This window comes from Oncorhynchus keta, chromosome 10 (assembly GCF_023373465.1).
Source record: "Oncorhynchus keta strain PuntledgeMale-10-30-2019 chromosome 10, Oket_V2, whole genome shotgun sequence".
Lineage (NCBI taxonomy): Eukaryota > Metazoa > Chordata > Actinopteri > Salmoniformes > Salmonidae > Oncorhynchus > Oncorhynchus keta.
Genome location: NC_068430.1, coordinates 38096935 through 38229095, shown reverse-complemented (window position 1 = coordinate 38229095; position 132161 = coordinate 38096935). Strand labels below are relative to the sequence as shown.

The 132161-nt window shown below is 42.2% G+C and overlaps 2 protein-coding genes, 1 long non-coding RNA gene and 1 pseudogene across 5 annotated transcripts; 3 read left to right on the top strand and 1 right to left on the bottom strand.

Moving 5' to 3' along the window:
- The first annotated feature begins 50523 nt into the window (after nt 1–50523).
- Nucleotides 50524–60800, top strand: LOC118388651 (nuclear receptor subfamily 1 group D member 1-like). Of its 2 annotated transcripts, none has more exons than XM_035777927.2 (6): nt 50524–51161; nt 56278–56583; nt 56677–56910; nt 58186–58733; nt 58819–59215; nt 59316–60800. In XM_035777927.2, the coding sequence occupies exons 1-6, from the start codon at nt 51146–51148 to the stop codon at nt 59510–59512; spliced, it is 1698 nt and encodes a 565-aa protein (XP_035633820.1). In that variant the 5' UTR covers nt 50524–51145; the 3' UTR covers nt 59513–60800. The 2 variants fall into 2 exon arrangements, with proteins under 2 accessions (XP_035633820.1, XP_035633819.1); XM_035777926.2 differs by lacking the exon at nt 50524–51161 and adding an exon at nt 55685–55766.
- Nucleotides 60801–65999: 5199 nt separating this feature from the next.
- On the top strand, nt 66000–75519 carry LOC118388178 (protein lifeguard 2-like; annotated as a pseudogene).
- A 627-nt stretch (nt 75520–76146) lies between these two features.
- Nucleotides 76147–131612, bottom strand: LOC118388649 (RNA-binding motif, single-stranded-interacting protein 2-like). 2 transcript variants are annotated; one of them, XM_035777924.2, is made up of 14 exons: nt 131412–131612; nt 110032–110183; nt 101005–101063; nt 100440–100531; nt 94616–94773; nt 85001–85080; nt 84194–84303; nt 83908–83951; nt 83541–83634; nt 83260–83310; nt 82856–82966; nt 81387–81464; nt 80878–80965; nt 76147–80407 (listed from the first exon to the last, which is right to left on the bottom strand). In XM_035777924.2, the coding sequence occupies exons 1-13, from the start codon at nt 131481–131483 to the stop codon at nt 80885–80887; spliced, it is 1182 nt and encodes a 393-aa protein (XP_035633817.1). In that variant the 5' UTR covers nt 131484–131612; the 3' UTR covers nt 76147–80407; nt 80878–80884. The 2 variants fall into 2 exon arrangements, with proteins under 2 accessions (XP_035633817.1, XP_035633816.1); XM_035777923.2 differs by having other exon boundaries at nt 110032–110186; nt 131412–131607.
- Nucleotides 105841–108270, top strand: LOC118388650 (uncharacterized). Its single transcript, XR_004826590.2, has 3 exons — nt 105841–105906; nt 106355–106619; nt 106823–108270. It is a non-coding gene; the product is annotated as an uncharacterized LOC118388650 (long non-coding RNA).
- Nucleotides 131613–132161: the final 549 nt, after the last annotated feature.

Here is a 132161-nt window from a genome sequence, read left to right as displayed (position 1 = left end):
GGGCTTCTGTACAGCACTTTGTGACATCAGCTGATGTAAGAAGGGCTTTATAAATACATTTGATTGATTGATAAGTCTGGCCTGTGAATCTACAAATTGAAGTGTGGCATTTCTCATAAAAGTCCTACAAATCTTTTTGCTAAGGAATAACCAACAACTTTTTAAGTAATAACTATTCTTAAAATGCATCAGTTGGGCAAACTCTTAACTAACACATTATGTGATAATAAACAATAATGGGCAATTCCACGATAATAGGTGTTCTAACTGTGCTTTCGTCTAACGTGTTTAGTCTCAGAGGAGCTGATACCCTGGGCTAATTACTGAGCAGGGATGAGTCACAGAACCACTTACCCCCTAACCTCCCCTCAGCCTCACTCCTACCTTAGCCCCTTACCCTGCTATCCCCTTTCAGCCTCAATCACACACACACACGCAAACACACAGGCACACACGTATTAGCACACGCACACACACTAAAGACTACACTTGTCACACATCGGGCAACTCCAGAAACACACACACACACACACATACTTAACACACCTTGACATGTAAAGTACAATGGGTTCATTCATTGCTCTGTTTCAGAAGACGCCTGTTCTGTTCCTCCTCTAGGATTTTCCTAGGCAAATCAGCAGTGTGGTTTTCTGGTAAGGAAGCATTTGATGGAGGTACAATTAATCAGTCATTACATAAAGCCCTACCCAACAGTATCCAAGCCTGCGTGCCTGTCTAAATGCCCATCTGCCTGCCTGCCTGCCTGTCTGACTGTCTGTCTTTCTGTCTGTCTCTCTGACTGCCTATCTGTTTGTCTTTCTGCTGTCTGCTTCCCTGCCTGTACACGCAGGAGATTAATTAACTTTCGTCTGTCTCGTAATGTCTGAGGGAAACAGTCTACCAGACTAGCAGTCTTACACACAGTCAACCAGTCTGAAACAGGTTGAACAGACTGAAACTAACTCGAGCCGACTGTAAGACGGCTGGTAACAGACAAGCAAATCAAATGAAGACTGTATCTGATGGACCTTCAGGAGAGATGTAAGAAAGGGTCTCACCATGCAATAGATAGAGTCTGTGTGTGCACATACACTGAGTGTACAAAAAAAACATTAAGGACACCTGCCTAATATTGTGAGCATATTACTGTCTGTGGGGCAGTAGCATCAGGGAGGTTAAAGGTTAGTAGCGTTTGTGTTTCAGTGTCAGTGTCAGTGAAGTGTGTGAAGACGAGGGGGGGTAGATTTATGGTTTGAGTGTGTGTGTGAGTGTGTGGGTGTGTGCAGTCAACAGAATGAGGTATCTAAGGCAGATAAGAGTGCCTACTCTCTATTTCCTATCCCCTTTCCCCATTGGCTTGCACCCACACTCTGGTTAGTGGTTACAGTTTCTGTTGGTCAGGATAGTGTCTGTCTATGTGTATGGTTGTGTTGTACTGTATTTTGTCACATCAAGAGCAGCTGTTGCCAAAGTAACAGCCAAATAGAGTTCAAAATAAAAAATAAAACAATTATGAACCTAAGTGCATTATGCACATCTGCTACAGCAGGGGTTCCCAATTGTTTTGGCCCTGGATCCCATTTTGATGTTTAATAAAATGTGTGACCCCCACCATGTAAAAAAAAAAGGTGATTAATCAACGGCCATTTGGGGCTATGAGTCTATTACAAATCAGTCTGATAGTACTTTTGACCGTATTTCAAACTGAAAGAAATTTGGTTTTGAAGTGACTGAAATACATAAGAAAGGTGTTGGGAAGTACAGAAGATCACCAGGCAATCATTTTGTATGATCTTCTGTGTAGAAAAGAACATCACCATTGATTATATATTTCCCCCGGTGTGATTTAGTACCTGGTCTTGTCCACTTTGTTCTAATGAGTCCTACGCGGCTTGTGGACATTGTAGAGGGAAACATTCTTATCTTTCAGTGATGGGGTCATAATATTTTGTCGTTTCAACGGTTCAGAAGATAGAGCCACATTTGTAGGAAGAAACATAAACCGCTCTGTTCATTAAAACCTAATCTAGTAGCTACTGGAGGTTACTGACATAACCCCGGTTGTGTGAACCAAGCGCGATTTGATTTATTTTATTTCAGAGTTTCTCTAGCTACCCCATTTTCAAATGGGGTGGCAACCCATAGTTTGGGAAACACTGTGCTAAATGCTGTGAGAGAAAGAGAGGAATGGCAGGTAGTTAGTCCAGCGGTTAAGAGTGTTGGGCCCGCAAATTAAAGGTTGCTGGCTTAAATCCGCAAGCTGACTAGGTAAAGAATCTGTCGATATACCCTTGAGTAAGGCAAATAATTGCTTCTGTAAGTCGCTCTGGATAAGAGTGTCTGCTCAGTGACTCAAATGTAAAACAAAGCTGGGATCGTGGTGAGGATGGAATGAGAGAAGAATAGTGGGAGGGCCCTGATAATGTAAAAGGAAGGTGAAAGGCATTACAGCTGTTGTTTGCTCCAGGAAAAGGAAAACAGCAGAGAAACAAGAAGAAGCTGAAAGTGAACTGGAAACGAGGCAGTCGAAAGAGTGACATTCTGGAGAACTTAAAATGGGGCCCCATTTGGACGCAAGCAGCGGAGAAACCGCAGAATGGTGTGAGCCCTAGGCTGGAAAGACAGAGTGAGGTAGGGAGGGGGAGGGGAGAGAGAAGAAAATAACGGGTGGGGGAGGAGAGGGAGGGGAGGGGTGTAGACGGCAGGTTTTAATCAGCAGCAGGCCGTTGGTAATGAGATCACTATCCCGCTTGCTCTCAGATTGATGTCATGTGAAGCTCTGAGAGGCACGCCGAGAACGACAGGCACACACACACACACACACACACACACACACACACACACACACACACACACACACACACACACACACACACACACACACACACACACACACACACACACACACACACACACACACACACACACACACACACACACACACACACACATAAATACATACACACACGAATACCAACACTCAGAAAGACCAACACGTCTACAGATAGGCAAACGCTCTTACACCAGTATACATGGTCTGGTGCACACGCCACACACACATACTTTTACTAACCACTAGGTATGTTAAGTGTTGGAAACAAGAACTAACACAAACAAATACAAACAATCACACCTCCACACCTAAACACACTTGAACTCCCTCACACAGACACACACAGCCACATACATACACATATACAAACAACACCCTGGACCAGTGGCAGAGAGAGAGAGAGAGAGAGAGAGACCATATGTTTCCCATGCCAATAAAGCTCTTTGAATTGAGGTGAATTGAATTGAGAGACAGAGAAAGAGAGAGAGAGAGAGAGAGGAGCAGGGGAACAGTTGTCAATTTTGGGTAATAAAGTTAAACACATCCTGTGATGGAGCTCATTCATTCTACAGCAGCCGCACACTGTGTAACTTACACTTCTACACCGAAGAAAAATATAAACGCGCAACATGTAAATGGTTGGTCCCATTTTTCATGAGCTGAAATGAAATATCCCAGAAATCCCAGATCCCAGAATCCATACACACAAAAAGCTTATTTCTCTCCAACTTTGTGCACAAATTCGTATACATCCCTGTTAGTGAGCATTTCTCCTTTGCCAAGATAATCCATCCAACTGACAGGGTTGGCATATCAAGAAGCTGATTAAACAGCACGATCATTACACAGGTGCACCTTGTGCTGGGGACAATAAAAGGCCACTCTAAAATGTGCAGTTTTGGCACACAATACAATGCCACAGATGTCTCCAGTTTTGAAGGAGCATGAAATTGGCATGCTGACTGCAAGAATGTCGACCAGAGCTGTTGCCAGAGAATTTAATGTTAATGTATTTACCATAAGCTGCCTCCAACGTCGTTATAGAGAATTTGGCAGTACGTCTAAGCGGCCTCACAACCGAAGTCCACGTTTTCTAATGATGTGATAATAAAAGCAGTTAATAAATCTTCTTAGGAATAGCCCCATTTAAAAAAAAAATCTCCAAAATGACATACCCAAATCTAACTGCCTGTAGCTCAGGCTCTGAAGCAAGGATATGCATATTTTTGGTACCATTTGAAAGGAAACACTTTGAAGTGTGAATGTGAATTGAATGTAGGAGAATATAACACAATAGATGTGGTAGAAGAAAATACAAAGAACAAAACAACCAGCCATCACTCTGTTTGTAATTCCGATGGTGTCCACAAGATGGCAGCAGTATATGTGCAAAGTTTCAGACAGATAACTTGAAGTATGAGTGAACTACATGACATTTAGTGTGAAGTCACACAGGTGAAGTCACCCAAGTTCAACATTTGCAAAACAAACAGTTTTCGTAACTTCATAACTCTGAATATTCTTATAATTTATGTCCAAAAGGAAAAGGCATGTTGTCGTAAAAGGATGGCAGCTACATTTTGCGACAGCTACAGGGGTTCCTGATACTCCCGTAAAGCTCAGCTCATTGACTATCTAGCTAGCTTTGGTTGACCCTGATTTGTGCTTATTTGACAAAGTTAGAATCGATCAAGTGAAGACCGCCCTCGTCATCAGGGTGCCATGAAGGTGCCACTCTATGACCAAATAGGACCAATACTGTCCTATACTACACCCCTAATGATATAGTGAAGTCTGATTACGTTCTAGGATCTCTGAGGCATAAATACAATGTGATTTGAATGGTTGTAACAACGTTTAGGGTTAGATTTTCATAGATTCCTTTCTTTGCAAATTGAACGAGTGGAAATACAAAATCGATCGTGCATGTTATATGGAACTTTTTAGGATATAAAAAAGGATGTTATCTAACACAATGATACTTAATGTTATCTCTGGGACCGTTTGGATGATAAATCAGAGCAAGATTTCAGAATGTAAGTACACACCTTCAGAGGTGAAATTCTCAAACCTATCGCAGTGAAAAAAAGTGTTTTGTTAGGAGCTCTCCTCAAACAATAGCATGGCATATTTCGCAGTAATAGCTACTGCAAACTGGACAGTGCAGTTATATTAACAAAAATTGAAGCTTTCAGCCGATATGAGACACTTATATGTACCGATATTTGTTATTTCTCTCAAATCTGCAATCATGACACAAGGCGCTGTCTCATTGACGGGACACCTATCCCTGAGAAGTCGTCCTCTACAACTATCTAGAATGAGTCAATCTACAGTTGAAGTTGGAAGTTTACATATACATTAGCCAAATGCATTTAAACTCAGTTTTTCACAATTCCTGACATTTAATCCTAGTAAAAATTCCCAGTCTTAGGTGAGTTAGGATCACCACTTTATTTTAAGAATGTGGGTCAGAAGTTTACATACACTCAATTAGTATTTGGTAGCTTTGCCTTTAAAATGTTTAACTTGGGTCAAACGTTTTGGGTAGCCTTCCACAAGCTTCCCACAATAAGTTGGGTGAATTTTGGCCCCTTCCTCCTGACAGAGCTGGTGTAACTGAGTCAGGTTTGTAGGCCTCCTTGCTCGCACACGCATTTTCAGTTCTGCCACAAATTTTCTATAGGATTGAGGTCAGGGCTTTGTGATGGCCAGTCCAATACCTTGATTTTGTTGTCCTTAAAACCTCTTAAGCCATTTTTCCACAACTTTGGAAGTATGCTTGGGGTCAATCTCAATTTGGAAGACCCATTTGCGACCAAGCTTTAAACTTCCTGACTGAAGTCTTGAAATGTTACTTCAATATATTCCTGCATCATGATGCCATCTATTTTGTGAAGTGCACCAGTCCCTCCTGCAGCAAAGCACCCCAACTTCATGATGCTGCCACCCCCGTGCTTCACGGTTGGGATGGTGTTCTTCGGCTTGCAAGCCTCCCCCTTTTTCCTCCAAACATAACGATGGTCATTATGGCCAAACAATTCTATTTTTGTTTCATCAGACCAGAGGACATTTCTCCGAAAAGTATAATCTCTGTCCCCATGTGCAGTTGCAAACTGTGGTCTGGCTTTTTTATGGCAGTTTTGGAGCAGTGGCTTCTTCCTTGCTGAGCGGCCTTTCGGATTATGTTGATATAAGACTCATTTGACTGTGGATATAGATACTTTTGTACCTGTTTCCTCCAGCATCTTCACAAGGTCCTTTGCTGTTGTTCTGGGATTGATTTGCACTTTTCGCACCAAAGGACGTTTATCTCTAGGAGACAGAACGTGTCTCCTTCCTGAGCAGTATGACGGCTGCCTGGTCCCATGGTGTTTATACTTGAGTACTATTGGATGTATAGATGAACATGGTACCTTCAGGCATTTAGAAATTGCTCCCAAAGATGAACCAGACTTGTGGAGGTCTACAATTTTCTTGGCTGATTTATTTTGATTTTCCCATGATGTCAAGCAAAGAGGCACTGAGTTTGAAGGTAGGCCTTGAAATATATCCACAGGTACACCTCCAATTCACTAAAATTATGTCAATTAGCCTATCAGAAGCTTCTAAAGCCATGACAGCGTTTTCTGGAATTTTCCAAGCTGTTTAAAGGCACAAACCTCTGACCCACAGGAATTGTGATACAGTGAATTAGTTAAGTTAAATAATCTGTCTATAAACAATTGTCATGCACAAAGTAATGTCCTAACCGACTTGCCAAAACTATAGTTTGTTAACAAGAAATTTGTGGAGTGGTTGAAAAACGAGTTAATGACTCCAACCTACGCTTATGTAAACTTCCGACTTCAATTGTATGTCTAGCTAACAAATCTACCAACTTTAGCTTTAAAGTAGCCTAGCTAGAGTACTTCCTAACATTAGCTAGCTAGGTTGATATAATCATGCTGCCAGCCGCTAAATTAACAATTTAGACTCACTGAATGAATGTGTTTTGGCACAGGATAAAGAGGATGAAACGATCTGCTGCTGCTACCCAAGACCAATGAATACTGAAGTTCCTAAAAAAAATGTTAGCCAACCAGTTTGTTCGTCCAGTAATGTTAGTTGGCGTATTGTTTTATTTCTACTGCTGGTGATTACTCACAAATGTTTGTTGCACAAATGTCACAGTCTTAAAAGTTTAAAAAAACGACAGTTCCACCACAGATCAGTCGACACAGACAATATTAACACATTTGTCCAACCATAACAGATGGATGGCTAATGCAGAAAGAGAGATTTGATGGATTCTAGCACAACCATAACTTTTCACAAGTACAGAGACAGGCAGCCATGGCATCAGTCTTGGACTCCCGCTCAGCCCAGTCCAAGCTCTTCTCTGTCCTGGCACCCCAGGGATGGAACCAGAATCCCCCTGAAGCTAGGATGGCAAAGTCCCTGTCCATCTTCTGAGAACATCTGAAACTCTACCTCTTCAATCCATATCTTAAATAATCCCACAGCTATTTTCAGATGTTCGATTGGGTTCAATTCCAGGCTCTGGCTGGGCCACTGAAGGACATTCAGAGACTTGTCCTGAAGCCTGTCCTGCGTAGTCTTGGCTATGTGCTTGTGCTAGGGTCATTGTCCTTTTGGAAGGTGAACCTTCGCCCCAGTCTGAGGTCCTGAGTGCCCTTGAGCAGGTTTTCATCAAGGATCTCTCTGTACTTTGCTTCATTCATCTTTCCCTTGATCCTGACTAGACTGTCAGTCCCTGCCTCTGAAGAACATCCCACAACATGATGCTGCCACCACCATGCTTCTCTGTAGCGATGGTCTTGGTCAGGTGATGAGTGGTTTCCTCCAGACGTGACGCTTGGAATTCAGGCCAAAGAGTTCAATCTTGGTTTCATCAGACCAGATCATCTTGTTTATCAGGGTCTGAGAGTACTTTAGGTGTCTGGAGCTCTATCAGAGTGACCATCGGGTTCTTAGTCACCTCCCTGACCAAGGCCCATCTCCCCTGATTGCTCAGTTTGGCCAGGCGGCCAGCTCTAGGAAGAATGTGGATGGGTTCAAACTTCTTCCATTTAAGAATGATGGAGGCCATTGTGTTCTTGGGGACCTTCAATGATACAGAAATGTTTTGGTACCTTTCCCCAGATGTGTGCCTCGACCCACTCCTGACTCGGAGCTCTACGGACAATTCCTTCGGCCTCATGGCTTGGTTTTTGCTCTGACATGCACTGTCAACTGTGGGACCTTATATAGACAGGTGTGTGCCTTTCCAAATAATGTCCAATCAATTGAATTTACCACAGGTGGACTCCAATCAAGTTGTATAAACATCTCAAGGATAATCAAAGGAAACAGGATGCACCTGAACTCATTTTCAAGTCTCATAGCAAGTCTGAATACTTATGTAAATAAGCTATTCCTGTTTTTTGTTTGTAATACATTTGCAAACATTCCTAAAAAAAACACTATTTTCGCTCTGTCATTATGGGATAATGTGTGTAGATTGATGATACATTTAAAAAAAATCAATTTTATAATATGGCTGTAAAGTAAAAAAATTCGGAAAAAGTCTAGGGGTGTGAATACTTTCCGAATGAATTGTACAATGACTGTGGTATGTGGTGTTCCCACCAGCCTGCCCACTTGGGGCGAAAATGTAGGGAAAATGACGTAATTCAGAAAACAGTCACTTTTTGGATCGAGATGCATCCAATGCAAAAAAATGTCTCTAGCTTAAACTGACAGATTTTTATGATCCCCTAGTCTCTCTGGCACTATTGGGTGATGGGTGGTGCTGAGCTACATGAAGTTATAAAACTCACAGGCAGGGAAATCCGAAACAGCCACACCTAAATATGGGCAGCATATTTACAGAAAGTCTGCTGGGAGCCCTGCTCGACCAGCTATGTTCCGCCACCCCCGTCACCCCCTGTCACTCCCCCTCAGTGGCACGTTAGGAGAGGCCAGAGGACAGACAACTGTGTCTAGGCACCCTAAATCAGGGCTAGTTTGCTGTGTCCAGTAGGGTGTCATGGTAGGCTCTCCAACAGAGCCCAATAGTGTCCCAAGGATGGAGCCAGAGAAGGAGGGTGGGCATGGCGGCTGCTCTCTTACCAGGGCAGGATGGTGGTCCACTCCTGGGTCTGGAGGATTCTCTGTCACAGGCTTCACACCCAGAAGATGAGTCTCACGTGTGGAGTGCTGTCGTTGGCACAGTTGGTGCGCCTGAGGCCTTTTGGTAGGCGGTGATGAAGGCTGCAGCATCCACTCGAGCACAGCAGACTGGATTGGTGGGGGCAGGGCTCCTACCTGGACCGGTGCATGAGCTGATGGCTGATGGCTGATGCACGGCTTGACGATGTTGTGCCTGGAGAAATGGTGCTCATGCTGGAGGCTGGAACTCAGTTCTCGCAGACTAAGGACCAGGCTGGGGGACAGCTGGCTGGGCCAACAGAGTGGACTGTTGGTGCAGAGTAGAGGTTTGCATGGGGTGATGAGGTGATGCTGCGTGGCTTCTGAAGGCTGACACCACTTGTCCAGTAGGCTTTGTCCCAGTCCCCATCACAGACATCCCCTGTAGTGTTGCTGGGGCCGAGGAGGTGGTGCATCCCTGCTCAGGCTCCCCAAGTCACCTGTCCTGCCACCCGGTTCCCCCAACGGGATGAGGCTTTAAGTCCACGCTGTCGCTGCCTAAACAGGCAGAAGGGATTTATAAAATCAGGCAGAGCAATAGGTCAAACTCCAAGCTGCCTTTACTCCACATGCTGATGAAGAAAAGGGGGTGTAATCTGAGGGCGGAGGTCTGGATGGTTAGTCTCCTGTGAATTCTCTGTAAGCTGCCATAGTGGTGCCAGCAAGTCCCAAATCCGACGAGTTAAAGGACCATGAAAGAGAATGGCTCTCAAGTTGGGCTGATTCACTGACATCTTTACCGGTCAAAGGAATAAGGCAACCTCACAGAGAGTTACACACACAACAGAACTTTATTTACAGATGTCATATGAGATGGATGTGGTTCTGTACAGAGAAAGATAAAGGAATTGATATACGAATAAACATAGCATGAGAATGAATGAGTAATAATAATATTGACTGTATAAGGAGATAGTGACATAAGGAAAGGACTGTATAACACATAGCATCAACTACTATTAACAACTAGCAATAGTAACAACCAACAGTAAATGCACAAGTTTCAATAACATCACTCACGTCTGTCCATGCACTCCATCACTCTTGTCCACTTGGAGAGAGACTGAAGAGGCTCTGACCTGAACAGGCAGAACTGTCAGGTGTCCTGCCCCCTAATAACCTATAGGTGGCCTGGTAGCAGAGGTCACTGGGAGTTTGGGGAGACAGTTTATGATCCCCTAGTCTCTAGCAGGACAACTGCAGTGCGTTTGCAGGACAATTGCAGTGCGCGCTCGCATGGGGGCAGAGCAGTGGAGGCTCCTCAGAGGAGGAAGGGGAGAACCAACCTCCAACATTGAAAAACGCATCCTTTTTAGATAAAACTATACTAAATATATTCACGTCACCAAATAGTTAATTAAAACACACTGTTTTGCAATGAAGGTCGACAGCATCCTCAACAGCACTGTAGGGTAGCACCATGTTGTAGCCGGAGGACAGCTAACTGCTGTCGTCCGGCTACACAGTGATAGACTTACACAGTGATTATGACAACCTCCGGAGGACGCCCTCCAACCTATCAGAGCTCTTGCAGCATGAACTGACATGTTGTCCACCCAATCAAAGGATCAAAAAATGAATATTGTACTGAAAGCATAATCTACAGCGAGCTAGCACATAACATGTGGTGAGTAGTTGACTCAAAGAGAGAGAATGACAATAATTGAACAGTTTTCAACAAATTAATTTCTTCAACACTGAATGAGAAGCAAGAGAGAGAAAGTTTCACTTACTTAGCTAGCAAATGCAGCTGGCTAGTTTAGTTACTCAAACACCTGACTCAAACAGAGGGATGCTATGTTAGCTAGCTGGCTACAACTATCCAACACAACACTAAATCTCTTCCAAGGTAAGCTTTTGGTTTAATTAATTTATTGCCACTGGGGACTGCCTGTGTAACTGCTCATTGACTATACACTGTAACACTACTGCATTATTGTAGCAGGTTTACTAATGCATTAGTTCTATTAGCTATGTTGACTAGGACGTTACTTTAGTTAATAAGGGGAAAACAATATGGTGTGTGTGTAGCGGTTATGACATGGTTTGGAAAGTTTTTTTCCCCCTGGTCATATACAACTGATGTGTTGTTCATTGAGGTCCACAAACGAAAGGAAAAGCTGAGAGGGAATACAATGAGGCTGCTTTGAAATTGATCTGTGTTTATACATGATCAAGGGTGTATTTATTCTGCTGATTCTGTTGAAAAATGTTTCTTAAACGGAAGCAAACGTAACGGGAATAAAAATACCAGAATTTGTCCAATAGAATCTCTCGTTTGTAACTGTTGAACTAATGATTACACCCTAGATGAGCTGGATGCAGGCAGGAGTGTGCAAGACGGTATTGAATGTGTCACTGTCTGTCCATGTGACACTGTCTGTCATCTCAAATTTTTATCTCGACCTGTGTGCACCTACATTGTAAAATTCATAGGCTAGGTTAGAGCAACCTCATGATGGGTAGAGGGAAAATTAGAGTATCACGTAGTAGTCTAAACCTATCGCTGTTACATTGAACTGGGTGAAGGGAATATGAATGACAGTCGTCGCTGTTACATTGAACTGGGGGAAGGGAATATGAATGACAGTCGTCGCTGTTACATTGAACTGGGGGAAGGGAATATGAATGACAGTCGTCGCTGTTACATTGAACTGGGGGAAGGGAATATGAATGACAGTCGTCGCTGTTACATTGAACTGGGGGAAGGGAATATGAATGACAGTCGTCGCTGTTACATTGAACTGGGGGAAGGGAATACGAATGACAGTCGTCGCTGTTACATTGAACTGGGGGAAGGGAATATGAATGACAGTCGTCGCTGTTACATTGAACTGGGGGAAGGGAATATGAATGACAGTCGTCGCTGTTACATTGAACTGGGGGAAGGGAATATGAATGACAGTCGTCGCTGTTACATTGAACTGGGGGAAGGGAATATGAATGACAGTCGTCGCTGTTACATTGAACTGGGGGAAGGGAATATGAATGACAGTCGTCGCTGTTACATTGAACTGTGGGAAGGGAATATGAATGAAAGTCGTTGCTGTTACCTTGAACTGGGTGAAGGGAATATGAATGACAGTCGTCGCTGTTACATTGAACTGGGGAAGGGAATATGAATGACAGTCGTCGCTGTTACATTGAACTGGGTGAAGGGAATATGAATGACAGTCGTCGCTGTTACATTGAACTGGGGGAAGGGAATATGAATGACAGTCGTCGCTGTTACATTGAACTGGGGGAAGGGAATATGAATGACAGTCGTCGCTGTTACATTGAACTGGGGGAAGGGAATATGAATGACAGTCGTCGCTGTTACATTGAACTGGGGGAAGGGAATATGAATGACAGTCGTCGCTGTTACATTGAACTGGGGGAAGGGAATATGAATGACAGTCGTCGCTGTTACATTGAACTGGGGGAAGGGAATATGAATGACAGTCGTCGCTGTTACATTGAACTGGGGGAAGGGAATATGAATGACAGTCGTCGCTGTTACATTGAACTGGGGGAAGGGAATGTGAATGACAGTCGTCGCTGTTACATTGAACTGGGGGAAGGGAATATGAATGACAGTCGTCGCTGTTACATTGAACTGGGGGAAGGGAATGTGAATGACAGTCATCGCTGTTACATTGAACTGGGAGAAGGGAATATGAATGACAGTCATACAAAAGTCTGACCTTCTGCAGGTGCTCATGAAAAGAAAATCCTCCTCCCTCATCATAAATTGCACTGACCACCACAGGGGGAGGAGGGCAGGGTGGTGAAGGAGGAATTTTCCAATATTCATAAATAAGAAAATAGCTGTTTGAAGGGCAATTCATTTGAATAACAAGAGAGAAAATAGACTAGATGTTTAATAAATATGTCACAATTTAAAAACGACACCAATCTGAAAGGGCACTTTTCTCATAGGAGGGCAAATGGGAAATGCGGTCAATTACCCTTAGACCTCTATCTGTGCACATGCCTGACACACACACACACACACACACACACACACACACACACACACACACACACACACACACACACACACACACACACACACACACACACACACACACACACACACACAGACACAGACACAGACACAGACACCCACACCCACACACTAGCCCACTATTCTCTTATAGAATACGCCAGGTGCCAATTCTGCAGGTACCAGACTACGTTTGGACCTGGCGAAATGTGGTTGAGTGCAACGTTGAGTGCAACGTTTAGCTTCTAGTACTAGGTTGGCAGCTTGCTAGGGTGTTGTGGCTGGGGACGATTGATGTTTAAGCCGTAGACTCTTGCTCCAAAGGACGTTTAAGCCGCTAACTCCGGCTCCGAAGGTCGTGTGTTCAACCAGTGCTAGACACCCTGACTGTACTGTCCTCCTGTTGGTGTGTGTAACAGAAATGAGACAGACAGCCAAACTCCATTCAAAAACCATGTCAAGAGTCAGGATTTTCCAAACCTCCAGTATTTAATGATTGATATACCGGTGTAAAAAGGAAATTCTTTTTGAAGGCAGAAACAACACGGTTGGTCAACTGATCCAAATGCTTCCTATGTCCTGTTTTACAGGCACAGCACCACGAAGAAGTACCATAGAAGAAATGCGGTGTAACAAGGTTTAACACAATACAACGGCCTTGGGTGGCTCGGCTAAGCCCGAGATGAGCCTCTCTTTTAGGAAGAGAAGGACTGGGTGCTCTGAAGGGGAGAGGAGAAACCCAGCTGTTTGTCTTGTCCTTGTCTGTCTTTTCAACAAGGCTTGCTTTGAATGCATGGGAGTAACTAACCTGTTGCTCCCGCCATGGTTCAGGCACAGAGTGAGGAAGGAGAGATGCCCGTTATCCACATCTGTTTTGAGGCTGCTCACACTTGGCTTGTGTGCATTGTCCAGGTATGGTACCCCCACTAGGACCCAGCCTAAGTTGAGTCTCTGAGCTAAGGGGGCATTGTGTGGTCCATTGATTTGTTCTCTCACCTTGTGTAATCTGATAATGTCTCTCCCTAGTAACAGACAGATTTTGGCACTTGGATCCAGCTACAGGATGTGGGTTGCCAATGGTGTAGGTATGTTTGATCAGTTGTTGAGGATGTCATTGCGCTCATTGCACTCCTTGAGTGGAGGAAGGGCTTACTCTTCCATTCACTGCTTTGATCTGGAAGCCATCAGCTTTTCTCCCTGCTGTTTCCACGACTCCCACGCATGTCCTCAGTGAGTAGGGGGATGGGCTGTCCTGGTTGCTGAACCGATCGAAAAAGTCTGACCTTGCCAGTGATTGGATGCTCTGGTCATTGAGTATTGTGTACATCTTGATCGTGTTTTCACGCTACTCCTGGGGGTATACTCTCACCAGACATATTTCGGAGCATGACCATGTTGTCGGACCGGTGTCACATAACTCAGGGAGCTGACTGTAGGTGCAGTGGTTGTGTTTTCTTCCTCCTCCCCATAGTTGTCAGATGCAGGGGGGAAGGCCATTGAGGTCCATAGCTGTGTTTTGGCAGTCACTTTCACACTCATTACATTTCACTGCTATCTTACAATCCCTTGCAAGGTGAAAAGATGATGCATAACACATGAAAAACATTGTTGATGGTCTTAGCTCTGAAGCCTCTGCATTTTCTAAGCGGATGAGGTAGATTGTGGATGGAGCAGTTTTTACCTGGGCCATCTTATGTCTTTGCGGTGGTTTCTGCATTGGGGTCAGCAGCCATGTTAACATCTGTTTTGTGTATAAAAAAAAATACAGGGGGTTTTGTGCTTACGTTTCTCATGGCACATTTCTCACTTCTCCCAGGGCCACTGCTACTGCTGGGGATAGCAGATGAAGAAGGAGAATTGGGGTGTCACGCCCTGGTCTTAGTATTTTGTGTTTTCTTTATTATTTTGGTCAGGCCAGGGTGTGACATGGGTTTATTATGTGGTGTGTTTAGTTCTTTTTTGTTGTTGTAGGTATTGGGATTGTGGTATAGTGGGGTTATCTAGAAAAGTCTATGGTTGCCTGAAGTGGTTCTCAATCAGAGGCAGGTGTTTATTGTTGTCTCTGATTGGGAACCATATTTAGGCAGCCATATTCTTTGAGTGTTTCGTGGGTGATTGTTCCTGTCTCTGTGTTACTTTGCACCAGTATAGGCTGTTTCGGTTTTCGCGTTACGTTTATTGTTTTTGTACTGTTCGTGTTCTTATTCATTAAACATGTATCAAAATTACCATGCTGCATTTTGGTCCGATCCTTGCTACACCTCCTCTTCAAAGGAGGAGATAGAAGAAAACCGTAACATGGGGAAAGCACTTATGTTCGTCTTTGTACTTTGAGCCTCGAGAGATACATTTTTCTTGGAAGCCCTGTGGCAGCTCAACTTTGGTAAAACATACTATGGGGTGTCGCACTCTCGCGACCTACAGTCACACCTGTCAAGGCCAATGAAATCCACACCTCGCTGGTAGCCCCACCTTCCACAGGTGATAAATGAGAAACAATGAGTTATTCTTCAAATTGCTTGGCCTGACTATAGCAATGAGTAAGTTGGCTAATGTGCCCGAAACGTCAAAGGCTAGCAAGCCGGTTTGGGTTCGCAACTAATTAAAAGATACTCATGTTGGTTGTCTTGTATGTCTCGGCTCAGGACATGCTCAGGCTGCCCTCGCTTGAATCGTTTTGTGTGCGAGACTAGGGGACGGCTCGCAATGTTTCCCTAAACAGACGTGATGCAGGTTCTCTTAACAATCGTATCGAATTCTTTACGGGGCTTGGTGTTTAAGATAGTGACTTCCTCTCCCGGGTGCCCGTACATCAGCTGAGTCTGTGTTGCGGGACACAGAGAGGGTTTGAGTTGTTGGTCGGGTCGAATGTCCTGTCCAGTCCTGTCACTGGTTATGGGAGGCTACTCCAAGAGAGAGATCGACCAGGCTTTGTGGGTATCCCCCCATCTCCTGTGTCTGCCTTTTAAGCACCACTTCCCTCTCTTCCTAGAAGGATCCGGGTCCTACTAGGGCTGTTTCGGTGACCGTAATACCGCCAAACCGGCAGTCACAGTTGAGTATCGGTAATCTCCTTATATGCACTCTGGACATGCTTTGGTAGTACCAAACTTACTAACTACCATCAAGTCCTAATGGCTGGTACTCAGGGCGCTATTGTCCCTCTCACCACTCTGACATCAATGCAAATGCAATCGTATCATCAAAACAGTAGAACTTTTGTACTTTTATAACTCACCTCCCTGTGAAGATCAATTTGAAGAAAGAAGTTCAACAGCAGGTTGAAACTGTCACGCCCTGGCCATAGAAAGGCTTTTATTCTCTATTTTGGTTAGGCCAGGGTGTGACTAGGGTGGGCATTCTAGTTTATTTTTTCTATGTTTTCTGTTTCTGTTTTTGCCGGGAATGGTTCTCAATCAGGGACAGCTGTCTATCGTTGTCTCTGATTGGGAATCATACTTAGGCAGCCTGTTTTTCCACCTTAGTTGTGGGTACTTGACTTTGTTAGTGGCCTGTATAGCCCTAGTAAGCTTCACGGTTGTTTTTGTTGTTTCTTGTTTTTGTTGGTGACATTCTAAATAAAAAGAAATGTACAGACACCACGCTGCACCTTGGTCCGGTCATTTCCCTGACGACGTTCGTGACAGAAAAAGTGTAAAACGTGGTTTAGTGGATGTGGTTTCAAAGCCTAACACAACGCTTTCTAAGGTGATGATTAATTCAAAACATCCATACACATATTAGACAGTATGCGTAGGCTTACGAAAAAAATACCTGAATTCTAATTATCATTGTGCAGTTCTACAATACATAGCCTACTGGCATATTATGCATGAAAGAAAATCATAAAACCAAACTGATTTAAGATGTCCTTGGGTACATAATTGGTATGTATGGACTGTTATCACGTTATAGGGAAGACCTAGATGCAGACAGTGTTGAAGTAACAAAAGTGTATTACTAGAACAGGGGGCAGGCAAAACAACAGGTCATGGGCAGGCAGAGGTCAGTAATCCAGATCAGAGTCCAAACGGTATAGAATGGCAGGCAGTCTTAGGATAAAGGCAGGCAAAGGTCAATAATCCAGTGTAGTGTGCCAAGGTACAGAACGGCAGACAGGCTCAGGGTCAGGGCACTAGAAATAGACAGGAGCAAGGGGAAAACCGCTGATAGGCTTGACGAACAAAATAAACTGGCAACAGACAAACAGAGAACACAGGTATAGATACACAGGGGATAATGGGGAAAAAGGGCGACACCTGGAGGGGGGTGGAGACAAGAACAAAGACAGGTGAAACAGATCAGGGTGTGACAACTGTATTATTATGCATACTGGATGGACTGGTAACTTTATGCTACCCTCCAAAATGTATATCCATAAGTCTGGGAGAGAAAGTATAGCCCTAGGCAATGCTGTTGGTTCATTGATTGTGCATGGTGGCTTACAGTTCACCTACAATTGGTGAATGTGTATTTGATTTCGAATAACCTAGCAATAGGGAATGTTTAGATTTTCATATTTAATTGGGTGCCACATTACCTTTAGATATACAGAATATCTCACCACTATGCATTTCTATCAACTCCTCTCTCTCCTTTATTCCTTTCTCGAGCAGACAGACAGGTTGTCAACAGTTTAGTGAATTGTTTCATTGCGATAACATGTTACTATCGATGTTCCCAAAAAGATTTCACTTGGTTTCCCAAATGAACTTCTCTGGGATTATGTTAGGTCAGCGCCTAGCCACAGAAAACCATACAGCAATTTTCCAAAGAAGGAGAGGTGTCACAAAAGCTAGAAATAGCGTTAAAATGAATCACTAACCTTTGATGGTCTTCACCGGATGGCACTCCCAGGACTCCATGTTAGACAATAAATGTGTGTTTTGTTCGATAAAGTTCATCTTTATGAAATATAAATTTCTCCTCATCGCAACCGCTGTGTCAGATTTAAAAAAAACTTTACAGTAAAAGCACACCATGCAATTATGTTAGGTCAGCGCCTAGCCACAGAAAACCATACAACCATTTTCCAACCAAGGAGAAGTGTCACAAAAGACAGAAATAGCATTATAAATATTCACTTACCTTTGATGATCTTCATCGGAATGCACTCCCAGGTCGACAATAAATGTTTGTTTTGTTCGATAAAGTCCATCACTTATGTCCAAATACCTCCTTTTTGTTTGCGCGTTTAATTCACAAATTCAAATTCACAAGGCGCGGGCACTTAGTCCAGATGAAAAGTCAAAACAGTTCCATTCCAGTTCGTAGAAACATGTCAAAAGATGTAAATAATCAATCTTTAGGATGTTTTTATCATAAATCTTCATTAATGTTTCAACCGGACAATTCCTTTGTCTTTAGAAATGAAAGGGAACGGAGCTCACTTTCATGGCCGCGCACGTGACTAAACTAATGGCATTCTGCCAGACCCCTGATTCAAACAGCTCTTATTTGATCCCCCTTCATAGTAGAAGCCTGAAACAACGTTCTAAAGACTGTTGACATCTAGTGGAAACCGTAGGAAGTGCAATCTGACCCCATAGACAATGTATATTGGATAGGCAATCACTTGAAACACTACAAACCTCAGATTTCCCACTTCCTGATTCCTGGCTGCCATAAGAGTTCTGTTATAATCACAGACATCATTCATACAAGTTTAGAAACTTCAGAGTGTTTTCTATCCAAATCTACTAATTATATGCATATTCTAGCTTCTGGGCTAGAATATGAGTAGCAGGCAGTTTACTCTGGGCACCTTATTCATCCAAGCTACTCAATACTGCCCACCAGTCCCAAATAAGTTAAGCACTGGATAGCTGCAGTAGTAGTGAGTGGGTAAAATCACTGGGGAAGTCAAGCCCCTCCCCCAAAATAGCCATATTACAACCTATGTATTGTGATAACTGCATTGTTTGCTCTATTCATATGCTTTGCGACCGTGATCTATGGGCCTGAAGGCCGACACAATAAGAACACACAGTGGCAGAATAAATTCAACCACACCTTTGTTTTATCACAAAACCGGATAGCAACCTCTATCCAGTGAAGTCCACAAAGCATATTGCACGTACAGTAGCAGATCTACATGACCTACAGGATGGTCAAGCAAGTTAATGTTTCCAACCTTTTTGGACCACTAAACAACTACTGATTTATTACCGAAGAGAGTTACTGCAAGTCGCAAAAAAAGCTATTTCAACTTCAACATTTCAACATCATCAAATCACCTCTGCTAATACATTGACAACTAAAAGATACCAAAAACAATTTAGTCCAATCAACGTAAGCTAAATATGATGTGGCTGTCCGCGGTTCTGATTTCTGTGTGGTTGTGTGCGCGTTCGTGCAAGTAGGAAAACATGTTGACTCACCCTAATTGTAGAGAAACGCCATTGTCATCATTCTCACATGTTGGTGAACTCTTTCATACAGTACACACTTTTTTTGTGTCTTAGGCTACCTGGCTAAAATGCTTGCGCGCTAGCTTAACTTCCATTCACTGGCAATGTTAGCCAGTTTAACATTAGCCTTTCACATATAGCTGCATATTGAACTTCCATCCTCTCAGGCCAGGGGCACAACAATGTATTAATTAATGGTTGGATCAGAATCTACGTTAAAATCATTGGCCAGTACGGAGAAGTAAAACCACAAGTCCAAAATAAATGGTTAATTTAGGAAAGGGTCAATTTTAGCTAGCTGGCGAGCTAGCCACCCGTGGACAACAACAGAACGAGATGCAACAATTCAAGTTTTTCTGTCAATTGCGTATGCTCTCAATGGGATTTGATAGGAGTGAAACCAAATCCAAGCTGGCTTCCCTTTACACTTTTTTTTGGTGCGCCAGAACCATTCACAGCTGAGCCTGCTCAGTTTAGCTCAACGCTGATTGGCTAATTTGTTATACTTTTTTTGTCAAGGGAGACCAGATGTTCGCTGGCTTCCCTTGCCTTCAATACTACGGGCGGCAGCAATGTCATACTCACTTGGACCAGACAGCATCAGATATATGGCCTACACATAGAGAGATAGAGGGCCCAGTTTCATTCACTAGGATGCTTTCTCCTGTGAGATACATTCAGCCTCTTGCAAATGTAATATTTCAATTTCCTAATCATGGCCTCTAAACCTTCAAGCTGCATACTGGACCCTATTCCAACTAAACTACTGAAAGAGCTGCTTCGTGTGCTTGGCCCTCCATTACTGAACATAATAAATGGCTCTCTATCCCCTGGATGTGTACCAAACTCACTAAAAGTGGCAGTAATAAAGCCTCTCTTGAAAAAGCCAAACCTTGATCCAGAAAATATAAAAAACTATCGGCCTATATCAAATCTTCCATTCCTCTGAAATTAAAAAAAAAGCTGTTGCGCAGCTCGTGCTCCTAGACCTTAGTGCTGCTTTTGATACCATCAATCACCACATTCTTCTGGAGAGATTGGAAACCCAAATTGGTCTACACGGACAAGTTCCGGCCTTGTTTAGATCTTATCTGTCAGAAAGATATCAGTTTGTCTCTGTGAATGGTTTGTCCTCAAATCAACTGTAAATTTCGGTGTTCCTCAAGGTTCTGTTTTAGGACCACTATTGTTTTCACTATATATTTTACCTCTTGGGGATGTCATTCGAAAACATAATGTTAACTTTCACTGCTATGAGGATGACACACAGCTGTACATTTCAATGAAACATGGTGAAGCCCCAAAATTGCCCTCGCTAGAAGCCTGTGTTTAAGACATAAGGAAATGGATGGCTGTAAAACGTTCTACTTTTAAACTCGGGCAAAACAGAGATGCTTGTTCTAGGTCCCATAAAACAAAGAGATCTTCTGTTGAATCTGACAATTCATCTTGATGGTTGTACAGTCATCTCAAATAAAATTGTGAAGGACCTCGGCGTTACTCTGGACCCTGATCTCTCTTTTGACGAACATATCAAGACTGTTTCAAGGACAGCTTTTTTCCATCTATGTAACATTGCAAAAATCAGAAATGTTCTGTCCAAAAATGATGCAGAAAAATGAATCCATGCTTTTGTTACTTCTAGGTTAGACTACTACAATGCTCTACTTTCCGGCTACCCGGATAAAGCACTAAATAAACTTCAGTTAGTGCTAAATACGGCTGCGAGAATCCTGACTAGAACCAAAACATTTGATCATATTACTCCAGTGCTAGCCTCCCTACACTGGCTTCCTGTTAAGGCAAGGGCTGATTTCAAGGTTTTACTGCTAACCTACAAAGCATTACATGGGCTTGCTCCAACCTATCTTTCTGATTTGGTCCTGCCTTACATACCTACACATACGCTATGGTCACAAGACGCAGGCCTCCTAATTGTCCCTAGAATTTCTAAGTAAACAGCTGGAGGCAGGGATTTCTCCTATAGAGCTTTTATGGAATGGCCTGCCTACCCATGTGAGAGACGCAGACTCGGTCTCAACCTTTAAGTCTTTACTGAAGACTCATCACTTCAGTGGGTCATATGATTGACTGTAGTCTGGCCCAGGAGTGTGAAGGTGAACGGAAAGGCTCTGGAGCAACAAACCGCCCTTGCTGTCTCTGCCTGGCCGGTTCTCTCTCCACTGGGATTCTCTGCCTCTAACCCTATTACAGGGGCTGAGTCACTGGCTTACTCGTGCTCTTTCATGCCGTCCCTAGGAGGGGTGCATCACTTGAGTGGGTTGAATCACTGACGTGATCTTCCTGTCTGGGTTGGCGCCCCCCCCATTGGGTAGTGCCGTGGCAGAGATCTTTGAGAGCTATACTCGGCCTTGTTTCAAGATGGTAAGTTGGTGGTTGAAGATGTCCCTCTAGTGGTGTGGGGGCTGTGCTTTGTCAAAGTGGATGGGGTTATATCCTGACTGTTTGGCCCTGTCCGGGGGTATCATCGGATGGGGCCACAGTGTCTCCTGACCCCTCCTGTCTCAGCCTCCAGTATTTATGCTGCAGTAGTTTATGTGTCGGGGGCTAGAGTCAGTTTGTTATATCTGGAGTATTTCTCCTGTCTTATCCGGTGTCCTGTGTGAATTTAAGTATGCTCTCTCTAATTCTCTCTTTCTTTCTCTCTCTCGGAGGACCTGAGCCCTAGGACCATGCCTCAGGACTACCTGGCATGATGACTCCTTGCTGTCCCCAGTCCACCTGGTGGTGCTGCTGCTCCAGTTTAAACTGTTCTGGACGTGCTACCTGTCCCAGACCTGCTGTTTTCAACTCTCTAGAGACAGCAGGAGTGGTAGAGATACTCTTAATGATCGGCTATGAAAAGCCAACTGACATTTACTCCTGAGGTGCTGACTTGCTGCACCCTCGACAACTACCTTGATTATTATTATTTGACCATGCTGGTCATTTATGAACATTTGAACATCTTGGCCATGTTCTGTTATAATCTCCACCCTGCACAGCCAGAAGAGGACTGGCCACCCCTCATAGCCTGGTTCCTCTCTAGATTTCTTCCTAGGTTTTGGCCTTTCTAGGGAGTTTTTCCTAGCCACCGTGCTTCTACACCTGCATTGCTTGCTGTTTGGGGTTTTAGGCTGGGTTTCTGTACAGCACTTTGAGATATCTGCTGATGTACGAAGGGCCATATAAATACATTTGATTTGAAGAAAAACAATGTTGGAAAATGTTTTTGTGTAAGCCTGGCTTCCCTTGGCATCCATGAATATACGCCACTGGTTAGCTGCAGGAAGACGGTTAGAGAGCCCATTGCATACAGAGTTTGAGTAGAATATCACCTGTTGGGCAGCTACTCAAACAGTGGTTGATATGTGGAGTGAAATAACTGTTCTTGTATTTATTTCTCAGCTACTCATAATGAGCACATGCTCCGCTATAAAACCCAAGTAGCCTACCAAATGGACCGGCCTGAAAGTACACGGCCTCCATTCATTCGCTATTCATGTGCATACAGATGACATGTCTTTTTTCCCCTGACCCTGTTCCTGCCCATTTGATAATGGGCCATTCTAAATCGAAAGACAAGATTCAATTGAGAATAGTCTGATGGGTGAAAATGTGATGATCACTTGATGAGAGAACAGCTGTGTAGCCTGGGGCAAGGAACAGAGTGCAAGCTTTTTTTTGCAACTTTCTCAAATCATCAATAGCCGATAGAGTCGCACCATGGAGCCCATATATACTGAACAAAAATATATTAAACCCTTCACTGCTTTCAGCAGTAAGCCAGAAGCTTGCTTACAGTGGGATGAGTGTGCTTTTGCTGAAAATAATGGTCCCTATGTTAAAAATATATGTATTGAAGTTTGACAACAAGAGCATTAGCTATGAATGTAAGACATTTTTGTGAAGTTTTCTTTGGGGGTTGGAGGGGACGGGTGCCCCTCCAGAGGTCTGTGCATGGCCCTGGTGTGTGTGTGTGTGTGTGTGTGTGTGTGTGTGTGTGTGTGTGTGTGTGTGTGTGTGTGTGTGTGTGTGTGTGTGTGTGTGTGTGTGTGTGTGTGTGTCAGCAGGCATTTTTTCTCTCTCTCTCTGTGTGTGTGTGTGTGTGTGTGTGTGTGTGTGTGTGTGTGTGTGTGTGTGTGTGTGTGTGTGTGTGTGTGTGTGTGTGTGTGTGTGTGTGTGTGTACTGTAATAATATAAATGCAACATGCAACAATTTCAAAGATTTTACTGAGTTACAGTTCATATAAGGAAATTTGTCAATTCAAAAAAATGTATTTGGCCCTAATCTATGGATTTCACATGACTGGGCAGGGGTGCAGCCATGGGTGGGCCTTGGAGGGCATAGGCCCAATCACTTGTCAGCCAAGCCCACCCACTGGGGAGCCAGTCCCAGCCAATCAGAATGAGGTTTTCCTCACAAAAGGAAGCCCCCCTCAGACAGTCCCACAGGTGAAGAAGCCACATGTGGAGGTCCTGTGCTGGAGTGGATACACATTGTCTGTGACTTTGAAGCCTGTTGGAAGTACTGCCAAAATCTCTAAAACGACATTGGAGGCAGCTTATTGTAGAGAAATGAACATTAAATTATCTGGCAACAGCTCTGGTGGACATTCCTGCAGTTGCACACTCCCTCCACACTTGGGACATCTGTGGCATTGTGTTGTGTGACAAAACTGCACATTTTAAAGTGGATTTTTATTGTCCCCAACAGAAGGTGCACCTGTGTAATGATCATGCTATTTAATCAGCTTCTTGATATGCCAGACCTGTCAGGTGGGTGGATTATCTTGAAATGAAATGCATACTAACAGGGATGTATACAAATTTGTGCACAAAATTTGAGAGAAATAAGCTTTTTGAGCGTATGGAAAAATTCTAGGATTTTTATTTCAGCTCATGAAACATGGGACCAACACTTCACATGTTGCGTTTATATTTTTGTTTAGTTATGTTTTGATTTCTAAGACATTATAAGGTTTGCATCATTCAAAACTAAAGTTTCTCTAAATTTAGCATATTGGACCTGTTTCAAATGATCACTTTTCCGCTTAACATAGCCACTTCATGTACGTACTCACTCCGTAATGTAAAAAATATTTATTTTATTTTATTCAGCTAAGTTCAATTATGTTCTTCTTACTATCAAATCATACAAAATAAGATATCAAATCAAATTGTATTTGTCACATGCGCCGAATACAACAGTGAAATGATTACTTACAAGCCCTTAACCAACAATGCAGTTAAGAAAAATAAGTGTTAAGTAAAAAATTGAAAATAAAAGTAACAAATAATTAAACAGCAGCAGTAAAATAACAAGCAAAGCTATATACAGGGGGTTCTGGTACAGAATCAATGTGCGTGGGCACAGGTTAATCGAGGTAATTGAGGTAATATGTACATGTCGATAGAGTTAAAGTGACTATTTATAGATAATAAACAGAGAGTAGCGTGGGAGGGGGTAGTCTGGGTCGCCCTTTGATTAGTTGTTCTGGAGTCTGATGGCTTGGGGGTAGAAGCTGTTAAGCGGCCTTTTGGACCTAGACTTGGTGCTCCAGTACTGCTTGCCGTGCGGTAGCAAAGAGAATATAGTCTATGACTAGGGTGGCTGGAGTATTTGACCATTTTCTTAACCTGTTGCGACGAGCAATCCCGTATCCGGGATCCTATTTATAGCCTCAAGCTCATTACCATAACGCAACGTTAACTATTCATGAAAATCGCAAATGAAATTAAATAAATATATTTGCTCTCAAGCTTAGCCTTTTGTTAACAACACTGTCATCTCAGATTTTCAAAATATGCTTTTGAACCATAGCTAAACAAGCATTTGTGTAAGAGTATTGATAGCTAGCATAGCATTAAGCCTAGCATTCAGCATGCAACATTTTCACAAAAACAAGAAAAGCATTCAAATAAAATCATTTACCTTTGAAGAACTTCAGATGTTTTCAATGAGGAGACTCTCAGTTAGATAGCAAATGTTCAGTTTTTCCAAAAATATTATTTGTGTAGGACAAATCGCTCCGTTTTGTTCATCACGTTTGGGTAAGAAATAAAAACGAAAATTAAGTCATTACAAGGCGAACTTTTGTCCAAATTAACTCCATAATATTGACAGAAACATGGCAAACATTGTTTAGAATCAATCCTCAAGGTGTTTTTCACATATCTATCGATGATAAATCATTCGTGGCAGTTGACTTTCTCCTCTGAAGAAAATGGAAACGCGCATGAAGCTGGAGATTACGCAATAATTTCGAAAGGAGGACACCGGGTGAACACCTGGTAAATGTAGTCTCTTATGGTCAATCTTCCTACAAATACATCACAATGCTGCAGACACCTTGGGGAAACGACAGAAAGTGCAGGCTCATTCCTGGCGCATTCACAGCCATATAAGGAGACATTGGAACACAGCGCATTCAAAATCTGGACCATTTCCTGTATGAAATTTCATCTTGGTTTCGCCTGTAGCATTAGTTCTGGGGCACTCACAGATAATATCTTTGCAGTTTTGGAAACGTCAGATTTTTCTCTTTCCAAAGCTGTCAATTACATGCATAGTCGAGCATCTTTTCATGACAAAATATCTTGTTTAAAACGGGAACGTTTTTTATCCAAAAATTAAAACTGTGCCCCCTAACTCGAAGAAGTTAAACCACCTGGTATAGAGGTCCTGGATTGCAGGAAGCTTGGGCCCAGTGATCTGCTGGGACGTACGCACTACCCTCTGTAGTGCCTTGTGGTCGGAGGCTGAGCAGTTGCCATACCAGGCAGTGTTGAGGATCAGGGTGGTGGATGTAGCCCGCCAGGAAGTCCAGGATCCAGTTGCAGAGGAGGTGTTTAGTCCCAGGGTCCTTAGCTTAGTGATGAGCTTTGAGGGCACTTTGTGTTGAAGGCTGAGCTGTAGCCAATGAATAGCATTCTCACATAGGTGTTCTTTTTCTACAGGTGGGAAAGGGCAGTGTTGAGTGCAATAGAGATTGCATCACATGTGGACCTGTTGGGGCGGTATGCAAATTGGAGTGGGTCTAGGGTTTCTGGGATAATGGTGTTGATGTGAACCATGACCATCCTTTCAAAGCACTTCATGGCTACAGACGTGAGTGCTACGGGTCGGTAGTCATTTAAGCAGGTTACCTTAGTGTTCTTGGCCCAGCAGCCTTGTGAATGTTGACCTGTTTAAAGGTCTTTCTCACAGAGAATCACCAGCAGCAAGAGCGACATCATTGATGTATACAGAGAAGAGAGTCGGTTCGAGAATTGAACCCTGTGGCACCCCCATAGAGACTGCCAGAGGTCCGACAACAGGCCCTCCGATTTGACACACTGAACTCTATCTGAGAAGTAGTCGGTGAACCAGGCGAGGCAGTCATTTGAGAAACCAAGGCTGTTGAGTCTGCCAATAAGAATGCAGTGATTGACAGAGCCGAAAGCCATGGCCAGGTCGATGAATACGGCTGCACACAGTATTGTCTTTTATCGATGGCGGTTATGATATCATTTAGGATCTTGAGTGTGGCTGAGGTGCACCCATGACCAGCTCGGAAACCAGATTGCATAGCGGAGAAGGTACGGTGGGAATCGAAATGGTCGGGGATCTGTTTGTTAACTTGGATTTCGAAGACTTTAAAAAGGCAGGGTAGAATAGATATATGTCTTTAACAGTTTGGGTCTAGAGTGTCTCCCCCTTTGAAGAGGGGGATGACCACTGAAGCTTTCCAATCTTTGGGGATCTCTGACAATATGAAGGAGAGGTTGAACAGGCTGAATAGGGGTTGCAATTTAAGAAAGAGAGGGTCCAGATTGTCTATCCCAGCTGATTTGTAGGGTTCCAGATTTTGCAGTTATTTTAGAACATCACCTATTTGGATTTGTGTGAAGAAGAAATGGGGAGGGTTGGGCAAGTTGCTGTGGGGGGTGCAGAGCTGTTGACCAGGGTAGGGGTAGCCAGGTGGAAAGCATTGCCAGCCGTAGAAAATTGCTTATTGAAATTCTCAATTATCGTAGATTTTTCGGTTGTGACAGAGTTTCCTAGCCTCAGCGCAGTGGGCAGGTGGGAGGAGGTGCTCTTATTCTCCATGGACTTTACAGTGTCCCAGAACTTTTGGGAGTTTGTGCTACAGGATGCAAATATCTGTTTGAAAAAGCTAGCCTTTGCTTTCCTACATTGACCAGGCAGGTATCCATTTACTTTTACTGATTGAACTTCCTTCATGAGCTCGCTGAGCTCGCTGAGCGTAAAAGTCTCCGCTGGAGATTCTGGCGAAGCTGTCTGACCTATTGAAGAGTAAGCTTTCAATGATTTCCGGTTTGTAACGCTGCTTTAGTCTGATACATGCCTTTCTTAGTGCTGCGCTTGGGTCTTTGATGTGTGCCGAGCGTATCCTCTTTACGTATTCTGAGGACTCTTTACCCAGATCCAATACCTCACTAGCAGTGACGTCCAGGCACTTGGTAGCGTTTTTGAATAATAGCTGCCATGCCATGAAGCTCTCAGGCTGCTCGTCAAACTGTGCGAGCCCTGTGTTCACACTCTTGACGTGCTTGATCCTTAGTAAAGTCTATCATTTTGGCTTCGGACTGGTTTCCCAAAGATGTGTAGTGTTGCCTGGTGTAGGGCTGTGTTAGGTGGTTCCATAACTGGCCTGGTTCTCTTTTAGTCTATGGGGCTCTTGTAGCAGGGGCTCCTGTTTGGTTGGGAAGTGAGATTTGAGGCTTGGAGTATGCTGCATGTTTCCCAGTTGACTTAAAGTTGTACTGCTCTTTGGTTAGAGTGAATAGGTTGCTGACATGTGTCTGACACACCCTGTGACTAGGGTGTCGTTGTGATGGGGTGGCGAAGGTGACCTAATGTTGTTGTATACTGGTTCAAGTTCAAACATGGAAGGATGACTAGGATGTTGCTTAGCTTGCTTCCTGATGTATGTGTGTCATTTTGTGTTAGAGGAAGGCTCATTTTATTGTGGAAAACCTCATCCTGTAGTTTTACTGCTGCCTCCCAGATCTCAACCTGAGCCAGTGTTGCGGCTGCCTCTCTATGAAGAATTAACGTGTCTAACTCAGCTTCAAATGTAGCTTTTTCTACTTCAATCCATGCCTCTCTGTCGACGAATGATGCATGGGCGCATGCTTCCTCTGCCCTGGCGTGGGCTCCACTGCCGTAGAAGTTGCTGTGCCAGCTGGTCACCTGCCTTTTTACTCTACTGTTCTGCTTTGAGTGTGTGTAACCGAAATTAGACAGCCAGCCAGCCAAACTCCACTCAAAAACCATGTCAAGAGTCAGGATTAGGCTTTCTCAAAACCTTCAGGACTTCATGATTGATGTACCGATGTAAAAAGGCAATGCTTTTTGAAGGCAGAAACAACAAGGATGGCAAGAGAGTACATATTACTGTGCAGAAATTTGGTCAACTGATCCCAATGCTTCCTATGTCCTGTTTACAGGCACAGCACCACAGAAGAAGTACCGTAGAATAAATGCGGTCAACAAGGTGTAATACAATACATCAAGAAATGCATACAACACCATAATGGGAGGCAGAAGATTAACCATTCAGAATTAATAGCGTCAAAGGTCACGTGGTCAATCCCAGAGGTCGACACTTATGTTTCGTTTTAAGCCTTTCCCAAACCTTAACCATTCGGAATGAATGCCTAAACCTATGTTTAAGGTTCAGATTTGACAGCTAAACTACAGCACCACGTGGCGTAATTAAAACATTAAGCCATGGTGTAATTCTGTTAATGCAGTTGTGCCATGGGTTGGTGTTTATTTGCACGCAAACGCGCACACGAGCACACACACACACACACACACACACACACACACACACACACACACACACACACACACACACACACACACACACACACACACACACACACACACCAACACATTACATGCACACACACACACACACACACACATTACGCACACACACACACACACACACACACACACACACACACACACACTAGTGATGTGCAGGTTGACTCATAAGTGGTTAAAGAGGATGATGGCACTGCCAGCTATGTTTTGTGAGGCGCTATACAAATTCGACAGTCACAAGATGGGTCTTCAAATAGGCCTATGGCATGTCAAGGGAACTGTAGCCTACTGTTTAGATGGGTTAAATGGACGATGAGATCTGGACACTGACTTTATGTCTATAACCTCTCACATAGCCTTAATAATAACTCCTGCAGAATTAATAATTTCTTGCAGTAAAATGATACACAGGGTTGGAGAGTAACGGATTGCATGCAACTGTAATACTGTATTACTTTACCAGCAAAAATATTGCAATCAGATTACAGATACTTTTGAACAACTAGATGATTATTTCGAGGATTACTTTTACATTTTAAATGTTTAAATGTTTTCGCAATGACATTGAAATCAGCATTGAAAAAAGTCGCAAGTTTAAGTATGTTCCACTTGTGTGAGTCTGACCACAAGTCAGATACCACTCCGATGACACACCAAATTGGTTTGATGGATCGCTTAAAAAGAGCAAGTATAGGCTTTTGTAGGCTACAGTCCAAACTATGTCTTCTAATGGTGCGACTGCTGTTAGCATACAAAGATTATTCAACTTGAATAAACGCTTGGAGGTAAGGATGACAGCAGTGGTGTAGTCCACGTCTATACGGACATAATTTATTATTGATATCTACATAGCTCATTAATGTGAATCACACTGATGCTCTCTCATTTATCTATTTGCGTCTTACAGATTGTGGTTGTTGTGGACAACTGTTCACAAATCTAAATGTGTATTTGAACCCAATAAGCCATGAATTCAAGAAGTTTAAGCTGCCTATCAATCATTGTTTTTGAAACCAGTGGAAAGACAGTGAAAAATACGTTCTTGCAGCCTATGAAATAAAAGTGGGGCTTTTATTGCTCAATCTAATTGATGCTAATAAAAAAAATCCACAGGCCTAATGGACACATGCTTAAACTCGCACAACCTCTTAAGGATCTGTCCCTTTTTTCAATTTTCACCTAAAATGACTTACCCAAATCTAACTGCCTGCAACTCAGGCCCTGAAACAAGGATATGCATATTCTTGGTACCATTTGAACGGAAACACTTTGAAGTTTATGGAAATGTGAAAGGAATGTAAGAGAATATAACACAATAGATCTGGTAAAAGATAATACAACCGTTTTTTTTTTTTTTGGTACCATCTTTGAAATGCGAGAGAAGGGCCATAATGTATTATTCCAGCCCAGCTGCAATTTAGATTTTGGCCTCTAGATGGCAGCAGTGTATGTTTTAGACTGATCCAATTAACCATTGCATTGCACTCTTCAAATTGTCGTATAAAGATTGCCCATATGTGCCTAATTTGTTTATGAATAACTTTTTATGTTCAAAACTGTGCACTCTCCTCAAACAATAGCATGGTATTATTTCACTATAATAGCTACTGGAAATTGGACAGTCCAGTTAGATTAACAAGAATTTAAGCTTTCTGACAATATCAGATATGTCTATGTCCTGGGAAATGTTCTTGTTACTTAGAAACTCATGCTAATCGCAATAGCCTACATTAGCTCAACCGTCCCATGGGCGGGACACCGATCCCGAAGGAGTTTTTTAATTTTAAGAAGGAAAGAAATTCCACAAATTAACTTTTAACAAGGCACATCTGTTAATTGAAATGCATTTCAGGTTACTACCTCAGGAAACTGGTTGAGAGCATGCCAAAAGTGTGCAAAGCTGTTATCAAGGCAAAGGGTGGCTACTTTGAAGAATCTCAAATATAAAATATATCTTGATTTGTTTAACACTTTTTTGGTTACTACATGATTTCCGGTGTGTTGTTTCATAGTTTTATTATTCTACAATGTAGAAAATTGTAAAAAAAAAAAAAAAAAAGAATAACGCTTGACTGAGTAGGTGTGTTCAAACTTTTGACTGTTACTGATTCTTCAATAATATAACTTATAAATGCCTCATGAGCTTAGTTCAACTCCTGAGTGGTGCAGTGGTCTAAGGCACTGCATCTCAGTTCTAGAGGCGTCACTACAGGCCCTGGTTCGATCCCGGGCTGTATCATCACCGGTCGTGATCGGTGATGGCACACAATTGGCCCAGCATCGTCCGGGTTAGGGGAGAGTTTGGCCGGGGTATTCCGTTATTCTTTCACAGAAAATCGTTCCCGTTCTTTTGTATTTTCTCCCCAGTGTCTAAATGTATTTGCTCTGCGTAAGATGACAGAAACAACTTTACCGATGTCAACCAGTTCTATCGATTCTATCGATCTATGACATTATTCTGTTGAGCAAGGGTTTATTTAGTCTTCTAAGGCAACATACAGTATAATGACAAAAGAGACGCTACATGTATCTAATTATAGACAAGTTGACTAACAAATAGCGGAAATTATAAGCAGAAACACATCTAATTATGTCAAAAAATCATTCTGCCGTCTTTGACTGTAGCCTATGGCGCATGTTCTATATTTGTGTGTTAGGTTTGGGTGCGGGTCTCAGATTTTCACTTAATCACATAAAGTCAGGCGGTTGTGAATGGGTTATTAGCAATTGGGAGAGGGTGCAGGTGAACAAACAGCTGACCCGTGCACCACTAACACACACACACATACACACACACAGCTATGTCTTCCTACACTTGAGAGGACTTTTTGGGAACCAACAATTGATTCCCATTCAAAATCTTATTTTCCCAAACCCCTAAACCTAACCCTAACCTTAACTCCTAACCCTAGCCACTAACCCCAATTCTAACCTTAACCTTAATTCTAACCAGAAACCTAACCCCTAAGCCTAAAATAGCCTTTTTACGCGTGAGGACTGGCAAAATGTCCTCACTTCTCTGAATTTTTGTTGGTTTAATACTCTTGTGAGGACTTCTGGTACTCACAAGTATAATAAAACATGCACACACACACGCACGCACGCACACACACATACAAATTTAGCTGCAGCCAAGATGCAGTGCAATATAAACAGCAGAGAAAGGGGTGACAGAGAGAATGAGTTTACTGATGGATTGTCATACAGGGCTGCTTGAAAGTATGTGAACCCTACAGGGCTGGTCATGATGTTGCTATAAAATATTAAAATAAACATATACAATTATGATCTAAACCCCAATTCGTAATAAAGACATTCCAAGTAAATGCAGAAACAAATATCATATATTTTCATTGTTTATTTAACAAACGTGGTTCATTTAACAATTGGATTTCGGTTAGGACTTTGACTTGGCCAATCCATAACACAAATCTTCTTTCCCCTGAGTCATTCTTCGGTAGATTGACTTGAATGCTTTGGGTTGTTCTCTTGTTGGATGACCCATTTTGGGCCCAGCTTTAGTTCCTTGACTGATGGCCTGAGGTTCTGTTCAAGAATATCCTGGTATACCCCAGAATTCATGGAATGATGTGGAGTGGTCCAGAGGAGGAAAAGCAGCCCCAGATCTTGACATTCCCACCACCATGCTTGACTGTTGGGATAAGGTTCTTATTGTGGTAGACAGTGTTGGGTTTTCACCAAACATAGCGGTGTTGATTGTGACCAAAATGGTCCATTTTGGAGTCATCAGTCCAGAGAATGGACTTCCAGAAACCTTCAGGTTTTCCAGGTGGTCTCTGGCAAAGTTAAGACGGGCAGTTTGGTTATTTTTTGACAGCAGAGGCTTCTTCCTAGCAACCCTCCCATGAATGGCATTTCGATTCAGTGTTCTTATTGTATACAGTGAGGGAGGTCTGCAAATCTCTAGATGTTATGTTTGGGTTGGCTTTTATCGGATTTAATATTGTTCTTGAGGCTCTTGGGGATATGTCGGAAGGGTGTCCACTTCTAGGCAGAGTTGCTGTCATGTTAAATGCTATCCATTTGTAAATTATTTGCCTCACAGTGGACTGATAGAGCTCAAATCTTTTTGAGATGATCGTATAGACTGATGTGCTGTCACTACCCTTGTCCTGATGTCCTCTGAGATCTCCTTTCCTCTCGGCTTGGTGTGCTTTGCATTCACCTGGACGGTTACACCAAACTGATCAGGTTTCTTATCTCTAGGTTTCTGTCCCGCCCAAACTCTTTCCTAATGATCTCTCCTTTGATTGGTTCATTTGGTACCCAATTATTTACCCACCTGAATCTACTTACCTACTTGATTTAACCAATGCAACAAAGGGTTCACTTATTTTTGCACTTGCACTAATTCCTTTTTTCTTTCTTTCTTCTACACACATGATTTCCTCTACACCAACATATGGTATTTGTAATTATAAACCTGTTATGTCAGATCAAAAAGACTGGTTCTGATTAAATGAAGATTTCATGGTAAATATAAATTGTAATTGCACAAGGGGTTCACATATTTTCAAGCAGCACTGTACATTACTTTGTGGTTTTACATACGGTATGAGGCAGTGGGCTGTCAGTGTGTTTAAAATGTTTGTGTATGTGTGTGTGTAGTACATGTGTGTGTGTTGGTGAGGAGGGAGTGCATATTCCATACTCTATAAGTGTGTCCAATGAGAGGTGAATAGCTTTCCTATATAAATGCTCCTCAGAAATCAGCCATGCTATCACAGTGAACCTGCGCTGAACCCACCTCTGTCAACAAACATGACTGTCTTATTCCTCATTTTCCTTCTCTGCATTTCCTTCTCTCCCGTTATAATTTTTTTTTTAAGAATAATAATCTAAACTTTAGGGCTTAACTGTATATGCGCGCCAAATAGCCTACACAGCCAAATGTTGACGTTTATTTTTTTTACACATTTATATTTCGCATACTTATTTTTCACAACATCTAGATACATCTGGGGTCCCATCCAGGGACCGACCAGGACCCAATCTGCTTCACTTCAGAGGCAAACCAGCAGTGGGATGCAGGGTGATATGTTGCTGGAATGAATGTGCCAAAACCTGCAGCTGGAAAAAAAGCTAGCAAAAGCAAAGGCCAGGGTAACATAATCAAAGAGAGGGAAAATTTAAGTAAAGAGGGAGGTGTTTTATTTATTTGATTTGATTTATATAATTGCATTATCATTTTTTTTAATCACTGAAACTATATTTTGCATCAATTTACAATTAATTTGTTCTCACATTTGTTTTATTATTTCCTTGCAATATTTTGTTTTGCTATCAATACCTTTGGGTTTAAGTTTTTATCATTATTTATGTTTGCAATACTAAGAATTTTGTTATGAATTGCACAAAGTATGTCAATCACTAGAGGGTTACATCATATAATAACACTATTATTCTATTAAAGGTGTTTAAAGCGGCAATCCTTAATTGAAACATCAACCAAATGTTTTCCCAGCCACAGTTTCCGTAAAAAGCTGAGGGATGGGGCTGGAGAAATGCAACCACTCTCAAATCCATAGACCATGCCATGAATGCAAGGGTGGACCATCCATGATATCAAAATTATAGTTGTAACCATGTTTTTAGGCTGGTTGTTTACTTTGTTTTACAAACATTGGAGTAAAACAAGCTTATATTTTGGGTTCTGATGGGGTACGTTTTATTTTTCAAGAATCAATGAGTACCTGTCATTCATTTATAAGTCCAAAAATGGATGTAGCAACTAAGGATTGCCTCTTTAACATGCAGTGACCTTCATACAGCAGAATTATGTCGACATTTGAATGTGATCCATTAATGTGCCCACCAAAAAATTATTCTGTCCACTGTTCCATGAATGTCCAACAAAATCGCTACCTTGTCTTAAATTTGGGCCTCTTAGATGTGGTCTCCCTACTTCCACTGGTGGAAACATTGCTACTTCAACGTGTTAACAACATCTTTTCACTTGTGAGGAGAATAACATTATTTCAACCCCACATGTGAATCTGCAATTCCACAAGTGAAAGTGAGATGTGGTGTTTTCTTACATGTGAACCTGCAAATGTTATTTTCACATATGATTGAGTTTAACATGTGAAAGTGAGATTTTCATGTGAATGTTTTGCATATCAAATTTTCTCTTGAAAGTATTTAACATGTGAAATCGTAACTTTGACTTGATAACTGCGATTCCTGTTTCTCTAAATTTAATACATGTGTAAATATGGTTTCACCTGTGAGATTTAAGGTAAACATGTGAAAAAGAGCTATTTCACATGTAAAGAAATTCAGGCACTCTCACATCTGAGCAATCTAATTTGCAGGTGCATGGCAACAATCGAACAGGATGAAGGAAAAAGGAAACCGCACACTGCTCTTGATAGTATCACCGATTTTTAATAAGCTTATGTATCGGCCACACGGCCTTCGTCAGAGCTTTTGGGATTTTTTGAGCCATTAAAAAGAGGACTTCAAAGAAGCCAGTTTTTTAGACTGCGCCCTATATTCCACTCCACAGAGGATTACCTAGAAAAAGCTGCGGAGATGCGCATGAGGTTTCTAAGAAGAGGCTATCCCTCACAATGTGTGGATGAAGCTCATAATTTGGCATTGGAAAAAAAACACGAGATGAACTGCTACAAAAAAGACCCACTAAAGCCAAAGAATACTCCGTAATGTTCACAACTGTGGTCAAGAAATACTGGCATATTTTTATCATCGGGACCCAGCTTTGCCGGCTGAATTTACATATCCACCACGTATTGTGTATAGGAGAGGTAGCAAATTTACGCGATAAATGGGTTCATGCCAACTGGCAGCCACAAAATAAAATTTGCCAAACTCTTTTACGCCCTCTACCAAATGGTAGCTATAAATGCAGGGGATGCGCACAGTGCAACAACACGATAAAACCACCCGCTCTCTCAAACAGAATTTGTGAACATAAAAGTTCAATCAAGAGAAATTACAGGGATTATCCAGTCGCTCTACATTTAAATGACATGAAGCATGACATTTCCACCTTTATATTTTGTGACGTAGGGAAAGTTAAGATATCAGACAGGGGAGGTGATATTATTAATAATACTCTGAGTAAAAGAGAATGTTTGGGGATTTTCACCCTCCAGACATTATTTCCTAAAGGACTTAATGATGAAATGCTTATGTATGTTATGTTGTGAATTTGAACATGAAATATGTGTCTCTTGTAGCTTATTCTGACGTTTTTCGTATGATGTACCCTATGACTAATGAAAACTTGCTATGTCCTCATTGAGATTTTACAGACGTGTTTAATACGCCTTATTTATACACTTTTGTAATATTTATGAAATGCATATTGTTATATTTGGAGGCATTTATTTATTTTTCCTTTGCCTCCACCACCTTCGATGTGTAGAACGGATGTGGGTGGGGCCAGGTCCACATAATGGTGCAACTTTCAAAAAAATCCCAAAAGTACATGTAAAGAAATTGACTTCTTCCTCACTTCCTCTCTCGTTACATCTCTCACTTTACTTGGTCTCCTTTCCTTACTCTCCCTTTTTCTTTCACTCTCACTTTCTGGTTCCTCTACATGTCCCTAGCATTTTTAAAAAAAATTCTTCAAACAATTTTTTCAACATTCACCCACCTGATCCCTTTCTTTCTTTCTTTCTTTCTTTCTTTCTTTCTTTCTTTCTTTCTTTCTTTCTTTCTTTCTTTCTTTCTTTCTTTCTTTCTTTCTTTCTTTCTTTCTTTCTTTCTTTCTTTCTTTCCCTCTTTCTTTCTTTCTCTCTTTCTCTCTTTCTCTCTTTCTCTGTAACTCCTTGCGATCATGTGGAATGTTCTGGTCTTACAAAAAAGTCACTCTTAATCACAAGAACCTGGCATATTTTGGCAATGAGTTACACTTATGGTAATTCAATCAGACATGAGCGAGAGAGAGAGAGGGTTGGTAGAAAGGGGGCATGAGGAGGGTAGTGAGTGTAAGAAAGGGAAAATAAGGGATTGAGAAAAACGGGGAGGAAAAATGAGAAAGAGGTGGGAGGGAGGAAGAGAGGGGGAGTAAGAGGTTGAACGTTTGATAAGCAGTTTGATCCACATGTGGAAATGATTGTTCAATTAAAGTAGATCTGTGTGAGTTTGGCCGAGCGGCCAGCTCTAGGAAGAGTCTTGGTGGTTCCAAACTTCTTCTATTTAAGAACGATGAAGGCCACTGTGTTCTTGGGGACCTTCAATGCTACAGACATTTTTTGATACCCTTCCCCAGATCTGTGCCTCAACACAATCCTGTCTCAGAGGTCTACGAACAATTCCTTTGACCTCATGGCTTGGTTTTTGCTCTGACATGCACTGTCACATGTGGGACATTATATAGACAGGTATGTGCCTTTCCAAATCATGTCCAATCAATTGAATTTACCACAAGTGGAATCGAATCAAGTTGTAGAAACATCCCAAGGATGATCAATGGAAATAGGATGCACCTGGGTCTCATTGCAAAGGGTCTGAATACTTATGGTAATAAGTTCTTTCTGTTTTTGATTTGTAATACATTTGCTAAAATTCTAAAAACATTTTAGCTGGGTAATTACAGGGTATTGTGTGCAGATTGATGAGGATGTTTTTTTTATTTAATCCATTTTAGAATAAGGCTATAACATAACAAAATGTGGAAAATGTCTTTCGGTGAATGCATTGTATGTCTCTCTGTGTCTGTCTGTCTCTATTGAGGCGAAGGCAACACCATTAAGGGCTAGGGGGTGGTATTTTCACGTCCGGATGAAAAGTGTAGGATATGCATATAATTGGAAGATTTGGATAGAAAACACTCTAAAGTTTCTTAAACCGATTGAATTATGTCTGTGAGTATAACATAACTTATTTGGCAGGCGAAACCCCGAGGGCAAACCATCCAGAAATTATTTATTTGACATGACCGTGTTTTCAATGGGTTTTCTTTGTGGATCTAGATTTCTAAGGCACTTTCTTGCAGTTCCTATCGCTTCCACTGGATGTCAACAGTCTTTAGAAATTGGTTGATGTTTTTCTTTTGAGTAATGAAGAAGTAGGGCTGTTCAGAACGAGGGTAGGGTCTAGTGCACTGTTGTGGTTGGGGCGCGTGACCTGAAAGCTCGCTCCACTTTGTTTTTATCCGCTATTGAACGCAGTTTATCCCGTCTTAAATTTGATCACTTATTTATGTTAAAAAATACCTAAAGTTGTATTAGGAAAGTTGTTTGAAATGTTTGGATCAAGATTACAGGTAACTTATTACATATTTCTAGTCATGTTGCGCGAGTTGGAACCAGTGTTTTTCTGAGTCAAACTCGCCAAATAAATGGACATTTTGGAGATATAACGACGGAATTTTATCGAACGAAAGGACCATTTATGATGTTTATGGGACATATTGGAGTGCAAACAGAAGAAGATCTTCAAAGGTAAGGCATGAATTATATAATTATTCGTTTTGGTCGCGCCTGGCAGGTTGAATTTTGATTGTCGTGTTTGTTTGATGGGGTGCTGTACTCAGATAATAGCATGGTTTGCTTTCGCCGTAAAGCCTTTTTTGAAATCTGACACGATGGCTAGATTAACAAGAAGTTAAGCTTTAATTTGGTGTATTGCACTTGTGAATGTATGAAAGTGAAATATTTCTCATAATTATTTTTGAATTTCGTGCTCTACCATTTCACCGGATGTTGTTGAAACGTTCCGCTAGCGGAACCCCTAGCCGTAAAAGATTTTAAACACCCATTGACACTAGAACAACTTACTTTAAATGTTTTTCTGTGTGAGAGAGAGCAAAAGAGTGAAAGAGCAAAAGAGCGAGAGAAATAGTGAGAGTGCTGATTAAAATATTTTTTGAGCATACCTGCATTTGCGTGAGTCTCTTTAAATGTTTGTTTCTACATTTCCTGTCTGTTTATATTTTGTGTTTGTATGGCTGTCTTTTCCATGTCTGCATATGTGAAGTGCATGCCTGAGTGTGTGTCTATATAATGTATGGGTGGGTACATCATGTGTGTGTCGGTGCGTGTGTGAGAGCGATGATGGAGGCTGTGATGACAGGTGTGTGTGTTGGCAGCAGTTTCTGTTGAGTTACAAAACCCTCTGTAATTATCAGCATGCCCTGTCACAGCATGTTTTGACAAAACTCATACCCAGAGTGTCTCCATATCACAAACACACTTATTCACGCATATATGCACACACAGAAAAGGTGCTCACACAGGCACAGTCACACATGTTCAAAAGCAAAAACGCATAGAAACATATGGAAAACCGTAAAAACACTAATCCACACAAACACACAGTCAAGGAACCCACACCCTTTCACGCCCTGGTCTGTTTCTCCTTTTTCTAGTCCTCCCGGTTTTGACCCTTGCCTGTTTCTGGACTGTACCCGCCTGCCTGACCAATCTGACTGCCTTGACCACAAGCCTGTCTGCCACTCTGTACCTCCTGGACTCTGATCTGGTTTTGACCTCTTTGCCTGTCCACGACCATTCTCTTGCCTACCCCTTTGGATTATTAAACATTGTAAGACTCCAACCATCTGCCTCCTGTGTCTGCATCTGGGTCTCGCCTTGTGCCTTGATAGTACGAACTGGCTACGACAGACCAGGCAGACTTGACTTAGATCAGCTCCGCCACGCTGTCTCCCTGCAGGGAGCCACCATTAGGAGACATGAGGAGTTGGTACAGGGCCTTTTGAAGGGCTCAGGTCCTTGACGGAACGCTACAACCATAGGTTAAAGGCTATTAATGGAGAAAATCAGGGAGTTAGCTCAGAGGCTGCCCACCACCTCTGAAAAACCCCAATCACTCAGCCATTTTCCCCCTATCTGTGGTGAGTTTGTACAGCCTATCCCGGCTCCCCGAGAACTCCTGGTACCTGCCGGGATTTTCTTTCTCAGGGGTTTGCTTTCTTAGTGCTCACTTATTTTTGAGCTACAGCCATTTTTGTCTCCTTCAGACAGATGGAAGAGAGCGTATAAGACAATACAATTGCTCCTCATTGCATCTCCCCATGTTCCGTTTGTTTTGGGATTTTCCTGGCTTCAAAAGCACAATCCGATGATTGATTGGACCACAAGCTCCATCCTGGGTTGGAGCCCATTTTGCCATTCCCACTGCTTTAAAGCAGCACAGCCTTCCTCATGTCGTCTTCCTCTGGATGTTAGCAAAGGCTGTGGATGTCTCTGCTATCCTCACAGAATACCATGACCTCCTGGAAGTGTTCAGTAAGGCACGTGCTACTTCCCTTCCCCCGCACCGTCCTTATGATTGTGCCATTGATCTTCTTCCAGGCACTACACCACCTTGGGGTCGATTGGATTCCCTGTCTGGACCAGAGACCAGAGCTATGGAGGAGTACATAAAGGAGTCTCTGGCCACTGGGGCCGTCGGTCCGTCTGCATCTCCTGCCAGCGCAAGGTTTTTCTTTGTGGAGAAGAAGGACATGACCCTGCGTCCGTGCATTGACTACCGGGGACTTAATGACATTACTGTCAAGAACCGTTACCCCCTACCTTTCCTCTCCTCGGTGTTTGAACCACTCCAGGGCGCCACCATATTTTCCAATTTGGCCCTTGAAATGCCTACCACCTGGTTCGGATACGCGAGGGGGATGAGTGGAAGACAGCCTTCAACACAGCCAGTGGACCTTATGAGTATCAGATCATGCCATTTGAACTCACTAACACCCCTGCTGTTTTCCAGGCTTTGGTCAATGATGTGCTTCGGTACATGCTAAACCGGTTTGAGTTCGTGTACTTTGACGACATCCAGTTTTTTTTCCCGATCTGCACAAGAACATGTTCTTCATGTCAGACATGTCCTTCAGCGCCTCCTGGAGAACCAACTGTTAATGAAAGCTGAGAGGTGTGAGTTTCACCGCTCTACAATCACTTTTCTGGGATATGTCATTGCTGAGGGCAATGTTCAGATGGATCCTGGAAAGGTGAAAGCAGTGGTGGATTGGCCTCAACCAACGTCCAGGGTGCAGTTGCAATGGTTTCTTGGGTTTGCAAACTTCTACGGCTGTTTCATTCGGGACTACAGCACCCTGGCCGTCCCCCTCTCGGCACTCACCTCTCCCAAGGTACCGTTCAAATGGTCTCTAGCTTTCAACAAAGCCTTTGTGGACCTGAAGCATTGGTTGGAATAGTAGAGGCACTGGCTGGAAGGAGCAGAACAGCCATTCCTGGTCTGGACTGACCATAAAAACCTGGAATATATCTTTACAGCCAAGCACCTCAACTCCAGGCAGGCCCAGTGGGCCCTCCTGTTCACCAGATTTAACTGCATCATCTCCTACCACCAAGGTCAAAGAATGTGAAGCCCAACGCCCTCTCCCACCTATACAGTTCCTCTGCCACACCCTCAACCTCTGAAACCATTCTCCCTACCTCATGCTTTGCTGCCACTGTGGATTGGAGTATTGAGAACCTGGTCCGCGAAGCACAACGCTCCCAGCCTGGACCTGAAGGGGGTCCGGCTAACCGGCTGATTACGCTTCACTATAAAATAAGAAGAACATCTAAATAAAGGACACCATAGACACAACACATACCATCACCCAAAACACAATCCGGACTCGCTGACAAAAACACATAAAAATGCCACTACACTATTTTGTTTGTGGATACTCCAGAAGGGCTTATTGCTTGTGGGGCTCCTGAGTGGTGCAGTGGTCTAAGGCACTGTATCTTAGTGCTATACATATAACACACATTTTTCCATTGAAAAAAAAAGACTCTTTTAATTTTGTCACATGCACAGGGTCGCAGATGTAGTTGCAGTGTTGTAGTTGCGAGAAAATTCTTAAGCACCGAGTTCAAACAGTGCAGGTGTGAATAAAACAACAACAAATATACGAATAAAAATATATACATGTTTATTACTAGTTGTAGAAACTATTGGCCAGTCTGTTAGTTTTAGCTATGACGCTCCTGGCGTTTGAGTGATGGAAGCGGGGAGAAGAAGCCGTGTGGGGTCCCTGATGATCTTCTTGGCCTTCCTGAGACACCTGGTGTTTTACGTGTCCTGGATGGCAGGCAGTATGCACCCAATGCTGCGTTCGGGTGAGTGTACCACCCTCTGTAGTGCCTTGCAGTCAGCGGCGGTGGAGTTGCCGATCCAGGCTATGATGCAGCCAAACAGTATGCTCTAAATGGTGCTCTTGTAGAACACTGAGGGCCCTCTGGGACAGACCGAATTTCTTCACCCTCCTGAGGTTGGAAGAGACACTGTTGTGCCTTCTTCACCATGGTGTCTCTGTGGTTTGACCATTTCAGTTCCTCTGAGATGTTTATGCCGAGGAACTTGGCATTTTTTACCATCTCCACGCGCCCCCATTGATGAGGATGGGTGCATGCCCAACCTGGTTCCACCTGAAGTCCACAATCAGCTCCTTTGTTTTGCTGATGTTGAGGGAGAGGTTGTTTACCTGGCACCACGCCGTCAGAGTGCCCTATAGGCCATCTCGTCGTTGTTGGTAATCAGGCCTCCTACTGTCAAGTTGTTAGCGAACTTGATGATGGAGTTGGAACTGTGTGAGACCACTCAGTCGTGGGTATACACAGCCGTGGATGCACGCAGTCGAAGATGCACCCTTGTGGGGCCCACGTGTTGAGGATCAGTGTGGATTGTAATGTGGCCTACCATCACCACCTGGTGGGGGCCGTCAGGAAGTCCAGGGCCCAGTTGCATAGGGAGTTCAGTTTCCGACAGGGCTGTCATCAATCCACGGTTTTGAAAGGAAGCGTTTTGAAAGACACAATAGGTATCATATCATCTATGCATTTTTGTATGAATCCGGTGACTGAGTCAGCTTATTCATTGATGACTACCTCTACCCTACACCAATTCCTATTTATATGTAGATATTTACCTCAACTACCTCGCACCCCTGCACATCGACTCAGTATATAGCCAAGTTATCATTGTGTATCTATTATTTCATGATATCCAATTTTGTAGTTACAGTCTTGTCCCATCTCTGCAACTCCCGCATGATCCTGCCAAGCCACACTGCTTCTTGACACACCGCTCGCTTAACCCGGAAGCCAGCTGCACCATGTGTCAGAGGAAACACCGTACGTACACCTTGCTACCGTGTCAGTGTGTATGCGCCCGGCCCGCCACAGGAGTCGCTAGAGCGCGATGGGACAAGGAGATCCCGGCCTGCCAAACCCTCCCCTAACCCGGACGACGCTAGGCCAATTGTGCGCCGCATCAAGGGTATCCCGGTCGTGGCCGGTTCGAACCTGGGTTTGTAGTGCCTTAGACTGCTGTGACACTCGGGAGGCCATTATTACTGTTTTACTTTTCTATTATTTCTACATTTTCTTTCTCTCTACATTGCTGGGAAGGGCACACAAGTAAGCATTCCCTCATAGTCTACACCTATTGCTTACGAAGCATGTGACAAATCAAATTCCATCCAGCCCTACACCAATCCAATGCTTTAAATCCATGAAGGGGAGTAAAACTAGAATTACACACGAGAGAGAGAGAGAGAGAGAGAGAGAGAGAGAGAGAGAGAGAGAGAGAGAGAGAGAGAGAGAGAGAGAGAGAGAGAGAGAGAGAGAGAGAGAGAGAGAGAGAGAGAGAGAGAGAGAGAGCTCATCTGTCCATGTAAAGACAATGTACACAGCTTTATAAGCATTTCTACATACTGAATTGACATTTACACTTTCCATTAATTATCATCCACTTAATCAGAAAGTATCAAGTAAACTACAAAATGTTGTGAAAATGCATCAGAAGAATGTCCACTAGAGTGCATCATGCCAACTAGGGCAAAGAGCCTAGTTATTCCTGGTCAGGTAACTAGGTCAAGCATATCTCATAGCCCAGCATATATCTAGACCAAAGTAGTCCCTGGGCAGAGTCAGGAAAACTTATGATGACCCTACAAATACAGCCCAATAAGTAATCATTCGCAACTATGTGTATGTATGTGTTTACAATATAGTCTACACATGGAGCTATGAAATCAATTGCTCAAATTGATTTAACAATTATTTTTGTGCCGTTCTTGTAAATCGTTGTGATTAACGGTGATTAACTGCAATGGTTAAGTGATTAAATGGGGGTAAACTGCAATTTATTTAACTTCTGAAAAATGACTCGATTCAAATTAACTCTCATATTCTTAATGATATACACAACTATAGGCACAGTACATAACTGCTACATAGACAATTATAAATTAAAACTTTTATCAATTAAATTGTTTAATGGCTGTGTTTGTGTAGCCTATAACTTTATTGTTTGTGCTATATTCAATATTGTCACAAAGAGAGGTCTTATATAACATTATATAACATTATAACATTTAATTAACATTAACTTCCATTGGTCAAGTGTGTCATTAACTAAGTTTAAAGCATCTGCATCACACCTCTTTATTCAAAATCCGTCAAAACTTCTATAACGTTCCATTAAAATTAATGTTTTGTATGTTGTGTTTAAGAATATGTAATTTGCCAATTCTGAATATGAGTAGATATAGTTTCTAAATTACTGTAAACTATAGGAATTTCGTGACATTATGTGGGTAATTACCCAGAGAACGCAGTTTCATGTATGGTTATACGACCAATGTCTGAAACATGATAATAACGAATGACTCGATATAAGTTTGAATAGAAAACAACGTGCTCTCAAACTTGTGCTTATATGACGCGCATATAATTCACCTACTGCCCTGCTAAACCATAAAGTTCCACCACGGAGTGGCGCTGCTTCATTACGAATAACACGTGAGGACATGCTCTGGTGCTCTGGTTGTCATGACATTGTCTACACGTGCTGGGCTCTAACCAGCTACCACAGAGAACACTTAGCACAAATCAACCCAATAAGACCAATTGTATCATAATGTGTTATAACCTAGGTATAAAGTATCTGCTGACATCTTTATTCAAAATCCGAACGTATAAAAAACACCATCAGACACAACACTGAGGCTACTAATCAATCCACATACTGATAACTCACACACACAAAACACATACCAACATCTTCAAAAGAACAAATACACCAGTCAATGCATAGAAACATTTGGAGAGTCTGGCTTTGAGTTCCTTGACTATGCTATTATATATTTTTCACAATAAATCACTGTTGTTCCAATTTTACAGAATAAATGTAAATTTGTAAGTTTTTAACATTTGAAAATTAATACAAATACATATTTTTAAGAGGTATGCTAATTTAGTACCCATTATGTGCAGTCCAGACTTTTCACATATTTTATCCAAAATTTGATCTGATCTGGCAACCTTTTGGTTACTGGCCCAACACTCGAACCACTAGGCTACTTGCAGCCTCGGCATACCATTACCCAACACTCAATCATTCACAAAAATACTTATTTTTGGTTTTAATTTGTCAACAGCTGCCTAGAATCAAAAAGATAAACTGCCCAATGCTGTAGGAATTCCAACTTGGTTCCCAATGTAGAGAATGGCTAGGGTCCGTTTATACCCTTCCCTGAAATGTGCACTGATTCATTCCCCCTCGTGGATTGAAAAGGAAGGAACCTTAGTAAGAAATATATTTATAACACGTGTAATTGTTTCCATTGAACAAGACAACTACAGATAATCCCTACACCAATCCAATGCTTTAAATCTATGAAGGGGACAAGTATTGCACACTTCAGGGAGAAGGGTTAGAGAGTCAGTCCACCAGAGAGAATGAGAGAGCAACATGTAAAGTGTTGGTCCCATGTTTCACGAGCTGAAATAAAAGATCCCCGAAATGTTCCATATGCACAAAAATCTTATTTCTCTCAAAATGTGTGCACAAATTTCTTTACGATAATGAGCATTTCTCCTTTGTCAGGATAATCCATCCACCTGACAGGTGTGGCATATCAAGAAGCTGATTAAATAGCATGATCATTACACAGGTGCACCTTGTGCACGGGACAATAAAAGGCCACTCTAAAATGTGCAGTTTTGTCACACAACACAATGCCAAAGATGTCTCAACTTTTAAGGGGAATGTCGACCAGAGTTATTGAATGTTCATTTATTTACCATAAGCCGTTTTAGAGAATTTGGCAGTATGTCCAATTGGCCTCACAACTGCAGACCACGTGTAACCACGCCAGCCCAGGACCTCCACATCCGGCTTCTTCACCTGTCACGTTGTAAACAGAGTGCCCCATGGTGACGGTGGGGTTATGGTATGGGCAGACATAAGCTGTGGACAACGAACACAATTTGAATGCACAGAGATACCATGACGAGATCCTGAGTCCCATTGTAGTGCCACTCATACGCCACCATCAACTCATTTTGCAGCATGATCATGCAAGGAGCTGTACACAATTCATGGGAGCTGAAAATGTCCCAGTTCCTCCATGGCCTGCTTACTCACCAGAAGTCACCCGTTGAGCACGTTTGGGATGCTCTGGATCTACGTGTATGACAGCGTGTTCCAGTTCCCACCAATATCCAGCAACTTCGCACAGCGATTGAAGAGTGGGACAACATTCCACAGGCCACAATCAACAGCCTGATCAACTCTATGTGAAGGAGATATGTGCTGCATGAGGCAAATGGTGGCCTCATCAGATACTGAGTGATTTTCTGAACCACGCCCCCAATTTTTTAAAAAGATATCTGTGACCAACAGATGGATATCTGTATTCCCAGTCATGTGCAATCCATAGATTAGGGCCTAATTAATTAATTTCAATTGACTGATTTCCTTATAATCAAATAACATTTTATTGGTCACATACACATGGTTAGCAGATGTTATTGCGAGTGTAGCAAACGACTTGTGCTTCTAGTTCCGACAGTGCAGCAATATCTAACAAGTAATCTAACATTTCCACAACAACTACCTAATACACACACGTCTAAGTAAAGGAATGGAATAAGAATATATACACATAAATATATGGATGAGCAATGACAGAGCGGCATAGGCAAGATGCAATAGATGGTATAAAAGACAGTATATACATATGAGATGAGTAATGCAAGATATGTAAACATTATTAAAGTGGCATTTATTAAAGTGACTAGTGATCCATTTATTAAAGTGGCCAATGATTTCAAGTCTGTATATAGGCAGCAGCCTCTCTGTGCTAGTGATGGCTGTTTAACAGTCTGATGGCCTTGAAATAGAAGCTGTTTTTCAGTCTCTCGATCCCAGCATTGATGCACCTGTACTGACCTCGCCTTCTGGATGGTAGTGGGGTGAACAGGCAGTGGCTCGGGTGGTTGTTGTCCTTGATGATCTTTCTGGCCTTCCTGTGACATCAGGTGGTGTAGGTGTCTTGGAGGGCAGGTAGTTTGCCCATAGTGATGTGTTGTGCAGACCGCACCACCCTCTGTAGAGCCTTGCGGTTGTGGGCAGGCAGATGCCGTACCAGGCGGGGATACAGCCCGACAGGATTCTCTCAATTGTGCATCTGTAAGAGTTTGTGAGGGTTTTAGGTGACAAGACAAATTTATTCAGCCTCCTGAGTTTGAAGAGGCGCTGTTGTGCCTTCTTCACCACACTGTCTGTGTGGGTGGACCATTTCAGTTTGTTCATGATGTGTACGCCGAGAAACTTAAAACTTTCCACCTTCTCCACTGCTGTCCCGTCGATGTGGATAGGGGGGTGCTCCCTCTGCTGTTTCCTGAAGTTCACGATCATCTCCTTTGTTTGTTGACTTTGAGTGAGAGGTTGTTTTCCTGACACCACACTCTGAGTGCCCTCACCTCCTCTCTGTAGGCTGTCTCGTCATTGTTGGTCATCAAGCCTGCTACTGTTGTGTCGTCTGCAAAATTGATGATTGAGTTGGAGGAAGCATGGCTACTCAGTCATTGGTGAACAGAGAGTACAGGAGGAGGCTGAGCACGCACCCTTGTGGGGCCCCAGTGTTGAGGATCAGGGAAGTGGAGATGTTTCCTACTTTCACCACCGGGGGGCGGCCTGTCTGGAAGTCCAGGACCCAATTGCACAGGGCGGGGCTGAAACCCAGGGACTCAAGATTAATGATGAGCTTGGAGGGTACTATGGTGTTGAATGCTGAGCTGTAGTCAATGAACAGTATTCTTACATAGGTATTCCTCTTGTCCAGATGGGATAGGGCAGTGTGCAGTGTGATGGCGATTGCATCATCTGTGGACATATTGGGCGGTAAGCAAATTGAAGTGGGTCTAGGGTGACAGGTAAGGTGGAGGTGATATAATCTTTGACTAGCCTCTCAAAGCACTTCATGATGACATAATTGAGTGCTACGGGGCGACAGTCATTTAGTTCAGTTACCTTTGCCTTCTTGGGTACAGGAACAATGATGGCCATCTTGAAGCATGTGGGGACAGCAGATTGAATATGTCCGTAAACACACGAGGCAACTGGTCTGAACTGTAACTCAGTAAAATCTTTGAAATTATAGCATGTTGCATTTATATTCTTGTTCAGTGTATATTTAGTAGTCCTACACACTGAGCTATGAAAACAATGACTAACATTAAATGAATCATTTATATTGTGCCATTCTTGTAAGTCTTTGTGGTTAACTGCAATGATTAACTGATTAAATATGATTTGCCTGACTGCAATTTATTTAACTACCGAAATATGTCTTGATACAAATGAAATCTCATATTCATAATGAATTACACCTCTATAGGCACAGTACATAACTGCTACATTCCGAATGATAAAATATTAATGAATTACAGTTTTTAATGGTGGTGTTTGATTAACAGACAATGTAGCCTATATCTGTATTGCTTATATTCAATATCATAAAGACAGGTCATATATAACAATATGGATACCATTCCGTTTTGGTCAAGTGTGTCATAACCAAGTAACTTTGTCCCATCATGATGCTTTTATTCAAAATCCGTCAAACTTCTGATGATGATGATGATGTTCCATTAAAATTAATGTTATACCCTTATGCTGTGCTTATGAATGTGTAATTTACCGACTCTGAATCAGTTAATATAAATAGTTATTAAATGACTGTAAACTCCAGAACTGTCGTGTCATTCTGTGCATAATTGCACGTTAATGCCCAAAGGGCGCAGTTCCATGTGTGGTTAATGCCGCTTTCAAGTACTAGTCGGAACTAGGAAACTCGGAAATGTCCGACTTGCTAACTGGTTGAAAGCGGCACGCGTATATCCTCAACCAGTTAGCAAGTCGGAAATGTCCTAGTTTCCTAGTTCCAACTAGTACTTGAACGCGGCATATATGACCAATGTCTGAAACATGACAATGACGTATGGCTATACACGTTTCTTGAATCGGAAACAACGTGGTCTTAAACTTGTGCAATATGACGCATATATAATTCACCTACTGCCCTGGTATATCATAAAGTTTGGCCAGCAGGAGTGATCTACGGCGCAATGAACTCCACGACGGAGTGGCGATGCTTCATTACGAAAAACACGTGAGGACATGCTCTGACGCTCTGGCTGTCGTGTCATTGGCTACCCATGCTGGGTTCACGAGGTTTAAAAGTGACGGCGTCTCGTAGCCTATCAGCATTGACCATATCTAACCAGCTGCCACAGAGAACATATAACACAGACCCATTTGACCCAATTGTATAATAATGTGTTATAACCTAGGTGTAGGCAGAGCACCTGCGTCACTCTTCATTACTTCTTTATTCAAAATTCGTTAGCATATATGATAATAAAACATGAGGCGCACGTACTAAGAGCCCCTCCAGCAGAGCCCACAATGACCTACATTCAAATCCGTGTCTAACCACCGAAAACATGGGCACTCGGGATTCCTATGTGGTGCCTTTACTTAGGACACCACATTGTATTTGAGAAAGCTTTTCTGCTTGTTATGTGTTCTCTCAAGTAATTGATGTTGACCCACATTCCTACCACGATTCATGCCAATTTCCGATGCTGTGATTCTAGGAAAAAACGAATCGCTTCTGAAGGCAGAACTTGATAGCGAGATGGAGGGAGCGGTAGCACGGTGAGCTCCGCCTCCTTCCCATGTGCTAGCCCTGGCTAGCCCCCTCTCCGTCCACCATTCTTATCGCAATGCCTCATATATTTGCATAGAATGTATGTCAGTAGGACACAAGGCTCCGCGGCTCACATGCCGCGCGCACATGCAACCGAGCTTTACTAGCCTCCCAAATGTTGAGAGTTCAACGGTTTCGCCTCCACTCTAGCTCCCCACCAATGAAAACGTGCGAACGAATAAAGGGCTAGAGGAGGGTGGGGGTGTACAAGAGGTGGATGATACTCTATTAGAGCGTGACAGATGCAGTCAGAGAAAGAGAGAGTGTGAGCGTAATCCTTGGCATACAAAACAGAGGTTGAAGGGACAAAAAAAATGGTCACATTTCTCAGACACCTGAAAACGTGCTGGTGTAGTGTGGGCGCGGTGTATTGCCTATTAATGAGTGGGTGTGCCTAAACTACTTTCACACTTTTGACTTTGGAGATGTTCATGGTGACTGACTGGCACTAAAGCCGAATGCTTGGGATTTCTTTTCAAATAATGCTTGTTATGTTACAGTGATAGTTTACTGTACACCACACGACCTACGAACACCAAGCGAAGCAGGCTAGAGGCAGCAAGGCACTGAATTACACACCTTGGAGACGATTTGCAAACATTTCGTCAAACGATACCAGTTTAGGTTTTGCTGATCTTTAAATCAGATTCGATTTTTTTCCACACTTGACGGGTTTGATTGACCCCCAATGACCTGCGTACAGTCTCATTGCTCTTATTGGGATTCCCGCTCGATGCTTTCTTGGCGGTTCATGACTATTTCACCTATATCAACGAAACTCCTCATTGACGCAAAGAGAAACCAACATTGAATAATTCCAATACCGTTTAGAATCAACAACATACCGGAAAAAATGGACAACAGCCCTGGTGAGTTCAATTTCCAAGTTATAACCAATCAATGCTATTGTCAGTTGTAGGCTAAAACACAAATGTATTTGCGAATACACTACTTGTAAATTAACACTACTGAGTAAATGTAATGTGTACTGTTTAGGTATATTCCTTCACTGTGTTTGGTACACGTACTGTGCGTAGTGGTAATGAGTTCATTGATAATGTCATGATCATGTATTGCCCCGAGGCTTTTTTGTGTTCCCCCCAACACTACCACCACTTCGGCAGATAATGTGTCTTCTATTGCTACTAATAGCTATTTTCGCTCACATAAACAGTATATGTAGTTAACTAATTATACATACATTCGTAATTTCCTTTTTCTGCAAGGGATGGATTTTTACCCACAGCGACCAATTCACCATTCATTCTGTTTTTAATTCCAACCAACAGATTAACCCATCTTTTTATAATACACTTTTTGCTATGTCCTTTTGCAATACATCCCTCCATTTTAAGTGAAATGCTACTTCGGTGAGGTGTTGGACATATACTATTTCGCGTATTTACTTTCTATCGTGTAATAAGTAATGTTTTAGGTTACCTATTTTTTAAATGTTTATATTGTAGTATACATTGGAGATAAGAAGATAGAAACTATCTGGAATTGCGATTCCTATCCCATATGGCACAACTTTACATGAGCACTGATAATGCTCGGTGCCTGCAATTAACACGGTTTTGTTAATTATATCTCAAAAATGGCTTTTGTATAAATTTGCTTCTATTTTGTCAAAGATAGATGGGCTAAATCTACATTTTAATGCCAAGTGTGTTTTTGGATGAAGGCTAATGTGAGTGATGCTTATGGTTTGGAGGGAGTGGGTTGTCGTATGGCATGCCACAATCTTTGCTATTTTGCGGCGACTGAGCTGACCGCTACTTCCCGATTCCCTACATGTAAATAACAAATTGACGTTCAGTACGGGTCCCACTTTACACGCTCGGTCAGTCCCTGGTGCCTGCACGTGCTGGTCGGCACTTCATGTGACTATTCCATTATTGATTTAGTGTTAGCTCCTTTTACATAATAGCAATAGATTGCCTTTGCTTGGAGAGTTGAGAATTGTTGGCGTAATTGAATCAAACCGGATTACAAGGGGAAAACGAAACCGTTCCAAATCCTTTCATCAGCAGCACTACTCCAGAAAGGGATTTTCAGAACTTCTCAAGCTACCTGACTGGTGTCTCCCCAAGCTTGTTCAGTGCTGCTGGGCATCATAACTGTTTTCTCTCTCAATGGTGTGTCAAGGACCTATCACGCCAATTCCATAGACATGAGAGACAAAAAAACATTTTTAAAAGAGCTGGTCCTGACACGAAGGCCACATTTGAACAGTTAACAGCTATTCAAGCCAGGTCTAAATTGAGTAGGTAGTGAATTGGTCATAAAAACTGTTTTATTATGAAATATTGTCTTCCCTGATCTACTGCAGGCACCAGCAGAGCTACAGTCAAAACATTTTTACCAATATAAAATGTACAATATAACAAAATATACAAAATACAGGATATGGAATACAAAAAGTAGTAATTCAGATATGAATTCATTTGAATATATGCATATGTTTGGGTGCCAAACATATCCTATCAGTTAGTGGGTCATTGGCATCAGTGGAATGATGACCACTAGCCAACTCTCAGTAATGGGGAGTGTTCAACCTTTATTTCAACTGATATGTTGACCAAGTTGGCCTCCATAGTCCATGAATTCATAGCAGTGAATGAATCTCCATGGCAGGTCACAATATGGGAGTGGTTCCCTTATGAAGGGAAACCCTGTAAGCCTATGAGGTGACACAATTTACCACTCAACATTTTAAAGTTAAAGATATTCAAATTGCGTTAATTCAATAGATAATTGCCTTTTGAGTCAGGCTCCATTAATAATATGAGGTAATTACCATAACGGTCATGTTATGACACATTTGAGGCTGGAATAACTCAATTGCCAAGTATATTTCCACGAAGACAGCAGGGAATGTGACAGTGGCATTGATATGGAATTACCTAGTCCCCTATTTACAGCCATGTTCTCAAGTCTAATAATTTGCATGGCAACAGTCTGATAATGGTCGGCATCATGCGCCTGATTTACCCAGGTTCCCACCTTGCCTGTCTAGAGCCGACTTCACGTGCATAAACCTCCGCATCCACGTGCAGCGCGTGATTCCCACCCTCGCCTTCATATTTTTAATCTCCCTTGCGCTCTCCCCTCGCTCACTCACAGCCTTTCCGGGAACTCCTACTCACAGCCTTTCCGGGAACTCTGTTTTGCTGCTGCCAGAATTTGGTCAGTGGGTCAGAACGTTTTAGTACCCTATTCACTAGTTTAATGTTGATTTCTTTACGCCGATACATTTTAATTTGGAAAGACAACTGAATAGTTTGATATACAGTATATTCAATATAGTGGATATTGTGATACTTTTGTAATACATGGTAGCAATACACAAAATGTCACATGTTGAGAATACATTGTAGCGATGGTTCACTCACCGATATCACAAATTATCCTGACAAGTAGCAAATTCAAATTCTCTAAATTCAGGTTGGAGGGTAGGCTGGCCTATATTTATAATATAGTTTATATGGTGGATCAAAATACACTGTTTTCTATGTCATAAAGTTTCTATAGGCTTCTACTCCAAGATAAACTAATTGTTATATTGCCCCACTTCTTCTGCCAATAAATGCAGACTGCTATTCTGTCAATCATCAGAGCCGGATGGGAAGTTAATATGAGTAACTGGACAATATATATATATTTTTTAATATTTAACCTTTATTTAACTAGGCAAGTCAGTTAAGAACTAATTCTTATTTACAATGACGGCCTACACCGGCCAAACCCAGACGACACTGGGCCAATTGTGCTCCGCCTTATGGGACTCCCAATCACAGCCAGTTGTGATTGCCTGGATTTATCATTATTAATCTACTGGTATTCAATGTAATTGTGTGTATAACCAGTGGTTCACCCCAGTCTTATTCACTGTAATTTATTTATAGATTTACCATGTCAATGTGACACACCAAACACTTACAAATGGCAAGGTTGAGATGATAGATTAGGCCAATGAGATGATAGGTTAGACAAGGAGGCAGTGTCTGGGATGTCTGGAGGGAAAGAAGAAGGGAGGGATCGAGTAAGGACGTTTATCTGACTTCCAACGAAGCAGTGGAGTTAAAGCTGACCTCAACCTTTAGTGTCAGTACAGCGGTTCCACAACAGCAGTGGTTATATTACCATTATAGCTGTGTGACTATAGTACAGGGGTGAAGGTGAGAACTCAGAAGCCTGATTGTCAGATGGTAAGGGATATGGGCTTGCCTTTCAATAAACTAAACCGATAGTCACTATATTGATATGTTAGAAATTACACGATTACAATATTATTGATGAGCTATTTGGTCTTCATTGATATGCACTTCAGTCCAAGCTGAGCTTTTTTCCACCTGTCTCAAGACTCACGGCCAAGTATACACACACAGGCACCTGGCTGTCTCCCTTCTTTTCTATGCCCTAAGAGTGGGTGGGACCTCCATTAAAGTGGGAGGGAATAAGGAGGGTTAGTTACTGTCTATGTTTATCCTAGCTCTGAGTCATACAGCCCTTCCCCACCTGTGTCATAGCATAGTGCTCCAGGGAGGGGCCTTTCCTCGAGCCACCTGGCCAGGCTCAGGTTTCTGGTGAATTATGCTGTCTCTGCCATAGAGAAGGTCAGGGGTCAGGTCCCCCCTCACTGGGCTGCCACTTGACAATGTAAACCAAACCAACAGCTCAGGACTATATGAGTGTGTGTCAATAGAGGGGATGGGGGTGGATTTAAAGTCCGACATTTCAGGTAGAGGGGAAGCTCTGCCACACGCAAATAGTGAAGCCCCAGCAGTTATCACAGTCGGTGTTGGCACATGCTGGCAGAGGAATTATAGTCAGGCACACTCACTTTAAGCTAAACAGAATATCCCAGCCAGCAGCACTTGTCTCCTCCAGCAGAGAGAGAAACACGGCTATTGTTTCAGATAGCACAATGTTGGGTTTGACCTGTATTGAAAACATGTAATGCTGACTGAAATTATATTAAAACCGCTTTTTCATCATTATATTAAAACCGCTTTTTCATCCTCCAGACAAGCTGGGGGGGTCCGGTGACTCAGTGGAATGCAATACACGCACAACAGCCTGTCCTCTCTCTTTCAAACGTAAACCCTCTCTCTTTCAACTGTGAGCTCTCAGCAGCCTGTTATTGTACTGCCACTGTTGTCTACACGGGACTGCGGAAAGCGCCTTGTGTGTCAGGAGTCCATGTGAGTCGGCGGTCGTGTGGCAGGCAGTTTGAGCAAGCTCCGGGCGCATGAACAGGGAAAAGCGGGGCTTGCTGTTAGCGCGAGGAGGCAGCTGGCTGGCTGGCTGAACGTACACGTGAGGGGCTGTCGCTCTTCTCGTACACAGAGCACAATCTTTACAGGGAGGGAGGGGTAAGAGAGATGGGGAGAGGGAGGAAGTTATGAGCCATTTCCGAGTTTATGTACCGAACTTGCTTTGGAACGTTCTAGAACTTTTGAGTGGGCGCGGTACGGTACAAATTATATAGCCTAGATTTGTTTCTTACAAAATCGGGAAATGTTTTAAATACTTTTTACATTATTTTGTTTTTGTATATATTCAAGGTCTCACATCAAACACATAATTAATCAAAGCTAAAATGATAATGCTTTTTTGAAATCTTATAAATCCACATTTTGGAAAAAGACTATTGACAAAGATCTGGTTGGCCCCGAGGCAAGACTTGACCTCATTTTCCCGACACATTCTGACCTTCTATTACCTTTCACCAGCTTCTCTGAGACTGATTGTGGTTTAAATATCGACCTCGGGCAGGAGGTGTGTTCATGTTTGGTAACCCAGCCAAGTGCCTATTGCTCAACACTTATCTGTTAGTTGACCTACCTACCTCCGACACAGATATGAATCTAGATATCTTTGCACAGTTAGTTTGCTGACAGCATAGCCTAATGTCTGCTTCCTTGTGACATGGTAACACTAACTGCCCTCCCTCTCTCTCCTCTCATCTTTGCACTCCAGGTGGTGTGATACTGTATGCTGGATCATCTGGTAGTGCCAGCCCCAGCCCTGGCAGCCCCTCCAGCGGGTACCAGACCCAGTCTCCCCGGTCCTCCCACTCCCAACCCTCATCTCCTGAGCCTGTCTCCTTCCCCGAGATCGGCCCTCTGAAGAGAGAAAGAGGGGAGAACAGGGGTGGGCCCTCGCCCAAACTAGTCTTCCAGTTCCCTGAAGCCAATGCCACTACAGCCACTACATCCTCTGGAAACACCTACGCCCACCCTATGTTGGCCAAGAGGCCCTGCAGTTTCACTGGCACCTTCACCAGTAAGTACCACTTCTACTGGCTTTCTTTCTTTCTTCTTATATTTTTCTATTGTAATGTCTAACCAATCATTCCTATTTCTGTCTACCTCACAGAGACAGGAGGCATGGTGCTCCTGTGTAAGGTGTGTGGGGACATCGCGTCTGGCTTCCACTACGGCGTTCACGCCTGTGAAGGCTGCAAGGGTTTCTTCCGCCGCAGCATCCAGCAGAACATCCACTACAAGATGTGTGTGAAGAACGAGAGCTGCCTGATCATGCGCATGAACCGAAACCGCTGCCAGCACTGCCGCTTCAAGAAGTGTCTCTACGTGGGCATGTCCAGAGATGGTAAGAGAACATTCTATCTTCCTCTCCCTCTTTTTCTCTCCTCTGGCCCATAGTTTCTGATTGATGACAGAAGCAGTTGGGGAGTCCCAGTAGTCATCAGTCATGGGGAAAACTGTGGCAAATACGGTTTATTTCTGGAAATTAGGCCACAGGCCGCTTCATTACCCTCAGTGTTAGGTTGAATGTGTTTGCACATCTATTAGAAGTATTACCACAAAGTCTATAACATACAGGCATTTAATAGGTCATGTTCTAATGGTAAACTATTTAGAATGTTATTGGAGGATAGTACAGTTGGTACAGTTAGAGGCTCAGCTCCATCCCTCTCCCGTATGACATCATTTCCCTACAGGCCACCATACCCTCCAGAGGTATCTATAAACTAGGTGATAATAAATCATCTTCTTTTCTGGAGCAAACCTTTTGAGGTGACCTATAAAAGGAAAATGCTATAGAGGAGGAAAATGATCCACCATTGCACCAATTACCCAACCAAGTTCAAAGCATAGGTTTGGCCTTTTCGCTCTATATGTTATTTTAATTACTTCTGTTATTTGAAGATTTATTTTAGGAATGCAAGGCGATTATTTAAAACGACATTTGATGTCACTTACCTACCCCCTTTTCCATCTTTTTACCCTTCCCTCTCATTCAATCATCCTCTAATTCCCTCACCCTTTCACATTCCCTCTCGCCCATGATACTCTCTTTCGCCCTTTCATTACCACTTCACCCCTTTACTCGTACCCTATTACCCTCTCACTTTTTCCACTCCTCTACTCTGACCACTCCTCCCTCACTCTGTCACTCACAATGACAACGTTTACCCGAGCTGACCCAAGAACCTACTTTGTGTTTCGTAACAGGAACACAGAGGAAGGAGCTAGAGAGCAAGAGTCAGCGAGGTAGAAAGAGGAAGAGAGAGATCAGGGGGAAGGGGTGTAGCATACACTAGCAGACTATAAATAGGTTTGCCAGAGGACGTGTGCTATGGAGAGGGGGATGGAAGGACTGGAGAGATGAAGAGGGGGGGGGGGTAAACCATGTATTTTCATGGTCGATTGAAACAGACTGGTTATAGAGAGAGGGGAAAAGCTCCCCCAGCTTTCTTTACCCTGTAGGAGTAGTCAGTAATAATACAACACAGTGATTGCATTCCCAATCAGTGTCAGGGAGTAAAGGTTGAATTAGACTGATAAGTAATAGGCTACTGCTATACCAGCTCCAGTCACTGCCATCTGTATTAACGTATTTTACCCATGTCCTCCTCCTCAGCTGTGCGTTTTGGGCGTATCCCAAAGCGTGAAAAGCAGAGGCTATTGGACGAGATGCAGAGCTACATGAATAGCCTCAACGAATCAGCATCCATGGAGATTGATTCCTCCCCTTCTTCCTCTGAGGCCCCGGCCAGCCCAGAACCTGGCGAGTCCATTTCCACTGCCTACCGCAACATCTTTGCCCAAGAGGATGTGAAGCCAGTAATCAAGATGGTCGTCAACAGCAACAACATCCGCAACAATCCAGCACATGATTCTGGCTACGCTCACCCCGCACCCCAAACCCACTCCCATTCCAACCCCTCTCAGGGGTACCAGTCACATCCCACACAAAGCTACCAGACCCCCCCTCGCTACCCACGCAACAACAATGTTGACAACGCCCAATATACCTACCAACCATCATCCAATCAGAGTCAATGCCCAATGTCCAATGGCAGCCAGTCCGCTCAGACCTTCCAAGCCAATCACAACAACTTTTCAGCCGGCGAGTCTCTAAACCAGACCACATGCCCCTGGAAGTTGAGTGGAGGCGCCAAAGTTCTGGTGAGTCTCATTAAATCTCAGTATATATACTATATGTACAATGCATGGGTCATAGAGCCATTCTAACCCTCTCCCTCTTTCTCAGGCATGTCCCCTGAACGCATGTCCCGTGGCCCCCCGTGACCGATCCAGCCAGCAGATCTGGGACGCCTTTTCCCAGTGCTTCACCCCGGCCGTCAAGGAGGTGGTGGAGTTTGCCAAGAGCATCCCCGGGTTCCAGAGTCTCAGCCAGCATGACCAGGTCATGCTGCTTAAGGCCGGCACCTTCCAGGTGCTGATGGTCAGGTTCTGCTCACTGTTCGACCCCAAGGAGAAGACGGTGACCTTCCTGAACGGCCAGACATACCCCCTGACATCCCTGCGGGCGCTGGGTATGGGCTCTCTGCTGGACGCCATGTTTGAGTTTAGTGAGAAGCTGGGATCTCTGGGCCTGGAGCCCGACGAGATGGCCCTCTTCATGGCTGTGGTGCTAGTGTCTGCCGGTAAGAGACTCATAAGAAACACACGCTTCTCTAAATCTTTTTTAAAAATCACATATGTTTAGATTTTTCACCATGTATATAACATTGTCTCCTCTCTCAGACTGTTCAGGTGTGGCTGATGTAGTTGCAGTGGAGCAGCTTCAGGAGAGTCTGATCAAAGCCCTGCGCTCGCTCATCACCCGCCGCTGCCCCGACGACAGCGCCCTCTTCCCCAAGCTGCTGCTGCGCTTGCCTGACCTGCGCACCCTCAACAACATGCACTCCGACAAGCTGCTTGCCTTTAGCATCGACCCCTAAGGGCCTGAAGGAACCACAGCCCGCAGGGGCACCCACTGACTACCGGACCCCCGAAAGGGGCAGTCCTCTTGGTGAACACCCTCATGACTCCTTCACTCCAGCCATAAACCAGCAGCCGGTCATCCTCAGGCTCTCTTCAATGGGCTGTGTGTGCTGGAGCTAGGACTGGGGCAGAAGCAGGGTTGGACAGGGTGAATGAGTGGACGAAGAGGCATCTCAGAGAGAAAAATGGATAATAGGAGGGAGTCTCTTGAACTATGACCTCATGAACAATACTCACAGCTGGTAGAATCTCTCATAGACGTATAATCTGCCTAACAAGTTGGTGTGCTGGGAGTTAGACAGCAAATCCTCATCTTAGTCCAACTTAACTCCCATAGTTGAAGGACGAGAGTCTACAAATCCTCCATTACCCATATTTCCCAATGATAGTGACAGTGACTGAAGACCAAAAGACGGTTCCATTCCTCCTCTCTCATTTCGCGCATCACTATGTCCTCCTGTCCTGTCACAGACAGACAGAAAGACAACCAGCAAGAAGGAAGCACACCCTTTTCACAAGAGAAAGGGACATTTTCTTTCTACACATTCAAACACAGCACTTTCCATACATCAACAAGCCCACATGACAGAGCAATAGCAATGTATAACACACTATTAGATCCCTAACTGACTGTGTATGCACTGTTAAAACAGCCTAAGATATTTTCAAAATCATGTCCATGAATCTTTTTGGAAATCCAATATTTGGGATTTGATGAGAAAATGTATTATTTACATTTGTAAGAATTGAGAGTATGAAGCATTATATTTGAATACTGTAATCAGGGAGACATTTGGTCATTTTAGACCTAATTTAGTCGGGTTATATGTATTAAGGTATTCTATTGTTGAACATATTGTACATAATATTTGAGACGGGTTCCTACTTCATTTGAGTTGATTGCTGTATGATGTTAGCACTATTGAAGACACAAAGCGGGGGTGCTATGTTCGAGAGGTGCACGATTGTGTGTGTGGGGGGTGCAAGGTATGCATCTACTGTATGGGGCCAGTGGTCTTCCTGTCATGAACTGATCCTTACAACCCCCAACACTCATCCTTACTGATGGAACCGGTGCACAAACCGTGTGGGAAAATTAAAAAAAAAATGTTTGATTTGAACCTACATTATTGAAATATAACTATTGTTGATTGATTGATGCATTACCTTGTGTATATTTTGTAAATGTTTCATGGTTAAACTTCTTCCATAGAGAACCAATATTAAATGAGATGGTATACTGTACTTCTTGTGTATGACTCTTCACTCGTTTCCGTGTGTTATTGACTTATATAAAAGCCACTAACACTATTAACCATACCCAACACACCACGCTGCACAACAGAGGCAAAGCAGTAACCTCTGGCAAAGTAAGGTCACTTTTAACAATCATGTTCCAGCTTTTGTCACCCATTATACCAAATGAACGATAATGGGCATCAGATCAATTAAGTGCCTTGTTACAGGCTGTTTAGGGCATTTGTATCAGTGTGTGTATATAAGCACACAGTTCACAGGTTAACACAAACTCATCCTCGAAGAGCAGATATAACAAAGAAACATGCAGGGACAGAATGATTAGGATGCGAACTGTGTCAAATATATTTGATAGAAAATAATGTGGGTAAATGTGTCAAGTGTGTGTTTCTCCATCTACGTTCATTACTTTTTGTAGTTTTAGGCTGTGTTTCTGTATAGCACTTTGTGACATCTGCTGGTGTAAAAAGGGCTTCATAAATACATTTGATTGATTGATTGATTGTCTGAACACTACTTGTCGCAGAGCTATATACAGATGAGAGTTGGGAGGTGTCCACGCAGAGCTAGGTACAGATGAGTTGGGACGTGTCCACGCAGAGCTAAGTACAGATGAGAGTTGGGACGTGTCCACGCAGAGCTAGATACAGATGAGAGTTGGGACGTGTCCACGCAGAGCTAGATACAGATGAGAGTTGGGAAGTGTCCACGCAGAGCTAAATACAGATGAGAGTTGGGAAGTGTCCACGCAGAGCTAAATACAGATGAGAGTTGGGACATGTCCACGCAGAGCTAAGTACAGATGAGAGTTGGGAAGTGTCCAGGCAGAGCTAGGTACAGATGAGAGTTGGGACGTGTCCACGCAGAGCTAGGTACAGATGAGAGTTGGGAAGTGTCCACGCAGAGCTAGGTACAGATGAGAGTTGGGACGTGTCCACGCAGAGCAAGGTACAGATGAGAGTTGGGAAGTGTCCACGCAGAGCTAGGTACAGATGAGAGTTGGGACGTGTCCACGCAGAGCTAGGTACAGATGAGAGTTGGGAAGTGTCCACGCAGAGCTAGGTACAGATGAGAGTTGGGACGTGTCCACGCAGAGCTAGGTACAGATGAGTGTTGGGACGTGTCCACGCAGAGCTAAATACAGATGAGAGTTGGGACGTGTCCATGCAGAGCTAAATACAGATAAGAGTTGGGACGTGTCCACGCAGAGCTAGGTACAGATGAGAGTTGGGACGTGTCCATGCAGAGCTAAATACAGATGAGAGTTGGGACGTGTCCACGCAGAGCTAGGTACAGATGAGAGTTGGGACGTGTCCACGCAGAGCTAGATACAGATAAGAGTTGGGACGTGTCCACGCAGAGCTAGGTACAGATGAGAGTTGGGACGTGTCCACGCAGAGCTAAATACAGATGAGAGTTGGGACGTGTCCACGCAGAGCTAGGTACAGATGAGAGTTGGGACGTGTCCACGCAGAGCTAGGTACAGATGAGAGTTGGGACGTGTCCACGCAGAGCTAGATACAGATAAGAGTTGGGACATGTCAACGCAGAGCTAGGTACAGATGAGAGTTGGGACGTGTCAACGCAGAGCTAGGTACAGATGAGAGTTGGGACATGTCAACGCAGAGCTAGGTACAGATGAGAGTTGGGAAGTGTCCACGCAGAGCTAGATACAGATAAGAGTTGGGGCATTTCCACGCAGAGCTAGATACAGATGAGAGTTGGGATGTGTCCACAGTGCATCTGAAATCTGTACTTTTCTGGAGATTAAGAAAATAATGATTACGATCAGATAGAAAGTGTCCATGCATGTGTGTGTGTCCTTGTGAAGGTAAAAATATAATGACCAGAGCAAGATACAGAGGGCATTCAGAGGGCATCTAACATCTGGAGGGCCCACACACACCCCAGCACCCTTGTAGCCATGACCCTGGGGAAAGATTATCCTTGTAGCCATGACCCTGGGGAAAGATTATCTATTATATTGACACGATAGTCGACTCTAACAATGGAAATACAGTACACATCATCAAATATGGAATGCATGTGGAAGGAGGAGAGATCAGATAGGAGCATTCCGGCCAATGAGAGGGCAGATACACGTGTGAACAACAGGGCCTCGTTCAGTACATTTTTACGTTCTGGAACATTCATTTGAAGGGAAACGGTGCTGTACTGAACAGTTGAAAAACTCTGAGGGGTTGGGTAATGCTGTCAAGCATGGCCACTGACATTTAAATACATTTGTCATTGGTTCAAGATATAAAGTTGCTAAAGTGCTACCTGTGTCCACTTATATCAGTGCATTCATAACAACCAAACCATTGCAAAACTTCTATTTGATCAAATAAGCCTCATGTAGCAAATGAGCAATTCCATTATAAGTTCTCTCTCATTAAACTCCATACAAAAATTCCTAATTTTGTGGTCTTATTTTCATGGACAGATTTTGGGCAGAGCAAATCCTCTCGCTTCAACTCTTCCTCTCTGCCTAAGTAGGAAATAATCAAGGTAACCAGTCACATGTCTATGAGTTTTATATTACTGCCCTGTCCCCTAAATTAGGGCATTCACATCAGACAGATCTGAATTAAAGTACTTTAATAGCAGTTTTATGTTTGAAAATGTTTACTGGCCAGCTGCGAGTGAAGCTAAATATTCACTTTGCCCCCAGATTGACGGCATCTTTACCTGATTTTCCCCTCAAATACTGTAGTTTGTCAAGGGAGCCAAAACCTCCCAAGTGTTTTTCAGCTATGAGAGCAGATTTGGAAGGTATAAATAGAACCAACCTTTGGGAACATTGGGAACATAATGAAGGGTACATTTGTGTAGAACACTGCTCTGTCTGGAACACACAGTAAGCCGACTAAAACAGATCTTCATGCGCCACCTACAGGACAGTTACAGCTAAAGCGTTAACAAGTGCGTCACAGACTATATATAACATGAGAAGAATGAAGAAAAAAAAGAATGTCATTAAGAACATACGTTTATAAAGTCTGAAAAATAAGACTCGCTAAACTTGTGGAGTATATCGTCGGTCAATGATGAACCAAATGTCCGAATTGTTAACAGTTAACTGGTTGTTGTTATACGCGTGCCCGCCTTCAACGAATTAGTAAATCGGACATTTCAGTTCCCTTCTTCCGACTAGTACGTGAACGCGGATTTACAGTGCTATTCTTTCGTGTGGATAAAGAACCACACAGCAGAGTAGGACACCATAACTTTACAGATAGTACACTATCACCATCTAGTGTTCATAATGACACAGAGTGTTGCTGACTCGTAAGGAGTATGATTGCCACTGGGTGCTGATATATGGTCAGTTGTGTGTTTCCCCCCCTAATGATTAAGGGTAGACCTTAAGGAAGGTAAGCTGGTCCTAGATCAGTGCCCAAGTACAATTTAAGCAACATCTCTATCTAATGGGTCTGGTCTCTTGATTCCATAGGCTGAAACTAAGCTGTCAAGACTAAACATTTAGTTTTACAGTTGACAAGCTTTACACTGTTGAAATGAGTTTATCAGTCTTTATTTATTTAAGCAGGATTGTTACAAAACCAACTAGCCATCCAGCACAAGGATAAGCCTGTTCTCGCTATGTCTAGGTGTTTTAGACTTGACTAACTGTGCTATAACCTGTCTGAATGTGTGCATTTAACGTGAAAGTAAGTCAACATACGTGATCAGGGTGTTGGCTGCATGTGCCTAGAAAGATAGCTTTACTTACCAGCAGCTACAGACTGTACACCACATAATGTAATATACCCAAAACATTTTGGTATCCATTACTGGACGTTGCAGGTTGCCTATGCAAAACGGCGCCATAGATCAGGGATCATCAGTTAGATTCAGCTGCAGGAGGATTTTTACTTGAGCCGGATGATCAGGGGGGCCAGTTGGGGCCGCCAGTTGGGGCCGCCAGTTGGAGAACCTTGATTAAAATCAAATAGCATTTTATTCATCACATGCTTCGTAAACAACAGGTGTTCCCTTCCCAACAATACAAAGATATTTCGTCGTTGTTGTTGAAATAATAGAAAAGAGAAACACGTAATAATAAAAGTAACACTAGACAACACAATGAGTGACGATAACTTGGCTGTATATAAGGGGTGCCAGTACCGAGTCGATGTGTAGGGGTACGAGGTATTTGAGGTAGCAGCAGAGTATGTGATGAGTCACAAATGAGTACAAAAAGTGTCAAATCAGATTGACAGGCAGCTATTTGGTTAACTATTTAATGAACTATTTAGCAGTCTTATGGCTTGGGGGTGAAGATGTTCAGGGTCCTGTTTGTTCCAGACATGCTGTGTGGTAGCAGAGAGAACAGTCTATGACTTGGGTGGCTTGAGTCTTTGACAATTTTTAGAGCCTTCCTCTGACACAGCCTTATATAGAGGTCCCGGATGGCAGGGATCTCAGCCCCAGTGATGTACTGAGCCATACGCACTACCCTCTGTAGCGCCTTGTGGTCGGATGCCAAGCAGTTGCCATACCAAGCGGTGATGCAGCCAGTCAAGATGCTCTCAATGGTGCAGCTGTAGAACCCGTTGAGGATTTGAGGGCCCATACCAAATATTTTCAGCCTTCTGAGGGAGAAGAGGTGTTGTCGTGCCGTTTTCACGAGTGTGTTGGTGTGTTTGGACCATGATAGATACTTAGTGATGTGGACATAGAGAAACTTGAAGCTCTTGACCCGTTTCACTACAGCCCCATCAATGTGAATGGGGGGTGTGCTCAGCCCTCTGTTTCCTGTAGTCCACGATCAGCTCCTTGCTGACGTTGAGGAAGAGGTTGTTGTCCTGGCACCACACTGCCAGGTCTCTGACCTCCTCCCTATAGGCTGTCTCATTGTTGTCAGTGATCAGCCCTATCACCGTCGAGTCGTCGGCAAACATAATGACAGTCCCTTTGTAATCCATGATAATTTGCAAGTCCTGACACATCCGACGAGCATCAGAGCTGGCGTAGTAGGATTCGATCTTAGTCCTGTATTGATGCTTGGCCTGTTTGATGGTTCGTCAGAGAGTGTAGCGGGATTTCTTATAAGTGTCCGGCTCAATGAAATCAGCAGCTCGAGCCTTTAGCTCAGTGCGGATGTTGCCTGTAATCCATGGCTTTTGGTTGGGATATGTATTTACGTTCACTGTGGGGACGACGTCGTCGATGTACTTATCAATGAAGCCGGTGACTGGTGTGGTAAACTCCTTAATGTCATCGGATGAGTCCCGGAACATATTCCAGTCTCTGCTAGCGAAAGAGTCCCGCAGCTTGGCATCCGCTTCATCTGACCACTTCCATATTGAGTTTGTCACTGGTAATTCCTGTTTGAGTTTTTGCTTGTAAACAGGAATCAGGAGGATAGAGTTATAGACAGATTTGCCAAACGAATCTGGTATTGGTGATACTATCTTCGCTCTCGATTTCTCGGCCAAACGTATCTTCTAAAATCTCCTCGTCCAGTAGCAGGTGGTTTGTTTGAATTTAGAAAATGCTCCGTTATTAATAGAAATCACATTTTTTTCTACATGAGGCAATCCAACAATGTGTACGACATAATGACAAGTCCTGCCATGGTTTTGACATCTGTTCAGAAACCTTGCTCCCATAAATATGCTGTGTCAAGGGACACTTTGATAGTAAATCAAATTGACTTCACAGCTTTCACTAAAATGGTTATCAACATGACTCGCCAGGTGCATGATTATTGTGGTTGTCGACATGATTTTTGGAATGCTGAATAATCCTAAGGCCTAAGGATGGAGTGTCTCAGCATGATGGAAGGATTTAAAAATATATATATATTTTATTTAGCCTTTATTTAACTAGGCATGTCAGTTAAGAACAAATTCTTATTTACAATGACGGCCTACCCCGGCCAAACCCGGACGACGCTCGGCCAAATCTGTGCCATCCTATGGGACTCCCAATCACAGATGGGGGAGGGTTTGTTAGAAATTAGTTATTTATTTGTTTATTTATTTTTCTTACTAGTACAGAATTAGGCAAACCATTATTGATTGCACACTCCAGAACAATAGGTGGCTTCATGCACTTTAAACATTACCCTTGAAAGTCTCCTGCACGGAAATAGCGAGTGGACCTGAGGAAGCGATGGCAGTGGACGCCCAGCAGCCAGTTGAGATTCAGAATGTCGTTCTCCAGTTGAAGGATACACATACATTGATAGTGAAGGTGGATGCAACATTTTTGAGTATTCAGGAATAAACAGCTATAACATAGCAGGATGATCCCCACCCTACCAGGCCCCTGAGCCTGTGTATGGACGTGATTTGGATTGACTATGACTGAAGGAGTGGAATGTATTTCCAAATCTGGTGTCCTGACTCTGTAGTCAATCAGCCCAAGCAGATCATAGATGTTCAATTGTTGGTGACCAAAACAATCATATAATTTAAAAAAAAACAGACATGCCATTACAAGACATCAAACACGTGGGAAGGCTCAGAGGCTACTCAAGCCACCTCTCACTCAGCAATCACCTGCCGACACGCACAACTGTGACCAATCAGGGATCATATCAAGCCGGCTACCGGCACTCTCAGAACACAACCTAGCTTCTGCTGCCCTCTAGGCATTGGAAGTGTACTGTCTAAAACTCTAGGCGGTGCCCAACACACTCAGTAGGAGGGGAGTGGAAGGAGTTTTCTAGAGGCTAGTTAAATAGATCTTATGATTTCCAAAGTAATAAAGCACAGTGATGGCAACAAAAGACTAGGAAAGACAACCAGACACAGACATAACTGTGAGAAAGGAAAACCTTGTCTGCTTTCCTAGTTTCAGTCAAGCGATGTCATACCAGAGTAACAAGCATACAGAGAAACCAGGAGAGCAGAGTGGGATTTTTCACAATAACCATATTATGGTTGGCTGATGTTTTCCATCTCGACACTGTATGATGGAAGTGGAATAGAGACACCAGAGGTTAGATAAGTGGTTTTTAAATTCTGTAGAAATGAATGTTCCAGCACCAGATCAAAGGTTGTTGTGGGTGGATCCCATTATGATTTTATGCGTGGGTCATCTCAGGTCCATAATGTACCTAGCCTTTATCTTATTAATCCACCTGGCTGTTACTAAACTAGTCTTACACAAAGGCATGATGTCACTGTTTCACGAGCTGTGTTTTTCTTATCCATTTAACGGATTATATATACAGTGCCTTCGGAAAGTATTTAGACCACTTGATTTTTTCAACAACAAAAAATTAGGTTACAGCCTTATTCTAAAATGGATTAAATCGTTTTCTCCCCTCATCAATCTACACACAATACCCCATAGTGACAAAGCAAAAACAGGTTTTATGAAATGTTTGCTCATTTAATAAAACTTTTGTGGTGCTTCTGTAGCTCAGTTGGTAGAGCATGGCGCTTGTAACGCCAGGGTAGTGGGTTCGATTCCCGGGACCACCCATACGTAGAATGTATGCACACATGACTAAGTCGCTTTGGATAAAAGCGTCTGCTAAATGGCATGTATTATGTATTATTTATAAATTGTGTATCCTTCACTTGCCCATTTTGTCTTATAGCAGCAAAAGGAAGTTGAGTTGAAAGAAGTTGAGTTGGATGAAGTAAGTTTTATGTTATAAGAGAGCAGAGCCGGCCCTAGTCTTTTGTGGGCCCCAAGCAAGATTTGGTTGGGGGCCCATCCCACCTCACGACCTAAAACATGACTCGATAGAACATTAGTTAGTTTCAAGCCATGCTTCATGGCTATAGCTACGTATGTTTCCATTAATTTGTCCCAAGATTTTTTTGTCAATGTTTAGAAAGTTTGCATAGCAAATTGATGTAACAATTGACTGCTACTGTGTGTTTCCATTTAACTATCCCGTGTCAATAAAAAATGCTGGATGTACAGTCATGGCCAAAAGTTTTGAGAATTACACAAATATTAATTTTCACAAAGTCTGCTGCCTCAGTTTGTATGATGGCAATTTGCATATACTCCAGAATGTTATGAGGAGTGATCAGATGAATTGCAATAAATTGCAAAGTCCCTCTTTGCCATGCAAATGAACTGAATCCCCAAAAACCATTTCCACTGCATTTCAGCCCTGCCACAAAAGGACCAACTGAGATCATGTCAGTGATTCTCTCGTTAACACAGGTGTGAGTGTTGACGAGGACAAGGCTGGAGATCACTCTGTCATGCTGATTGAGTTTGAATAACTGAGTGGAAGCTTCAAAGGAGGGTGGTGCTTGGAATCGTTGTTCTTCCTCTGTCTAACATGGTTACCTGCAAGGAAACACGTGCCGTCATCATTGCTTTGCACAAAAAGGGCTTCACAGGAAAGGATTTTGCTGCCAGTAAGATTGCACCTAAATCAACCATTTACTGGATCATCAAGAACTTCAAGGAGCGGTTCAATTGTTGTGACGAAGGCTTCAGGGTGCCCAAGAAAGTCCAGCAAGCACCAGGACCGTCTCCTGAAGTTGATTCAGCTGCGGGATCGGGGCACCACCAGTACAGAGCTTGCTCAGGGATGGCAGCAGGCAGGTGTGAGTGCATCTGCACGCACAGTGAGGCAAATACTTTTGGAGGATGGTCTGGTGTCAAGAAGGGCAGCAAAGAAGCCACTTCTCTCCAGGAAAAACATCAGGGACAGACTGATATACTGCAAAAGGTACAGGGATTGGACTGCTGAGGACTGGGGTAAAGTCATTTTCTCTGATGAATCCCATTTCCGATTGATTGGGGCATCTGGAAAAAAAGCTTTTCTTGAGAAGACAAGGTGAGCGCGACCATCAGTCCTGTGTCATGCCAACAGTAAAGCATCCAGAGACCATTCATGTGAGGGGTTGCTTCTCAGCCAAGGGAGTGGGCTCACTCACAATTTTGCCTAAGAACACAGCCATGAATAAAGAATGGTACTATCACATCATCCGAAAGCAACTTCTCCCAACCATCCAGGAACAGTTTGGTGATGAACAATGCCTTTTCCAGCATGATGGAGCACATTGCCATAAGGCAAAAGTGATAACTAAGTGGCTCGGGGAATTTAAAAAACAAATATTTTGTGTCCATGGCCAGGAAACTCCCCATGACCTTAACCCCATTGAGAACTTGTGGTCAATCCTCAAGAGATGGGTGGACAAACAAAACCTACAAATTCTGACAAACTCCAAGCATTGATTATGCAAGAATGGGCTGCCATAAGTCAGGATGTGGCCCAGAAGTTAATTGACACCCACCCAGCTATGAAGAGGCTACTGCAGGTAATAACAAAACATCTTTGTATCTCAACTAGTCAGTTACACAGGATATCTCATCCCCTTCTATCAATGGACACCTTTCTGGCTACAGTATGCAGTGGTCTTCTACTGCTGGACGCACACTAACAACCTTACTATAGAACAAAGACAAATGGGCAGGAAAGGGGCATACCTAGTCAGTTGTACAACTGATTGCATTCAACTGAAATGTGTCTTCCGCATTTAACCCAACCCCTCTGAAACAGAGAGGTTCGGGGGGCTGCCTGAATCAACATCCACGTCATTGGCGCCTGGGGAACAGTGTGTTAGTTAAGTGCCTTGCTTTGGGGAAAAACAACAGATTTTGTACTTGTCAGCTTGGGGATTCGACCCAGCAACGTTTCGGTTACTGGCCAAACGGTCCTACCCGCCAGGCTACCTGCCGCCAACATTTTAGAGTGTGATGTAACCAGGGTGGCAGGTAGCCAAGCGGTTAAGAGCATTGGGACAGTAACTGAAATATTGCTAATTTGAACCCTCGAGCTGACTAGTTGTGCTAGTTGTGCCCTTGAGCAAGGCACTTAACCGTCAGTCGCTCTGGATAAGAGCTTCTGCTAAATGACGTAACATGTAAATGTCAGTGTTGAATTTTTACACATCTGCTGTTTTAACAAGATGTTTAACTCCCTGTCTTCCCTCCCTGCCAGATTATGAGGAGATGCAAACCCAGTTCTCTTGGCATGACCAGGCCATCAGGAGGATCTTCATCAGAAAGGTACTAAAACAGCGAGGGACAACCTGAACTCATAAGAACCACCCGTCCAATAAGAAACACTTGTTTTCGTCTTCCGTTATCCTTCCAGATAATGATATTACTGTAACTGAGCTACACAGACTTTTCTAAGCACGCCTGATCTAGCATGTAGTACAGTATTTTGAGGGTGTATCTGGGCCGTCCCCTCTTATTCCACCTCTCTGTATCCTTATAGGTCTATGCCATCCTGATGATTCAACTCTGTGTGACTGTGGCCATTGTTGCGCTCTTCACATTCTGGGATGTATGATATCCAATACATTGGAAATATATCCAAAACACAAATATCCAATACATTTGATGAACATGAGTGTGTGTGCACTCTACATTGCGTAACACTCTCTCATTTCTCCACAGTGCACCAGTGAGGTTCTACATTCAGACACACCCCCTCCTGTACATGTGCTCCTAGTAAGTGACAACTAACATCTTGATTGACATGTCCTGACTTTTCCTCACCTCGACAGTGAATCCCAAACCAGCCCCTCACCCCTAACCAACTTGCTTGCAGGGCCCTCCGTTGGCACTTGTTGCTGACGTAACTCTGAGGGCGACTTCAAGATTGTCGAGGGGATCAAATAAACCCATCATCTTTGGGACACACTCGTGACTTGAATGATGGAATTCATGTTTGGCATTTCAATAATAAAATTAGCAGGACTTTCAACTGAGAAAATTCCCCCTGTTACAAGATATAAACCTCAGTAACAGTATTTAATTAAGGATGTATTTCATATTATTCTAAATCAGACACAAAGAAATTACAAGCCTCCATTATTTTCTGTGAAATTGTGCAAACTCAAAAACAAATTGCTGCAGTGCGCTGGGGCTATGTGGCTGTGCGCTGGGGCTATGTGGCTGTACATGTTAGTGATGTGCAGGTCAGCTGTTTGTTCACCCACACCTGCCGGCAATTGCTAATAACCCATCCGCAACCGCCCAACTATATGTATAAAGTGAAAATCTGAGGCCTGACCCTAACCTGCAAATATAGTAAAATGCGCTGTACAGTCAGATGGTGGAACAATGTTTAGACAGGCTTTTTCTTTTCGATAGGCCTATGTTTCTGCTTATCATTTCTGGCATATGGTAGGCTATTTGTCAGTCAACGTGTCTATAATTAGATAGATGCAGCTTGTCTTCTGGCATTACTTGTTGCCCTTGAACACTAAAGAAACCCTTGCTCACCCGAATAATGTAATGAATCGATAGATTGAATTCTCCAGTCTCGTTAACACGGGTAAAGTTCGCTTTTGTCTTTCCTCTTTCATCTCTGCTTCTTGCCTGTTATGAGGCAACCCGAGCATCACTAGTGCCCGTGGGTGTTTTAGTGAGACAGACACAGAGGAGCACCAACCAGTAAAAAGCACAGCACCCTTCATTATCGACGCATCACGCCAACAGCATCACGCCAACAGCATCACGCCAACAACATCAAAACAGCCTTTCCAGCCTCTGAAGTCGGGAGGACTTTGAATTAGGTGTTAGGCCAGACTACTAATTAGCCCCTACACCCTCCATCATTTTTACGCCCTCAGGTTTGGGAGACTTGTGCATGTGACGTATGCGCAAATGGTGGGCCGATGGGTAACAGGAAGGGGGTGACTAGCTATGTAATTGTGTTCATAATGAACTGGTTTCTTTTTGCTTTTCAACAGCATGATGTTCTTGGCCACCTACATCGCATTGAACTGCTGTGGTGAACAAATCAGGTAAGAGTTTCCCTCCTATGAAAATTACAATCTGGGTAGTACACAGCACTTACATCAAATCTTGACAGTCATATCAAAACACAGATGTAATATTCACTAAGTCAAATAGTGAATGTAGTTTTAATACACATGAACACCAACACGTATTACACATTAAGCAGGTGTATAACACAGTAATGTATCTACAACATTATTCCTAGATAATGGTTGTGATCGTCCACTGTAAATGATAACTTGCAATATGAGTGCACCTGATTCACTCTGCTCTGTGTTTGTCTCTGTTCTGTCTGCTCTCAGACTCTCAGCCTGGCCTGCATGATGGGCTTTGTGTCCAGGTAAATTACTTGTGTTTATTGTATGTGAGGGGGGATACCCAGTCAGTTGCACAACTGAATGCATTCAACCGAGTTAGTTGGGGGCTCAAATGTTGACATCAATTATTTATGAAGATAAGAATGAATTAACACATCTATCAACATCTACAAAGTACGTGTAGGATGACTGACTGGTTGATGGATTAACCAACTCTGTTTCTCCAGCTTCTACAACACCAAGTCAGTGGTCCTGTGTCTAGGCATCACTGCTCTGGTGTGTATGTCTGTCACCATCTTCAGCTTCCAGACCAAGGTGATAAAAATGACCCCAATCCCCACACAGGCTTCCTACTCATTGAAACAAAAAACATACAGATAACATAAATAGTCATGAATGAAATTAGTATGTATCACTAGGGCCAGGAGTTTTACTTTACCACATGACCTGACCAGGAAAAACTCCTAACCCTATGTATCAGTGCAATCTTTTGTTAAATTGTTTTCTTCTGACAAAATGAATATGCTGCAATCGGATAGATCATGTGTGCATTTTAACAACACACCCCTATCCTTGTTTCCGACTGTAGATTGACTTCACCTCCTACCAGGGAGTCCTGTTTGTCCTGACCATGGTCATGCTGTTCTGTTGCATCATACTCTACATCGTCATCCCCTTCGGATATGTAAGTACCCCGTCTGCCTGCTTAGCTTCCATTGACAGCTGACACTGTAAATAAGGACAATTAGGTCACATGATGGCGTAATGAGCATGTGTACCTTTCCAGAAGGCGGTAAGAATAGTTGTGAGGGACTGATAGTGAGTTTATATATAGAGTGACGGTAAGGCTTTTGGCCCTCACTCTCCCCATTTGGGTGGGTAGAGACTAGCATGTACAAGATTGATTAGTCCTGGGTATTCCTTTAAAGGGATAGTTTGGGATTTTGACAATGAATCCCTTTATGTTATTTCCCAGAGTCAGGTAAACTCGTGGATATCATTTTTATGTCTCTGCGTCCATTATGCAGGAAGTTAGAGGTAATTTTGTGAGCTTCCTGCATACTGTTCACAGAGACATAAAAATGGTATTCATGAGTTCGTCTGACTCTGGGGAAGTAGATAAAGGGCTTCATTACCAAAATCCCAAACTATCACTTTAATCTCGTGAGATGATTATAAGCCAGTGTCTTTCCTAGATTGGTGGCCTATCCTCATTAGGATTGGTTGATACAATTCTTCCTGTCTGACACAGGTGTCCTGGTTACAAGCCATCTACGCTGTGATAGGAGCTATCCTCTTCACTCTGGTGAGTGGCAGATATTTAACACGCATTCATCATTGGGAAGGCCCAGAGTTTTTCCTGGTCAAGGTCACATGGTCAAGACACATTTCTGGCCCTAATCATTGGGTTACAGTCTGTAGCGGAATATTTTGATCTCAACCCCCCCCCACCCCCTCCCTCCACTCTCTCTTTCTCTCTTAGTTTCTGCCGTTTGACACCCAGCTGCTGATAGGCAACAAGCGCTACGCTATGAGTCCAGAGGAGTACGTCTTTGCCACCCTGAACCTCTACCTGGACATAGTAAACCTGTTCAGCTTCCTACTGTCATGTTTTGGAGGGGGCCGAGACTGATAAATCTGTCTACCCGTCTGTCTCTCAATCTGTTGGGAAACATAAAAACATCTATCAAACTAGATGTCTGTCTATTTCTCATTTGGACCACATGGGTGTTTTGGCTCACTGCACTCCCTCAGCCCAATCTCCCTCAACCTTAGAACTTAAAGTGGCACTCCAGTCTCCTTTTCACCTCATTTAACACCCGATTATCTGAACAAAAGGCACATCTCAATAGGTTGTCCAGTTATGTCCTACTCCTCGAAATTTGTCTAAAAACCACTATTTTTCTCAAAACATATATATTTTTTTACCCTTTATTGTGTGTACTTTACTGTATTTATACTTGGGATATCGCTTTTCAACAGTAAAAGTAAAAAAAAAAAAAATGATTTCTGTCTTCTTCTCAAACAACCCTGGTTCTTCTGTGATTAAAAAAAATAGGATATTTCTCCCGTCTCATAGTCTCTCGTCCTGACAAGCTGTTTACCTTTAAATTGAGCAGCTGGCCAGCGAACACACAAGATCTGGTTCTGGGTGCCGAGATTGCATACCTCACCTTATTTATGGCGAACAGTTGGAGAGCAGGTCAGCTTTGGGAAACAACAAACCTGGCCATTACTTAGAAGGGCACTTACAGTAAGTAAGTAGTGTGTTTGTCGTCTGCTCTGTGTTAGGAAATGAGGGTTACAAAAGCAAATAACGATAAATAGCATTAGCATTTTGAGTCACAGAATGTTGGCGACACTGTTCTAATACTAAAACAGTATAATACTTTAACTTATTGTTCTTCCTAGTCTTCAGAGAAACCGATTTCTGGTTCTTGTCTGTCATCAACTCAGCACAAAGATGACAAAAACAAGTAACCATTGATACTGTATCTTTCAGGCGTGCTATCTTTCTGTAAATATACCTGTTTCCTGTTTTTTTAAACTATCATATTGATTCAGGAAATCTTTTCAACTCAGCAGGGTTGAGTTTAATTGTCTTAACTGTAGTATTGATATGACAGAGTATCTTCAGATGCGTTTCGTAGATTACATTTTATTGTCAGTTATTTTGTACATTTTTACAGATTCTGATCTGGATCAAATACATTGCTAAGGTTCCAGCTTGGAACTACAAACTGGAACTTCCAGGTATGGCAAGATAATATTTTCCAAACTACAATGTGATTAGAGTAGTTTCTATATGATCATGAAGGCTCTGTATCTGGTACGGATTGCTTTTATGCACGTTTAGCTACACAGATACATACCCAGACACATACAGAATGACTTCAAATCCAAAGGGAAGAAGTTTCATGAACAATCCTATTAGATCCTACAATTGGTTTATCAGTTGCAAGTTCTATTGTGACTCCTCTGTGAAGGTTCATGTATGGCCTTTTGAACGCAGTATCATTATTACAGTGTCAAGGTCAATAAAGTTGTGTTTGGATGTTACTATGATCAGCCAAAGGGAAAGGAGCGTACACCTTTTCGATGGATGTCAATCACTTTGGTTACCACATTGAAAAATGTATATTGAACAAACATAATACGATTCGCTCAACACTAAAATAAACTTGGAATTTTTATGTAATTGCCTTGTCTTTCTTTCAATTGTATTCTAATAATTTAGTTAAGAACTTTTTGGAACACAGATACAGCCATTAAAAAAAAACATATTTTTTAATTAAAAAAGAACATTTGACATGTTAAAATTCTAAGAGTAAAACAAAGAAAGAAAATACTTTTTTTTTTTTTAATAAAAAACAAGAGTTACAGAGACTTGAGCAACTCTGGCACAGGAAGACAAAAGTAACCGAGTGGCTAGCCAGCTAACTAACAAACGAACCAAATATCAAAACCTCTCTCCTCTAATACACTGTACAAAATGAGTTATTGTATAAATAAGGAAATGTTTTACAAGCAGTGAGAGAGATGAGACAGTTGTATGTTCAAAACGTCAGATTTCTGCCGAATTACCCAAGAGATTACAAAATGACTCAAAGAGTACAACTTTCACAAAATGTGTCTCAAATGTAATTTTATCATTTGTGAATGTTAACTATACTTTAATCTGATCTACTTTTGATATTCTAGGTTAAAGTAAGACATTTTTAAACAACCAGTGTGGCTCTCATCTATCCACTGCTGGGACATCCCGTTTTAGCAGCAAAACATTTTGAAACTATGAAATAAGCCATTGAAGCTACATGATCTGGACAACAAGCAAGGACAGGATAATGCTAGGTATGAGGGTTTTACTTTACATAAGCGTGGTTTGAAAATAAGTGCAAGTGAAACCTCTGTTTCGCATCTTGTTTTTGCTCAATTTTTTTTAATATTATAAGATACCTGTCAAAGGTACGCACCAGGGAAACATACAATAGCCACAAAGGTGCTCCCTCAGACAATGATTTACAGGTCATTGTAGCGAGTTGTAACTTAAAGTGAAAGTCCACTCCAAAATTGAAATTTAGATCTACAGAACAGATGGGACATTATACCGCTTTTGAGGTCTGAAGACGACTGACAAAACAATAGATTTTGGATCCCTTTAACACCATTCATGATAACACAATGGATTACCTGACTAATACTACATTCTCACAAGGAATTGAGTGTCATATAATGATTTGATCTCCCCAAAAAACAGCAATAAGCAAGTTGTCAAATCTGAAAATCGGATTCAATGAACAAGACTGCAGTGTAACAACTGGTCATTTCATAGTTTCAAAACCACGTTTTTTTTTTGTATTTAAAGTGATGGCTGATACATGGACTATCAGTTTATTACAATAGAAAATAAAACCATGACATTTTCCTTCATGAGGAGCACTGGATCTGAAAACGTGTATTATCTGGACAGATCACAAGACATCAACAAAACACTCACATCAACAAAGGTGGAAACAGGAACAAACAATGGTCTTGACACGAGTTCAACCAAAAAGAAAAGAGCAGAAAATAGTCCTAATATTTACAGAAAGACAGATAAATGCTGAGCTCTCCTCAGCAACACTCAAAAAGCTAAGTAGACCCATTGCCCTGTTCTCTGTACTAAAGACACAGTAGCATATACTGGTCTTCAGCTGGATGTACCAAACCGAAACAAGCAGATGTCGATAAATGAAGCACACATGTATGGATCTCTATTCAACAATACATTCATTCAGAACCTAAAAGGAAACATATTGCTTGTTCACCACTGACCAGGGAACTGCCACTTAGCGAAGATGTTACTGTAGCATTACTGTAGCTTTGTACGCCAATATGGATGAGAGAGGCATGTTCTCCAAGACAGATACTCTGACAGATCGCTTTGCTGACAGGTGGATGGCTTCATCATCTTTGGTGTTGCAGACATAAATAATAATGAACAACGTTTTGTAGGGCGAGGACCGAGGTATAGAGATAGGGAAGGAAGAAGAAACAGTATATGTGATGTCATTAATACTGAAGAATGGCAAAAACCCAAGATCCAGTGTGATGGGGGGGATGTTTACTAGGGTAACACTAGGTTTTAACAAGGCATGGTTCAACTCAGCCCTGTATAATATTACGTCAATATAACATCTGATATTGATTGCATCTGTATGAACTTCTCTTTGCCAAACCATCAACCGTAACTGAAACTGAATAGCCTTCAATGAGGAGAAATAGGCTTCCCCTTCTTAAATAGGGCTAATCTGCCCGGTTACAGTTAAGGCTTAGACATACTTTGGTCGTCATTTCTAACGAAATCCGCCATGTTTACGCATGGCAATTCATCCAAGGTTTAGTTAACTGCTGTAGAACAATTAGTTATGGGACACTTTTTCACCAACACTTTCATATTGTGTTTGGTGTTTTCTGGATAGCAGCCTCATTTTCTCTGACAGATACAATAGAATGCTTTTACACTAGACTAGATGTACATCTCCACTGGACTGGTCTGAGCTGGAGGGCAAGGTTGCCATTGAGTGTCATTGAGTGTCTCCAAGATAAACGTGGACGTGTTTCAGTTAAAGCCTATTTCACACAGGCCTGAAAAACAATATCATATTGAACAACACAGTGCTCTGGAACGGAAATGAACGTGAAGAAACATAAAAAAAAAACATCATATCATCTCTTAAGTTTGCATGGACCATGTGCAAACGCACAAACTCAACACAATAAAAAAAATCCTATGAACCTCTTATAAAATAAAATCTCAAATCTAAACTTTTTCCTTACTGTTAAAATCTCAAATCTTTTGAAAATAAAATACATCAAAAACACGTTTTTATAACAACTAAATCAACAACAAAGATAACAAAAGGCATGACAGCTCAGAAGGGTTCAAGTGAACGCCCCAAAAGAGAAAACATACTTTACTTCTTTCTACAAATTGTTTTATCAAATTAATTGACAGTCAGGAATTAAAACTCAGGAGACAACAGCAGCATTGAGAAAGACTTGCAGCTCCCTTTCCCAACAACAAAGGACTCTTAAGGACTCTTCTTAGTCCTACTTCTCCCCTCATTGCTTTGCTTTTTCATTTATTTGTTTGAGCTATTTTGCACAACTATTTCATAGTAACCCAACTGCTCAAAACTAAGGCATGTCCACTTATTTGTCTGTCTACTTTGTACAAAAGGTGAAATTCCCTATAGACATCTGAACAACTACCAGAACAAAACCGCTTAAAACCACTTCTTATGGACACTGGTGTGACATGGACTCTAGCACAAACCAAGTCAAGTATTTTGTATAATTATTATTTTGTATAATTATTATTATACGATCTATGAATCCAATAAAATCCAATAAAAATATTGTATAGTATAGTAATTAATTTATTAAATGTTGAATAATATTATAACAATTAATTTTGTCTCAAATGTTTGGAGACAGAAGGTGACATTTGGATGCGTCATATTACATGATACCCTAAAAAAAAAGAAGTTAATTTTCTTCTCGTAAGAAAGTTTTACAGCAATATCAAATGTGCTTAATTTTTAAAAATCATTTAGCTCTTATTTAACACATAAATTATTTTCTAAGTGGTATCATGTTTATTGCCAGTGTTTGGCATTTACCAGATTTGTTAAATAAAGAATTTTATTAAATAAAATGTACACAAAAGCAAGTGACATGTTTGAATATGACTAAATATCTAAAAATAGAACTATGATGTACATATAAATAAGAATGATCATGATTGTCCTCTGCTCATAACACATTCTGAGTGTTTATGAGTGAATGCTTTATAAGGTTTAAAGTTTGACTTCATTTTAAATCTATAAATAATGAATGTTACCATCTGCCAGTGAGTTAACGGAACTTTGCCTTTTACTGGATTAGTTTTAGAGAGAAGTAGCTTTAAACGGTTTGTTTAGCATTTTCCGTACTTAAAAGTATCCTACACTAAAACATTAAACCAACTAAATGTGTATTAGTATATATTTTTATGTACAAAATATTGTCAAACAGCTGTGAATAGAATGTCAAAAAACAGACATAAAAAATTTCAAATTAAAGTTTGCATATTTTACCAAAAAATAAAAGACACATTGTGTTGTAATTACTTTCCTTTTACCACTCTGAAACTCCAGAATGCTTTTAAAAAATAAGAATTTGTTATTTTACGTGCACAAAAATAACGCTTTGTGTCATTTCCCCCTTTCCAAATTGGTTTCTTTGTTCAACTTAGTTTATTTTTTCAGTTATCAAAAGAGATCAAAGCTTCCATTGCAGAAGGCTTCCACCTTTGGCTGATTGACTCTTGAAGAAGAGAGAGGAAAAGTCCAGACAAAATAAGCATGTTAACTTCTTTTTCAAAGCACACACGTATTCCTTTTGTCAACGGTGTTCAAGTCTGGTGCTAAAACAGAGCTCTGTTATCTTCTTGTAGAGAACCAACCCTCTGTGGTTCAGTCAGCAAGATGGCCTCCTGACCCCGAGCTGCAACACACACACTTACCTCTGTCACACTACACCTTTTACATAATAGATGTAACATACAATATTTCATAAGTCTACATACTTTCCATATCATTATCTATCTGTGTAAATCAGTATATTTCCAGAATGCTGATCAATGCTGATCAATAAATTCACATTTTCTTTAAGGTGGTCAATATCTGACACGCTTTAGTTTTTTTTTGTGAACTAACAAATTGGCTCCTACATGCAATGTTCTGACATGGAGCTAGTAGGGAGGAACAAGAAATAAGTATTAATGTACCCCGAAACAAAGTTAGCAAATACAGTGTGGTACGAAAATATTAACACCCTTGATAAAGACTATCAATAATGACTGAATAAAGTAAATAGTTCAAATCCTGAGCTATATTGTTTGCCAAAAAAAATGGGACCAAATACTAAACTTTTGACGACTTTATTTATAGAGTTGATGTTTGACATAATCCTACCTTAGCTTCACTTGGTGTGCTGGTAGGAGTAGTTTGTGTGTTCTGCAGGTGTCTCCATAGCAACCTGTTGCTGTTGTCCTCCGTTCTCCTTCAAGAAAAGGAAGGAAATGGAGTGGAACAGTATTAATAGGTCCCTGAGTTGAGAACTTCTTGTAAGAGAAACACCCTATTGTCATCCCTTTAAAGGAATACTTCAGGATTCCTGTATGAAGGAAGTTAGAGGTAGTTTAGTTTCGCGAGCCAATGCTAACTAGCGTTGGCGCAATGAATGGAAGTCTATGTTATCAATGTTATCAACTAGTATGCTATCAGTTACCATAGACGCCCAGTCACTGTGCTAACTCTTGTTGGCAATTTCTCTAACGCTAACTGCACGCAGAGACATAAAAATGGTATCCACAAGTTCATCTGACTCTGGGGAAGTAGATAAAGTAGATTGCCAAAATTCTGAAGTATCCCTTTAATTAGTTCTGCATAGTTAATGCTTATGGTGTTGGTTGGGGTCTTACCTCTACAGGGACACTGGAGGGAGGCACTGGTTGGTACTGGGGGATGTATGTCCCCTGCATAGTGTTGGCAGGCATATACTGTGACAGGACGAGAAGAGAAGAAACCATCAGTCATTATTACTGTGTAGAGATCCAACGTCAACAGGACTCACAACATCATGCATAGGCAACTGCTTTTATGTTCAACTGCAATTCAGTACAACTCGATTCACCTTAGCTCCACTCAGGTTTGTTCAATGTGTTTTAGTCTTGAGATGAGACTAAGGGACCAAAGGAGAGGGGGTAGAGTGGGTATCTGTGGGGTGTTGAAGGGAGTGGAGTGGGTATCTGTGGGGTGTTGAAGGGAGTGGAGTGGGTATCTGTAGGGTGTTGAAGGGAGTGGAGTGGGTATCTGTAGGGTGTTGAAGGGAGTGGAGTGGGTATCTGTGGGGTGTTGAAGGGAGTGGAGTGGGTATCTGTGGGGTGTTGAAGGGAGTGGTGGGGGAGATGGAGTGGGTATCTGTGGGGTGTTGAAGGGAGTGGTGGGGGAGATGGAGTGGGTATCTGTGGGGTGTTGAAGGGAGTGGAGTGGGTATCTGTGGGGTGTTGAAGGGAGTGGAGTGGGTATCTGTGGGGTGTTGAAGAGAGTGGTGGGGGAGATGGAGTGGGTATCTGTGGGGTGTTGAAGGGAGTGGTGGGGGAGATGGAGTGGGTATCTGTGGGGTGTTGAAGGGAGTGGTGGGGGAGATGGAGTGGGTATCTGTGGGGTGTTGAAGAGAGTGGAGTGGGTATCTGTGGGGTGTTGAAGAGAGTGGAGGGGGAGATGGAGTGGGTATCTGTGGGGTGTTGAAGGGAGTGGTGGGGGAGATGGAGTGGGTATCTGTGGGGTGTTGAAGGGAGTGGTGGGGGAGATGGAGTGGGTATCTGTAGGGTGTTGAAGGGAGTGGAGTGGGTATCTGTGGGGTGTTGAAGAGAGTGGAGTGGGTATCTGTGGGGTGTTGAAGGGAGTGGTGGGGGAGATGGAGTGGGTATCTGTGGGGTGTTGAAGGGAGTGGTGGGGGAGATGGAGTGGGTATCTGTAGGGTGTTGAAGGGAGTGGAGTGGGTATCTGTGGGGTGTTGAAGGGAGTGGAGTGGGTATCTGTGGGGTGTTGAAGGGAGTGGAGGGGGAGGTGGAGTGGGTATCTGTAGGGTGTTGAAGGGAGTGGAGGGGGAGATGGAGTGGGTATCTGTAGGGTGTTGAAGGGAGTGGAGTGGGTATCTGTGGGGTGTTGAAGGGAGTGGTGGGGGAGGTGAAGTGGGTATCTGTAGGGTGTTGAAGAGAGTGGAGGGGGAGATGGAGTGGGTATCTGTGGGGTGTTGAAGGGAGTGGAGGGGGCGGTGGAGTATCTGTAGGGTGTTGAAGGGAGTGGAGGGGGAGATGGAGTGGGTATCTGTGGGGTGTTGAAGGGAGTGGAGGGGAGATGGAGTGGGTATCTGTAGGGTACTAACCGTGCCTGTGCTGCCCAGGGATAGGTGGCTGAGCTGCTGGGTCATGGGGCCCATCATGGAGGTGGGCTGAATAGACATGGCATGGTCCATGGTTGGAGTCAGGACTGTGCCCTGGGAGAGAATGAAAGGGAGGGAGAGAAAGAGGGTGGAGACAGAGATAAGTGGAGAGAGGAAGAGAGAAGGACAGTAAGCCAATAAATCAGAGACATGATTACAGAGAGTGACAGAGAGATAGATGGAGAGAGGGGAAGAGAAGATAGAGAGGAATATAAATAGAGACAGAATGACAAAGAGAATAAGAGCGAGAGAGATAGATGAGCAGAACTTCAAGCTAACCAGATGTGGAGGGAATAGTAAGGAGTAAACTTTAGCAGCAGAGGTAGAGAATACTATTTACTACTCACTGCAGGCTGCATGAGGTACGACTGGTGGTGCATCCAGGAGGGACTATGTAGCTGGAGAGAGAGAAGAGGAAAGCACAGCATCTTTACACAGAAACACACAGGGGAATGAGTAGAGATGAAATCTGAATCCAGACAGGAAATACAAATAACAATAGCTATGACATAGCTCCAATGGCTACAGAGATTTCCTCCTTCATGTGTTTGTGAATGGCGGTTTGGTGATGGTGGTGTGTGTGTGTGTGTGTGTGTGTGTGTGTGTGTGTGTGTGTTCTGTGTCTGACCTGGTAAGATGAGACTGGTGAATGCATGTAGGGAGAGAGGGACGTTTGGGCGATCATCCGGTTTGGGGCCAGACTGTAGGGTGACGAATAGAACCTGCACAACATACACACATCAAGCCATGCATGTCAGAAAAATCCTTACAAAGGATTTACTCTAAAATGAATAAGCATAAATAATATGAATGTATTGTGCATGAAAGTTATTATAAAATGATTGAACTTTCAGATAAAACTACAGCGCAACTAAATAAACTAGTGATGTAATGCCTCCTGCATCCACCAGGTGTCTCTGTTTAACAGGGACAGAACGCCTGACTGATGTTTGTTTTTGGGTGGGCTGACTCCGCTTTTGTCTCTCTGTACTCACCCATTCTGTAAGGCTGTGGGGTCATATGTTAACGTCATCCCTCCCTGGGACAACAACACAAAGAACTCCAAATAAAAAACCATGAAGGTGACATAATCACAGATATGCACAAATAGAATGTTTAGTTAGGTTAAGAATGTTTAGGGTTAAGACACACAATCCTATCTCTGTGAGATCAGATTCCAGCTCTCTCTTGCTTTGACAATGACCTTATTTAGAACATGCAGTCTCTAATTCCAAAACGGCTATTCATGAATGCCTCCACCCGTGAAATCAAGCCTCTCACCGTCTCTCCATCCCTTGCCCAGGGCCTGCCATTCTGAAGGTACTTCCCCTGATTCTGCCTCTTTTTCTGTCCCCCGTCTGCAAACTTGCACAATAATGGTTCCGGGGGCACTGTGGGAGAGAGAAACTGATGGAATCAAAGGGTGAATTCTGTAGGAGGCAACGAATACCATTCCACTGGGAGAGTTGAGGGCGGAAACCAGGAGCCTGGGATCAGAGACCAAGGCCCTGTTCAGACAAAACCCCTAGCCCCTAACCTCTAGATACTTGTGGAGATCTGAGGGGATTCAATAGGTTTAAGCAATATGGTGTTATCTCCACATGGCCCTCTGAGAGATGGAAGTTTTTGCCATATTGCTTAAACCTGTCCAATCCTCTCAGATCTCTGAACGTTTTTAGGGGGTAGGTAGGGGATAGCGATTGTTTCTGGATACAGCTCTCGATCTGCCATCTGAAGTAAATAACTGAGGATCATGTGGTATCATAACATCTGGGCATGGTGGAGAACACATAGATGAGACACGTAGAGAGATCTGCCATCTGAAGTAAATAACTGAGGATCATGTGGTATCATAACATCTGGGCATGGTGGAGAACACATAGATGAGACACGTAGAGAGATCTGCCATCTGAAGTAAATAACTGAGGATCATGTGGTATCATAACATCTGGGCATGGTGGAGAACACATAGATGAGACACGTAGAGAGATCTGCCATCTGAAGTAAATAACTGAGGATCATGTGGTATCATAACATCTGGGCATGGTGGAGAACACATAGATGAGACACATAGAGAGATCTGCTCACCTGGAACTCCTGGTGGAGTCTTAATAAATTTCCCATTGAAATGTTGAATAATGGCTTCGCACTTTTCTGTGGACTCCATCCTGAAACACAGTCAAGCCCATTAATCAGAGAGACCCTGGTGTGACCCCTGTTGCTGCTGATATAGCATGTACCTATGGCTGCTAATGGATCATTCTACCAATTAGGTGCCTTTTGAGTAGTGTAACTTAAAAGGAATCACTTATCGCATGAAATAAATAATTATCCTCAGAAATGACTTTGTCAAAGCAACAACATAACTAGGGCTTTACAATTATGCTGAAAACTTGGAGGAGTGTTGTGGTTAAATAGGCTTAAGTCTTGCTAGAAGTCACCGAGGGTCATTAGCACTAGCGAGTATTTTTTCATATAAGAAAAATGTATAGAATTTTCCATGTGGTCTATACTAAAGGGCACTTCATTTAAAAACAGGTTTTTAAAATGCTATATTTGTGTACTCATTTCATTGAACGACCCTAATGTAGCATGTAGCTTTAGTATAGCTGCTGGTGTAACATGTAGCATGTTGCTAAAGCTGCTGCTGGTGTAGCATATAGGGCCCAATTCCGACACGAGTTAAGCATGCATAAATCAAACGTAATTTCCTTTTTATGCACTTTTCTCTCCATGCGTACAGTGCCTTCAGAAAGAATGCGCACTCAACTTTTCCCGCATTTTGTTGTGTTACAAAGAGGGATTCAAATGGATTTCATTGTCAACGAAATACAAAAAAACACTAACATCTCTTGATTAGAGTTTTCAACCCCTGAGTCAATACATGTTAGAATCACCTTTGGCGGCGATTACAGTTGTAAGTCTTTCTGAGTAAGTCTTTAAGAGCTTTGCACACCTGGATTGTACAATATTTGCACATTATTCTTTAAAAAATGTTTTTATCTCTGTCAAGTTGGTTGTTGATCATTGCCAGACATCAATTTTAAAGTATTGCCATAGATTTTCAAGACGATTTAAGTCAAAATTGTAATTAGGCCACTCAGGAACAATAAAATCCAGTGTATATTTGACCTTGGGATTTAGATTATTGTCCTGCTGAAAGGTGAATTTGTCTCGCAGTGACTGAACCAGGTTTTCTTCAAGGATTTTGCCTGTGCTTTGCTCAATTCCATTAATTTTTATCTTTAAAAAACTCCTTGCCAATGACAAGCATACCCATAACGTGATGCAGCTACCACCATGCTTAAAAATATGAAGCGCGGTACTCAGTGATGTGTTGTGTTGCATTTGCCTCAAACATAGCGCTTTGGGTTTAGGACATAAAGTTAATTTCTTGCAAATGTTTTTTTTTGCAGTTTTACTTTAGTGCCTTATTGCAAATGGGATGCATGTTTTGGAATCATTTTATTCTGTACAGGCTTCCTTCTTTTCTCTCTGTTATTTAGGTTGGTATTGTGGAGTAACTACAATGTTGTTGATCCATCCTCAGTTTTCTCCTGCCACTGTTTGTAGCTGTTTAAAGTCACCTTTGGCTTCATGTTGAATTCCCCAAGCGGTGTCCTTCCTCTCCGGCAACTGAGTTAGGAATGAAACCTGTATCTTTGTAGTGACCTGGTGTATTTCTTTAACATCCAAAGTGTAATTAATGACTTCACCATGCTCAAAGGGATATTCAATGTCTTTTTTTTTTTTTTTACCAATCTACCAATATGTGCCCTTCTTTGCGAGGCATTGGAAAACCTCACTGGTCTTTGTGGTTGAATCTGTGTTTGGTCTTTGTGGTTGAATCTGCCCGACTGAGGGTCTTTACAGATACTTGTATGTGTGGAGTACAGAGATGAGGTAGTCGTAAAAAAAAAAAAGTTAAACACTATTATCGCACACAGAGTAAATCCATGCAACTTAGTATGGGACTTGTTAATCAAATTATTACTACTGAACGTATTTAGGCTTGGTATTTTCAAATGCCAGGCATGTTACAAATCATGCCATTGCAACATTGGCTGGACATACTATAGAGCAAGTTAAAGTGTAAAAATATTTGTGTGTGTGGGTTGATGATAAGCTGAGCTTCACTGTGCATGTAGAGAACTTGATAAGGAAGCTCAAGCTGAAAATAGGATTTTATGACCGGCATAAGGCTTGTTTTTCTTTTGAGGCCAGGAAGGAGCTGGTACCATGTACATTACTGTCGGTTTTAGATTTTAGTGATGTTATATATATATATATATGCAGGCCTCAACCACTACCCTGAGTGCACTTGATTCAGTGTATCATGCAGCCCTCAGGTTCATTTCAAATCAGAAACGTCTAACACATCACTGTGATCTCTACAGCGCTGTTGGCTGGTCGTCATTGACCTTGCGTAGGCCTAAACACTGGTATACACTGATTTATAAGGCCATATTGGGTAAAATGCCATTTAATCTCTGTTCTTTTTTAGTCCGGTCAGTAAATAAATATCAATTAAGGTCCCATTCTGATTTGCTTCTAACAGTACCAAAAATTAGAACAGGACATTGTAGAAATTGTTTTGGTTACTTAGCTCCGTGGTCCTGGAATTCTGTCATGAACATTTTAAAATGTGATGATCTCGTTTCATTGGTGGAGTTTAAACACTTGATCCATGTATATATCATAGAAGAGTGTAATTGTTTTTAGGCCAGCTGCTCTTAGTCAAGATGTTTGTGTTTTTAATGTACAATGTTTTTGTTGTACTGCATGTGTGTTTATAGTTTTGTTTAATGTTGCGTTAGTGTATGTAAGTTGTTTTGTCTGAAACATTGTTCCCTCTGCTGCCATTGGACCAGGTCTCTCTTGGAAAAGAGATGTTGTCTCAATGACAAAAAACCTGTATAAATAAAGGTCAAATAAAACATTAAAATAACAAATGGGGTTGCGCGCCATTCACTTGCTATTCGTTTTGGGTGGAGATTGAATAAATGAAGGTGTGACAGAGGTGTGTCTATAAATACGTCGTATTCTGACCTTAATTCTTAATTCCCTAATTATTCAATCACCTTTACGTGCCAGGAAACCATGAATATGTCTGCACGGGACAGATTTCTTCACCCCACTCCCGCAGCTTTTCATACCACACCCGCCCAAATAGCTTAGGGTAAATCACCAGAGATTCTCACATGGCTCATTATAGTAAGCTATCGGTATTACTGGGCTATATCAACCAATATGCTAGGTGTAGTTTGAAGAGAGCAGAGTTGGAAACTTGCACTTTCTCTTGAGATATTTTTCTAACCTACCTTTAAGGAGTGGGATGATTTTCAGACGGAGACAAATAACAATGATCACTATTTATTTCTAGGCAATGTAGTAAACTACAGCCTCATCATATTTAGGAAGTACATTTCCTTGTAAAGATAACTGCCAGTGATTCTCCGCCCATGCATAGGCAACTTACTCTATCTCTAAGGAGACCGCAAATACTGTATACTAGGTGCACTTGATCTCACACGCCCCAACCAGGAGAGGAAAGCTACTGAATTTGAAGCAGCGAATTCGGAATGTGAATAATGCGACAAAGTTGTGCTTTTAAATACAATAGGTAGGCCCAGGCTAACGCACGCAAAGCAGAAAGACGACTGTTTTCTGATCATCTGGGGGACAGCAAAGCATCCCAAAGTCCTCCTTCTGACCATCCGCTCCCACCTGCAGCATGAACAATGAAGACCGCTCCGCAATGGTCTGCCATGACCCGCAGCCCTCTACACTGAGGCATATCAACAGATCAACCTTCGCAAGATAAACTATATGAAATGCTTTGCGATTATGCAGAATTGAAACTGTATTGTGTTTTCATTGCAGGGATGGGCAGTCTCAAAGGTCTTATTACTAAAGTCTCCCCGACTCCCTCTGTTTCCTATTTCTATCATGTTAAATATTAGCCACAATCAGTATCGACCGTCAGTAGGCCTAATAACCACACATATTCAACTGCCGATTTACTGCTAGTTCCATTCAGTTGGTATAGCCTAAAATAGCATTCAGCCATTGTTTCGTTGACCTTCGTTTGCTTGCTCTGTAAACGCAGTCACGGCCATGTGGTTGTTGCGGATAGGGCTGTTGCAGTACTGGCGGTCATGCGTCACGGAGGCAGTCAAATTCCACATTACCCTTTAGTCACGGTAATTAGGCTTCTCCAAGCTCTGATTCTGCTGATGCTGCTGTCATTTGTAGCCTACCAAATAGCTAACTTCCTGGTACTCAGCACTCTATTGTCCCTCTAATCACTCTGACATCAATGCAAATGTTTTTGAAAATCTAATCAAACACTTTATGAGAGCCCATGAGCTCATGTTGCACAACATTTCAATAGGCTATGCAATTGCGGAGAAAACAGAGTGATGGCCTCTACTGAAAAGAGGAGGATCAACCGCATGTGCGCACTCTCTCAAATCCTTTTGGAGAAAATATCCTTTCTATTTTATTCAGCTTACATGCTGACTATACTGCTCAGGTCGCGTGCGCGAGCGTTGAAAAATCGCGCACAACAACGAGCATCTGCGTAGTCAGGCGCTAAAACAGAACTTGGTTCATCTCCTCATTGGTTATTAGGAGCATTTTCCCACGTGGGTGATTGAAAGATGAACTGAGGTACACACTCCAGTCTAGTCGGTAGTGGTAATGCTCCTTAAAGTTGGTTGCCAACCACCATATAAAATCCAAAGGAGAAGAAGAAGCCTGAAGGAGGAGAGATTACTAGAAAACAAACTTTTACCCTTTTATCTGTGGATTAATTGTAAGAGTAGAGGACCTTGTGTATTTCAGGTAAAATAACAACCCAATGTTTATATTAGAGGTCGACCGATTATGATTTTTCAACACCGACACCGATACCGATTATTGGAGGACCAAAAAAAAGACGGTACTGATTAATCGGACGATTTTATTTATTTTTTATTTGTAATAATGACAATTACAACAATACTGAATGAACACTTATTTTAACTTAATATAATACATCAATAAAATCAATTTAGCCTAAAATAAAATGAAACATGTTCAATTTGGTTTAAATAATGCAAAAACAAAGTGTTGGAGAAGAAAGTAAAAGTGCAATATGTGCTATGTATTTAAGTTCCTTGCTCAGAACATGAGAACATATGAAAGCTGGTGGTTCCTTTTAACAGGAGTCTTCAATATTCCCAGGTAAGAAGTTTTAGGTTGTAGTTATTATAGGAATTATAGGACAATTTTTCTCTATACGATTTGAATTGTATATACCTTTGACTATTGGATGTTCTTATAGGCACTTTAGTATTGCCAGTGTAACAGTATAGCTTCCGTCCCTCTCCTCGCCCCTACCTGGGCTCGAACCAGGAACATATCGACAACAGCCACCCTCGAAGCAGCGTTATACCCATCGCTCCACAAAAGCCGTGGCCCTTGCAGAACAAGGGGAACAACCACTCCAAGTCTCCGAGTGAGTGACGTTTGAAATGCTATTAGCGCGCACCCCGCTAACTAACTAGCCATTTCACATGGGTTACACCAGCCTAATCTCGGGAGTTTATAGGCTTGAGGTCCTAAACAGCTCAATGCTTGAAGCACAGCCACGAGCTGGTGGCAAAACGCACGAAAGTGCTGTTTGAATGAATGCTTACGAACATGCTGGTGCCTACCATCGCTCAGTCAGACTGCTCTATCAAATCATAGAATTAATTATAACATAATAACACATAGAAATGCGAACCTTAGGTCATTAATATGGTCGAATCCGGAAACTATCATCTCGAAAACAAGATGTTTATTCTTTCAGTGAAATACGGAACCGTTCCGTATTTTATCTAACTGGTGGCATCCATTAGTCTAAATACTCCTGTTACATTGCACAACCATCAATGTTACGTCATAATTACATAAAAGTCTGGCAAATTAGGTGGCCCAAACTGTTGCATATACACTGACTCTGCGTGCAATGAACGCAAGAGAAGTGACACAATTTTACCTGGTTAATATTGCCTGCTAAACTGGATTTCTTTTAGCAAAATATGCAGGTTATGTTTATTGATTTTAAGAAAAGCATTGATGTTTATGGTTAGGTACAGTCGTGCAACGATTGTGCTTTTTTCGCAAATGCGCTTTTGTTAATTAAATCATCCCCCGTTTGGCGAAGTTAGCTGTCTTGGTTAGGAAGAAATAGTCTTCACAGAGTTTGCAACGAGCCAGGTTAGCAGGCAATATTAACTAAATATGCAGGTTTAAAAATATATACTTGTGTATTGATTTTAAGAAAGGCATTGATGTTTATGGTTAGGTACACATTGGAGCAAGACAGTCCTTTTTCGCGAATACGCACCGCATCGATTATATGCAACGCAGGACACACTAGATAAACTAGTAATATCATCAACCATGTGTAGTTAACTAGTGATTATGATTGATTGATTGATTGTTTTTATAAGATAAGTTTAATGCTAGCTTGCAACTTACCCTGGCTTCTTACTGCATTCACGTAACAGGCAGTCTCATTGTGGAGTGCAATGTAATCAGATGGTTAGAGTGTTGGTCTAGTTAACTGTAAGGTTGCAAGATTGAATCCCCGAGCTGACAAGGTAAAAATCTGTTAACCCACCCTAGGCCGTCATTGAAAATAAGAATGTGTTCTTAACTTCTTGGTGACAGGGGGTAGTATTTTCACGTCCGGATAAAATGCATGCCCAAAGATATGCATATTATTAGTAGATTTGGATAGAAAACAGTCTGACGTTTCTAAAACTGTTTGAATCATGTCGGTGAGTATAACAGAACTTATTTAGCAGACGAAACCCTGAGGACAAACCATTCAGATTTTTTTTTTGAGGTCACTTTCTTTTCAATGGATTTTCATTGGGAATCCAGATTTCTAAGGGACCTTCTTGCAGTTCCTACCGCTTCCACTGGATGTCACCAGTCTTTAGAAATTCGTTGAGGTTTTTCCTTTGTGTAATGAAGAAGTACGGCCATCTTGAACGAGGGTCACTTGAAGTGTACTGTTAGGTAGAGGTGCGTGACCAGAAAGCTAGCTACAGTTTGTTTTCCTCCTGTACTGAACACAGATCATCCCGTCTCCAATTTTATCGATAATTTACATTTAAAAAAATACCTAAAGTTATATTACAAAAGTAGTTTGAAATGTTTTGGCAAAGTTTACAGGTAACTTTTGAGATATTCTGTAGTCACGTTGCGCAAGTTGGAACCAGTGTTTTTCTGGATGAAAGACGCCAAATAAATTGACATTTTGGATATATATCGACGGAATTAATTGAACAAAAGGACCATTTGTGATGTTTATGGGACATATTGGAGTGCCAACAAAAGAAGCTCGTCAAAGGTAAGGCAGGAATTATATTTTTATTTCTGCGTTTTGTTTCACGCCTGCAGGGTTGAAATATGCTTTTCTCTCTTTGTTTACAGAGGTGCTACCCTCAGATAATAGCATCGTTTGCTTTCGCCGAAAAGCCTTTTTGAAATCTGACATGTTGGCTGGATTCACAACGAGTGTAGTTTTAATTTGCTATCTTGCATGCGTGAATTAATAAAAGTTAGATTTTTATAGTAATTTATTTGAATTTGGCGCTCTGCATTCTCCCTGGCTTTTGGCCAGGTGGGACGCTAGCGTCCCACATATCCCAGAGAGGTTAACTGACTTGCCTAGTTAAATAAAGGATAAATAAAGGTGTAAAAATAATAATAATAATAATAATTTTTTAAAATCGGCCAAATCGGTGTCCAAAAATACAGATTTCCGATTGTTATGAAAATTTGAAATCGGTCCTAATTAATCGGCCATTCCGATTAATCAGTCGACCTCTAGTTTATATCCCAAGACAAATTAGCTAGCAACAGCAAGCTAGCTAGCTAAATTGCCATAAATGTTTAATGCTTTTAAACCTGTCCCAAATTAATATAGTTGGTTAAGAGTTTGTTTTGATATTTCAACCTGTGTGTCCTGATTGTGTCTGGTGTGTGGGGACAAAATCAACATGTGCACGATGGCGCACACGGACGCATGCGGTCTGGTCAGCAAGTTAGTTCAATTGTATTCTTCATACTATAAAATAATAAAAAATATTACCATGGAATTCGAAGCAATCTTGTCTGCTAACTGAACTATTGTAGCCCACAGCCATATGGCAAAGCCAGATCAGGACCTAACATAAAAGTATGCTATTCTGTTCTTCTGAAATAAACAACATTTTCTTTATATCATGTTTCTTTAGACCTGTCAAAAATAAATAATGGATTTATTGTGAAGGTGTAGGCTATATTACATGGATTTATTAGACTTTTAAAATGTAGACGTTCCAAAGGTCTGCATGTGTGGAAGCAAGGAGATGCTAAATGTGTTTATGTTATTTAACGGTGAATTACAGTGAGACCGACAGTTATTTGCTTGACAATCACCAGCTGACGATATTTCGTGACCACCAAAGCCCTAGTTGCGGATGATCATTAGTAACAGTTGATGATATAAAAAAAGATATGTTGGCTTATTCAATTGTTATGGAGCAGAGCGCAGACCAAGCCATAACAGTTTGAACCCGACGCATGTAGCAATACTTGGCTGTGTCACACAGTTCAATGGTTAGTGTATTATGGTATAGCCTACTATTGTACACTATTCTCCCTGTTATAATTCTAAATACACTAATCTTCCAACATTACCATGGGTTAAAGAACTGAATGTGGTCATTTTCAGAATGATTCAAACCGCTGTTTTCTTTCGTGGGTAAAGGCTCTCCAACCGTTTTTTTTTTTCATGATTCATAAATACTTTCCTAACCCTACATAATCTAAAGAGATTTTTTTATCTACCAAAGGGAGATGAAACGGAGTCGAATATGTGTCACGACTTCCGCCGAAGTTGGCTCCCCTGCCTGTTCGGGCGGTGCTCGGTGGTCGTCCTCACCGTCCTACTAGCCGCTACCGATCCCTTTTTCGTTTGTCTGTTGGTTTTGTCTTATTAGTTTCACCTGTGTGTATTTTAGTTTAATTAACGTCCTTATATGTAGTAGGTTGCCCCGCCCTTGTTTTGTGCGGGATTGTTTTTCCTGTTTTCCTGTTATTTGGTGGTGTTCATGTGTTTTATTCCCCAGACTAGTTTGGTCCTGTGTTTGGGCTAGAATATATATTCACCCTGTGTGTTGGGTTGACCGTCGTTTTGTGCGCCGGAGAATAAACTGTCTATAACTGAAACCTGCTCTCTGCGCCTGATTCCACCCACTTTAGTAATTCGTGACAATATGCATATTTCTTCACATGGCTTTCTATCATTAATCCCTAATATTCTGAACCTTTTCTCTTGATATATTCTATTGAGTCTTTCGAAAAAAAAATCGAACTAAAAGGTACACCGTATTTAAAGGGATGTCTTAAGATTAATGTCCTGAAAACCCTACTGAATGAAAACTTCACAAGAACATTAGTTGGTCAGCAAGTGGGAGGGTTTTCAGCAGTTGAATGACATTTATTCAGCCTGCGCAAGGGAACCACGCCTGCAAAGCCCCTTATGCACCTTCATCAGGTAAGTCTGAATACCAACTACTGAGAAGTGCATAGGAAAGGCGTGAGTAAAAAAAAAAGCATAATTTCCTAAATGGGAATAGGGCCAGTAGTGTGTAGCATGCTATTGCTATAAAGTACCTGGCGAAACCCACGCCACGGCTGGTCCCGATGGCGTCGCGGAGGACGCGTGTGGAGATGACTTGGCCGAAGGACTTGAGCATGCTCTCCAGTTCCTGCTCATCCATGGACACAGGCAGGTTGGAGATGTACAGGTTGGTGGGGTCCTGCTCCTGTTGCTGCATAAGAGAAACACACGTACATCAGACTTGTGTAATCACAAACAAAGAGGGTTTACATTCACTGTTAAAAATGTAGTTGACATTTTTGTGATGTAATGGTTATGAAAGAGAAGATATAACAAGTTCATACGGTATGCATTGACAATGGTTTTTAGACTGAATGTGGGTTGTAATGCGAGTGCTTTTCACCTCTTAAAAACACATACAACTGCTGGAAAATGTATGCGTTATAATGGAAGAAAAGTATGTAGAAATGTGGAATGACTGAGAAACAGCCCAAAGCAGAAGAATGAATAAAAGGAAGAGGAATGCGAGACGATTCTGATTCCAGGGCTCAAAAGTGAAACCTTGTGTGACTGTGTAGAAACAGGCAGGAAACCAGGCGTGAAGTTAAGAGTTCGCACAGCAACAGGAGCTTGGCAACCAGGCAAGTAGGGGCTGGGCCAAAGAGAGGGAGGAGGGGGGCGGAAGAGGGAGCTTCAACAAACATAGGGGAGAGGAGAAAGGGAAGGAGCACTCAGGAGGAAGCAAAGACGAAGGGGGAGGTGTGGATGATGGGGAAGAGAAGTGTGTTTGTTCATAGGAGTTGTGCTTCCATCACGGGTTGAACTCCCTCCCATGGGAGTCCTCCCTTTTTTCTCCATCTCATTCATTAGTCTCTCTCTCTCCTGATACAGTCTATCCCACAGTCTCTTTCGCTATCACAAATCGTTTTTATGCAACGTTTCAGAGACCACAAGGGAAGAACAACTTGTTATGAAATGTGATAGTGAATACCAAGTTACCAGGTCCATGCCCCAGGTAGGGAGTAATAGAGAGGATATGGGCTTATTTTTTAGATATAGTGTTTAAAGCTAGCGTTTCAGTCAAGTCAAGTCTAAATTCTAGTTTCACGCACCATCGTCTTCACCAGTCAAAAACACCACCCACACCAATGACACCAAACTGTATGACTACACTACATACCACTGTTCACTCCATCTCCCTCCAAATATACGGGTTCAAGCAACAGACCTGTAATTCCACACTCATCTCTGTTGAACCATAAGCAAAGAGTCAGCTTGATACCAAGTCAGACAGGAGAGTGGTAGGACACAGGGAGCTGCCTACTGGAGCTTCAATATTCGTCCCAAATGGCACCCTATTCCCTATATAGTGCACTACTTTTGACCAGGGCCCTGTCACTATATAGGGAATAGGGTGCTATTTGGGACAAACACTCAGTTTTCACAGGGGATTGAGCAGGGGTTGAGCTAGGTGACGATGTCACTCTGTTGATCTGACAATAAGGAATTCCTGGGTGGATTCATGGCACTGAAGCGTATCAAGCCATACGGGGAAAAAATACATTTTAAATACAGTACTAGTCAAAAGTTTGGACACACCTACTCATTCAAGGGATTTTCCTTATTTTTACTATTTTCTACATTGTAGAATAATAGTGAAGACATCAAAACAATGAAATAACACATATGTAGTAGCCAAAAGTGTTAAACAAATCAAAATACATGTTTTATTATTTAATTTTTTAAATTGTATTATTTCACCTTTATTTAACCAGGTAAGCTAGTTGAGAACAAGTTCTCATTTACAACTGCGACCTGGTCAAGATAAAGCAAAGCAGTGCGACACAAACAACAACACAGAGTTACACATGGAATAAACAAGCGTACAGTCAATAACACAATAGAAAAAAAGAAAGTCTATATACAGTGTGTGCAAATGGCGTGAGGAGGAAGGCGATAAATAGGCTATAGTAGCGAAGTAATTATAATTCAGCAGATTAACAATGGAGTGATAAATGAGCAGATGATGATGTGCAAGTAGAGATACTGTTGTGCAAAAGAGCAGAAAAGTATATAAAAACAATATGGGGATGAGGTAGATAGATTGGGTGGGCTATTTACAGATGGACTATGTACAGCTGCAGCGATCAGTTAGCTGCTCTTGAGTTTCTTCAAAGTAGCCAACCTTTGCCTTGACGACAGCTTTGCACTCGCTTGGCATTCGCTCAACCAGCTTCACCTGGAATGCATTTCAATTAACAGGTGTTCCTTGTTTTCTTTCCTTAATGCGTCTGAGCCAATCAGTTGTGTTGTGACAAGGTAGGGGTGGTATACAGAAGATAGTCCTATTTGGTAAAAGACCAATTCAATATTATGGCAAGAACAGCTCAAATAAGCAAAGAGAAACGACAGTCCATCATTACTTTAAGACATGAAGGCCAGTCAGTATTGAACATTTCAAGAACTTTGAAAGTTTCTTCAAGTGCAGTTGCAAAAACCATCAAGCGCTATGATGAAACTGGCTCTCGTGAGGACCATCCACAGAAAAGGAAGACCCAGAGTTACCTCTGCTGCAGAGGATAAGTTCATTAGAGTTACCAGCCTCAGAAATTGCAGCCCAAATAAATAAAGTAACAGACACATCTCAACATCAACTGTTTAGAGGAGACTGCATAAATCAAGCTTTCATGGTCGAATTGCTGGGAGAAAAAAACACTACTAAAGGACACCAATAATAAGAAGAGGCCTGCTTGGGCAAGAAACACAAGCAATGGACATTAGACTGGTGAAAATCTGTCCTTTGGGTCTGGATTTCTCTTGCCTTTTGGTAGGCAGATTTCTTTAGCCTTTTTCCTTTTGGTAGACGGTCATTGTAAATAAGAATTTGTTCTTAACTGACTTGCCTAGTTAAATAAAGGTTAAATCAAATTTTAAAAATCATGTATCCTTTAATATAGAACACATGGATAATTTTAAAAAATCCAATTTTCAATAAATCTGTTTTTACACAGAGGCTTGCTAAAGTGCCAAAATTCAGCATTTTGACAGTTCGTACACATTTTAAGGCATTACATGCTTAATATGCAAATGTATCTACATGTATTTTAAAAACGTTTTACCTGACATTAAACATATTGGAATGTAGTTTTTTTCCCTTCGTCTGGGAACACACAGCAGCCTGAAACATGTCTCATTGCCACTCTGATTAGCCTGGCCTCCCACGTGATTTAGCTCCTTAACCAGGATCCAACGTGTCAAGACGGAAAGGCCAACTTCTGGGATTTAAACCACATGGGTGGTGAAGGAGACACTTCCTTGTTATGCAACTTAGAGGCACTGTGAGCAGTCGTATAGATATGACTGACTGAGGCAGCCTTCTGTGTGTAATAAAGGATCAGAACAGAACAAGGCTTTGTTTGACCCTTTGTTTTGAACTCAAGTTGTCCATCTAATCCTGCTCTGCATGCGGGGCCAACATTTCTTAAAAGGCTCCTCTGACGCAGATACTCAAACGATGTTGGGACCACACCCAACCACAAATCCCAACCTCTATCTCTCCCCCTTTCCATCTCATGCTCTCTCTTTCTCTCTCTCCCCTGGTAACATACAACCCTTGAATATCTGAGTAATGTATTGGCACTACCCAGAGATAGTCAGAGATATAGCATAAGATATTTTGTTCCAATTTAAAAATGTAAAAATGTAAGACCATAACTACAACGACATTTTCAGCAACGGTTACAGAAGCATTTAACCTGCTATGACTGCGATGTGTTTTTTAACCAACCTTGCTTGAATGCACTGACTGTAAGTTGCTAAGGACAAGAGTTCCAGCTAAATGACCAAAATGTAAAATTACTGTAATATGTTGTAATTGTAATTGGTACTGTAAATTAGACTACAGTAACTGCCTTGATACTAGAAATGACATTACGGTAACAGTTTTGTAACTGTAAAAAGGATTAGAGTATCTGTACTGTAAAATAAATTACAGTAACTTACTGGCAAATTACTACCAGTAAATTACTGTACATTTTACAATAAATGTTTTACAGTGCAGGTCCTGGTCAAGACGGTCTGTCGAGGTGTTGTTCTTGTGTGTGCGTGTCTATGTACCAGGCAGGTGGTGCGTGAGGCTCTCGGAAGTAAAGAGCAGTCTATTTCTATCCCTTTCCATTGTTTCCCTGTCCGTAGCCAGCCAGCCCATAGCCATAGACACTCCTCTGTAGAGACGACTGACTGGCTGGGAGTTATGATAACGCTCAGCATGGCCCACACTTTTAAAGAACCAACACAATGGAAACATGACAACAACATGACCCACATTCAGTGGAAGTACAGGGAAAGAACCTAACCTAATGCCATAGTATTTGATTTCAGTTTCTGATTTTAAAAAACACAGTTTTAAATCAGGAATGCACAAATCCTGTTGTCGCCAGTGCCCTAGAGTTATACCTGGATAACCTGATGACCTAAGCCCAGATCAGAAGGCCAGGCCATGATGCAGAAAAGCTCACCATAGCTCACCGGTCCAAATTGTCTTTTAATAGGGCACTCTCCTCTGTTTTGTTCACTACCAACTCCTCAGTTATACTGTTTGGGTAAATTAGGCCCTTGTGTTCTAATACAGTGCGTATTTGGATACAATATCTGGGTAGCAGGAGTGATTTGGTGGACCCTGATGTTCAGTTGCAATGGATCGTCTGTCTTAATTCTGAAGTGAGTGAATTCATTCCAGCTGTAGTAGTGAAGTGACTTGGGCCCCGTTGTTTGGGTGTGGACTGAGAGCAGGGTTGGAGTGGAGTGAATGAAGCCATATAGCGAATGCCCCGTGCCCAGACACTAACCCATGCAGGCACAGGGCAGCTCATTGTCCCCGGCCCATTGACGGCGGGTGCGGTGGCACACTCCCCAGGGCCCTCTCAATGGGGGGCCTGAGAGGCACAGAGGGATCAGCTTAATGGGCCCACAACAGCCCCTTTGACTACAGACACCCACACAAAGAGCTCATAACAAGGCTCACAGCAGGGGCCGCTTAGCAGGACACGCATACAGCCAGCCAGACAAAGGAGGAGGGAGAGAAAGGGATGGGTGGGTGGGGCAGGTAAAGGAGGAAGAGAGAGGAGTAAGGAGAGAGGGATTAGATGGGTGGGGTAGTGAAGAGGTTGAGGAAAAGGAGGTTGAGGTACTAATAGAAGGAAGAGGAGAGAGAAGGAGGGAGAAGGATAGGTGAGAGAGAGGGAGAGGAAGGGTATGGGAGATGAAAAGGGGCAGAGGGAGATGGGAGAATAGAGGTGAAGAGGAGGAGAGACGACCAGTTCCATGTCATCTGATAGACTGCCTGTCTAATCCTGTGACCTCTTCACCCTCCCTCTCTGCCTGCCAGCTAACGAAGGTAACTGCCAGCTAACGAAGGTAAACACATCTCTCCATAACCTATGGCAGTTTGTCTTGAGACAGTGCCAAGAGGGCACTTACTGCCAATCAGGCCATAACAACATACAGTAAAAGAGCTCACATTTGATACCACTGATAATGTGGGGAGTGTGTTTGCATGTACACTGCGTTATAGGAATGTCGATGCTTTTTGTTGTTCAATATAGACACCAACTTGGCTGGACTGGCTGTCAATTCACCATCAAATCAAAGGAGATCCATCATCCAGTCTGAGAGAAATTCTTTGAAAGTTAAGTTTCTGGGAACATTTGGCAATAAAATAAAGAAAGTAAGGCAGGAAGGAGTCTCGCAGAATTGTAAAGAGTCACATTCAAGTAGATGTGATTGAACTCACGATACAAAACAATATAATAATAGATCCGGTGTTACTGTGAATATGAAGAGTGTGTGGAATTGACTTGAGAGTCTTGAGAGTCTTACCTTGGCCATCTGAGCCTGGACACCACTGGACTTCAGGGCGCTCACCGCTTTCTGGGCCGCTGCCGGACTGTCGAAGTCCACGAAGCCATAGCCTACACAACACATATACACACACATTTCCTTACAGTCATGAAGGTGTACATCGTTTTCATGATTGATAAGTGAAGTTGGCATTCAAAACGGTTGTTAGATGAACTACAGGTGCTTGAAGTCTAAAGGGATGCTGTGAAATTACAAGAGCTTGGTGCAGGCTACTAAAGCCCACCAGTCCCAGTATGACATATTTATGGCCTTCTACAGCTGTTGTTATTTGTCCTACTGGCCGTGTGCTTCCACAACATGTCTAACCAACGCCACTCTGTGGATGTGGCTTCATGAACTTATACAGTGTAGCAATAGACCTGTAACCAGACTAATACTAAACAAATCTTTCATATAGCCTAATACAGTCTAATATTGTACAATCTTGTTTAAGGAGACAACACAACACTATGATCTTTCCAGGTTAAATGTCAGTGGCATCTGTGTCATGAACCAAAGAACCTGTTGAACTCTGAACTCTCACCTTTGCACTTGTTGGTGGTTTTGTCCAGGATTGCCTTCGTGGACACAATCTTCCCATATCTTCAAAACACAAAAACATGACATCAGACCATGTGCGGAGGAGGTGACTATCGGACATTTCATGGAAGCTCTCAAACATTTAGACACAAACGCTTCCTTCGGCTGAGTAATCACGCACACACATACATGCACGCAAACACCCATTCCCAAGGCTGTGGTTAAGGTGTAAAACTGAACCATACACGCTCTTCGACTCAATTGTGCTTCTTTAGTGTGATCACTACTGGTGCAGAAACACACTCGTCTGTTATCTCACCCCTCCTCCTCTTTGTCTGTGGGGTTGAGAGGTGGAGTGTTGATGGAGGGGGTGTACAGTAACTGTGTTCCCTGGTGTTGTTTTCAGCTGGCAGGAGAAAGAGCCCCAGGGCCAAAAACAATTTGTTCTGGGCTTGTCTTTATCCCTGCCTGTTCGCTCTGATTCCTCAAAATACACACACACAGGTGCTTTTAGCGATGCAGTTGCTTTCAAGTGTATTGGGTTGCACAAAAACAGTCAGTGGGAAACCAGAAGTTATGTACAATTCCATTTCAACGTACTGTGGAGCTCGGCAGGACGGTTGGTCCTTATATATATATACAGTAGGGCAAAAACGTATTTAGTCAGCCACCAATTGTGCAAGTTCTCCCACTTAAAAAGATGAGAGAGGCCTGTAAGTACACTTCCATAGGATTTTTAATGAATTTATTTGCAAATTATGGTGGAAAATAAGTATTTGGTCACCTACAAACAAGCAAGATTTCTGGCTCTCACAGACCTGTAACTTATTCTTTATGAGGCTCCTCTGTCCTCCACTCGTGACCTGTATTAATGGCACCTGTTTGAACTTGTTATCAGTATAAAAGACACCTGTCCACAATCTCAAACAGTCACACTCCAAACTCCACTATGGCCAAGGCCAAAGAGCTGTCAAAGGACACCAGAAACAAAATTGTAGACCTGCACCAGGCTGGGAAGACTGAATCTGCAATAGGTAAGCAGCTTGGTTTGAAGAAATCAACTGTGGGAGCAATTATTAGGAAATGGAAGACATACAAGACCACTGATAATCTACCTTGATCAGTATGCGGAGTAACTTTAAAGCACAATGGTATACATGGTATAAGAAATCAAATGAATGTCAGAAGTGGGATTGGAACCCATGCCTCCAGGGGAGACTTCAACCTGAACGCAGCGCCTTAGACTGCTTGGCCATCCTGACTTCTGCTAGGGAGAGAGAGAGGCCCTGCCCTCCACTGTCTCTGTGTAATGCAGTCATCTCTCTCTCTCTCTCTCTCTCTCTCTCTCTCTCTCTCTCTCTCTCTCTCTCTCTCTCTCTCTCTCTCTCTCTCTCTCTCTCTCTCTCTCTCTCTCTCTCTCTCTCTCTCTCTCTCTCTCTCTCTCTCTCTCTCTCTCTCTCTCTCTCTCTCTCTCTCTCTCTCTCTCTCTCTCTCTCTCTCTCTCTCTCTCTCTCTCTCTCTCTCTCTCTCTCTCTCTCTCTCTCTCTCTCTCTCTCTCTCTCTCTCTCTCTCTCTCTCTCCTGCTCCACTAGAGCCTGGCTGTTAGCATTAACATCCACACATGGAGTAAGATTGTTGCCCCTAAGCACTGACACAGAGGCAGACTTTCTTTCATTCCTCTGTTGGTTAAGGTAAGGATTGGGAGTTGAAGTAATCTGATAGGGAGCCATTTCTACCTTTAGCCATATGTCCACAACCATACAAAAACACCCAATACCGATTTCTTGGTGAACAGACAGCTGTAGGATCTTAATTTGAGCCAGTTTGTTACAGCAATCCTGCAGCAGCAATGGACATTTTTGTAGGGGTTGATATATTTTTGGTAAGGAAAAATCAAGTACACTACAAGTTTTAAATGTCCTGCATTGCAGGAAAGTTAACCTGCAACAGGGTGATCGAATTAAGATCCGCTCAAATTGCCCAGCGTCTTCTGAGTTAGGGGAGAATATGACCGGGGTAGGCCGTCATTGTAAAATAAGATTTTCCAAGTTAAATAAGGGTTAAATAAATATTGTATATATATTTATCTTTTTACGGCCCTACTGTATACTGTACGTGACAGGCAGCATGGCTCAACTGTTGATAGGAAAGCTATATGTTGATCAAACACAGCCAATACTGCAAGTAAAGAAAATCATATTACTATTAATTATATTGCATGGTTAAAGGCTCTGATTTTTTGGGGGATACATTAATTCCATTCCTCCTTTGATATCCTCATATTACATGAATGTACTTGGAGTGCCTCATCCCATACACTGCTGCAATAAGCACGTATCAAACTGTAAAACAAACATAACTGACATTTGAATTAGAGAATTACAAGAGTGTTATATAAAGAGACAGTTTGTGTGAGAGAGAGAAATGTCTTGTGTTGTTGTTGACAAAGTCAGACATTCTATCGAACAGTTCAAAGGTTGTGAGGTGGTAACTCTCTGACCTTCCTCCTACCTCCACTTCATCAACAGTTGTTGTAAAGGGTGTGAGTAGTTGGTAGGGAGGGGACGATAGGGGGGGAAGAAAGTAAGTCTTAGCCGTCAACTCTGACCCACTTACAGGCCTGTGGCATTCTTTTCCCAGCATGCCATGGTATTCTTTTCCAAGTCAATTATGTTTCCCCTCATTGGATGGCCTTCTCCTCAGTCAACCCCCCCCTGCACCCACCCACCCCCACAAACATCCCATTCTCCAACCCATATCACACAAATCCACCCATCCCTCTCCATTTTGATGTCAATCTCCAGTCTTTCCCTGTTAAGTCCCTGATTCTGTTTTAAATAGCAGTAAATAAGTCTTAATCATTTCTTAGGTCATTCACTGTGCACTTATCCAAACAATGAGATCAGGATGCATCCAAACTGGTCCCTACTAACAGAGGATGTGTCTGCGTCCAAATTACCTCTTCTTCCCAAAGTGTGCACTTGTCTACTTCCATTCAATCATTTGAAAGGAAATATGGTGGAAACTCTCGCTAGCCCATGCCTCCACCAATACAACGCTTTTATGATAAAATATAAATAATTGGGATGCACCCAGTGTGTGTCCACATTGTTGTTTCTGTGTCCCAGTCTCCCGTGCCTGACCCCCCTACCTCCTGTAAACCCCAGTTCATTAGCCCCCCCTACTTCCTCAGAAGGTATGAGATAATAGTAGAATGGAGTGGTTTGCTGGTGCTTGGGCTGGATGCTGTGTGTGCGTCCATTATGCACGCCCTTGACGATTCTGGCCGTGGTTCCTAATGTATCCATCTTTCCTGATTTCCTGATTGTTCATTCAACACATTAATCTCCAGGCTTGCTGAATGTAACAGTCTTTCAAAAAAACTATGATAATTTATTTTTACCCCTTTTTCTCCCCAATTGGTAGTTAGTCTTGTCTCATCACTGCAACTCCCGTACAGACTCGGGAGAGGAGAAGATCCAAAACACAACCCAACCAAGCCGCACTGCTTCTTGTCACAATACCCACTTAACCCGGAAGCCAGCAGCACCAATGCGTCGGAGGAAACACCATGCACCTGGCGACCGTGTCAGCGTGCACTGTGCCTGGCCTGCCACAGGAGTCGCTAGTGTGCTATTTGTTTTCCCAGTCTCTGTTTTTTCCTAGCCCTCCTGGTTTTGACCCTTGCCTGTCCTGACGCTGAATCTGCCTGCCTGACCACTCTGCCTGATCTGACCTTGATCCTGCCCTTGTACCGTTTGGACTCGGACCAGATCACTGAACCCCTGCCTGTCCTGACCTCGAGCCAGCCTATCCCCTGGTACTGTTTGGACTCTGACCTGGTTTATGAACTCTCGCCTGTCCTGACCTCGTGCCAGCCTATCCCCTGGTACTGTTTGGACTCTGACCTGGTTTATGAACTCTCGCCTGTCCTGACCTCGTGCCAGCCTATCCCCTGGTACTGTTTGGACTCTGACCTGGTTTATGAACTCTCGCCTGTCCTGACCTCGAGCCTGCCTATCCCCTGGTACTGTTTGGACTCTGACCTGGTTTATGAACTCTGTCCCCGACCTGCCTTTTGCCTACCCCTTTTGGTGTAATAAATATCGTAACTCAACCATCTGCCTCCTGTGTCTGCATTTGGGTCTCGCCTTGTGCCCTTATAGCACTATATAGGGCAGGCCTGGCATTACGTGATTTTAGGGGCAAGGCCATTTGGTCTTCAAGAGGTGCCCAATCTTCCAAGGCCACCTGCTAGGGGAGGCCATTAACCAAAATAGCCAATGAAATTTATTTGAAAAAATGAAAAACACTAACTATTCTGTTAAGAAAAACACACGTGTATGTACATTTAGATAAATAATTAGCCTACCTGTCAAAGTCTAGGATTGGCTACAGTCTGTCTCATCCAGACCAATGCTGACGGAAGGAAGGCACCAGAAAATGTAGCCAAATTTTAATGTGACTTTTAATTACACACAAATACATATATGTGACTAGTTTCAGGAAACTAGTCGTATGTCGCAAGTCACAACTTCACAGGAGAGGCATTTTATAATAAAATAAATAAGTGTTTGTTTGGCAGAAATGCCTTTTGGAACATTTGAACTTTCATGTACCTTAACAAACTTGTACGCAAACTGTAAATACCAATAAAGTTGTTAAATTACAAACCTAGTTGGTTTAACCACAAAAAAAGACCGGAACCTTCCCGCTAGCCATGACTGGCTGAGATAATGAATAGATTGGACATGCCGAGAGATGAGTTTCGGATTGGTCTGCCGTGTAGCATCTTCTGACTAAAATGAGCTGCTCGTTATGTGTAGATAATCGTTTCTACTGCAGATTTTTCGGGCGACGGTGGCATCCGTAACGAGAGGGAGAAAGATCTGATTCTTATGGCATTGTCAGTATGAACCAGAGTGACTTGACACAACAGGCCAAGCAAGCTGTACAAACAAAATGGAAACGACACAGGATGTCTTATTTAATGAAAGGGGTTGCAGTCTGCCGTGATGCGTTCATCCATGTATACGGACGGATAAGAGTCTAGCTACAGTTTCAATGTTATACTTTACTAATTTTAGCAGAAAGTTGTTTTCATTGCAAGCTAAAGCTAGCTAACCAGCTAACATTGAACCAATTTTGGTTAACTTTAGCTAGCTATGACAATCAGTTTGTATTGCTAGAACTCTATGGATTAGGATTATGGTTAATCTTTAGTTGTATAGCTAAACAAAGACTCCACTTCGACACACATGACACATCAAGTTAGCCAGGTGTGTCTGACGGAGATTACAGCCATCTATTGTATAATAATGCAAAAATATTTTTATCTGGAATTTGTCTTTCAGCATCAGTAGAACACGCCTGACTCTCCTCCACCAGTCATTCAAGGAGAACGGTCTAATGCCTCCCATCAGAAAGAGAGCCGGCCCAGGCAAGCACAGGTTACACCTGAATCATGAGGACTTACAGCGAGTGGTGAACTTCATCAAAACTACACAGAGGATATTGTATTAATAGTATTACCAGGACGCCACGTAGGACACAAACTTTGGAAAGCTGCTGCCATCTCATGTGACAAAAGCAGCAATGTGGAATCGATGACACCACTTGGTATGTGAAGCATAAACAACATGTTTTGATTATTTAATTGACCTCCAAAATGATTGGCACTTACTTTTATATTTATGTATTTATTTTCCGAAGGTACGTGTAGACGTGCTGTCTTCCTTCAGGACTCTGTGGAGAAAATTGCTGCCCCACATCTCAAGCACAAATGTTTATTTATCTTAATGTTCTTTTGTTGTTGTTTGCAGATGCACTATCCTTCTGACCCTATGCAGCCAGGTCCCATCTAGTTTTTAACTCGTTGCAGGTGTGGCTTGTTTGGTGTCTGCTGTGAAGGAATACCACAAGTCAACTACTTGATTGATGAAGGCATGTCATCTAGCAAAGGCAGCAGCGCAGTCATCAACTACATGCACGATTTCTTCACCAACTACGGAGTTTGGGAAACATGTGGGGGCCTGAATTGTGATAACTGCAGTGACCAGAACAAGATTGTGCTGCTCCACCACAGTCTGGACCTTCACTTCCTTCACTTCCAACTCCAGTCATGTATGACAAATATAATGTAGGATAATTCATATTAATGTCTAAAGGCTTCTGTCATTCAGATAAGAAAGGCCAGTGTCTGTATCGCACCACAACAATCCGCCACCTTTCCTCATATACCATTGAAACAATTAGGGTTATTTCGCTCATGTTCTCAACTTCCTATCATTGTTCAGCAGCCAAAAGGCACAATCCTAGTCATATTTACAACCCATGCAAGTTGTTGCTTCGTTAGATCTTCCCTCTTTGTAAAGGATATTTTAATCTCTGTCATATGAAACCACTCGCATTTGCGTTGTGCTTTGTGGAACGGTGTTTTCCTGCGTTCCTTTCATTTTGGAACATTCACGCTTAAAGCCTACTGCCGTGTGCGTATTGCTGCACGTATAATGTGAAGAAATAGCCTAAACATTTTAAGCTAAACGTTCTGATCTGTTATATCAGTCTCGTTGCTTTTAAACATTTTTTTTTATGTACAGTGGATGTAATTTGGGATCTATTGTCCCACAACTGTCCCAGAGTCTGTTTGGAATACTTATTCCTCGGACAGAATGACCAGCTTGACCAATAGAATAGGTCAACGTTTGTACTATGGGGGATAGTAGATTGACTAAAGCTAGCTCCCTTTGCTGTTCGTTACATCTTGTGTGCTGAGGAAATGTAAAAGTGGACAGTTATTCTAACATCTTCAAAATGCTCCTTGGAATTCGATAAGAAGGACGCACGCCATTGCATCCCCGATGGGTTTGTTTTCACTAGTAGCCTACGTCAGGGCTGCGATGCCCGTGAGAAGGACCCAATCACGTAACGGGCATTGGTTAATAAGAATTGAGGTATCTGAGAGAGCCATGTGAGTGAGAGAGGGAATTTTAATTATTATATTCAGCCGAAGGGCACAACGGACACTTTGGCCGCAAGGCATGGATTTTTTTAAGGGGCATTACGGCCAGGGGGCAGTGACAGTCAAGGTAGTACATGCCGCTGGGAAATTAAAGGCCTGATATAGCAAATATGATGTCCTCTAACCTCTCTCCCACTCCACAGAAGCTTAAGTATATGTTTACAGAAATAAATCATTCCTGGAACACAATGATCAGCCCTGACTTGCATGAGCCAAACCAGTTCGTTATCTATCTGCAATACCCCACTGGTTTCTTCTACAGGAGAGTGTGACTGTTACACTACTGCTGGAGTGAGGAACTATAGGGAAATGCTTCTAGGATTAGAGAGAGAGAGAGAGAGAGAGCAGTATAAGTGTGTGTGTTGTTTGTAGGCGGTGACTTGTTGTGTGTGTTTTAGTTTTCCTCTTCCCTCCTTCTCTCCTTCCCGTTAACCTCTATTTATTTTATTTTATGTTTCTATCTGTGTTTAATCCCGTTTTTTTCTTCACACACATTTCAAATAGACAGATACACACTTGCTAAAAACTAATTGAAATTCTTCATTTGGACTGGGGTGAATACAGTTGTTTTCCGGGGGCAGGGTTGGGGAGAAACTGATTACATTTAATCAATGACGTAATCTGATTACAAAAAAACGAACTAATCAGTTACGTTACCAGCAAATATATTGTAATCAGATTTGATATTTTTGAAAAAACTATATAATTACTTCTTGAATTACTTTTAAATTCAGAAAGGATGTACATTGACACCTTTCTGTTTTCTCAACGACATGCACAAATCATGGAAAAAAGGCACAAGTTTAAGTTTGTTCCACCTGAGCGAGTCTGACCACAAGTCAGAGACTACCATGATTACACAAAAATGCATTTGATGGATCCTTTTAGTCTTATTTTAATGCCTCTAAAGGGGAAAGTAATCCAAAAGTAACTGTAATCAGATTACGTTACTGAGTTTGGGTAATCCAAAAGTTACGTTACTGTTACGTTACTGATTACAATTTCATAGGTAACTAGTAACTGATTACATTCAGAAAGTAACCTAGGTATCAATTCTATGAAACACCCACTTGATTACATTTGATGTTCATAGTGTCATTGTGTAAATGATGTGATTCTAAAGAATAGCTTGTTATGATGTTAACATCCATGTCCTTCCAACTCTGCCAAAGGCTGAGCAGCACCACCCAAACTGTAGCACTGCTGCTGACACGAGCCTTGTACTTTCAGCACTTATATTGTCTGTAATGTGCATTGTACCTGAAACAATTGATGGCCTTGGTCAGTGCATGCGTCAGGGGCAACCTTCGCCAAATGTGACATGGCAGCCCTGAGAGTAAAGCAATATCCAGCCACAATCCCTGTTGCAACACGTGTAGGTTGTATCGCCAACCATAATGCAGCAAAGTCAACAAGTTCTGATCTGAGGGTAGGCTTACTGAATATGGAGGTAGCCTGATAGTAATAACTGTAGCCACTTTGTGGCAAAGCAGCACCTGTTGAAAAGCTCCAGGTAGAAGTCACCCGTGGACACAGATCTAGGATCAGCTTCCTGCTCCCATCCTAACCCTAACTACCATGATGAAAATACAAAAATGATCTTAGATGTGCCTAAGGGGCTATTTCACCATACTCCTAACCTAAATGTGTGTTTGTGTGTGGGTATATCAGGGGGTTAGGTACAGAAGAAGACACTTTTCCATTTTGTAAGGATTAATAAAGTACTCTTCTTCTACATCAGCGTCTAGGGCAGGGGTGTCAAACGAATTATATGGAGGGCCTGATGTCTGCTGGTTTTTGGTTTTTCCTTTCAATTAAGACCTAGACAACGAGGTGAGAGGAGTTCCTTACTAATAAGTGACCTTAATTCATCGATCAAGTGCAAGGGAGGAGTGAAACCCCGCATACACTCAGCCCTCTGTGGAATGGGTCTGACAAATGTGGTCTAGGGGAAACTTCACCCTACCCGTGTAAACGAAGGCAGACAATGAGGAGGAGAAGAAGACTTACGGCTGGCATAGCTTGACCAGGTCCTGGTCTGTGGTCCCGGGGTGAAGACCACGGATGTACAGGTTAGTTTTACTCAGTTGTTCCCCTCCCCCGCCACTGTTGTTGCTGTTGGGACTGGGGGGCGCCATCTGGTGGCCGGAGGACACATAGACCTGCTGGAAACAGAGAGAGACAATGATATAGGACACATACGCACGCTGAGAACACAGAGAGCGAGAGGGAGAGAGAGACGGTTAGAAGTCAGGGCTATTCAAATCCGAGCCTGGAGGTCAGAGGTACTACTGTTCTACCTGATAATTGCACCCACCTGGTGTCCCAGGTCTAAATCAATCCTCAATTAGAGGGGAAGAATGAGAATCAGCAATGGAACTGGCTTTGAGGTCCAGGCACTAACGCTCCTCAGGTCTTCTGCTGGACCACAAAGATAATAAACAATTTAAAGTTGTGATTTTGGAATTGGAGAATCTAATAAAAGGGGTGGGAGTGGGAGTTGATAGATTCCTCTCTTTCTAGGTGGTTAAGAATATGTGTGGGTGTGTATTCAGTTCAGGTACTTTTTATTTACCCTTTTGGTTACTTTTACCCCTTTTTCTCCCCAATTTCATGGTATCCAATGGGTAGTTACAGTCTTGTCTCACCGCTGCAACTCCTGTACGGACTCGGGAGAGGCAAAGGTCGAGAGCCGTGCGTTCTTTGAAACACAACCCAACCATGCCGCACTGCTTCTTGTCACAACACCCACTTAACCCGGAAGCCAGCAGCACAAATGCGTTGGAGGAAACACCGGATACCTGGAGACATTGTCAGCGTGCACTGCGCCCGGCTCACCACAGGAGACACTAGTGCGCGATGGGACAAGGACATCCCTGCTGGCGAAACCCTCCACTAAACCGGTCGAAGCTGGGCCAATTGTACACCGAACAGATCCTTGTCGCAACACGTGTAGGCTGTAAGGTTGTATCGCCAACCAGAATGCAGCATAGTCAGAATTTCGAACCCAGAATCTCTAATGGCACAGCTAGTACTGAGATGCAGTGACAGACCACCGTGCCACTCGGGAGACCAGTTCAGGAACTTTATATTTTCATAAATTATTCATAGCATGCTTTTAATTCTTATAGCTGTTACCGTTCAAAAGGACAAAAAATCAAACCCCGGTTTTTAACAAATACAAATGGTGGGTCAAGAGACAGGCAATTGTGTGAGAGCAGTGTAAAACGATAGCACACAGCCTTCATGTCAAAATTCACCAATACTGCATTCTGAAGTGAACGTGGGGCCTCTTTTCTGCCTAGGGCATATTGGGAAAACGGGCCTCTTTCTGCTTACTCCATATTGGGCAACTGCTCCTTTTTTCTCTATCAATTTCCAACCGCGGAAAATTCCTCGGCTTTGCACAGCGAAACCCAATGAGTCAAAGAACAACATACACCAATATTTGCTTAGTTTGATGGCGCTGAATTCTGTGACGTGTGCAAACACTTTCTATCTTTCGTTCTTTGTGAGAAGTCATGGGCTGTCTTTTCTCCCATACCACGCTCTCTGTATAAAGGGAGTGCTTCGAAACACAACACAAACATCCGGTCGGGCCTATTCCGCAACACCCACATGTTCAACTCAGTTGTTTAGACATTTCCCTCTCATGCCCCCCTAAGACAGTTGTGTCCTCAACAATACAGCATAGCTAACCTTTGCTCGACTCCCTAAAAAGGTGCCAAAATAGTAAACAATTAGAACTGTGAGGTCAGCTCAGTCCACAATAGGTCCAAGGTCCATACATTCATGAGCACCGTGGTTACTTAAATATGTCACAGCAAAGGGGAAACGAGGAGACAGGAGAGCTCCCAGCGATGATTAACAAAACACTCTTTTGGGAAGAGTTCCCTGTCAGCTGAGCCTAGCGCAGAAGAGCAGCATTCTCTGACCCGCTATAACTGTTTATAACAAGCTGCTTAATGCAGCCTATAAACAACTCTCCCTATAGCACTTTAGCAGCATTCTGAGTAGTGCTAAAATAGCCTATGGGGAGGATCAGTTATTCAACACACTGAGTCGCTACACACAAACTACACCCACAATAACATCTGCTGACATCTGCTAAACATGTGTATGTGACAAATACATTTGATTTGATTTGAAGAGCTCTTGCCCAATAGGCAAAGCATCACAGTTTCCCATGAATGAGTCTGGAATAGTTGGATTCAAGAGTAAATGTTTTAGCTTCACATGAATCCACTATTTTTTATTTCACAACTGTTAAGTGAAATCGTTTTCTTATGGCAGTAATAATGGTTTGAGTAGTGTTGTGTTCTTTCATTAAGTTGGAGATTGATTGAAGTTGCTTCCCAGGAAAGAGAGCCGTTTCCAAAACAAGTATATTGATGCAATAATACCATTTTAGCACAACAACGTTACACGATGCTTTTAACAATCTCAAATAAGCATTCCTTCTACAGTACATAAACACCAGTGGCTAGAGGCTGTGACCGTTTGTTATTGTGGAAGATTTAATGAGAGTGTGTGTGTGTGTGTGTGTGTGTGTGTGTGTGTGTGTGTGTGTGTGTGTGTGTGTGTGTGTGTGTGTGTGTGTGTGTGTGTGTGTGTGTGTGTGTGTGTGCTCTCATTCGTGTATGTGTATGTATCAACTCGTGTTTTAAAAATCTAATTTTATTGGTCACATACACATATTTTGAATATATGTTATCATGGGTGTAGCAAAATGCATACAGTATGTCCCAAGCTCCAACTACCTAAAAATACAAAACAATACACACAAAGCCCAAAAAAATAAAAGAATTAAGAAATATTACAACAAGCAATGTCAGAGTCCGGAATATACAGTAAATATGTATGGACATGATGGTGTGTCTATAGACGTTAGTCTCCTATACACTACCGGTCAAAAGTCTTAGAACACCTACTCATTCAAGGGTTTTTCTTTATTTTTACTATTTTCTATGTTGTAGAATAATAGTGAAGACATCAAAACTATGAAATAACACATATGGAATAATGAAGTAACCAAAAAAGTGTTAAACAAATCAAAAAGCTTCAAAAAGCCACCTATTGCCTTGATGACAGCTTTGCACACTCTTGGCATTCTCTCAACCAGCTTCACCTGGAATGCTTTTCCAACAATCTTGAGGGAGTTCCCACATATGCTGAGCACTTGTTGGCTGCTTTTCCTTCACTCACCCCAAACCATATCAATTTGGTTGAGGTCGGGGGATTGTGGAGGCCAGGTCATTTGATGCAGCACTCCATCACTCTCCTTCTTAGTAAAATAGCCCTTGCACAGCCTGTAGGTGTGTTGAGTCATTGTCCTGTTGAAAAACAAAGCCCAAACAAGATGGGATGGCGTATCGCAGCTGAATGCTGTGGTAGCCGTGCTGGTTAAGTGTGGCAAGAATTATAAATAAATCACAGACAGTGTCACAGCAAACCACCCCCATACCATAACAACGCCTCCTCCATGCAGTTGGAACCAAGAATCTCCAATTTGGACTCCAGACCAAAGGACAAAATTCCACCGGTCTAATGTGCATTGCTTGTGTTTCTTGGCCTAAGCAAGTCTCTTCTTCTTATTGGTGTCCTTTAGTAGTGGTTTGTTTGCAGCAATATAAATTATAAGTGCATTTGTTTTACACTTTTTTAGTTACTACATGATTCTATATGTGTTATTTCATAGTTTTGATGTCTTCACTATTATTCTACAATGTAAAAAATAGTAAGAATAAACACAAACCCTTGAATGAGTAGGTGTTCTAAAACTTTGGCCGGTAGTGTATATTCACAGTATATGAATACAAAATGTGGGTACAGCAGTAGTTATATAGGATGAGACTTGACTAGAAAACAGTATATACTGTACATGCATTGCTTTCAGAAAGTTGTCGTTCAGGAGTAAAATGTTAATTAACAAGTCGCAAAATAAGTTGCATGGACTCAATAATAATAGTGTTTAACATGATTTTGGATTAACTTATTCATCGCTGTACCCCCCCACCCCCTCCCCAATTTGCAGATATAGAATATCCCTTTTCGTATGGTTAAGTTATTAACTACACTTTTGGTGGTGTATCAATACAAAGATACAGGCATCCTTCCAGTTGCCGGAAAGGAAGGAATTTCGTCATGAGGCCAATGGTGACTTTAAAATAGTTTAATGGCTGTGATAGGAGAAAACGAAGGATGGATCAACAACATTGTAGTTACTCCACAATACTAACTTAACTGACAGAGGGAAAAGAAGGAAGCTTGTACAGAATACAAATATTCTAAAACATGTATCCTGTTTGCAACAAGGCACTAAAGTAATTATGCAAATAATGTGGCAAAGCAATTCACTTTTTGTCCTGAATACAAAGTGTTGTGTTTAAGGCAAACCCAATAAAACACATAGTGTACCACTCTCCATATTTTGAAGCATTGGTATGGGTATGCTTGTAATCGTCAAGGACTGGGGAAGTTTTCAGGAAAAAAATGTATGGAATGGAGCTATGCACAGGCAAAATCCTAGAGGAAAACCTGGTTCGTTATGCTTTTTACCAGACACTGGGATATTAATTCACCTTTCAGCAGGTAAATAACCTCAAATACAAGGCCAAATCTACACGGGAGTTGCTTACCAAGAAGATAGTGAATATTCCTGAGAGGCTGAGTTACAGTTTTGACTTAAATCTAATAGAAAATTAATGGCAAGACCTGAAAATCGTTGTTTAGCAATGATCACCAACCAATTTGACAGAGCTTAAAACATCTCTAGGGTATGTGGGACGCTAGAGTCCCACCTGGCCAACATCCAGTGAGATTGCAGAGCGCCAAATTCAAATACAGAAATACTCATTGTAAAAATTCAGAAAAGATACAACTATTTTACATAGTGTAACGGCTCTCTTCTATCTCCTCCTCTGACGAAGAGGTAGAACACGGATCGGACCAAAATGCAGTGTGATGATGATTCATGATATTTTAATGAAGGAAAACTATACATACAGAAACTACAAAAATAACGAAATGAAATAAATGAAAACCGAAACAGCCCTATCTGGTTCAAACACAAAGACAGGAACAATCACCCATGAAACACTCACAGAATATGGCTGCCTAAATATGGTTCCCAATCAGAGACAACGATAATCACCTGACTCTGATTGAGAACCGCCTCAGGCAGCCATAGACTATGTAGACACCCCACAAAACTCCTAAGACAAAAACACACCACAATAACCCATGTCACACCCTGGCCTGACCAAATAAATAAAGAAAACACAAAATACTAAGACCAAGGCGTGACACATAGGTTTAAAGATGAACTTCTTGTGAATCCAACCACGGTGTCCGATTTCAAAAATGCTTTAAATGCTTTAAGCATACCTTACAATTATTTGAGAACATAGCCCAGCAGACAAATCATTACAAACAGTAACCAGCCAAGTAGAAGAGTTACACAAGTCAGAAATATAAATAAAATTAATCACTTACCTTTGATGATCTTCATATGGTTGCACTCAGAAGACATTCATTTATTCAATAAATATTCCCTTTGTTCGATAAAGTCTCTCTTTATATCCGAAAACCTCCATTTTGTTTGCGTGTTTTCTTCACTAATCCACAGGCTCAAACGCAGTCACAACAGCCAGACAAAAAAATCCAAATTGTATCCATAAAGTTCATAGAAACATGTCAAACGATGTTTATATTCAATCCTCAGGTTGTTTTTAGCCTAAATAATCGATAATAGTTCAGCCGGACAATAACGTCGTCAATATAAAAGATAAACAAGAAAGACACTCTCTCGGTCGTGCGCATGAAAAAGCTCTATGACATGGCAGGGTCCACTCATTCAGACTGCTCTTACTCCCTCAGCCTGAAACAATTTCTAAAGACTGTTGACATCTAGTGGAATGCATAGGAACTGCAATTTGAGTCCTAAGTCGATGGATACTGTAAAGGCATTGAATAGAAAACTTCAACAATAAAAAATTATACTCCTGAATGGATTTTTCTCAGGTTTTCACCTGCCAGATCAGTTCTGTTATACTCACAGACACTATTTTAACAGTTTTGGAAAGTGTAGAGTGTTTTCTATCCATATCTATTATATGCATATCCTATCTTCTGGGCCTGAGTGGAAGGCAGTTTAATTTGGGCACGCTTTTCATCCAAAATTCCAAATGTTGCCCCCTACCCTAGAGAAGTTAAAGAATTTAAAAAAAGACTATTTGACAAATGTTGCACAGGTGTGGAAATCTCTTAGAGACTTACCCAGAAAGACTCACAGCTGTAATCACTAACAAAGGTGCTTCTACAAAGTATTGACTCAGGGGTGTGAATACTTGCAGTATGTAAAATGAGATATTTCTGTATTTCATGTTCAATACATTTGCAAAAATGTCTAAAAACGTTTTTACTTTGTAATTATGGGGTATTGTCTGTAGATGGATGAGAAAAATATATCTGTAATCCATTTTGAATTCAGGCTGTAACACAACACAATGTTGAATAAGTCATGAGGTATGAATAGTTCCTGAAGGATCTGTATGAAGTGGGAAAAACAGTATGTAAACATTATTAAAGTGACCAGTGTTCAATGACTATGTACATAGGGAAGCAGTTTCTAAGGTGCAGGATGGACTACCAGTGACTAAAGTTCAAGGCAGGGTACTGGGCGGAGGCTGGCTTGTGGTGACAATTTATGTCTGATGGCCTGGAGATAGAGGCTGTTTTTCAGTCTCTCGGTCCCAGCTTTGGTGCACTTGTACTGTCTCTGCCTTCTTCATGGTATCACTTTGAACAGGATGTGGTTCCGGTGCCCGAGGTCCTTAATGATCTTCTTGGCGTTCCTGTGACACCGGTTGCAGTAGATATCCTGTGGGGCAGGCAGTGTGTCCCCAGGGATGCGTTGGGCTGACCGCACCTTCCTCTAGAGAGCCCTGCAGTTGCGGACTGTACAGTTGCCATACCAGGTGGTGATACAGTCTGACAGGATGCTCTCAATGGTGCATTTGTAGAAGTTCATGAGGGTTTTAGGGGCCAAGCCAAATTCCTTCAGCCTCCTGAGGTTGAAGAGGCGCTGTTGCGCCTACGTCACCAGACTGCCTGTGTGGATGGACCATTTCAGGTTGTTAGTGATGTGCACGCGGAGGAACTTGAAGCTTTTTACACTCTCCACAGCGGCCCTATTGATGTGGATGGAGGAGTGCTCCCTCTGCTATTTCCTAAAGTCCACGATCAGCTCCTTCATTTTGTTGACATTGAGGGAAAGGTTATTTTCCTGGCACCACTCTGCCAGGGTCCTCACCTCCACCCTGTAGGCTGTCTCGTCGTTGTTGGTAATCAAGCCTACCACTGTTGTGTCGTCTGCAAACTTGATGATTGAGTTGGAGATGTGTGTGCCCATGTAGTCATGGGTGAACAGTGCAGGTGTTTTTGCCTACCTTCAAAACCTGGGGTCGGCCCATCAGGATGTCCAGGACCTAGTTGCACAGGGCAGGGTCCAGACTAGAGGTTGACCGATTATTATTTTTCAATGCCGATACCGATACTGATTATTGGAGGACCAAAAAAAGCAGATACCGATTAATTGGCCGATTTGTATATATTTTTGTAATAATGACAATTACAACAATACTGAATTAACACTTTTATTTTAACTTAATATAATACATAAATAATATCTATTTAGTCTCAAATAAGTAATGAAACATGCTCAATTTGGTTTAAATAATGCAAAAACACAGTGTTGGAGAAGAAAGTAAAAGTGCAATATGTCCCATGTAAAAAAGCTAACGTTTAAGTTCCTTGCTCAGAACATGAGAACATATGAAAGCTGGTGGTTCAATATTCCCAGTTAAGAAGTTTTAGGTTGTACTTACTATTGGAATTATTAACGCGTTGACTATTTCTCTCTATACCATTTGTATTTCATATACCTTTGACTATTGGATGTTTTAATAGGCACTTTATTTTTGCCAGCCTAATCTCAGGAGTTGATAGTCTTGGAGTCATAAACAGAGCTGTGAATCAAGCATTGCTAAGAGCTGCTGGCAAACGTAGTAAAGTTTGAATGAATGCTTACAAGCCTGCTGCAGCCTACCACCGCTCAGTCAGACTGCTCTATCAAATATCAAATCATAGACTTAATTATAATTTAATAAACACAGAAATACGAGCCTTTGGTCATTAATATGGTCAAATCAGGAAATTATCATCTCGAAAACAAAACGTTTATTCTTTCAGTGAAATACGGAACCATTCCGTATTTCATAGAACGGGTGGCAAACCTGAGTCTAAATATTGCTGCTACATTGCACAACCTTCAATGTTATGTCATAATTATGTAAAATACTGGAAAATTAGTTCACAACGAGCCAGATGGCCCAAACTTTTGCATATCCCCCGAATGAGGCTGATTCGATGATAAATTAACAGGCACCGCATTGATTATATGCAACGCAGGACAAGCTAGTTAACCTAGTAATATCATCAACCATGTGTAGTTAACTAGTGACTTTGTGAAGATTGATAGTTTTTTATAAGATAAGTTTAATGCTAGCTAGCAACTTACCTTGGCTTCTTGCTGCACTCATGTAACAGGTGTTCTGCCTGCCACGCAGTTTCCTCGTGGAATGCAATGTAATCGGTCATAATCGTCATCCAAAAATGCAGATTACCGATTGTTATGAAAACTTGAAATCGGCCCTAATTAATCGGCCATGCTGATTAATCGGCCGGTCTCTAGTTCAGACCCAGGACCCCAAGCTTAGTGATGAGCTTGGAGGGCACTATGGTGTTGAAGGCTGAGCTATAGTCGATGAACAGCATTCTTACATAGGTATTCCTCTTGTCCAGATGGGATAGGGCAGTGTGCAGTGCAAAGGCAAATGTGATTGCGTCATCCGTGGATCTGTTGGGGCGATATGCAAACTATAGTGGCTCTAAGGTGGAGGTGATATGATCCTTAACTAGCCTCTCAAAGCACTTCAAGATGACAGAAGTCAGTGCTACAGGGCGATAGTCATTTAGTTCAGTTAACTTTGCTTTCTTGGGTACAGGAACAATGGTGGACATCTTGAAGCAAGTGGGGACAATAGACTGGATAGAGAGAGATTAAATATGTGTGTAAACACTCCAGCCAGCTGGTTGGCACATACTCTGAGGACGCGGCTAGGGATTCCATCTGGGCTGGCAGCCTTGCAAGGGTTAACACCCTTAAATGTCTTACTCACGTTGGCCACGGCCACGGAGAACAGGAGCTCACAGTCCTCGTGAGCGGCGGTGGTCACTGTGTTTTCCTCAAAGCGTGCGAAGAAGGTGTTTAGCTTCTCTGGGAGCAAGGCATCGATGTCAACAACATGGCTGGTTTTCCCTTTATAATCCATGATTGTCTGGAGTCCCTAAAACTTATGTCTCGTGTCTGAGCCGTTGAATTGTGACTCCACTTTGTCTCTTCGTTCTAATCGTCACAGTGGGAACAACGTCCATTATACACTTCCTGATTAACTCAATCACAGAGCCAGAGTATACGTCAATATTATTCTCAAGGGCAATCTGGAACATATCCCAAGATGTGTGATCAAAACAATGATAGATTCTGATTGGTCAGACCAAAGTTGAACAGTATTTACCATGGGTACTTCCTGTTTAAGTTTCTGCCTATAGGAAGGGAGGAGCAGAATGAAGGAGTGATCTGATTTGCTGAAGGGCTGGTGGGGGAGGGCATTGTAGCCATCCCGGAAGGGGGAGTAGCAATGGTCAAAAATTATTGATGAGCGAGTAGTGCAGGCGATGTGTTGATAGAACTTCAATAGCGTTTTCCATAGATTTGCTTTATTAAAGTCCCCAGCTACAATAAAAGCAGAGTCAGGATATGCGGTTTCCAGTTTGCACAAAGTCCAGTGAAGTTCCTTGAGATCTGTTGCGGTGTATAATTCCATTTCTTAAGACAACTGAAGCATTCCATTCACCTTCCCAATCGAACCGCCACGTGTCGTTTGACTAATGAAAAATAACAAATATTCTTCATCCTTGCCAGCCCCTCTGCAGTAGCCTATTCCAAGGTGTTTTGTAGAATACTGCCTATAGTATTGCTCTCCTATAGAGGCCCTCTCCTGTTCCCTGCTTGTCTCCTGAAGGGGTTCTAATTAGGCCAGGCTCAGTGGACGAACTGCACCAGGGGGACAATGGGTCAATTTGTCTACAGATCAGACTCCCCATGTTTAGGAATACCTCAGTGGGGGGGGGAGGTCGAGACACAGAGGGGCGAGTCAAGAGCAGGGGCCGAATCTCGCTAATTACACCTCATCCACAGGGACACAGTGTCCCCCTTTGTGTCCCCTGAACAAAAAAAAGGAGATAACCCCCCCATATGAGCTGCCACTGAACCCCCTGAAGCCCAGACGCAGGCTCATTTCTCCAGGTCCTCCAATGCTGATTCAGCCTGAAAAGATTCTCTGTATTTGCTCATGTTAGATGACATGTGGGCATGCCCTGGTCAAATTAAAACACAAGAGATGGGGGAGTTTTAATCTCCCCTTCACTCTCCCCCCTCTCTCTCTTTCCCTCACACACACACACACACACACACACACTATACAACCACAGAGCAGATTTGAAAATTCTGTGCAACTTTTGGTGTGCGTTTACTGTGATCATTGAGGCTGTACCCACTTTAAGTTACAATTATAACAGTGGCCAAGTAGGCTACTGTGGCTATTTGTTCATGATGTGACCTATCAGAGTGGACTAACATCAAAAACAATGGGAGAAGATGCATCCCATAATATTTTAACATGGAAATAGCTGTTCTATCATTCAGCCAACAGTAGCAGCCAATGTGTGGTGTTCAACAGAGGCCTACATTTCATGAGACTTTTGAAAAAAAAAACATGCATGGCTTGACATGAACCTGTTTATCAACTTGTCCTTCAGATAAGGAGGTGACCGAAAATATTGCGTTGTTTGATGCAAGAAACCACTTTACAAAATAAAATTCATTATTATCCCATAACATTATTACCGAGAATCAGACAAATTGTGCTAACCTCTGCCTAATGGCTACTTAGCTTACCTTTAAGACATAAAAAAGCTGTTAACCTGACTCGTTTTTCAAAGATGGCTAGAAATGCATATGTTTTGTGCTCTCGGAGGAAGAAACCACTCCCCCCATTGCTGACTAGAAATTAGCTATAACTGGGATAATAACTCACTTAATAGCAAAGAATATGAACAAATGTGCACACTGGCTACATGCAGCTCTCGCTTTGATCTCAAAACAGGCACAGCTCATGACCACTCATACTGTGTACACAGTCCTGTTCAAAGTGAATGGCACATATCCATATATGGCAATGGTATATTTGCATATAGGGAGACTGCAGCTCTGATTGGTTATGGCGCACCAGTTTGGTAGAGTATGGGTCGTGCCTGTCAATGTAATAGAATCCTACTCCAATGCACGCTGCCTACAAGAAAATCTCTTGCATAGTTTGTTTTGTTTCGATATGTTGCAATCAGTATATTGCGTTGATTCGATCACAATTCTCACTGTAGAGGGAAACTAAAGGGGAAAACGAAAGGGGAACTAGAAAGTCGAGTGAAGTTCAATCTCGTGCTTCTCTACGCAAGCTGATATTTCTTCTGTGCAGCAGTCCCAGCACGCATGCAGCTTAGAGGGAACATTGCACACTACACCACACACACCAGTGCACCCACTTGGTGTTAACGGTGTGCAGTCATTTTCCAGCGAATACCTTTCTCACTCTTTTTTTGTAATGAACACATGAATACTGATCATTATATATTCGTAACTCTAGAAATGAATGTCGGTGCGTTTGTGTGTGTCCTATGTAGAATAGAAAACCTGCAGGAATGGTGTGCCCACATCTTTATAGGAACATGATTTCTACAGTAACCTTTAACTAGGGCTACACACACAGTTGCTGTGGACGATAAAAGCAATCTAATTGCTCTCCATTTCCCAAAATGAGGGATTATGACCACAGCAAGTATGTGTGATGTTGAGTAGACTGGAGCTGCTTCCGTCACACCAAACCTAGTGGCTACAGAGCCTGTAATTCCATCATACCAAACTTAGTGGCCACAGAGCCTGTAATTCCATCATACCAAACCTAGTGGCTAAATAGCCTGTAGCTTTCTGCTTGTAATGAACTCATTCACAAAGGTACTTGTTACATTCACACAGTCTAGCTTGGCTATCTTTGTCTGTAGGGAAGTGGGTCTGGGTTTCCAATCTGTCTCTCTGACCATGCAGCCACCTCAGACTAACTCATAATAGTAACTTTATCCTGTGACCACTCTCGTTTCCAGGGCACACACTCGATTTAAAAAAATATATATATTTGACCTTTATTTAACCAGGCAAGTCAGTTAAGAACACATTCTTATTTTCAATGACGGCCTGGGAACAGTGGGTTAACTGCCTGTTAAGATTTGTACCTTGTCAGCTCGGGGGTTTGAACTCGCAACCTTCTGGTTACTAGTCCAACGCTCTAACCACTAGGCTACGCTGCCGCCCCAGGATAACACTAAAACCTCAACTCGTTTTCCTTCAGCAGTCCCTCTGCTACCAACCTGACAAGTTCCACTCAGACTAGGCTACCCAATCTGCATTACACTGAAATGCTTACCGTTTCCCTGTCCATATATCAGACAAACTTTAATATATTCCCCACTTCCTCCATGATGGGCAGAAGAATGGCCTGGGATAGAAGACACTGCTGTTCACTGACCATTTTATAGGCCACACTGTTGTTTAATAGTTTCAGGAAATCTGAGCGCACAAACCCATTCTCCCTTCTTGCTTGCTCTCTGTCTTGCTCTCTGTTTCTATCTTCTTCTTCCTGTTGGGCTTGTCTGTTTTATAGCTGGTTTCCTGTATCCTATAGCTGGAACATTTGTTCCCACCGCCAAAAGGAGAGGACGGTGACATACAAATCTGTGAACTGTCTGGGCTCTTTCAGAGCCAAGAAAATAGCCCACAGTTGAGTACATTTAGACTAAAGACTTGTCGTAAAATGCTTAATGTTTTTGCAACATTAAACCCAATGTGTCAATTTGATATTAAAACTACAGTAGATCATTCAACATTTGAATCTATGTATAACGTATCTGATAACGAAATCCATCTATTCCACAACTGCACTCTCAGATCCACCAAATAGTTACCTTTCCTTATCCTGTTCTCCAGCCAACACGGTACGACCACAAAGCAATAGGCTTGGTTTCTTACAGTAAAATAAAGTCATTATTCTCGGGCCTTGGCCTCAGGTGACTGGCAAACGTTACTCTGAACATAGGCTGAACGTTCCGGTGCTGTGGGTTATAGTTGGCAGGCCGATAGAGCACACAGAGGCAGACAGGACATCCCTTTATTTTCGCTCCTGATCAGTCATTTTCATCAGCCAGACAGCCACTCTGCATTCCTACCAGGTGACAAAGGACAAACAGCCCCCCACACTTCTCCCCCTAGTACCCTCTCTCGCTCTCTCCTACTGTTCTTGCCTTCCTCTCTCTCTCCCTTGCATCCCTCTTCCATGCCCTTTTCTCTCTCTAACTCTTTCATCCTTTTCTTTGTCTTTCTTGCTCACATTCAGGCGTAATGTTCGTGTCAGTACCTGGCATCACTGCAGTGCTTGGCATCATATTTCAGACAGCTGTGCTTTCTCCAAGGACTCTCCCTCCCTCTGTTTCTCTCTCTCTCTCTCTCTCTCTCTCTCTCCCCCTGTTTGTCGCTCTCTATACCTGCTCACCTTGTACTACTCATGTGGTTGGCAATGGAGGGAGAGACCACAAACGTCTGATGCATTAAACAATGACAGGGACTTAGATAAACATACAGCTGGAGCTGGGCCCATCGGCTGCAAGGTTGGGCATCAGATTGGTATGTCATATGATATGCTTAGCTGATATGGTAAACACCTATCCAGGCGTTGTCAGATCTGGCAGGCGTCTGCAATGCAGTCAGCCTGGAATGAAGCCACTGACTGCAACTATCCCACCTATCCACTACACCAGCCCAGCTTAAAATGCATAAATGTGTAGTGTCTGATAATACATCCCCCTGGTAGTTGATGTTGCTGAAAAGAACAATGTGTCCATGTTTGAGAAGGCCTCTTTGATATTCCCCAGGGGACAAAAGGTTTGTGCATGTTTCTATACGGGACTTAAAAGCCCAGACGTATTTTAACTGGCTCTTATACAGAGTATTATCCATGACATAGTCTACAAAGGAGACAATACAAAGGAGACAATATAACAATGGCCAGATATACCAAGTCTGTAACAAAGCACAGACACCCAACAGAAGACTTACTGGTAGAGATACTAAATATAGAGTTGAAGTCAGAAGTTTACATATACTTAGGTTGGAGTCATTAAAACTCGTTTTTCAACCACTCCACAAATTTCTTGTTAACAAACTATAGTTTTGGCAAGTTGGTTAGGACATCTATTTTGTGCATGACACAAGTCATTTTTCCAACAATTGTTTACAGAAAGATTATTTCACTTATAATACACTGTATCACAATTCCAGTTGGTCAGATGTTTACATACACTAAGTTGGCTGTGCCTTTAAACTGCATGGAAAACTCCATAAAATGATGTCATGGCTTTAGCAGCTTCTGATAGGCTAACTGATTTAATTTGAGTCAATTGGAGGTGTACCTGTGGATGTATTGCAAGGCCTGCCAACAAACTCAGTGCCTCTTTGCTTGACATCATGGGAAAATCAAAAGAAATTAACCAAGATCTCAGAAAAAAAATTGTAGACCTCCACAAGTCCAAACGCCAGACGGTACCATTTTCATCTGTACAAACAATAGTATGCAAGTTTAAACACCATGGGACCACTCAGCCGTCATACCGCTCAAGAAGGAGACGCATTATGTCTCCTAGAGATTAACGCACTTTGGTGAGAAAAGTGCAAATCAATCCCAGAAGAACAGCAAAGGACCTTGTGAAGATGCTGGAGGAAACCGGTACAAAAGTATCTATATCCACAGTAAAACGAGTCCTATATCGACATAACCTGAAAGGCCGCTCAGCAAGGAAGAATCCACTGCTCCAAAACCACCATAAAAAAGCCAGACTACGGTTTGCAACTGCACATGGGGACAAAGATCATACTTTTTGGAGAAATGTCCTCTGGTCTGATGAAACAACAATAGAACTGTTTGGCCATTATGACCATCGTTATGTTTCGAAGAACACCATCCCAACCGTGAAGCACGGGGGGTGGCAGCATCATGTTGTGGGGGTGTTTTGCTGCAGGAGGGACTGGTGCACTTCACAAAATAGGTGGCATCATGAGGCAGGAAAATTATGTGGATATATTGAAGCAACATCTCAGACATCAGTCAGGAAGTTAAAGCTTGGTCGCAAATGGGTCTTCCAAATGGAGAATGGCCCCAAGCATACTTCCAAAGTTGTGGCAAAATGGCCTAAGGAGAGCAAAATCAAGGTATGGGAGTGGCCATCACAAAGCCCTGACCTCAATCCTATAGAGAATTTGTGGGCAGAACTGAAAACTGAAAAAACTGAGAACTGAAAAAGCGTGTGCGATCAAGGAGGCCTACACACCTGACTCAGTTACACCAGCTCTGTCAGGAGGAATGGGCCAAAATTCACCCAACTTATTGTGGGAAACTTGTGAAAGGCTAGCCGAAATGTTTGACCCAAGTTAAACAATTTAAAGGCAATGCTACCAAATACTAATTGAGTGTATGTAAACTTCTGACCCACTGGGAATGTGATGAAAGAAATAAAAGCTGAAATAAATCATTCTCCTAACTGACCTAAGAGAGGGAATGTTTACTAGGAATACATGTCAGGAATTGTGAACAACTGAGTTTAAATGTATTTGGGGGGGGGGTCTACTCTGAAATATGGAATTGTTAAAGGATGGTCATACTATGGATCTTTTAGCTATTTGATTTTGAATTTTAGGACCGCTTTAGGTATAATATATATATATATATATATTTGTAAAATATTGAATTTGGCCTTTACTACTATAGCTCAGAGAAACGCATTGAATAACACATTCATAAATGGAAAATACATTTTAAAAAGGTACATAATAAGAAACAAGGTTTTGAAGTGTGTGTCCTATATGTAGGATATGAAAGCTCAGAAAACTTTTTTTTGTACACATATTTAACCCATTTTGGGGGTAGGCATAAAACTCCTTTCATATATTTTTTTAACCCGGTAATTTTTTTTAAGTGTCCCATGACACTTCTGGGCGCCATAGAGCAAAACGGAGAACAGCATGTGTTTTTGAGAACACCCCCTTTCCATAGCATGGTCATAATAGGTTAAACCATTCGGACACTACAGACATTTCGTTAGAAGACCAATTTTCAGGATGTCTCATGGTCTGACATACCGCTCTAGCTCTGTCACCTTTCACCGCAGATGCGGAAGTGCGACATAGGCAGATATGGTGGATATGGTGGATATTGAGATGCATCCAAAGCAAAAACACAGGTATCTCTAGTTTAGACTGACGGATTTTGATGTAGATTATGTTATTTTGTTACTTAGATAGACGTACCGGCGCGTCAATCGACTCTAGATGGGGTTTCCACTAGATAACACAGCCACAAAGTCAAAATGGACAAAAATACATTTATTTTTGGCATTCATTTAAGGTTAGAATTAGGCATTAGGTTAGATTTGTGGTTAAGGTTAGGGTAAATGTTAGGGTTAGGTTTAAAATCTGATTTTAACATACATTTTTAGAAATGAAATGGCGATGTTGAACCATAATTATGACTTTGTGGCTGTGTTAACTAGTGACGACCGATTTCATGGAGAAGACATGTTATTTCTCGATTTGAATTTCATACCTTTTCTAAAAAAAATGACATACTGAAATGGTCTATTCGTGAGAAGATTGAATTTACTAAGCTTAAATATATTTTCTTAAGTTGGTTAGGCGGCTACATTCGATAAAATTCTATGTGCATGCAGTAAAATAAAATACATTTATGGATGAAGGCAAGCCTGGTCATGACAAGATACACAACTTGGTGAGCATGTCAGACATCTTCTGAGCCTTTCAGACATACAAACAAACACCCATTGTTGTGTGGCACATATTTTTTTAGATTCAAAAAATTCCATAGCTGTCATCTACCCTACTCAGATCTCTCAGCACCAAAGAAAGGAACATGAAAGCCAAAAGAGTGCTGAAAGTAAGCTCCCTGGTTTACATTAGGGCTAGCATCCTACAATGTTGGTGATATTTCAAAGGTTTTTGGGGGTTGAAAGTGAAAGTATGAAATGGTTTAACTCAAAGGAAAGGCATGTAGGGCCTCACTTCCACCAGGCCTCCTCAGGGGATCTTACAGTGAATAGCCTTTTTGTGGAACACTCACAGATCTTTCCCTCATAAACAGGTACTTGTTGTGGTCGCTTAAGTTTATTTTCATGTTGCATTTTAATACTTAGTCATAAGTATTAAAGAGAGAGACTGCTGTATGTTATTGCCATTCAGTAACATTTTTCCATCTTTATAAATTGAAGGGTATCCTCTTACAAAGACAAGGCACCATGCCTTTTGTATAATTTATTTTATCATGGGTTTTAGCACTAAACACCAGCATATATTAACACTCAATAAAACAATGATAGACTTTGCAAATGATACCTGCCATTCAATCATCATTCATTCACATGAATTGAGTTCTAAAATTGATTGCAAAAAAAACAAATGTGCACATACAAAAGAGCACAATACTGTATAGAAACATTCAGTCTTTGGTTTGGATTAACCTGCCTCCTCGTTTTATATTTTCTACCAGGAAATTCAGGAAAGGAGAAAAACGGAGATAGTGGGGCAGGCAGAGGAGGGTGAGCAGGTGACTCTGGAGGCACCACAGTAACCAAACCCCTGGTGCCATCTGGTTGCTAATCACCTCCCACACACAAAGGGCTCTTTTTTCAGCCCTCAGCTCAGCACGCTGTATATTTTGTGTTCTGTCTCTTATTTACTGCTGCCAGCCGCTCAGGTATACGGAAACGCTTGACAGAAGGAGACGAGGGGGAGAGAGAGAGGGAGAGGGAGAGAGAGAGAGGGAGAGGGAGAGGGAGAAGGATGGAGGGAGAGAGAAAGACAGAGGGAGAGAGAGCGAGAGGGAGAGAGAGCGAGAGTGAGGGAGAGGGAGAGGGAGGGAGGGAGAGAGAGAGGGAGGGAGAGAGAAAGACAGAGGGAGAGAGAAAGAGAGAGCGAGAGTGGGGGAGAGCGAGAGAGACAGAGATGGTGGGAGAATGAGTTTGGGAGAGAGACAAGTTGATGGGGAAAGACAGAGAAACAGAGAGGGGGAGAGAGATATTCGAGGAATCTCTCCACACATCTTTGTGCATATGACATCTTAGTGGACTCCACCACACAGACCAATTTCTAAACATAAACAAAAACAGGATTAGCGTAGATATTTGACCGTTGCATGCAATGCACCAACATGCTGGCTATCTCCCTTCCCTTTAATGTAGAAATATTGGTATTACTGAAATACAGAGGTAACAGCAACTTGTTTAAATCTGTCTTTGCTGAGAATATGTAAAATTGTAACTCAAAAAGTCTATCCTTTGGAAAGAAACCTTTTCATTTTTTCTCTCTCTCTCTCGATATCAATAAACATTAGTTCACAGCGGTAGCTTAAGCTACTCAATCATCAAACCTTAACCTTATGAACCAGAACTCAAACTGTCACTGAAGAAATAGTATGCTTGTTGTCGTCATTACATTTAAGCTCTCAATAAATGAATCATAATATATTTGATATACACTGTTTCATATGGACTGTGACTGTTATGTCCTTACTCATAAGCCCTACAGTGTAACACAGGCTACTTAGAATACTATAGTATATACACTGAGTGTACAAAACATTAAGAACACCTGGTCTTTCCATGACATAGACTGATCAGGTGGATAAAGGTGAAAGCTAGGATCCCTTATTGATGTCACTTGTTAAATCCACTTCAAATCAGTGCAGATGAAGGGGAGGAGACCGTTTAAAGAATGAATTTCAAGCATTGACACAATTGAGACATGGAATGCGTGTGCCATTCAGAGGGTGAATGGGCAAGACAAAATATTGACATGCCTTTGAACAGGGTATGATAGTATTAGGAAGGTGTTCTTAATTTTTTATACACTCTGTGCAGGTTGATCGTCTTCTTAGGAGTGCACATTTCTATGGAGCATTCGTAATGTTTATCCCTAAGGAGTCAGTTGAGTTTCATGGAGTGACATCATGCCAGAATGATGGCAGTAAAGTCAAGAATACAGGGGAAATCAGGCCAAAGCTTGTGAAACAGGAACACATCCTCTTCCTTTGATTCAACCAGTCACATTATACATTTTGTAACATATCTCATCAAGGAAAACAGAGGAAATAGAGTACACTGATATCACCCATTGGAAGAAGCGGAATTTGAGAAAGAAAAGTCACTTTGGGAAATCACCTATAGAAACAAAGTCCTAGAACTCTAACCGGCTAATGATTTTACTCCTGGAACCTGATTCCCCTAGTTTCCCCCAATCCCTTAATCACAATAATCTTACCCCAGTAATACAATAATAAAATTAGGCCAATTGTATGATAACTGAAGATGTCCGTTGTTTCAGGTTCAATTCAGTGATGTAGCAGACATGATTGTCTAGACATGATAGATGTAGTAATATGTCACAACAAGACAATGTACTTCTAAAATTAGCATCGTCACAGATTGGTGTAGGTCTGTGGTATTCATTTGGTCCTGTATCTCTCGCCCTCTTTCTCGCTCTCTCTTTCTCACTCTCTGTCTATCTCTCCCTCTCTGATGCAACAGAGAAAAGGACCACACCCTCCTCCTCCTTCAAGCAATACAAATGACATCAGGCTCTTGTAGAGGAAAGGTAAACACAAGCAGCCACAGGCAGGCCTGCACAACAGGACCGAGGCTTTGAAAGGATAGCAAACACTATTCAAAGGCCTCTTTGGCAGGCAAGCAACATAATAAAAGACAGGCCACATTTTACATGCAAATATATTCATATAAAAGCATTGTTTCAACAATGTGAGTTTTTCCTGTTGTGTAAATGCATCCAATAGCCACCTAACCAACACTGAAATGTGCCGAATTTGAAAGGCTGATGAGATATATCTTCATTTCGTATATAGTCATTTAAGTTGATGACAGTTAAGTAAAACACCTTAGTTCAAATGTAACGTTCTAGCCTATGTTCATATTCCTGAGAGAAACTGAAATGCTGTTAATTATGGTAACCTCACTTCATCAGAACAACTATGAAAACACGATTGCATTTCTCTTTGTGGCAAAACTATTATGGCTACAGCATAACTGATCAAATATGTCAGGTGTTGCATTAATAGATACCAATAGCTTTGGCTTTGATCTTGTATTGTGAACTCAACATTAATGCAACAGAAAATCGAATAATCTTAATCAATATAATAACAAAATATATGGTGTAATAACATTGTAAAATATCGTTAATAGTAAGGCCATAAAAACAATTTAAACCAAAAAGAAGTATTATTACTGTTACATAAGCGGTAGGCTACATTGAGATGTGTTATATTACAATGTTTAATAATGTCCAATCCCCGACGTTAATTGTAACGTTTCAGTTGCAGATTGATTGTTGCTGGCTACAACATTACAGTATTTTGAATGTAACTGTTATTTTTTGTTATTCATAATTTGGGGAAAGTAGGTATCGTCACAATGGTGGGTTCTTTCAAGGGGTGGGGCATCTTTGCCTTAAAAAAAAAAAAAACTTTGCCAAACTTACGCGGCTGCGTAGACAATGGATACTTGATTTGACACTTGATATCACTGTTCATTGTTCACCATCCCGAAAAGGAGACTGAAATCAATTAAGGCTACATTGAATAACACATTCCCTGTCTCCCTCATCTGCACCCCACCCCCACCTTTTCGGATTCACATTTACGCACAGACGTACACTGACCCAATACTGTACAGTTGCCCATAAAAGTTTGTATCCATTATTGACTTTTTCTAATGACTGAACAGAAGTATATGGTTCGTGTATTGCTCTCTACGGTTGAATTCCCAAATCGTGAATAAAAACTAAATATATAGGCTGCATCGATGCCCGGACCACCGAATAGCAGTTTTTACACATACCACAGTGGGGGTGCAGAATAGTGAGCAGCAATTTTCTCCACGGACAACGAAGTTGGTTTGGTACGATTCGCTTTTCAAGGACACTGCAGATTGCTGTCACGCACTACACAGATTTCTGTCGCCACTGACACGGGCGTGTTGTCCCACTGGTTAACCGGGAGCGCACAAAAAAACAGAAAAGGGTTTACCTTTTTGCCGTTTCTGCTGTTATAGCCGTTGTATGGATTGATTCCTGTCCTTGGCGGTACGGAGAGCAGCATTTTTCTCGGCGCTATGTATGGAGCGGCGAGTACAGCCCAGGCTGCCAAGTGACGTCAGCAGCTCGGGAAGTTAAGCTTGGAATCAGGGGAAGCGATCCGAGCCCCGCTGCCGCCAGTGCTGCTGCTCGCGGCCAAGCGCTGCGCTTTCACGCGTCTGGGTCCTAGCGCGCCAAAAACCAACCGTGCCGATGGAACGGTTTCTGATAGCCAAACATAAAGACTGTATTGGCAATAGGTTGTCAAAGTTCTGCTATGTCAAATCTTATCTAAAACGAATCAACAATGTCCCAGAGCGCAAAGTATTTGATCCTTCACTGAAATTGTGCACCACAGAAATATGGATACTTGTGAGATTTGATCCATTTTATGTCATTGTTTATTAAGGTCTAAAACAGGCAGAAATCCACTTAAAATATCAATGTGTTGCAATTCGAATAATTAGCTTTAAAAGTCTCACTAAATCTCTCTTTGATATGTCACCTATTATGGAATTGATATTCAAAGAAGCTACCATTAGAAAACAAAATAGACATTTCATCTTGTTTTTCATTTATCTGAAAAGCAATTATTCCTTCAAGAGTTTTCATAATCCTCCAGCATGTTGCATCCCTATCCCCTTACCCTGGAGAATGCATCCCGCTCCTATGGAGTAGCACAGCGCTTTGTGGACATGACCCT

Excerpts from the sequence above, each read along its gene's own strand:
- LOC118388651 (XM_035777926.2), top strand. The coding sequence starts at position 55,700 with ATGAGCCATTTCCGAGTTTATGTACCGAACTTGCTTTGGAACGTTCTA. Across the intron at positions 56,911-58,185 it reads CGTGGGCATGTCCAGAGATG|CTGTGCGTTTTGGGCGTATC; the intron begins GTAAGAGAACAT and ends CCTCCTCCTCAG. Across the intron at positions 58,734-58,818 it reads GTGGAGGCGCCAAAGTTCTG|GCATGTCCCCTGAACGCATG; the intron begins GTGAGTCTCATT and ends CCTCTTTCTCAG.
- LOC118388649 (XM_035777923.2), bottom strand. The coding sequence starts at position 131,483 with ATGCTGCTCTCCGTACCGCCAAGGACAGGAATCAATCCATACAACGGC. Across the intron at positions 83,952-84,193 it reads GGGCAAGGGATGGAGAGACG|GGAGGGATGACGTTAACATA; the intron begins GTGAGAGGCTTG and ends TTGTTGTCCCAG. Across the intron at positions 81,465-82,855 it reads CCCTGGGCAGCACAGGCACG|TATATGCCTGCCAACACTAT; the intron begins GTTAGTACCCTA and ends GTCCTGTCACAG.